At 43.5% G+C, this 119,587-nt stretch overlaps 5 protein-coding genes across 14 annotated transcripts; 4 read left to right on the forward strand and 1 right to left on the reverse strand.

Moving 5' to 3' along the window:
* The first annotated feature begins 26,352 nt into the window (after window positions 1–26,352).
* On the forward strand, window positions 26,353–42,228 carry LOC106571178 (apolipoprotein B-100). The gene is made up of 26 exons (XM_014143938.3): window positions 26,353–26,607; window positions 26,932–26,976; window positions 28,036–28,148; window positions 28,284–28,429; window positions 28,662–28,809; window positions 29,272–29,424; window positions 29,945–30,069; window positions 30,202–30,287; window positions 30,457–30,907; window positions 31,032–31,149; window positions 31,269–31,415; window positions 31,659–31,900; window positions 32,006–32,228; window positions 32,349–32,522; window positions 32,623–32,826; window positions 33,028–33,195; window positions 33,459–33,664; window positions 33,768–33,950; window positions 34,062–34,192; window positions 34,296–34,491; window positions 34,612–34,784; window positions 34,927–35,102; window positions 35,222–35,337; window positions 35,474–35,847; window positions 36,082–40,778; window positions 40,908–42,228. Exons 1-26 carry the CDS (start codon window positions 26,553–26,555, stop codon window positions 41,997–41,999), a joined length of 9,942 nt encoding a protein of 3,313 aa, XP_013999413.3. The 5' UTR covers window positions 26,353–26,552; the 3' UTR covers window positions 42,000–42,228.
* Window positions 42,229–48,642: 6,414 nt separating this feature from the next.
* On the reverse strand, window positions 48,643–50,459 carry rhob (ras homolog family member B). The gene is given in 1 exon segment (NM_001141807.1): window positions 48,643–50,459. A coding segment is annotated over 1 exon segment (591 nt). The 5' UTR covers window positions 50,326–50,459; the 3' UTR covers window positions 48,643–49,734.
* Window positions 50,460–51,355: 896 nt separating this feature from the next.
* LOC106571179 (pumilio homolog 2) lies at window positions 51,356–77,998 on the forward strand. Of its 10 annotated transcripts, none has more exons than XM_014143944.3 (23): window positions 51,356–51,468; window positions 55,970–56,324; window positions 57,041–57,109; window positions 57,251–57,356; window positions 62,291–62,478; window positions 62,721–62,893; window positions 63,138–63,450; window positions 66,795–66,888; window positions 67,208–67,315; window positions 67,489–67,625; window positions 67,804–67,924; window positions 68,728–68,871; window positions 69,200–69,478; window positions 69,657–69,884; window positions 70,265–70,532; window positions 70,777–70,906; window positions 71,253–71,387; window positions 71,805–71,942; window positions 72,540–72,665; window positions 73,073–73,144; window positions 74,334–74,455; window positions 74,757–74,949; window positions 75,478–77,998. In XM_014143944.3, exons 2-23 carry the CDS (start codon window positions 55,983–55,985, stop codon window positions 75,607–75,609), a joined length of 3,618 nt encoding a protein of 1,205 aa, XP_013999419.1. In that variant the 5' UTR covers window positions 51,356–51,468; window positions 55,970–55,982; the 3' UTR covers window positions 75,610–77,998. The 10 variants fall into 10 exon arrangements, with proteins under 10 accessions (XP_013999419.1, XP_013999418.1, XP_013999420.1 ...); XM_014143943.3 differs by lacking the exon at window positions 51,356–51,468 and adding an exon at window positions 51,592–51,830; XM_014143945.3 differs by lacking the exon at window positions 51,356–51,468 and adding an exon at window positions 51,593–51,753 and having other exon boundaries at window positions 63,138–63,396.
* A 250-nt stretch (window positions 77,999–78,248) lies between these two features.
* On the forward strand, window positions 78,249–88,182 carry LOC106571235 (syndecan-2-B). Its single transcript, XM_014144026.3, has 5 exons — window positions 78,249–78,495; window positions 81,351–81,432; window positions 81,542–81,684; window positions 81,813–81,924; window positions 82,035–88,182. Exons 1-5 carry the CDS (start codon window positions 78,427–78,429, stop codon window positions 82,199–82,201), a joined length of 573 nt encoding a protein of 190 aa, XP_013999501.3. The 5' UTR covers window positions 78,249–78,426; the 3' UTR covers window positions 82,202–88,182.
* Window positions 88,183–92,466: 4,284 nt separating this feature from the next.
* Window positions 92,467–108,832, forward strand: LOC106571180 (lysosomal-associated transmembrane protein 4A). Its single transcript, XM_045695598.2, has 7 exons — window positions 92,467–92,756; window positions 101,222–101,360; window positions 103,795–103,871; window positions 104,841–104,963; window positions 106,760–106,855; window positions 107,299–107,397; window positions 108,498–108,832. Exons 1-7 carry the CDS (start codon window positions 92,628–92,630, stop codon window positions 108,570–108,572), a joined length of 738 nt encoding a protein of 245 aa, XP_045551554.1. The 5' UTR covers window positions 92,467–92,627; the 3' UTR covers window positions 108,573–108,832.
* The last annotated feature ends 10,755 nt before the right edge of the window (window positions 108,833–119,587 follow it).

Consider the following 119,587-nt stretch of genomic DNA (forward strand, 5'->3'; position numbering starts at 1 on the left):
TTTCAGTGTTGAGAGATCTTTAGACATAGCCCGAATATAACTTCCAAAATGAGCAAAGTGGAAAGCCTATATGAATAATATTAAGTCTCTTGCTGATCTTTAAAACCAACCGATATTATGGAATCACAGGAAACAAACTATGGCTCAAACATATCGTTGAGCATTATCAAATACTTGTACATGGAATGCTATCAAAACTACCCTCCTATTTCAAATATAAATGTTTCATTTCTGATCTGACTGTAATCCTAACCTGTTTATGGATCTCCAAAGGATGCAAAGTACATATTACTCTAACATAGAGCACTACTCAAATGAAGGGCTGGTGTATGCTGCTGTACACCTAACACGGCATGTTTTGTGGCTGTGATGTCTTGTTAAGAACAAATTCTCTCCTGTGTAGAACGACATTGAGATAAATGTACTCCGGGTGACTAGTGACTAGGGAATCACTCGGGGAGGAATGCATTTCACATTTTATACAACACCCTTAGGGTATTCAGGCTTCAGAGCAGCAGCGGGTAACATCACGTCAGTAGGTAGCTAGTTTAAGTGTGAACAATTTTGAGGATATTGGCTGTTCTACACTAATTAAATAACTGGGACATAAAGTATGTGACTATGTATAGTGTGCAACTTTACTTTTCATAAGTTTGTGTAACTTTTCCGTTCATAAGCACCTCTTCAATTATTGTAATTAAAATGCCTTTATTGGGGTGGAATGTCCAATGGAACAAAATATTTACAACTTTTCAGCATGTCTAGCTTTCGTCCAGGAGTAATGCAATGATTGAAAAAACAACATGGCTTGTCATGGGAACAAACTACAGAACAAACAGTATTCCAACCATGACTGGTGAGGGAGTGGCTACTCACAATATATTATGGTCATCGGTGGACAATTGTCAAAGGCAATATAATTTCAAGATAGAAATTAAATACATATAAATATTCAAAGGTAGACTCAGCAAAATGAGGTTGCCATGAGCAGCATCGCAGATATTGAGATGAGCGAGACGCAAGACTTCACTCTCACACAGTCACACACAGTATCTGCGCATGGGCACGGGTTCGCTTCATGCTGTTCACAGATTGGTATCCACGACACCGAAACAGCAGAGAAGTTGAGCCTCACGCTTCAACGCTCTTAGTTGTTGTGGAAATTGACCCACTATCCTGTTTACATTTAAATCACTGAGTCTACCTTTAAAGCTGGAATCCTTAATCAGTGGAACTACCACTTCTGTCTGTGATGTTACAACAACAAAGAAGTTACTGCAAACAACAAACACAGTTTTTCTCCCTCTGACATCACGCACGATAGAACAGCAGAATATGTACTGTACAGGAGAGTGAAAAGATTTGGCATAGGTCCCCAGATCCTCAAAAAGTTCTACAGCTGCACCATCAAGACCATCCTGACCGGTTACATCACCGCCTGCTTTGGCAACTGCTCGGCATCCGACAGAGGGTAGTGCGTATGGCCAGTATTTCACTTGGGCCAAGCTTCCTGCCATCCAGGACCTATATACTAGGTGGTGTCATAGGAAGGCCCAAAAAATGGTAAAAGACTCCAGTCACCAAAGTCATTGACTGTTCTCTCTGCTACCGCACTGCAAGTGGTACCGGAGAGCCAAGTCTAGGTCCAAAAGGCTCCTTAACAGCTTCTACCCCCAAGCCATAAGACCAGCATGTCAATACTTCTTACAAAAACAAGTAGCGATGAAGTCAATCTCTCTTCTACTTTGAGCCATGAGAGGCTGACATGCATATTATTAATGTTAGCTCTCCGTTTACATGTAAGGACCAGCTGTGCTGCCCTGTTCTAAGCCAATTTTAATTTTCCTAAATCTCTCTTTGTGGCACCTGACCACACAAAATTAGGGCCTGTGTTGTTAAGAAGTCAGAGCAGCGCTTTATTAAGGACAGACTTCTCTCCATCTTAGCTACTGTTGCATCAACATGTTTTGACCATTACAGTTTACAATCAAGGGTTACTCAAAGCAGTTTAGTCACCTCAACTTGCTCAATTTCCACATTATTCATTACAATATTTACTTGAGGTTTAGGGATTAGTGAATGACTTGTCCTAAATACAATGCTTTTAGTTTTGGAAATATTTAGGACTTACTTACTGTATTTCTTGATAACCATTCTGAAAATGACTGCAGCTCTTTGTTAAGTGTTGCAGTAATTTAATTCGCTGTTGTAGCTGACGTGTAAAGTCTTGAGTCATCCGCATACATACACACTGGCCAGAGGCATGTCAATAGTAAATACTGAAAAAAGTAAGGGGCCTAGACAGCTGCCCTGGATTATGCTTGAGAGACTTCCATTAAAGAACACCCTCTTTGTTCTGTTGGACAGGTAACTCTTTATCCACAATATAGCAAGGGATGTAAAGCCATAAAACATACGTTTTTCCAGCAGCAGACTATGCTCGATAATGTCAAAACTGTACTGAAGTCTAACAAAACAGCTCCTACAATCTTTTTATTATCAATTTCTCTCAGCTGATCATCAGAAATGTGTGTAAGTGCCATGCATGTTGAATGAGCTTCCCTATCAGCGTGCTGAAAGTCTGTTGTCAATTTGTTTACTGTAAAAAATAAATGTATCTGGTCAAACACAATTTTTTCCAAAAGTTTACTAAGGGTTGGTTACAGCCTGATTGGTAGGCTATTTGAGCCAGTAAAGGGGGCTGTACTATTCTTGGGGTAGCGAGTAGCGAAATTACTTTTGCTTCCCTGCAGGCCTGGGGGTACACACTTTCTTGGCTTAGATTGACGACAAACAATGACAAGCCACCTGGGTCTGACAACTTGGATGGAAAATTACTGAGGATATTAGGGGACAATATTGCCACTCCTACTTGCCATATCGTCCGTTATTATCCTCAGTAATTTTTCAGTTCATTCAGCCTCATATAAAAAACCTGGCTGATATGGCTGACATGCTTTAACAAATGTGGTTTCTACTGACAATTGAGATGTACAAACTATGGCATAAGGGGACGACGAGTGGATATAAGGCAATCCATAATTTCGATTAAGACATTAATGAGCAAGCTAGGACGGACATGGTCAATATAAGTATTTGTTCAGCACTTTTGAAATGTACAGCGACAGAATTCAGAACATGGGCCGTTCTTACAGTATTCTCTCTGTACATCAAGTCAGAACCGCAGGATAAATAAAGGGCGCATATAAGCAGACAATGAAAGCTCTTACAATATTCGATGATGACATTTATCTAAAACAGGCTATATGCTACATGTGCACCACCATGTCAGAAAGGTAGGCTAAATTATGATGGGAAAAGGGACCAAATTGTTAGGGTGAGGCACATGGGCTACTAACAGCTTACTACACAACATACACTTAGTATTACTTTCTTGGCTACAGTATGGATGAAAGTGGGGCGCATTGGACTAGTAACCGAAAGGTTGCAAGATCGAATCCCCGAGCTGACACGGTAAAAAAATCTGTCATTCTGCCCCTGAACAAGGCAGTTAACCCAATATTCTTAGGCCCTCATTGAAAATAAGAATTTGTTCTTAACTGATCTAAGGCCACTTGATTCTATGTGTCTGGCTTTCTTATTTGCCATTTTCGCCATGTTCTTGCTTGCAATTCATATCGTCTCATTTAGTAACTGTTGTGACTCCAGCCTCATTTCCTGTTCCTTACTCTGATTTCCTGAAACATTGTATTTTAATTGTATGTGTTTGTCTTTATTTCAGAAGTAAACTTGGAGGGATGGAGGGGTCAGGGTTTTGGATGATTGAACTATTTATTGTCCTGGATGGATTTTCTTCTTTCAATTTACATATTTGGACTCACCTTTTGTGCTTTGCTCACTTGAACAGGAAGGTGGCACGGAGGTCCTTCGTGGGCATCAAAGTCTGGCATTCTCTGGATTAATGGTGCTTTCAAGACAACAGAGAAAACAACAGAGAAAAACAAGGTCAAATCAGGACGAATTCCAAGTTGAGAAAGAGGAATTCCAACCAATTTTCCCAGTCGGAGATAGTTTTTTTCCCCCGAGTTCCCAGTTGTCTTGAATTCACTGAAATCTGGGATTTCCCAGTTCCGAGTTTCAAGTAGTTTTCAAAACTAATTTTAAGCTTGGAAAAGAGACCCTTAAATCCAGACTTGGACCACACATCCACTCCACTGAATAGCAGGCTTGTGATTGCTTTGCTATGCTTGCAGTTAGACACTGATTCCTTCCAAACAACTTGTTGTTGAATTTGTGATATCCAACTTGTTTTGTAATGTTTATGTCCAATGGCCAATTAATTGTATTTATTTATTTCACCTTTATTTAACCAGGTAGGCTAGTTGATAACAAGTTCTCATTTGCAACTGCGACCTGGCCAAGATAAAGCGTAGCAATTCGACACATACAACAACACAGAGTTACACATGGAATAAACAAAACATACAGTTAATAATACAGTAGAACAAAAGAAAACAAAAAGTCTATATACAGTGAGTGCAAATGAGGTAAGTTAAGGCAATAAATAGGCCATGGTGGCGAAGTAATTACAATATAGCAATTAAACACTGGCATGGTAGATGTGCAGAAGATGAATGTGCAAGTAGAGATACTGGGGTGCAAAGGAGCAAGATAAATAAATAAATACAGTATGGGGATGAGGTAGGTAGATAGATGGGCTGTTTACAGATGGGCTATGTACAGGTGCAGGGATCTGTGAGCTGCTCTCACAGCTGGTGCTTAAAGCTAGTGAGGGAGATATGAGTCTCCAGCTTCAGAGATTTTTGCAGTTCGTTCCAGTCATTGTCAGCAGAGAATTGGAAGGAAAGACGGCCAAAGGAGGAATTGGCTTTGGGGGTGACCAGTGAGATATACCTGCTGGAGCGCATGCTACGAGTGGGTGCTGCTATGGTGACCAGTGAGCTGAGATAAGGCGGGGCTTTACCTAGCAGAGACTTGTAGATAACCTGTAGCCAGTGGGTTTGGCGACGAGTATGAAGCAAGGGAGTATGAAGCATCCAGTTTGTTGAGTAGAGTGTTGGAGGCTATTTTATAGATGACATCACCGAAGACGAGGATCGGTAGGATGGTCAGTTTTACGAGGGTGTGTTTGGCAGCATGAGTGAAGGATGCTTTGTTGCGATATAGGAAGCCGATTCTAGATTTAATTTTGGATTGGAAATGCTTAATGTGAGTCTGGAAGGAGAGTTTACAGTCTAACCAGACACCCAGATATTTGTAGTTGTCCACGTATTTTAAGTCAGAGCCGTCCAGAGTAGTGATGCTGGACGGGCGAGCAGGTGCGGGCAGTGATCGATTGAATAGCATGCATTTAGTTTTACCTGCATTTAAGAGCAGTTGGAGGCCACGGAAGCAGAGTTGTATGGCATTGAAGCTCGTCTGGAGGTTAGTTAACACAGTGTCCAAAGAGGGGCCAGAAGTATACAGAATGGTGTCGTCTGCGTAGAGGTGGATCAGAGAATCACCAGCTGCAAGAGCAACATCATTGATGTATACAGAGAAGAGAGTCGGCCTGAGAATTGAACCCCTTGGCACACCCATAGAGACTGCCAGAGATCCGGACAACAGGCCCTCCGATTTGACACTGTCACGACTTCCGCCGAAGTCGGCCCCTCTCCTTGTTCGGGCGGCGTTCGGCGGTCGACGTCACCAGCTTACTAGTTGCCACCGATCTATGTTTCCCTGTTCGTTTGGTTTTGTCTTAATTATACACACCTGTTTCACATTCCCTGATTATGTTCATTATTTAATCCTCTGGCTTTCCTGTTTGTCTTGTCCGTGATTGTTTCCTGTCTTGTAGTTGTTGAAGGTGTTTCTCCCAACTTGGTTTTATTACTGTGGGAGAAGTTTGATTATAGTTTTGAGTAAACACGTTTTGTTTGCACTCATTCCTGTGTCCTGCGCCTGACTCCGATACTTATCCTAAAGAAAGCATTACAAAATCACGGACCATTATAATGGAGTCAGCAGGAGCAGCCAGCCCTCCTCTTCCAGTAAAGGAGCGCGTCCAGCAGCACGCGAAAATATTACAGAGTCTCGGGACAGCCATGGATCGCGTGCTGCAGACTATGGACAGATTTGAGAGAAGAGGATTTCCCTTTGACCCAGCCATTCCACCGCCACCAGAACCACATCATACACCCATGCCCACACATCCGTCGTCAGTATCCAGTGGGATTCGGCTCTCGCTCCCGGGAGCGTATGAGGGAACAGCTGCCGGGTGCCAGGGGGTCCTACTCCAGCTGGAGCTCTACCTGGCGGCTGTCCAGCCGGCACCTTCGGGACGCGAGAGAATGAGCGCTCTCATCTCCTGTCTGACTGGTAAAGCCCTGGAGTGGGCCAACGCCATCTGGGGAGGGGAAGGCCCTACTCTGGATAACTACGAGCGCTTGTTGTATTTAAGACAGGGGATGAGGAGTGCTCAGGAGTTTGCGCTGGACTTTAGAACTCTGACGGCGGGTGCGGAATGGAATGAGCGGGCCCTGATCGACCACTACAGGTGTAGTTTGCGGGAGGACGTTCGTTGCTCACATGTGGTTATCTATAGGATTTCCGGGGTTTTCCCCGCATTCCCACCATAAGGCGCTAGTAGATTCAGGCGCAGCTGGGAACTTTATTGATCGGTCCTTGGCCCATAGATTAGGGATTCCTATTGTTCCCGTTGATGTTCCCTTCCCTGTACATGCCCTAGATAGTCGTCCTTTGGGGTCGGGGCTGATTAGGGAGGTCACAGCTCCCATTCCTATGGTAACGCAGGGGTGTCATGAGGAGAGAATTAGTCTCTTTCTGATTGACTCTCCTGCGTTTCCCGTTGTTTTGGGGCTTCCCTGGTTGGCTTCTCATGATCCTATTATTTCGTGGCAATAGAGGGTTCTCAAGGGATGGTCCTGTCAGTGTTCAGGGAGGTGTGTAGGTGTTTCCTTAGGTGCCACTATGGTGGAAAGTCCAAACCAGGTTTCCACCATGCACATTCCCCCCGAATATGCCGATTTGGCAATCGCCTTCTGTAAAAAGAAGGCGACTCAATTACCACCCCATCGACCGGGGGATTGTGCGATAAATCTCTGGGAGGGCGCTGCACTTCCAAGGAGTCACGTGTATCCTCTGTCACAGGAGGAGACGGAGGCTATGGAGACATATGTCATCGAATCTCTGGGACAAGGATACATTCGGCCCTCCATTTCACATGTCTCCTCGAGTTTCTTTTTTTGTGAAGAAGAAGGATGGAGGTTTACGCCCGTGCATTGACTTTCGAGGTTTGAACCAGATTACGGTAAAATACAGTTACCCGCTGCCTCCATCCATCTTCCAATCATTTGTGGATGAGATCTTCAGGGACCTGCACGGGCGGGGGGTAGTGGTGTATATAGATGACATTCTAATATACTCCACTACCCGCGCTGAGAATGTGTCCCTTGTACACATGGTGCTTGGTCGACTGTTGGAGCATGACCTTTACGTCAAGGCAGAGAAATGTCTGTTCTTCCAACAGTCCGTCTCCTTCCTTGGGTACCGTTTGTCTGTGTCAGTGTTAGAGATGGAGATTGACCGCATTTCAGCCGTGCGTAATTGGCCGACTCCAACCACGGTAAAGGAGGTGCAGCGGTTTTTAGGGTTTGCCAACTACTATCGGAGGTTTATCCGGGGTTTTGGCCAGGTGGCAGCTCCCATTACCCCTTTACTGAAGGGGGGACCGATGCGACTGCGGTGGTCGACTGAGGCGGACAGAGCTTTTGGTAACCTGAAGGCTCTGTTTACCACGGCTCCAGTGCTGGCGCATCCTGATCCCTCCTTATCGTTCATAGTTGAGGTGGACGCATCCGAGGCTGGAATAGGGGCTGTGCTATCTCAGCGCTCGGGTAAGCCACCAAAACTCCGCCCCTGTGCTTTCTTTTCGAAGAAGCTCAGCCCGGTGGAGCGAAACTATGATGTGGGGGATAGTGAGTTGTTGGTTGTTGTCGGGGCTCTGAAAGCGTGGAGACATTGGCTTGAGGGGGCTAGACACCCTTTCCTCATTTGGACTGACCACCAAAATCTGGAGTACATTCGGGCAGCGAGGAGACTGAACCCTCGCCAGGCTAGGTAGGCTATGTTTTTCACACGCTTTGCTTTCACCCTTTTCTACAAACCAGGTTCCCAGAACGTGAAGGCAGACGCACTGTCCCGGCTGTATGATACAGAGGAGCGGTCCACAGAGCCCACTCCCATAATTCCAGCTTCTTGCCTGGTGGCACCGGTGGTATGGGAGGTGGACGCGGACATCGAACGGACGTCACCTGCAGAACCCACTCCCCCCCAGTGTCCCGTTGGGCGCGTGTACGTTCCGTTTGATGTTCGCGATCGTTTGATCTGTTGGGCCCACTCATCACCCTCCTCTGGTCATCCTGGTATCGGTCGGACAGTGCGCTGCCTTGCGGGGAAGTACTGGTGGCCCATGTTAGCTAAGGACGTGAGGGTGTATGTCTCCTCCTGTTCGGTATGCGCACAGTGCAAGGCACCTAGACATCTACCCAGAGGGAAATTACAACCCCTTCCCGTTCCGCAGCGACCGTGGTTACACCTATCGGTGGATTTCGTGACGGATCTTCCCCCGTCACGGGGTAACACCACGATCCTGGTCGTTGTGGATCGGTTTTCTAAGTCCTGCCGTCTCCTTCCTTTGCCCGGTCTCCCTACGGCTCTACAAACTGCGGAGGCCCTGTTCACCCATGTATTCCGGCACTACGGGGTGCCTGAGGACATAGTGTCTGATCGGGGTCCCCAATTTACGTCTAGGGTCTGGAGGGTGTTTATGGAACGCCTGGGGGTCTCGGTCAGTCTTACCTCAGGTTTCCACCCCGAAAGTAATGGGCAGGTGGAAAGAGTCAACCAAGAGGTGGGTAGGTTTCTGCGGTCCTATTGCCAGGACCGGCCGGGAGAGTGGGCGCCGTTTATCCCCTGGGCAGAGATGGCCCAAAACTCCCTACGCCACTCTTCTACTAATCTTACCCCTTTGCCCATGTCTTACCCCTTTGCCCTAATCTTACCCCTCTGCCCATGTACGACTACAACGAGCCATCAGGCGGCAAAAGGCGAGTGCCGACAGTCAACGCAGTGAGGCCCCGGTTTATGCACCGGGGGATCGGGTCTGGCTCTCGACCCGAAACCTGCCCCTTCACCTGCCCTGCCGGAAGCTGAGTCCGCGGTTTGTGGGGCCATTCAAAGTCCTGAGGAGATTGAACGAGGTTTGTTATAGGTTACAACTCCCCCTGATTATCATATTAAGCCCTCGTTCCATGTGTCTCTCCTCAGGCCGGTGGTGGCTGGTCCGCTCCAGCAGTCTGAGGTGCGGGAGGTTCCTCCGGCCCCTCTGGACATCGAGGGGGCCCCGGCGAAGCTGTGTACTGGAGGAGGACATCCTGGACCCATCATTAATCCAGGAGTTTCACCGCTTCCGTCCGGATCGCCCTGCTCCCTGTCCTCCAGGTCGTCCCCGAGGCAGGTGTCGGCACGCTGCTGGAGCCACGCATCAAGGGGGGGGGGGGTACTGTCACGACTTCCGCCGAAGTCGGCCCCCCTCCTTGTTCGGGCGGCGTTCGGCGGTCGACGTCACCGGCTTACTAGTTGCCACCGATCTATGTTTCCCTGTTCGTTTGGTTTTGTCTTAATTATACACACCTGTTTCATATTCCCTGATTATGTTCATTATTTAACCCTCTGGCTTTCCTGTTTGTCTTGTCCGTGATTGTTTCCTGTTTTGTAGTTGTTGGAGGTGTTTCTCCCAACTAGGTTTTATTACTGTGGGAGAAGTTTGATTATAGTTTTGAGTAAACACGTTTTCTTTGCACTCATTCCTGTGTCCTGCGCCTGACTCCGATACTTCTCCTAAAGAAAGCATCACAGACACACTGAACTCTATCAGAGAAGTAGTTGGTAAACCAGGCGAGGCAATCATTTGAGAAGCCAAGGCTGTCAAGTCTGCCAATAAGAATGTGGTGATTGACAGAGTCGAAAGCCTTGGCCAGGTCGATGAATACGGCTGCACAGTAATGTCCCGGTCAATGAGCACCGATACGTTTCATCTATAATTTCTCCTCATAATTTCTCTTCATATGACAAGGATTGAAAAGGATTTGCCAGTAGATTGTCGACTTGATTTTGAAAGTATTATGTTGACAGTCCAATCACAGCTACTGTAGATATAATGTGATTTGACATCAATTTATCTGTGGCCAATGACCTTGAGCCTTCTTGGATGGGCACTTCTAATGCAACTCTATGGCAGCACCCAAGGGGCTTGCAAACTGATATTTGGCACGTATTAATGCCAATATATCATGCAAAACAGGCAAAGCTAAACAAGTGGGGCCCTGAATAGACAACAATCAGTTTTTCACCTCTTCCACACTCACCTTTCAGAAATCAAAATTACAATGCTTGTCTTTCATAATTTTCATCATATGGATGAACCAGGATGAGAGCAATGAAGCGGTATTTGAGGTCCCGGAATGCCCGGTCAGCAGCAGGGGACCACGTGAACGGAACCTTGGGAGAAGTAAGTGCTGACAGAGGGGAAGCCAGGGTGCTGTAACCCCGGATAAAGCGGCGATAGAAGTTGGCGAACCCCAGGAAATATTGCAGCTGCACCCAGGACGAAGACTGGGGACAATCCACCACCGCTCACCTTCTCGGGATCCATCTGGACACTCCCAGCGGAGATGATGTACCCCAGAAAGGGGATGGTGGAACGATGGAACTCGCACTTCTCTGCCTTAACAAACAGCTGGTTCTCCAGGAGACATTGAAGAACCTGTCGGATGTGGAGCACATGTTCTTGGGGGGAGCGGGAGAAGACGAGGATGTCATCAATGTAGACGAGGACAAACTGGTTCAACATGTCGCAGACAACATTACTTACCAGAGCCTGGAACACAGCAGGGGCATTGGTGAGGCCAAATGGCATGACCAAATACTCGTAGTGGCCGCTGGCCATGTTTAAGGCGGTCTTCCCCCCCGTATCCGCACCAGGTGGTAGGCGTTCCGTAGATCCAGCTTGGAAAACACGGTGGCCCTCTGGAGTGGCTCAAAGGCCGAGGAGATGAGTGGTAGCGGGTAGTGATTCTTCTTCATTACGTCATTAAGTCCCCGGTAGTCGATGCACAGGTGCAGAGTCTTGTCCTTCTTCTTCACAAAGAAGAACCCTGCGCAGGCGGGAGAGGACGAAGGACATATAAATCCTGCAGCCAGGGAATCCCCAATGTAGGTGTCCATAGCCTTGGTCTCCGGTCCTGACAATGAGTACAGTCGTCCCCGGGGCGGAGTGGTGCTAGGGAGAAGATCAATCCCGCAGTCATATGGTCGGTGCGGCGGAAGCGAAGCGGCCCGGGCCTTGTTGAACACCTCCCGAAGGTCCTGGTACTCCGCGGGATAGGCGGAGAGGTCCGGGGCACCTTCCCGAGCCCCCAGGAAGATGTCCCGGGGCAGGTTGCACTGATTTCAGACACTGGGCATGGCAGAACATGACTCCAGTCCATGATGGCACCAGTAGACCAGTTGATGAGGGGATTGTGTCGCTGGAGCCAGGAGAGTCCCAATACCACGGGAATCTGAGGAGACTTGATGAGCAGGAATTGAATAGTCTCGCTGTGATTCCCTGACACCCGTAGGTTGATGGGAGTGGTAATATGAGTGACCCGGCCTATAGAGCGCCCGCCCAGTGCTCTAACATCCATAGGAGTGGAAAGGGGCTGAGTGGGAATGTTCAGCTCGGAAGCCAGGGTAGCATCCAAAAAACTCTCATCGGCCCCAGAGTCAATGAGGACCCGGAGGGATTTAGACTGGCCTCCCCACAGCAGAATGGCATGAACAGGGGTGCGAGCAAGGGAAGAAGGAAAGTCCCGGGATGACTCTGAGGCAAGATGGAGACCCTGGACATGCGAGTGAAGTCGAATTTCCTCTCCGACGTCGTTCCCATAGTCGCCCATTGATTCGGATTGTCAAAGCGATGAGGGAATCGAGGTCCGTAGGTAACTCCCGAGCAGCAAGCTCGTACTTGACCTCCTCCGAGACGCCGTGCAGGAACATATCAAACAGTGCTTCCTGGTTCCAAGCACTCTCCGCTGCCAACGTGCGGAAATCTACTGCACAGTCAGCCACACTGCAGGAGTCCTGCCGAAGCTGGATTAGCTTCCGGGCAGCTTCTCTCCCGGAGAACGGGGCATAAAGAACCTTCTTCACCTCTCGCTGGAACCCCTCCAGACTAACGCATATAGGAGGCTGCTGTAGGGGGGGGGGGGGGGGTGTAAACGGGGCTCCCGAGAAGGTGGAGTGGGCAATGAGACGGCACTGGTAGCAGCTGGGTTACTGAGAGGCTGTGAGGTTACCACCGTGGTAGGCTGCCTCCAAGACAACCCGCAGAATTGCTCCAGCAAACTGTCCAATGCCCGGTCATGGTGTTCAGTCAACATTTGGACCCCCTCCATAAGGCCACGAAGCAGTTCCTCGTGTCTCCCGATGGTGGCTCCTTGGGAGGAGATGCCGTCGCGCAGCTGGCCCGGGTCTGCTGGGTCAGTCAGGGCCAGTTCGTACTATCAGGATAAAGGTAAGACCCAGATGCAGACCATGTCGAAGTAACAATGTTTATTACAGCAACAGGGGCAAAGGTACAGGACGGCTGGCAGGCTCAGGGTCAGGTCAGGCAGAGGTCAGTAATCCAGAGGTGGGGCAAAGTTACAGGAAGGCAGGCAGGGGTCAAAACCAGGAGGACGAGAAAAAAGAGAGACTGGGGAAAAGCAGGAGCTGATACAAAAATGCTGGTTGACTTGACAAAGAAGACGAACTGGCAACAGACAAATAGAGAACACAGGTATAAATACACAGGGGATAAATGGGGAAGATGGGCGATACCAGGAAGGGGGTGGAGACAATCACAAAGACAGGTGAAACAGATCAAGGTGTGACACAGTCAGTATATGAATGCCATCTGTTACTAGCAAGTTATTGATTTCATGAACCTTGTTTCTTAGGCTACATATGTTAATGTGGGCTATTTGTTAGCTCTTTTCTGGGATGTTTGATTGTTTTTATTGCTTTACTGGTAACCTTATGAGAAGTAGACATGACAATGTTATTTATGTTTGAGCTGAGTTTGAGTGCAGGGTGAGCTGCACACTGTGAACTTCCTACTAGGGCACACTGTTATAACAGTATAACTCTGGTTAATAGGCACATGATTACTATATACAATAGCTGTAGGATCGACAGAGTCGGTCATGGGAGTTAGAGGGACACAAATTAGGTTACTTACAGTACATTGTGACTGTCAACGCCCCTGGGATAATGTACATTTGCTGCAGCTCTCCAACACTGGAAATCCAAGTCAAGGAAAGCTTTTGGTTTTATGAATTTATTGCCACCAGAGACCACTGATGTAACTGCTAAACTGCTTGCTGCTAACTGTACACTGTCTGCATGATTGTAGCGGATGTACTAACTCGTTACTTTTAATAGCTATGTTGACTATAAAGTTAATATGGTAACAACGATATAGGCTGTGTGAAGCGGTTAGCGGTTATGATAGGAAGGATTGGCTTGAAAAGGTTTTTTCGCCGGGTCACAAACAGCTGAGGTACTGTGCACTGAAGTCCACAAGCAAAGGTAAAAGGTAAAAGGAGGAGAGTGCATAGACGCGAGAAGGAATTATACAACGATCAAAGGGATCATGCTGTTTCTACTGTATGTGGCTGCTATGAAAGTGAACTGTGTTTGCGTGTGATCAGGGGTGTATTCATTCTGCCGATTCTATTGAAAAAAGTTTCTTATTAAACAGAGGCAAACGGAACAAAACTGGGATAAACATACCTGAATTTTTCCAATAGAAAATCTTGTTTGCAACTGTTGGACTAATGATTACACCCTAGATCAGCTAGATTCAGGAAAGAGTGTGCAAGGCTGTATTGAATGTGTCAATGTCTGTCACCTTGATTACTAAAATGTTGAAGTTGTAAACTGACATTCATAGACTAGCTTGTAGCAACATTATGATGGGTATAGGGAAAATGTGACTATCATGTAGTAGCCTAAACATATCAATGTTACATTGAGCAACTGTAATAGAAATAAGGCCATTCCCATAAACAATTCTCATCCTCCCTCATCTTAAACATCACTGACATCACTGTTAAGATCACACAGGACACCAGATAACACAGGAGAATTACACCAGATAGGACAGACTGACCCTCGGCCCATGGCACATAGACTATTGTAGCATACAGTCTATTCGGAAAGTATTCAGACCCCTTGACTTTTTACACATTTTGTTACGTTACAGCCTTTTTCTAATGGATTAAATAGTTTTTTCCCCTCATCAATCTACACACAATACCCCATAATGCAAAGCAAAAACTGGTTTTTAGAAACTGAAATAAGACATTTACATACGTTTTCAGACCCTTTACTCAGTACATTCTTGAAGCACCTTTGGCAGTGATTACAGCCTCAAGTCTACTTGGGTATGACTCTACAAGCTTGGCACACCTGTATTTGGGGAGTTTCTCCAATTCTTCTCTGTAGATCCTCTCAAGCTCTGTCAGGTTGGATGAGGAGCGTCGCTGCACAGCTATTTTCAGGTCTCTCCAGAGATGACCGATAGGGTTTAAATCCGGGCTATTGCTAGGCCACTCAAGGACATTCAGAGACTTGTCCCGAAGCGAACACATCACGGACAAACTGAAATGGTCCACCCACACAGACAGCGTGGTGAAGAAGGCGCAACAGCGCCTCTTCAACCTCAGGAGGCTGAAGAAATTTGCCTTGTCACCAAAAACACAACATTTTACAGATGCACAATCGAGCGCATCCTGTCGGGCTGTATCACCGCCTGGTACGGCAACTGCTCTGCCCACAACCGTAAGGCTCTCCAGAGGGTAGTGAGGTCTGCACAACGCATCATCGGGGGCAAACTACCTGCCCTCCAGGACACCAACACCACCCGATGTCACAGGAAGGCCAAAAAGATCATAAAGGACAATAACCACCTGAGCCACTGCCTGTTCACCCCGCTATCATCCAGAAGGCGAGGTCAGTACAGGCGCATCAAAGCTGGGACCGAGAGACTGAAAAAAAGCTTCTATCTCAAGACCATCAGACTGTTAAACAGTCATCACAAACATTGAGCGGCTGCTGCCAACATACTGACTCAAATCTCTAGCCACTTTAATAATAAAAAAAGGGATGTAATGAATGTATCACTAGTCACTTTAAACAATGCCACTTTACATAATGTTTACATACCCTACATTACTCATCTCATATGTATATACTGTACTCTATACCATCTACTGCACCTTGCCTATGCCGTTTGGCCATCGCTCATCCATATATTTGTATGTACATATTCTTATTCATTCCTTTACACTTGTGTGTATAAGGTAGTTGTTGTGAAATTGTTAGATTACTTGTTAGATATTACTGCACGGTCAGAACTAGAAGCATAAGCATTTCGCTACACTTGCATAAACATCTGCTATCCATGTGTATGTGACCAATAAAATGTGTTTTGATTTGAAGCCACTCCTGCGTTGTCTTGGCTGTGTACAGATGGTCCTTGTCCTGTTGGAAGGTGAACCTTCACCTCAGTCTGAGGTCCTGCGTGCTCTGGAGCAGGTTTTCATCAAGGATCTCTCTACTTTTCTCAGTTTATCTTTCCCTCGATCCTGACTAGTCTCCCAGTCCCTGCCGCTGAAAAACATCCCCACAGCATGAATCTGCCACCACCATAATTCACCGTAGGGATGGTGCCAGGTTTCTTCCAGATGTGATGCTTGGCATTCAGGCCAAAGAGTTTATTCTTGGTTTCATTAGACCAGATAATCTTGTTTCTCATTGTCTGTGAGTTTTTAGGTGCCTTTTGGCAAACTCCAAGCGGGCTGTCATGTGCCTTTTACTGAGGAGTGGCTTCCGTCTGGCCACTCTACCATAAAGGCATGATTGGTGGAGTGTTGCAGATGGTTTTCCTTCTGGAAGGTTCTCCCATCTCCACAGAGGAACTCTGGAGCTCTGTCAGAGTGACCATCGGGTTCTTGCTCACCTCCCTGATCTAGGCCCTCTTCCCCTGATTGCTCAGTTTGGCCGGGCGGCCAGCTCTAGGAAGAGTCTTGGTGGTTCCAAACTTCTTCAACTTAAGAATGATGGAGGCCACTGTGTTCTTGGGGACCTTCAATGAGGCAGAAATATTTTGGTACCCTTCCCCAAATCTGTGCCTCAAAACAATCCTGTCTGGGAGATCTACGGACAATTCCTTTGACCTCATAGCTTGGTTTTTGCTCTGATATGCAATGTCAACTGTGAGACCCTATATAGACAGATGTGTGCCTTTCCAAACCATGTCCAATCAATTGAATTTACCACAGGTGGACACCAATCAATTTGTAAAAACATCTCAAGGATGATCAATAGAAACAGGATGCACCTGAGCTCAATTTCGAGTCTCAAAGCAAAAGGTCTGAATACTTATGTAAATAAGTTTTTTATTTTTAATACATTTGCAAAATGTCTAAAACTTTTTTCACTTTGTCATTATGGGATATTGTGTGTAGATTAAGGATATATATTTTATTTTATTTAATCCATTTTAGAATAAGGCTGTACTGTAACAAAATGTGGATGCAGGAAAAAAAACCACACAAGGGCTCTTATAAATACAACCAGTGGAACCATTGCATGAACAGTGCACGGAAACAGTTTGGACAGGTTGTCACAACCTTCAACACTGAGTATCAAAACAAATATTTTATGAACTGTAAACCGACCGCCCAAGTCAACATAGCTATTGTTGGAGAGCCATAGCCAGCTGTAATGAACACGAGGAAGACAGAGAGCTGGTTTCAAGCACAGGGCACAGAAGGTGATTATTGTAAAGGACCACAGGAGGAGGCTGGTAGCTGGGTCCAGGGGCAGGCAGAAGGTCATACATAGGGGGTCCAAAAGGCAACAGTACAGGCAGGGAAAAGGCTAGTAACGTCGTCCATGAGATCAGGCAATAGGTAAATAACAGGAAATCCGATAGGCTAAGGTACATGAAGGGAATAGGCAAAAGGCGTCGTTAGTGAGGCAGGCAAAAACTATCATACACGGGAGGAGTAAATTACGGGAAAAACAGAGCTCCGAAGAGAAGTGTGTCACAAAACAAACAATACCTAACAAAGAAGGGGTGCAAAGAACTGAACTAAATAGTGTGTGATAATGACATTCAGGTGTGTGAACAGGTCATCAGAATTCGGGTGATTGGGATCTGGAGAGTGAGCTGCATTCAGGGGATCTATATGTGTGAGAGTGTGAGCTGGAAAGTGGGCTAGAAAGTGAGCTGAATTCAGGGGTTCTAAGTGTATGAGAGTGTGAGTTGGAAGCAGACGTTACACCAGCTAGCTAACATGGCATCCCTCTCTGTTTGAGCACGCTAAGCTAGCTAGTTCCATTCGCTAGCAAAGTGAAAAAAATAGAACTAAACATAGCTGTCTCTTTCTCTCTTTTAACCTTGCTTCTCCTTTTTAAATAAATACATTTGTTAAAAACTGTTCAACTATTGTCTTTCTCTCTCTTTGAGTCAACTACTCATCACATTTTATGCACTGCAGTGCTAGCTAGCTGTAGCTTATGCTTTCAGTACTAGATTCATTCTCTGATCCTTTGATTGGATCAGAGAATTAACAAAAAGTATGAAAATGTATGCACTCACTACTGTAAGTCGGTCTGGATAAAATCATCTGCTAAATTATTAAAATGTCAAATGTAAATGGACATGTCAGTTCATGCTACAAGACCTCTGATAGGTTGGAGGATGTCCTCCAGAAGTTGCTATAATTACTGGGTAACTCAATGGAAGGGGGTGAGAACCATGAGCCTTCTAGGTTTTGTATTGAAGTCAATATACCCAGAGGATGACGGAAAGTAGCTGTCCTCCACCCACACCATGGTGCTACCCTACAGAGTACTGTTGAGGCATCTGTAGACCTTTGTTGCAAAACAGTGTGTTTTTATCAATTATTGGGTGACGTGAATATATTTAGTATAGTTTAAATTTTGGTAATAAAACCGAAAATATAATTGAATATGGGGAGGACACATTTCAAGTTTCCATATTTAATCTGAATGAATGCCATACTTTCCTCAGGCCCTAACACTCAGTCTTGAGTATTAAAAGCCTCTCATTTGTGGGGAGTACAACTCGCTGGCGAAGCTAGAAGGATGCCATCATGCAGGGCAAGATAGTGATTTAAAATCAGTACTCTATATGGGAACAACCAGTTCAATTTATTGATGTTGATAGAGTGACAGAAGAATAGAAACAAACTAGATTAATTGTTGTAATGTGCCCTTGTGCACGTTAGTCTGTTGGTAGCTCTGGCAGTTTATGAAACCATTAGGTCGACAGGAGAATAACTTTCATTTGTTCTAATTATTAGCATTGTTTAAACAGGGCGAAAATGATCTTATCCGTGCTGCAAACCGTTCTGCAGCCTTGTGAAGCACATGTGCGTCAAGTACATAAAATGCGGGCAAAAACAACACATGGCAAAACGCATGTGCATCTGGTGGACATATGGCAGTCACATTGTTTTTGACACCTATATCAGAATCCCATAGTTCTCACCTTTCTGAAAGTACTGTGCATGTGTTTGTAGGACTTATAGTTTTGATTCCGAAATGCACTTTATGAGGGTAGTGTTATGTATGATACGGTGCTGCTTTACAGAAGAATGGGTTGTGAGAATTGAGTGCCATATGTCATTAAGAGAGTGAGTGATGTACAATGTGAAACAGTGCAGATGTGCGTTCTTCTACAGCTAAACTAGATATAATATTGGCAACGACGCCAGCACCATTCCTCGCCGTGCCTGGTGAACGAGAGGGGCAGAGGATTTTCAGAGCGCTTGGATCGGCTCCAACATTCTGCTGCAGTCAGCCTCCTACTGAACCACTTTGCCGGGAAAGAGCGATTGCTCCTCCGACGCTACCGGCTACAGAAAAGACATCAATGGCCGGGTGTGTCCATTCAAAGCTACGTGGCTAATCTGAGGGTATCTATGGGACACTTCAGGACGAGGTCAGATGATAGAGGGGACGTTATGTGAAAAGACAAGGCGGAAGAAACAGCTTTTGGAATCAAATAATTTACAACTTGATGGAGCTATTCAAATAGTATTCCAGCTTGAAGCGGCGTTGAAATGCTCTACAATGCTGACAGACACTCGGCCCCCAGCCATTCACACAGCAGCTTCAGCCCGAGCATGCGCACTACAACGATCACGCGCTGTGCACGCACTCCTACATAGATAGCTGCATGGACACAGACACCGGCATGCCCGTGCAGCAGGCACACAGATAAACAAACAGAAATAGCTGTGGCAACTGTGGGGCTAGCTCTCACAATTCAAGGGCTTCAAACTGCCCAGCCCATGGGAAAATATGCAAGAACTGTTTAAAATACAATCACTTTGCAAAAGTGTGTGGTTCTGCCCCAGCTTTTAGCCCCACTCAGAACAGGCCCTTATTTTCATCTCACTCTCAACATCAACATACTGAAATCAATCAAATCAAACAAATTTATTTTTATATAGCCCTTCTTACATCAGCTGATATCTCAAAGTGCTGTACAGAAACCCAGCCTAAAACCCCAAACAGCAAGCAAAGCATGTGAAAGAAGCACGGTGGCTAGGAAAAACTCCCTAGGAAAAACTCCCTAGAAAGGCCAAAAACCTAGGAAGAAACCTAGAGAGGAACCAGGCTATGAGGGGTGGCCAGTCCTCTTCTGGCTGTGCAGGGTGGATATTATAACAGAACATGGTCAAGATGTTAAAATGTTCATAAATGACCAGCATGGTCAAATAATAATAATCATAGTAGTTGTCGAGGGTGCAACAAGCACGTCCGGTGAACAGGTCAGGGTTCCATAGCCGCAGGCAGAACAGTTGAAACTGGAGCAGCAGCACGGCCAGGTGGACTGGGGACAGCAAAGAGTCATCATACCAGGTAGTCCTGAGGCATGGTCCTAGGGCTCAGGTCCTCCGAGAGAAAGACAGAAAGAGAGAATTAGAGAGAGCATATTTAAATTCACACAGGACACCGGATAAGACAAGAGAAATACTCCAGATGTAACAGACTGACCCTAGCCCCCCGACACATAAACTACTGCAGCATAAATACTGGAGGCTGAGACAGGAGGGATCAGAAGACACTGTGGCCCCATCCGATGATACCCCCGGACAGGGCCAAACAGGCAGGATATAACCCCACCCACTTTGCCAAAGCACAACCCCCACAACACTGGAGGGATGTCTCCAACCACCAACTTACCGTCCTAAGACAAGGCCGAGTATATTCCACAACGATCTCCGCCATGGCACAACCCAAGGGGGGGGCGCCAACCCAGACAGGAAGACCACGTCAGTGACTCAACCCACTCAAGTGACGCACCCCTCCCATGGACGGCATGGAAGAACACCAGTAAGCCAGTGACTCAGCCCTTGTAAAAGGGTTAGAGGCAGAGAATCCCAGTGGAAAGAGGGGAACCGGCAAGGCAGAGACAGCAAGGGCGGTTCGTTGCTCCAGCCTTTCCGTTCACCTTCACACTCCTGGGCCAGACTATACTTAATCATAGGACCTACTGAAGAGATAAGTCTTCAGTAAAGACTTAAAGGTTGAGACTGAGTCTGCGTCTCTCACATTGGTAGGCAGACCATTCCATAAAAATGGAGCTCTATAGGAGAAAGCCCTACCTCCAGCCGTTTGCTTAGAAATTCTAGGGACAATAAGGAGGCCTGCGTCTTGTGACCGTAGCGTACGTGTAGGTATGTACGGCAGGACCAAATCGGAAAGATAGGTAGGAGCAAGCCCATGTAATGCTTTGTAGGTTAGCAGTAAAACCTTGAAATCAGCCCTTGCCTTAACAGGAAGCCAGTGTAAGGAGGCTAGCACTGGAGTAATATGATCACATTTTTTGGTTCTAGTCAGGATTCTAGCAGCTGTATTTAGCACTAACTGAAGTTTATTTAGTGCTTTATCCGGGTAGCCGGAAAGTAGAGCATTGCAGTAGTCCAGCCTAGAAGTAACAAAAGCATGGATTAATTTTTCTGCGTCATTTTTGGACAGAAAGTTTCTGATTTTTGCAATGTTACGTAGATGGAAAAAAGCTGTCCTTGAAACAGTCTTGATATGTTCTTCAAAAGAGAGATCAGGGTCCAGAGTAACGCCGAGGTCCAAACCGTCTCCACCAACTATATGTCATTCAAGACATACTGTCCAGCTGGACGAGGTGGGTTTGCCTTTGCTACTGGATACTAGCGCTGCGGTGTCGTTGCTCAACCTTGCCACTTACAAGTTTTTCAGTCACCTACCACTCCAACAGCCCTCCACTGCCCTGTGTGGGTACGGTAGATCCAAGATAGACGTTGCAGGTACCCTTCAGGTCCCAAGCATCTGCCATCTTTCACGTTTCAAAATGGGGTGCCAACCTCCTGGGCCTCGACCGCTTCACAGGCTTGGGGTTCACACTGAAAGATGACAGTGGGTTGGCTATCCACCAAGTTACCTGCACATGGCAACAGAATTGGCCAACTCAAACTTGGTCATTGCAATCAAAAAGTCAGGTGGAATACAGACCTGTGTGGATCTCTGTGCTGTGAACAAGGCTGTTGTCCCGGATAAGTACCCCTTGCCTACAGCTGAGGAGCTGACCGCACAATTTCATGGCTCCAGGGTCTTCACGAAGTTCGACCTGCGTCAGGGTTATCTTCAGGTGCCCTTCCACCCAGCCAGCAGAGACCTCACGGCCTTTGTCACACATGCTGGCATGTTCAGATACACACTCACGCCTTTTAGACTTAGCTCCGTTAGGTGTCTTAGTCAACCTCCAGGTTAATGGACTGAACTGGCTAGTTTGGAGAGTCATTGTTTACCTCTTCTGTTAAAGGGTTAATGTTTCTTTCAGGTATCACTCTAGGTTCTTGCCCTATGGACATTTTTATATATGGTACCAGTCCCTGGTTTTGGAAAGGGGGGGGGAATGTAATGTATGGTACGACGTGCTGTACGTTATGGTTTACGACAGTGTGCTGTTTTATGGATAAATGGGTTGTGAGAATGAGTGGCATGTGTCGTTAAACGAGAGAGTGATATACAGTGCCTTGCAAAAGTATTCATCCCCCTTAGCGTTTTTCCTATTTCGTTGTATTACAACCTGTAATTTAGATGGATTTTTATTTGGATTTCATGTAATGGACAAACAAAAAATAGTCCAAATTGATGAAGTGAAATGAAAAAAATTACTTGTTTCAAAATATTCAAAAAAAATCAAAAACCGAAAAGTGGTGCGTACATACACCCCCTTTGCTATTAAGCCCCTAAATAAGATCTGGTGCAACCAATTACCTTCAGAAGTCACATAATTAGTTAAATAAAGTCCACCTGTGTGCATTCTAAGTGTCACATGATCTGTCACATGATCTCAGTGTATGTATACACCTGTTCTGAAAGGCCCCAGAGTCTGCAACACCATTAAGCAAGGGGCACCACCAAGCAAGCGGCACCATGAAGACCAAGGAGCTCTCCAAACAAACAGGTCAGGGATAAAGTTGTGGAGAAGTACAGATCAGGGTTGGGTTATAAAAAAAATATGCCAAACTTTGAACATCCCACGGAGCACAATTTAAATCCATTATTAAAACATGGAAAGAATATGGCACCACAACAAACCTGCCAAGAGAGGGCCTCCCACCAAAACTCACGTACCAGGCAAGGTGGGTATTAATCAGAGAGGCAACAAAAAGACCAAAGATAACCCTGAAGGATCTGCAAAGCTCCACAGCGGAGATTGGAGTATCTGTCCATAGGACCACGTTAAGCCGTACACTCCACAGAGCTGGGCTTTTACGGAAGAGTGGCCAGAAAAAAAGCCATTGCTTAAAGAAAAAAATAAGCAAACACGTTTGGTGTTCACAAAAAGGCATGTAGGAGACTCCCCAAACATATGGAAGAAGGTACTTTGGTCAGATGAGACTAAAATTGAGCTTTTTGGCCGTCAAGGAAAACAATATGTCTGGCACAAATCCAACACCTCTCATCACCCTGAGAATATCATCCCCACAGTGAAGCATGGTGGTGGCAGCATCATGCTGTGGGGATGTTTTTCATCGGCAGGGACTGGGAAACTGGTCAGAATAGTCAAAAAAAAAAGAATAGTCAAAGCCCAGACCTCAATCCAATTGAGAATCTGTGGTATGACTTAAAGATTGCTGTACACCAGTGGAACCCATCCAACTTGACGGAGCTGGAGCAGTTTTGCCTTGAAGAATGGGCAAAAATCCCAGTGACTAGATGTGCCAAGCTTATAGAGACATACCCCAAGAGACTTGCAGTTGTAATTGCTGCAAAAGGTGGCTCTACAAAGTATTGATTTTGGGGTTGGGGGGGGGGGGGGGGGGTGAAGGGTTATGCACGCTCAAGTTCTGTTTTTTTTTGTCTTATTTCTTGTTTGTTTCACAATAAAAAATATTTTGCATCTTCAAAGTGGTAGGCATGTTGTGTAAATCAAATGACACAAACCCCCCCAAAAATCTATTTTAATTCCAGGTTGTAAGGCAACAAAATAGGAAAAATGCCAAGGGGGGTGAATACTTTCGCAAGCCACTGTATAATGTGAAACCGTGCAGATGTGCGTTCTTCTACAGCTAAGCTAGATATAACAGGCAGCATACAATATTATGGGTAATTTAGAAAATGCCACCAGGGGTCATCAGAGTTTGTGGTTTTAAGAAAGTGATTGAGCCCAATGCTACTTCCCTGTAAAAATGCATGTAGATACAGTGGTGAAAAAAGTACCCAAAAGTCATACTTGAGTAAAAGTAAAGTCACCCAGAAAAATACTACTTGGGTAAAAGTCTAAAAGTATTTGTTTTTAAATATACTTAAGTATCAAAAGTAAAAATATTTCCAATTCCTTATTGTAACGCGGGTCGTATAAAGGTGACCAAGGCGCAGCGTGTAAAGTGCTCATATTTCCTTTTAATGATAACACTTTAACAAAAACGACAGCCAACAGTTCCGTCAGGTACATAGACAAAACGGAAAACAACTACCCACAAAACCCAGGAAGAAAAACCCCTACTTAAATATGATCTCTAATCAGAGGCAACGAGGATCAGCTGCCTCCAATTAGAGATCAACCCAAACAATCCCAACATAGAAATAGAAAAACTAAAACTTAAACATAGAAATAGAAAACATAGAACAACCCAAAACACCCCCTGTCACGCCCTGACCTACTCTACTATAGAAAATTACATCTTACTAGGATCAGGACGTGACACTTATATTAAGCAAATTGGACACCACTATTTTCTTGTTTTTTAAATGTACGTATAGCCAGGGGCACACTCCAACACTCAGACATAATTTACAAACGAAGCATGTATGTTCAGTGAGTCCATCAGATCAGAGGCAGTAGGGATGACCAGGGATGTTCAGTTGATAAGTGTGTGAATGGACCATTTTCCTGTCCTACAATGCATTCAAAATGTAACGATTACTTTTGGGTGTCAGGGAAAATGTATGAAGTAAAAAGTACATTGCTAAAGAAAATAAATGTAAAAGTTGTCAAAAATATAAATAGTAAAGTACAGATACCCCAAAAAACGACTTAAGTAATACTTTAAAGTATTTTTACTTAAGTACTTTACACCACTGTGTTGGTAGTGGTGTTGTTGTGTGTTTGTTCTGATGTTGTTTTGTTTGTTTGTTTATGTGTTGTTGGTGGTTTGTTTTGGGAGGAGGGGTGCTAGGAGGGGGGAGGAACATTTTTCAAGTGTTACCACAACAGCAGTTGTGCAAAGTGTTCATGCCAACACAAATGAACGGCATAAAACATTTGAATTCAAAATGAGGCCTACAACCCATGTTCAACCCTCGTCTGTATGGGACCAACAGTATGTCCCTTCTGTGTCCCTCTTTCTGAGGTCCCTGGTCTATTTTAAACGCTTAAGGTAGGCATAAACCTATTGTTAATATCGCCTAATCACTCATGTAATCATTGTTCATGCCTAAAGGAGTACCAGTAAATAAAACAGCTTTGTATCAGCACAAACTTGATCGCCTCTAGTTTTCAATTTGCCATAAAATCAACTGTGAAGTAAGTTAATAAACATTGATTTACTATGTATTTCTTTACATTTTTAGATTTAATTAAAATGATTTCTATCCCAGTTGATTTAGCCATTGAAGGTATATACGTGTGCACACTGAAGCACTGAGAGTCAGTTTTCTTTGACTACTTTTTCTCTTATCCTGCTTTTTAGAATTATGAATGCTATCTATGTAGCCTTAAATGTTTACTCAAAACATTTTCTGTACATAATAGTGTTCTGCAGTCCTGAGGTTACTCTTTTAAGGACTTATGCAACTTCACATTATGTTCGTCTGCCTGATTAAGTTATCTTCTCACTCTAGCCAATATCATCCCGCTGACTGAGTGCAATTCTGGGAATCCTGATCAAAGAGGTTCATAGATTTCTTTATGGAGGTGAAAGGGTGGACTATGGATCCGTCTCCGTCCATTCATACGTTAGTCACACACGATATGTCAGACACCACTGGCCTGATTTTAACGAAACTTGGGTAAATGATGCATCTTGCCATAGAGATCCGGCATTTACAAAATACCTTTGATTGGCCCAAGGGGGGCGCTATATTAATCAACTGAAATGTGTTTGTGTTACTGTTGCCTTATCTTAATGTACATATTAAAATGCCTCTGTTTACACTTCTGTCCATTATAAACGTGTACATATGATATTCAGTTGGTAAAATAGCATTCAGGGTCTTGTAGATAGAATTTCAGGGAAGTATAATTAAGCATACAGCAAACAAATGGCTGAAATACACATTTTTTCAATTACGTTTATCCATTCAACTAACCTATTTTGGTTGGTAGAGTAGATTATTCATGTTAGTAGGCATGTTCTGAGTGACTTGCAGGCCACCAATCTCATCTGACCACATTAATCGATACAACACAAATATCAGAACAGGTATAGAGTAAATCACATGTAACAATGATAAATAATGTGCTACAGTGCTTGAGCACCAGTGACAATGTTTAAAAAAATACACAAGTTTATTTTACAACCCCTTACTTCAATCACTTGTTTCTAAAGCATGAAAAACCTTAGTTTGTAAATTATAATAATAAAATATTACAATAATAAAAAATATTATAATAAAAAAGCTAATCTAATACAATCAGAGAGTCCAATCAAGTCCAGTGCTGACTGACAAGTCTTGGGAGTGTTTGTGAAATGAGTTAGGCCTACCTTTGCCCTGCCACAAGGACTGCCTGAACTCTGGAACCAGGGCGGCACTCTGGCAGTACTGGATCTCTGAAAGAGGGTTGTGAGAACTATAAAAGCAGATAGCCAAAGCAGAGGAATCAAACTTTACTGAAAGAGTGAAGAGTCCTCCTCTTCTATCCCGAAGGCTTACAGAGCTTCTTCCAACCCATCATGGGGGATACTAAGCTCTGCCTTCTGCTGCTGCTAGGCACCTATGCCTTGGCCCGTAAGTACAATTTACACATTGTTTTTGAGGTCCATTTTTAATACATGATTTTCATTCTCTACACAACATTTTGGTAGTTTTGTGCTGCAAGCATCCAGTTGTGTTGAAATAGGTCTACATTTAACAAGAGACAATATAACTAATTCTGGGTAGCTTACTTACACTTTTTTTAATTGTCATTGACATATAGGCCTATATATATAATGAAAATATGCAGATACTCTGAATACATTTTACAGACAGACAATTGCTGTAATGGATCATGTTCTGTGCACTGGTATTTCAACTTTTTTCCTAATCCTTTTTTATTTTCATTATTCACAGAGCAAGATATTGGGAATTCTGAGGGACAATCTCCAACTTGTCTCTGTAAGTTTTTATTTTTATTTATTTAAATGTTAGATGAAGGTATTCTTCCAGTAGATAATGGTCTCTAGGGAAAAATGGGTTTTCAACTAGTTAGTTGCAAAATGTCAACGAGAAGAGAGGAGAAACAACCATATTGCTAGCTAGCTAGGAATCAAGCTTCAGGGGATTTTGTTTTACCTCACGATTACAATGAAAATACGTATTCTTCCAGACTCCACTCGAAAACCATAGTGGAATAAGAAAATCTTTATTATAACGTTTACTCCTTGTAGCCTACTCACAACAACTCTAGGGATCATTGCTAAAATTCACATAGGCCTACTGAACTTGCACTGGTCAGCTGAAATGTGTGACTTTGAACTCTTATGATGATATCACCAATCACTATCAGGTTGACTTTGCTAGCTAGCTACTGTCTGTAGCTATTTAGTTTCACCCCAGGATTACAATGAAAATAGCTACATGGTTTTCCAGACTAAGATACTAAGCGAGTTGTGTCAATACAACTATGATATGGAATTTTTGTGAATTAGCCTATAGACTATACTTAATTTGCAAACATTTAAAAAGAGTGAATGAACAGGATGGGACAAAACTTACGCTTAGCTTTTTCTCTGGTAAAATTCTGATAATTAACGTACACTAATTCTGACGTCATCAGAACCCAAAACAGGATATCAAACAAAAAAGGAGAGTGATTTTGTAAGAAGTTATCACTGCTTGTTAAAACCATAGAGGAATAGGCAAATCTTTGTTTCAACTCCTTGTAGTCTAGTACTCACAACGGTTCTAGGGAACACTACTTCACCTAGGTCTACTCAATTTGCACTGGTCTCAGCTGAAATGTTTGACTTTGAACTCTATAATGAGATCATCGATCAGTGTCATGTTGACTTGCCAAAAGTCAACACTATCAATTTTATCATGCGAAAGATAGAGTCCAGAACTCCTTATCTCACTAGAGATTAGGTGTCTTTCATAACATGTCCCTACGTATTGCTCCCCTTTTGCTAATAACTGTAATTGCAACGTTAGTAATTTATGCCCCCTTATTTTTAGTGGCAAAGAGGTTCAAGAACTTCAGAAGATTTCTTTACCAGTATGAAGCCGAGACCCTTAATGGCGTAAATGGAGCTACCAACCTCAAGAATGGCCCTAAAGTAACCTGCAAGGTACGTGACAGACAGCTGAGCCAAGAGCCTTCCAGCAACTCTTCTGTGCTCTCACTCAACTTCCATTCCTCCCTTACAGAAGGGGACATTAAAGGGACAGTCCTCTGACCGTTCCTTTTCTCCTTCTTCTCACAGGTTGAAATTGATGTGCCCCAAACATGCAGTTTCATCCTGCGCACCCCAGAGTGCTCCCTGAGCGAGGTCATCCACGTCGACACAGAGGGTTCCGCTGTGTTCGCGCCCGCTGCTGGTGCTGAGGCTTTCCAGGCTGCCATGGCGAAGTACGTTATCACGTCACTCTTATCCCACAGGGATTTACAAACCTTTTCTATTGCTTGATAACCCAAGATGATAGAATAAGAGTATACTTAGTTCACTCTGATGAAGGTTTGATGACCAAAAGCTCAATGTAAATAAATAGAAAATTGTGCATTGATCCTGAATGTGTGGAGATTCCTTTTCATTTCAGAATGAGAGTATACGAAGTAAGATGATCACTCCTTTCTTGTCCAGGAACCCCCTGAAGGTCATGGTTGAGGGACAGACAGGTGTGAAACTCTTCCCTGAGGAGGATGAGACCACCACCATCTTAAACATCAAGAGGGGAATTGTCTCAGCCCTTATCGTGCCTGCTTTGGAGGAAGAGAAGAACAAGGACATGGTAAGAGCTGACCAAGGCAATTTCCTCACCTGCCAGCTCACAGCCAATTAGTCAGTGACGTGACATAACAGTCATCAGGTCCATATAGGTCTGGGTCATCAAGGCAATTTGATTTTGTTTGTGATGTATCAAGATACAAATTACATAATAAACAGATAAGATGCCACTATCTAGGGTGATAAATACCAAACAACAAGTTGTTACAATGACTACCTAGAATGACTGCACCATAGATAAAGCTGCAGGTCAAAGTCCTTAATAGCTTCATCTCAAAACTTTGTGTGTCCATCTGTGGTCTATCTTATTGAGTTGACCATTCTAGATCTATAATTTGTAGATATCCTTCTTGGTACCAGTCATGTGACAAGGAATCACAGATACCGAAGTATATTGGGTTAACCTTATAATCGAAATGGATGTATGTTCGTCATTCACTTTAACAAAAACTCTCTCAACGTTCAGGCCACCCTTCATGGAGTTTGTGGCACCAACTTCGCTGTTAACTCCAAAGAAGACATCGCCACTGACGTGACCGTCACCAGAGACCTGTCCAAATGCGACAGCTTCATTGCACAGAGGGACCACACCAGCCCCCTGGCTATCATCTCTGGCATGGTAAGAGGGGGGAAAAACGTGCAAAAAGAGAACTTTATGGTGATCATTTACAAAAAAACATTTGGTCATTCTTCGATTAAGCATTACATTTTAATAGAATATCATAGATTCAGCCGCGGGCCAATTTTTTTCTTGAGCGGATGGTCACGGGGCCCGAACATAATTGCAAATCATTTGTAGACTGCAAATTTACCACAGGATGACCAAACAGATTAAAATATTTGACTAAAACATCATCATTGCTTACATTTGTATACATTCACATATATCTCTCTATTATTGTTGGAAATACTTTGGAACAGATTTCCCAAATTAAAATCACTTGGAGCTGATTTGCTGGTGTTTTTAGTCTTTTATGTCCAACAATGAAAAAATATATAACTAACTCTTTTATTTTATTTTTTTTTACTTGGGGGGGGACAAATAAAATCACGGCAGTTGGGGAACCTTGATTTACACCATAAACCCATCATGATTATTGTTCCTGACAAAGTGTTTAATTGTGCTTCCCTGTCAACAGCAATACCCACTGTCCAAGCTGATCAGCAGCACCCAGACTTGCAACTACAAGTTTGACAACCAGAAGAAGCACATGACTGCTGGGTCCTGCACTGAGAAGCACATCTTCCTGCCTTTCTCCCACCAGTAAATCCAGACAACTTCAAATCTGTTTAATCCTATGAATAGAATACTGAGTCTGCAATGATGTTAGCCCAGATTTTATCCTGGCCAGTTTAGAATTCGTCACATGTTCTTCAATCCTCTTCCTAAATGCAGGACTGAGTATGGAGTATCAACACTGGTCAAACAGACTTTGACTCTCCTGGAGACTAGCAAGATCAACGAAAGAGTTTTCAACCACAGTAAGAATTTCATTTTTTTGTTCCCTTTACTATTCAACCTTTAAAAAAAAAAAGAAAAGCAGGACAAAATTCGTCTTTTACCCAAATTATAAACAGAATGTGTACTGTACCAGGCGGCCTTTACAGAATGACCTTTAAAACTAAATGTCTTCTATCTTACTCTCTAAAGATGAGGCCAACCTCAAGGGTCTACCCATGGAGGCTGCTGAGGACAAAGCTGCCATCCAGACAGCAGATGCTGCTCTTGCCACCCTGAGGGAACTGAGCATCCTGTCCGAGACCAACCAGGGCCACCAGCGCGCCAGCACCTTCCAGAGACTCGTGTCTGAGCTCCGGGGACTGAAGGGTGAGACTATGAGCCCTGCCGTCCCTGAGATGGTGTCCGTATCGGACACCCTGACCTGGCAGGCCCTGGCCCAGTGCGGTACCCCTGAGTGTAGCAGCGCCATGCTCCAGCACCTCAGGACCTTCGAGCCTGAAGCTATAGAAGTCGACGCCGCCGTCTATGCCCTGGGACTCCTGCCCAACCCCTCCCGCCTCCTTGTCAAAGACATGCTCAGCATGGCTCAGTACAAACAGAGCAAGCCCATCATGTTTGCTTTAGGCAATGTCGTCAGAAAGTAAGTCCAAAATGTATACTCTACTTGGTTATTGACTGATAGACAATGACTGACGGTTTCAATTTAGTTTAATAAATATTATTGTCCAAATGTTCATTGCCACCCTCTTGTTTTGTGTTACTAGGCTCTACCAGGCTGAGGGCAAAGTCACCCCCGAGATCGCTGCTGTGTCTGAGTTCCTTGCCTCCCTTTTGGGTGCTGATTGTGCTGGAGAAAAGGAGCTGACCTTCCTGACCCTAAGAGTATGTTGTCACCTGTTGCTCAACTAATTAGGTTCTTCTCCCACATAATCACATGACATGGAAAGGTTGACTTCTTTGACTGCTTATCTGACTCTCTCTTTATTTGTAATGGACTCCAGATTATTGGCAACATAGGAGAAGCCATGGAGGCCGCCGACGCTACCGTGAAGACCACCCTGCTGAAGTGCATGAGACAGCCCACCACAACCCTGCAGGTCCAGCTCGCTGCCATCCAGGCCTTCAGGCGCATGTCTGTGACCGATGAGGTAAACTATATACAAACTCCAAAGTGAACTTGAAGGAATAAAAAGGAGTGTAGGAGTGCTGATCTAGGATCAGGTCCCCATATAATGTTTTTCATTATGATCTAAATAGACAAGCTGATCCTATATCACCACTCCTACTCTGAGACTTTGTGAATAAGGGTCATGCACTGCTATACTGTGGCACACATTCTCCTTTCAAGAATACATTGACTAATTAGCTGCCATTTGGTTTTTCCTTTCCAGGTGCGCTCTAACCTCCAGAGGGTGAGCTCATACGCTAAGGGTGCCGTGCAGAAGAGACTGGCAGCCTACCTGATTCTGATGAGGACACCTGAGGCAAGTGACCTGGAGCTGGTGAAGAAAATACTGAAGGCGTCGATGCAGGAGCAGAAACCAGACGTCCAGGAGCAGAATGCGCAGGTCAAGGCCTTCGTGACCTCTCACATCTACAACATAATCCACTCCAATGACCCCGAGACTATAAAGTATGTATAAATATCATCTGAAACAGACTGTCATAATATTATACAAGAAAGTTAAGTATCTAGTGTTAGTACTGATCTTTAATATTCTGTAATCCTAATCTCCAGGCTGGGCGACAAGATCCTTGATGTCCTCGCTGACCCTACCATGGCAACCACTCATGGTGACTACACTACAATGTCTCGCAACTACAAGATGGATGCTGCCATGAACAACATGAAGACCAGCGTGCAAGGAAACATGATCTTTGATCCCACCAGCCAACTGCCCAAGGAGATCATGCTTGAGACTACCCTAAAGGCTTTCGGCTATAACATGGACATATGGGAGGTATGTAATAACAGAAATATGTTTTTATGTCTAGTAACCCATAATAATAGGTTTGTAGTGTGATTTTGTTATATCCACTCTACATTGAATTGACTGTTCGTTGGGTTTTTTTGTCTATAGATTGGCATAGAGGGAAAAGACTTTGAGCCAACCATTGAAGCTCTGTTCGGAAAGAGCGGGTTCTTCCCTGACACCGTATCCAAGGCTATGTACTGGGCTGGAGACAAGATGCCAGACCAGGTGAACGAGGTTCTGAAGAACTTCGCTGCCCCATTGAAGAATGAGAAAACAAAGGTGATTACCACACATCTTGTAAAAAAAAAAGTTATTACTCCACTGCATTCAGTTTGTGTTACTATTGTCATTGTTAACTCTTCTCAAATCTTTTCTTCAGGTCCCAGAGAACATCATGAGGGAGATTATCCGCAACTTCAACAAGCTGGCGAAGGATCTGCAGGCTCAGGAGTCCCCTGAAGCCATGGCCTATCTGAGGATCATGGGAACTGAGCTTGGATACATCAAGGGCAGCGAGCTGAAGGGCATTGCCCAATACGCAGCCATGTACGCTGAGATCCTCCTCAAGGACATGCCCACGCAGGTAATTCACATGTTTACATATATGTGTACCTCCAAGTGTGAAGAACCCTCTTGTTTTTTCCTGCTAAGAACAATTTAATGTTTATAACATTTTTCAAGAATGTATGACTTTTAAGTCGCTTTGGATAACAGATTCTGCTGAATGGTATATTTTATATGTATTTATTGTTATGACATTGATTACATTTCTTCCTGGGTTTAGTTCATGCAGAAAATGGTGTCAGGCACTGACAATGAAGTGTTCGCCCATTACATCTTCATGGACAACAAGTTCTCCTTGTCAACTGCCTCTGGCTTCCCTCTGAAGTTCTCTCTGTCCGGTACCTTTGCTCCTGGAGCTAAGGGAGGCCTCCGCTTTCACCGCAACATGGTAAATATCCCACTCTCTGTTATCTTCCTGCACTCAATCAACATTCTTTCACAAGATTCTAATTCCATTTTTTGTTGAGTTTTCAGTAACAGTAGTTTTCATACTATTAATACATTTGTATCGAATTGTTTGTAGAAATGTATAAAAATTCTCAAGCATTTGTAATAAACATTTTTAATAATAATATATGAAACATTTATAATAATGAAGGCATTTATACATAAGAGTTTTGTAATGTTCCTCTCACTGCAATCTTTTTACAGCAGGAAGTGTCCTTCATGCCCTCTGTGGGAGTGGAGTTTGTGACCCAGATGGGAGTCCACATCCCCGAGTTTACCAGCTCCGTTGTGGAGATGCACACCAACATGTACCACGAAAGCGCTGTCAACGCCAAGATCACCATGGAGCAGAACCAGATCAAGCTGGGTATCCCTGCTCCTCAGGGCTCCACCCAGCTCTTCAGAGTCAGGTACATAAAAAACAAACAACAAATTCTCATTTTCAATTGAGTAAATGTATCAAAAGTCACATGATTTGTTAATTTTTGTTCTTTTGCACTTCTTCAACAACAGCAACAGAATTCTGACAGTTACCTCTGGTCAGGCTACTCTGATCCCCCCCATGGATGAGGGCAGGACCAACGTCGTGAACTGCAGCCCTCTCTTCTCTGGAGTGAAGTACTGCACCACCGTCCGTTACAACTTAGCTGGTGACAACGCTGCTGCTCCTTATTTCCCTCTCAATGGAGAGACTAAGTAAGTACAACATTTGAGGGAATCTGGATATGTTTATGGAAGGATATTGCTAATGCACCATATTTGAAGATCAAACTAGCATCATACTGAACAACAGTCTCTCTGTTCTAGGTTTGCTCTTGACATCCAGCCCACTGGCGAGGTCTCTGAGTACACCGCCACCTTCGCCTATGACCTCCTCAGCGAGGGAAAGGAGGGACGCCAGAAGGTTGACACCGTGAGGATGACACTGAGAGCGGAGGGTAGGAACATCTCTGTCCAAGCACTACATTTCCCATGGTTCATACTGTTTGGTGTGAATCAGTGGTTAAAATCAACTCACTCTCTTCCTCCTTGTTTCCCTAGGTGCTAAACCCACTGAGGCCACTGCCACCATGAAATACAACAGGAACAGGAACATCCTGACCACCAACGTCCAGATCCCTGACTATGATGTGGAGGCTGGAATCAGGATTGGTCTCACAGAGACCAATGGAAAGTCCATAACCATCGACATCACCAACAAGAACATCCCTCAGCTGTCTCTAATTGGCCGCGCCAAGTAAGTAAACGCAAAAGCCCTCCCCTTTAGCCACATTCATTGGTGCATGTCTTCATAGATCAGCACATGTTGGAAATGAATTGAATCACTAAGAGATTCTGATGGTTTTCTTTCCTCCAGGCTTGAGGCCATGAGCGACAGTATGCTGCAGGTCCAGCTGGTTGTCCCTGCCCTCAAGACTGACGCAGCTATCACTGCCACTATGAAGAGTGCAGAGGAACTCACCCTGGAGCTCAGGAGTGACATCAAGCTCCCCGAGACCACCTCCATTCAGGGAGTCATCTTCAAATACGGTACGCTGATTCTACAAATTCATAACACACCATTGTGTAGGGAGGAGGTCTATCTTTATGTGGTATGTTTATTTGACTAGTATGCAATGGACATAAGGTTCAAAGTTGAATGTACTAATAATACAACATATTTTCCTTTTAGATGAGAACAAGGTTGAGGTTCAGCTGGTGTCCGACATGGGTTCTGAGATCCAAAAACTCATCCCTCATACCGAAGCCCTCCAAGCCTTGCTGAAGCAGCTCTCTGAGGACATCCTGGACAAGCAGGTGGTCAAGACCGACATGAAACTGCGTCACATCTTCACCAAATCTCTTGAGGTAAGACAACACCCAAATCCTTTTCGTACAGTCTCCTCAATTCTTTCTATGTTTTATTCTTCCATAGAAGTCAAACCAATAGTGGGAGATCAACACATAACAAAATAGTTTTTTAACAGGCCGTCAACATTTGGATGGACAAGATCACCTTGGATGTTCCCATGGTTGAGACACTGAAGGACAACATGCCAGAGCTGGCGATGCCCACAATGCCCGAAAGACTGTTCCTGAAATCGTAAGAACATCTGAAAGCAGTAAACTCTTTTTGGGTCTCTTTTTTATAGAGCCTAGTAATTTTCTATGTGATGTCAGTGTCCAGTATCATAGTCTGATAGTAACAAACTATTTGCATTATTTCATTCCTTCAACAGTGAGAGCACATTCAAATACCAGTTCAACAAGGACCGTGTCACCATCACCATTCCCATGCCATTCGGAGGAAAGTCATCTGAGGAGCTGAGGATCCCTGCCATGCTGACCACCCCACATCTGTCCGTGCCCCAGGTCGGTTTGGAGCTTGCCTCCAAGGAGGTCCAGGTCCCCACCTTCTCCATCCCCAACGACTACAAGCTCACTGTGCCACTCTTCGGAATGGTTGAAGTGTCTGCTAAGGTGAACAGCAACTACTATAACTGGGAGGGAATGGTCTCCGGTGGCAACAACTCTGTGGAGACCCCCAGCTACATTGCCAAGTTTAAGGTGGTGGCTGACAGTCCCATTGAACTCCTCGCTTTCACATCTGAAGGTAAACCTTTGCCTTTTTGATTTTTATAACCTTAACAAAAGTTCATTGAACTTCCAAATCAGAAATGTTTAGTAGTTTTACAGATTGCCATTTTATCATGTTTGGAAAGAAAGAAACATGTTACATAATGACTTCAAATTAGATCATACAATATAACCTACCTTGAGTCAGTTTGACTGATTTACCTTGTGTGTACTATAGTGACTTCATGTCCCTTGTTTTGTCTCATTACAGGAACTGCCCTCATCACTGACATGCCAGAAGACTCTCTGAATGCGATTTTGAATGGTTCCCTTAGCCACAAGCTCATTGACACCAGCTTTGAGGTAATGGAAACCGTCAGTATGTCAGACAAAGTGAGAGCCACAGGCAACCACAAGATTCAGGTCTTCAGCCCTCTGGGTCTGCAGACATCCCTGGACATCACTTCACAGGCCTCCCTGGCCTCTGACATGCTCATTGGAGATGCTAACATGGATGGTAGTGTAACCCTTGGATCCGTGACTGCCAGCACCACCTATTCCCAGTCTTTCTCTTTCGAACACATGAAGAAAGAAGCCAGAGCCGAGTCCACACTGAGGGTGAACTCCCCAATCCTGGAGATTGTCAACAAGCTCAAGGCCGGCTATGCTAATGAGCAGCTTCTGATTGAGTCCAAGACCAACCTGAACAACGACCCCATTAAGCACACCACCAAGTTCAGCATCAGCTACAAAGAGGCCCAGCTGACGATCCATTCCGACTCTGTGACCAAGGCTGAAGAGAAAATGATCCGCAGCAAAGTGGACTTCACTGCCTCCAGGGATGAAGCCATCATCAGGGTAGAAAACCAGGCTGATGATACCGAGAATCGTGCCTACTCCCTGCTCTCCGGAGCCCTGAACCCCGCCAGCCTGGAGATCAATGCAGACGCTTCCGTCAACATCTTCGGCAGCCGCGCCTTCCACAAGGCTGCTCTGACGATGAACCAGGAAGGTCTAGCAACAAGTGCCACCACCACCGCCCAAAGCAGCCCCATAACCTTCGAGAATGTCTTCAATGGTGGAGTCGATACCACCGGGGCCCATGTGTCCGTCAACACCAAGGGGGCCTTTGGGGAGACCACCGCCGACCTCAACTTGGAGGGGAAAGTGGCAAGCTCTGAGGTCTACCTAAACAGCATTTTCAAGGGCAATCTCTTCGATGCCAACACCATGAACAGAGTGAACCTGAAGGTGAATGAAGACGGCCTGGCCCTCACCAACAAGCTGGTCGCTGAACTGTATCAGATGGAGACTGAGAACACACACAGCCTGACTCTCACTCTTAAATCCCTGGCCCTCCGCTCCAAGACCGAGAACTTCTTCAACAAGGAGAACACCTACAAGCACGACATCTCTGTCGACATTCAGCGCTTGGGTGTTGCTGTGAACGTGAAAAACGACCTCAAGATCACAGAGATTAACTTTGTCAACGAGGCTATGTTCAAGGTAGAGGATTACAAGATGGAACTGACCGGCAGCCTGAAGGGAGTCTCTTCCGAAGAGGCCAATTTCAAGCACACTTATGAGATCAGTTTTGCTGACATGACCACCACTGCTAAGTGCAACACCAATGGAAAATATGCACTCTCTCAGATGACACACACTGCTGACCTCGAGGTTGCTGGTCTGTCCACCAAGTTCAACAGCGTGGCTAGCATCAACTCTCAAGCACTGAACTTGGACAGCACTGTCAACGTTGTCGCTGAGCCATTCATGGTTGACATTTCTGCTCTATTCAACTCCAACGGAACTCCGAATATGTTTGGAATTCAGAACATTGAGCTGTTCAACCAGTTCCTGTTGAAGGCAGAGCCCCTGGCTTTCTCCCACTCCCACGAATGCAAGGCCTCCACCAGCCTCCAGCTGGAAAATGGAGACTCTGTCAAGACCAACCTGGACAACAAGATCACCAGTCGTCTGACTCCTCAGGAGCAGTATGCCTCAATGAAGATGACATCCAAACTGAATAACCATGAATTCAACCAAGAGCTTAGCGCCGTGAACAATGCTGAAACGATGGGAATGGAGATGAGAGGAGCTGTCTTCACCACCATCTTGAACAAGGCCGGTGAAAACGAGGAATACGCCATCTCTGGTTCCCTGAAGTACGAGAAGAATGTTGACAGCCATTTCATTCAGCTGCCATTTGTTGAGCATCTCCCTGCAGTCATTGAACAAGTCAAAATTGCCACGATGATGACGATGGAAAACAGCAAAGGCCTGCTGCTGGATATTGACACCAAATACGAAATTAGAGCCAAGATCCAGGGGAAAGTGGGTGAACTGAAACAAGTTGTTGAGAGCTTCGACATCAACCTGTTCATTCAGGACCTGAAGAACTTCATCAATTGCATTGATATCCACATTCCTACACTGATGGCCAAAATTCCCATTGAAGAAATCATGAATGTCCTGAAGTCAATCAGGGACACTATTATGAGGTGGATCAAGAAAAATGACATCACTGGCAAGATGAATGCTGTTTACACCAAAATTGAAGAGATCCTGTCCAATTACGAGGTTGAAAAGATGGTTGAGAACATCATGGATGAGGTTGTGGAAATCATGAAGTCCTACCAGCTCAGAGAACACATTCAGTCAGCAAGCAATGCTCTTAAGTCTATTGATATCCAAGTCGTGCTGAACAAAATCATGCCACATGTGAATGAGTTTGTAAATGAACTGAATGCCTTTGACTTCAAGCAAATGGTCGACAACATCAGTGTCTATTTCGATAGACTGACCGAGAAGATCAGGTCTTTTGATTATGACACATTCGCCGAGGAGCTGAAACAGAAAGTCATCGAACTGAGCAGGGTCCCCTGTTTCGGAAAACTCAACGGAGAGTTCAGTGTCATCTCACCTGACTACAGTATGAGCACCAATGCTGAGTTCCGGAATGCCACAACTACCGAAGTGACACCAGAGTTCTATGCTGTCCTCAAATCTCAGGCCACTTCTACCTTTGATCTGCTCGCCTACACCCTGGATGCCAAAGTTGACATTGCTGTGCCCAAGATGAGCCACCTGTCTGTCTCTGAGAACATCAAGATCATGCACACGGAGTTCTCTGTGGACCACCAAGGAACAGTTGCCTTCTACGGCACATCAGTCCAGGCTTCCTCCAAGACCAATGCCAAGGCCACTACTGAGCCCTACACCGCCGAGCTGGTTAGCAATGCCTTCTTCGACATGGAGAATGGAGTCTCTACCACACTGGAGACCACCTACAACCACAATGTGAACCTCCCATTTCTCAACATCTTCAGCGAGGCTGCAATTACCCAGAAGGCAGTTGCTCTCCTGGAAGGTGGCATTGTCACTCTGACTCTTACCAATGAGGGTAACGGTAAATCTGCCATCCAGGATTACTCCGATGAAGGAACCCAGAAGTACGACATGCAGATTGTAATGTCCCTCAACACTGTCAAACTGATCTTCACTGGGGCAACCGACACCAACAACCTGAAAATGAAGCAGAATGTGAATGCTGAAGCCAGCATTTTCAGTCACATCATCATTGAAGCCAACACTGAGACCGAAACTCCCTTTATCAAGAGCAGTGTTGCTGAGCTGAAAGCAGAGGCTAAGATGCAGGATCTGAAAATTGAGGTAACTGCCTACTGCAACACAGAGCTGGTAGGCAAAGTTGAGGGAATTATTTCCAACTCAGTCAACTTCATCGCTACACCCTATGAGTTTGTGTTTGACACCAAGAACAAGGAAAACACCAAGGTTGCGCTTCCCTTCAAGCTGACTGGAAAGATTGATCTTCAGAATGACTTTGCCTTTACCCTCAACTCTGGAGTGCAGCAGGCTAGCTGGACTGGACTGGCACGATTCAACCAGTACAAATACTCACACTACTTCACAATGGACAATGGTGAGCAGGAAATCCACGTCTTCGCCCAGGTCAATGGAGAAGTGAACCTTGATGCGTTGAGGGAACCTATCTCCATTCCCAAGAGAGCTGTAGAATTCATAGGTAGGACTGAGTTCTCTCTGTGGGAGGACACCGGTCTGAGTGTGCTCTTGACCACACCTCAGCAGACCTTTGACATGGACACCAAGCTCATATACAAGAAGAACCCTGAGATGATCACCATTGGCATTGACATGGAGCCAATCTTCAATGCCATCAACAAGCACACCAGAAGTCTGAACAAGAACATGATCGTTGGAAGGGACAAGGCTGTTGCCATTCTCTCTACCTCATTTGACCAGGCGAAGGCAGAGTACGAGAAATACAACATTGAGCTACCCAAAACTCTCACTGTTCCGGCACACATAGTTCCAGTGCTGAATATTGAAGTGTCTGGTTTCACCATTCCTGTGCCTGACTTCAGTCTCATCACAATGCCTACTATGCATGTTCCATCTGCACTTAGCAAGCTGACCCTGCCAAAAATCACTCTGCCAAAAATGCAGAGCAACATCATGATCCCTGTCTTCGGTGACCTGACCTACGAGTTCTCCATGAAGACAGCTGTGCTGACAGTGAAGGCAAATGCTGCTGTCCTCAATCAGGATGACATCATTGTCCGATTTGACGCTTCCTCCACCTCTGAGTTTGATGCTCTGAAGGCCAAGATTGATGGTACCGCCACCTTGAACAGGAACAATGGAGTGAAACTGGCCTCTATCCTGAATTTGGAAGCCATGTGTGTTGAGGGCAGCCATGACAGCACCATCAGCCTCAATAGCGACGGTATGGATGCCTCCATCACAAATACAGCTAAGGTCAATGTCCCTACCCTCTGGACTCTGGAAGTCAACCAGGAGGTCTTTGGAAATGCCCAGGAAGGCCTCATCATCTCTGTGTCTTCTCCAAATTCCGGACTCCTAGGACTCCAGCTGCAGGCCAAGAAACCAGCCCAAGTGAAAGGAAGACTCTACGGCAGATACCCGGTAAGACTTGTGTACATTTCAATGACTTGATAAGTACTGTTTGCAATGTGTTCATGACAGCCATGTAGAGCATCTTACAATGCTGTTTCACTCACCTATTTCTGTTTCTGTTTTCATTCTCTCATGCAGTCTGAACCCACCACTGATGTGGAGATCATGGCCCTGAAAATGTCTGTGATCAACTCTGAGAAGCTGAACGTTCAGACCACCTGGAATATGGAGGTTCCCACTGAGGTGCTCCTGGTAGTGAAGGCGAAGGTGCCTGAGATCATGTCAGCAGTTTACATGGAGGATATCCTGTCTGTTCCCCAGAAGATAGCCGACAAACTTGAGGGTAGCATAGAACAGATCACGGATCAGGGCAAGGTCATCTACAAGAGGGCTGCAGAAAACATTGCAGCTATGGACCTTACACCCATCACAGACAAGCTCTCCGACAGCGTCATGTTCGTCCTCAGGCAGTACCAGAAGAATGTTCAGGTTTTGCTCGATGCTGCCATCAAGTTCCTGAGAGAGACCCAGTTCCAGATGCCTGGACTTGAGGGAAAGATGTCCGGTCTTGAGGCCTACCAGAAACTGAGTAGATTCTTTGCTGAATTGATTGAGGAAGCTATCAAGAAGGTTCCAGAATTCTTTGCCTCCCACGGTGCAGCTCTCCTTGAACAGATCAGAAACATCAAATTCACTCTTCCCGGCTCCAGCAACCTGGTCAGCGGGAGAGAAATCCTGGATGACCTTATGGCTGCCATTGAGAAGATTCAGGAGCAGGTGATCATCATTGTGAAGAGAGTCGGAGATGTCCCTCTGGAGGATATTGTGAGCAGGCTGTCTGCATTCCTGCGCTTAACCGTGACGAAAACCGAAGAGCTCATTATCTCCCTGAAATCTCAGGATGTGGAGAAACTCACCATGTGGATGAGTGACGTCTTCAGCGAAGCCATCAACACCCATGCCATGTCTGATATTGCACAGCAGATCGAGGAAGCCAAGAGAATTATCCGAGAATATCGCGACCTCTTTGCTGAAATGTCCATTGAGCAGCTCAACGCTGACATCCAGTCTTGGATTGACTCCATGATTCAGAGTATTAATGCCATCCACACCAAGGTCACTGAGTTCCTTCAGGACATTACCAGAAATGCTGAGCCTTTTGTGACAGTGAGTGACAAACAGATAGACATTGAAATTCCTATTCCATTCATTGCTCAGCTTGACATGTAAAACATATACGCCCAATTCATTGGCTTTCACCTTGCAAACATAACTGTTATTCTCATGTAGCCTATTCATATTATAATGAATTTCCATTTATTTTTTGTAAGTTACTAATTTAGTTTATTATTCACAAGTTAAGACAGCCAACTTGACTGTTTTCATTTTGCTCCCTATGTGTCTTGTTCTTTTTTTAAACTTGAAAGAAAAACATGAATAAAAGACCATTTCATGCAAATGACGAGATTCATTTTTCTATATCACTCCCCACCCATTCATAACCTTGCATCTATCTTGCTCGGCCACAATCAATAACATTAACAGATCAAGCCTATGTTGTCTTGGGTCCTTGGTGGGTCTCTCTGATTTTGGTCAAATACCTTATGAAACAAAGCTTTTTAATTAAATTAAATGTACTATGGTAATACACTAAAATACACTGTTATGTATTTAATGTACTTGATCTATTTATAAATATAATTAGCTAAAATACAACAACTATATATTTTACTTAAACGTTTTACTTTTACACAGAGCAATATTTCAGTAGCCCTAAAGAAGATGCTGTTGCAGTCAAAAACCTATTGAGTGTTTCCAATGCCTAGGATTCATACACTAAATATGAGAAAGAAACTGAATTATTTCTTAATATGAGGGATTATACAGCCTGACACAAACTTGTTCAAAAGCTAGAACAATAAGGAATTTATAAAAACTTTTACAACACACTCTCTTAACTATCAAAACGTACTGTCCTTCACAGTATTAAGATATTTCACTGCATCATCACATTTGTATTCATCAGGTAATTAATAACCATACAATCTTATGGCATTCCATCATTAACACTCTGATGTAACTTTCTTCAACAAACATGCCCACCCTTAAGTTGAATGAAATCCTATGGTCTAAATATAGACTATGGCAGACAAAAATGACTTCATTGCTAGTGTGTCTCTGGAGAGAAGTTTTATTGTAATTTCCACAGTCCTTGGTTATGATACTGGTATGCCCAGTGCTGTAAAGCCAGTGGGTAAAATCCTCAACTCCCTCCTAATGGAACTTCTAAAACTATATCATCATCCGTCACTATTATTATGGGTGGCAGGTTGCCTAGCGGTTAAGAGCATTGGACCATTAATTGAAAGGTCGCTGTTTTTAATCCCCTAGCCGACTAGGTGATAAATCTGTCGATGTGCCCTTTAGCAAGGCACTTAAGCCTAATTGCTCCTGTAAGTTGCTATGGATAAGAGTGTCTGCTAAATGACTAAAATGTCAATGTAAAATGTATTACGACAACCAACTTTGTGATCATGAAACACACTGTGATCCATCGGTGTAGTTGTGTAGAATATTGTCTGTGTAATTGATATATGGGTTCAATTCTTGCATGCAAGCTCATGAACTGCTGTTCCTGGTACACACACTATTTCATGGGCCTGGATTTAAAACCATTTGTAATTTTAAACATCTTCACTGGAGCGTTTAAACAGAGTATCAAGTGTAGTGTACTTTATGTTGTTGGAGATGAAAATAGTGGAGAGTTGCTGTACTGTGGTGTAGGCCTAGCTAGCTCAATGTTAGGCTTTCAATTGAGGGACTATGAGATCATTAGAGGTCTTTGTTTATAATGATCAGTTCTCTGTTATACGTAGTAGCCATAAAGACGACTGGTATTAATATCCCAACTTCCCTGTGATTTACAAGAACAGTCTGATGTTACTCTTTGTCATATAAATGGGAAACCCGTTGGCACATAGGGGGATGGAGATCCATTGATTAGATATTGATGGTCCTGCTGCCGGCAATTGTTCCCTTGATTTCTCTATTGCTTTTCCAATTAAAACGTTCCATTATTTTCATTTTTAGTACTATTCAGAGATACAAAGTGGAGTTTAGTTACTAAACTCAGCAAAAAAAGAAACATCCTCTCTCTGTCAACTGCGTCTTTTTTCAGCAAACTTAACATGTGTAAATATTTGTATGAACATAAGATTCAACAACTGAGACATAAACTGAACAAGTTCCACAGACATGTGACTAACAGAAATTGAATAATGTGTCCCTGAACAAAAAGGGGTGGGGGGGTGGGGGGGGGGGGGTAAAATCCAAAGTAACAGTCAGTATCTGGTGTGGCCACCAGCTGCATTAAGTACTGCAGTGCATCTCCTCTTCATGGACTGCACCAGATATGCCAGTTCTTGCTGTGAGATGTTACCCCCCTCTTCCACCAAGGCACCTGCAAGTTCCCGGACATTTCTGGGGGAAATGGCCCTAGCTCTAACGCTCCGATCCAACAGGTCTCAGACGTGCTCAATGGGATTGAGATCCGGGCTCTTTGCTGGCCATGGCAGAACACTGACATTCCTGTCTTGCAGGAAATCATGCACAGAACGCGCTGTATGGCTGGTGGCATTGTCATGCTGGAGGGTCATGTCAGGATGAGCCTGCAGGAAGGGTACCATATGAGGGAGGAGGATATCTTCCCTGTAACGCACAGCGTTGAGATTGCCTGCAATGACAACAAGAATCAGTCTGGTGATGCTGTGACACACTGCCCCAGACCATGACGGACCCTCCACTTCCAAATCGATCCCGCTCCAGAGTACAGACCTCGGTGTAACGCTCATTCCTTCGATGATAAACGTGAATCCGACCATCACCCCTGGTGAGACAAAACCGCGACTCGTCAGAGAAGAGCACTTTTTGCCAGTCCTGTCTGGTCCAGCGACGGTGGGTTTGTACCAATAGGCGCCGTTGTTGCCGGTGATGTCTGGTGAGGACCTGCCTTACAACAGGCCTACAAGCCCTCAGTCCAGCCTCTCTCAGCTTATTACAGACCGTCTGAGCACTGATGGAGGGATTGTGTGTTCCTGGTGTAACTCGGGCAGTTGTTGTTGCCATCCTGTACCTGTCCTGCAGGTGTGATGTTCGGATGTACCGATCCTGTGCAGGTGTTGTTCCACGTGGTCTGCCACTGCGAGGATGATCAGCTGTCCTTCCTGTCTCCCTGTAGCGCTGTCTTAGGTGTCTCACAGTACGGACATTGCAATTTGTTGCCCTGGCCACATCTGCAGTCCTCATGCCTCCTTGCCTCATGCCTAAGGCACGTTCACGCAGATGAGCAGGGACCCTGGGCATCTTTCTTTTGCTGTTTTTCCAGAGTCAGTAGAAAGGCCTCTTTAGTGACCTAAGTTTTCATAACTGTGACCTTAATTGCCTACCGTCTGTAAGCTGTTTGTTTCTTAATGACCGTTCCACAGGTGCATGTTCAATAATTGTTTATGGTTCATTGAACAAGCATGGGAAACAGTGTTTAAACCCTTTACAATGAAGATCTGTGAAGTTATTTGGATTTTTACGAATTATCTTTGAAAGACAGGGTCCTGAAAAAGGGACGTTTATTTTTTTCACTGAGTTTAGGTTTTGGTTTAAATCAACCTGCAAATGCACAGATGCACCAATCTATGTATTATTGCAGAGATTATGCAGCGTAATGTTACATACTTCAGTTTGTTTCCTACCAATTTACTTTTGTTGATGAATTTATCTATGACTGAGATTTAAAAAAAATTGGACAGTCCCTACCAAAAAAATGTCCTCTACTTTGCCTTTTACATGGGAAAAAAACTCATTATTGGAACATTTAAGATCGTAGTATCCGAAGGCAGACTTCCTCCATTTTGAACCAGACTCAATAGCTATCTTTAAACTTGTTTTAACAATGAAAACCATGTTTTCTGCCTATCCTTCAGGAAGAATTAAATCATACATGATTATATATGGTAAAGGGAGGAAGGAAGAAATGGTATATGAAAGAGATCGAGAGGGTACATTGTGTCCTATCCTGAACATAAACAAAGGGTCCAGCAACAGAACTCTATAGTAAAGAATGTGACTTTTAAGTAATTGCAACCGAGAAAAAAAAGCAACCCTTAGAGAACCCCCCCCAACTCCAACAAGATCGTTATATTGCACAAAAGACCCCCGCTGTCCTTGGAGGGGGTCAGGGGGAAAGGAAAGAAAGGAAATTGTATAATGTCTCCAATGGATGTTCCAATGCTGTCATCTGTGGAGACCCTCCCAGGCTCCCACCACATAAAGCACAGTAATGTCACAGTAATGTACACAGCATCATTTAAGTTTTATTGGCCAGTGTTTGTCTCCTATAAAAATGAAATACTACTTGGATATACAGTACCAGTCAACATTTTGGACACACCTACTCATTCAAGGGTTTTTCTTTATTTGTACTATTCTACATTGTAGAATAATAGTGAAGACGTCAAAACTATGAAATAACACATATGGAATAATGTAGTAACCAAAAAATTGTTAAACAAATCAAAATATATTTTAGATTCTTCAAATTAGCAACCCTTTGCCTTGATGACGGCTTTGCACACTCTTGGAATTCTCTCAACCAGCTTCACCTGGAATGCTTTTCCAACAGTCTTGAAGGAGTTACCAACTGCACTGCGGACCAACTCATCCCAAACCATCTCAATTGGGTTGAGGTCGGGTGATCGTGGAGGCCAGGTCAACTGATGCAACACTCCATGACTCTCCTTCTTGGTCAAATAGCCTGTACATAGCCTGGAGGTGTTTTGGGTCATTGTCCTGTTGAAAAACAAATGACAGTCCCACTAAGCGCAAACCAGATGGGATGGCGTATCGCTGCAGAATGTTGTGGTAGCCATGCTGGTTAAGTGTGCCTTGAATTCTAAATAAATCACTGTCAGGGTCACCAGCAAAGCACCCCGACACCATCACACCTCCTCCTCCATGCTTCACGGTGGGAACCACACTTGCGGAGATCATCCGTTCACCTACTCTGCGTCTCACAAAGACACGGCGGTTGGAACCAAAAATCTCAAATTTGGACTCATCAGACCAAAGGACAGATTTCCACCAGTCTAATGTTCATTGCTCGTGTTTCTTGGCCCAAGCAGGTCTCTTCTTCTTATTGGTGTCCTTTAGTGGTGGTTTCTTTGCAGCAATTTGACCATGAAGGCCTGATTCACGCAGTCTCCTCTGAACAGTTGATGTTGAGATGTCTGTTACTTGAACTCTGTGAAGCATTTATTTGGGCTGCAATTTCTGAGGCTGGTAACTCTAATGAACTTCTCCTCTGCAGCAGAGGTAACTCTGGTACTCCCTTTCCTGTGGCGGTCCTCATGAGAGCCAGTTTCATCATAGTGCTTGATAGTTTTTGCGACTGCACTTGTAGAAACTTTCAAAGTGACTGACTTAAAGTAATGATGGACTGTCGTTTCTCTTTGCTTTTTGAGCGTTTGCCATAATACGGACTTAGTCTTTTGACAAATAGGGCTATTTTCTGTATACCACCCCTGCCTTGTCACAACACAACTGATTGGCTCAAACGCATTAAGAAGGAAAGAAATTCCACAAATTCACTTTTAACAAGGCACACCTGTTAATTGAAAATGCATTCCAGGTGACTACCTCATGAAGCTGGTTGAGAGAATGCACTTTTATGGTTACGACATGATTCCATATGTGTCATTATATAATTCTGATGTCTTACAATGTAGAATAGTAAAAAATAGTCAAAATAAAGAAAAACCCTTGAATGAGTAGGTGGGTCCAAACTTTTGACTGGTACTGTACGTAGTTACCAAATTGTAATAACAATGTTTTCTGTGGACATATGACTAGTTGACCCCAAGTATCATTTCACACATTATACATGTGGATATTTGTACTTTTTAAAGATGTGAATAAAAATATTTCTTATAGTTCTCAAAAACTTGATTACTGAGAATTAAATAGTTTAAAATAGGTCCCACCCATCACCTGTATGTTGATTCAAAGGCAATTTTAACATGGTACTGTAAAGGTAGAGCACCAAAAACATCAATAAAACACAGGGTTTATTGAGACACTGACAAAGACATATCAAGATGTCTTGTTAACTGAGCGCCTTCTCAAACATTCACTATGCAACTCATTTTTTAAGCTTTAAATTGAATTCCTTTCACCTTCCTCTGTAACCTGGCTGGGCATCTAAGAAATGAGGTGTGCTACAAAAGTCCCCCTCTGTTTTTCATGCATAATGTTTTTCATCCCTCCTTCTCCACTGCACCGGTTTTTAGACAAAGTAGCTTAAAACGACAGCGCAATATCCTGACAGTTCTCTTGATAGAAACATCGCAAAATAATAAATTATAGAAACACACTTGCTATCTCCCTGATTTAAACCAATAATGGAGACAGAGAATAGAAGGGGACAGAATTGTGTCATTGTCCTAAACCACTAAGCTGACCACCATCACATTTAGTAGGCCTACCAGTGCTTCCAGTCAATTGTGTGTGGTTGGGTTGTGATGGAAAGCAGTCTCCCAGTCTTCCTGTTCACCCAGTCCCCCCATATTACAACAGTGCCTTTGTGTTTTCTGTCCTCATTTCATCCCCTTGTGCTGTAATACTATTTCCAATATACATTTATTATTTTGATAGCTGTTAAAATAGCTTTCCATACCACCTAACCCCTTTCTGCATCAGAGGTAGTTTGTGTTGTCCTGAATTGTGATGCTAAAAAGTCAAATAATTAGGTTTTACCATGTGCATTTACAGTTTACATCCACAGCAGCAGGCCATACAAATAGAATTCCATTGGCAGTAGGCTTTACACATTCTAATCATATCTTTATTATTTAAAAACATAAAACAATAGAAACTGACAAATGTGAAACTAAGACAAAATATTGCACTTTGGGGATCTTTTGAAACTCCTCCACATACAGTATGTGAAATAATAGCATTCATGCTTTACACAGTGCTGCAGTGGTGTCCCTGTCATGTTAATGCAATGACACACGCCTTTTAAAAACATTAGGAGAGCATCATAACAAACAATCACGGAAATGTTCCTTACAAGCTAGAATGTTGAATAATTTAAGTTTGAATTTATTCTACCGGTTGCCTGTGTGATTGGTCCTTCAGCTGCTTGGAATTTGAGGCAAATATCTAGACTTTTTAGAGTGCTGGTACTGAAGTTGAAATTTCTATCACCTGGCACATTTACAAATCCATGTAAACACCGGTTATTAGGCATACATCACGTCCATGTAGTTCTGTTTTGTGCACATGCCTTTGTTCATGAGCAAACATCTTGATTGCCACACACAGACCTGCGTTTTGAAGTTGGTTTAATAATACGTCCCTATGGATATTTTGTCTCAAATGTCGACCAGCTGAAGGGCCAATACCACTCACAATCGGCAGATTAAGTTGAAATATAAATTGTATTCAACATTCGTGACAGACAAGGGAAGTGTAGGTTTTTGTCTATGTAAATGTACGTGGCGTTGAAGGCATCACCACGTTTCGTGACTAACTGGTTGCATGTCAACATGCCTTGGCACCCGACACTCAAGTAGACTCCTTGGAAAAATATCCTCAAAGGCTACAGCATCATTTCAGGCAGCATCCGGAATGCTTGACAAATGTATTTATTCAGTAAATTACAATCGTCAGTTGTAGGCTACTTGTATTAGAGTATGTATTCGCGTCAATTAAGGGATCAGGTGAATAGATCAAGATGATCCACAATCTGAGGATTATTACATTTCTCATGGCTACCGGCTCAAAAGAAAGTCTTTAGCCTAATGGAAGACAGACTTGGTCATGCATCTTTTCAAGCACAATGACAACAGGTCTTGATGGTGTTGGCAGCCGTACATTAACGTAAGATACATTATTGCTCACGTTAGCAGTTCATTCACAACAACAGACAGCAGTTCAGACAACCGCTGGAGGGTTTTGATCTCTTCTGTAAAGAAGCACGTGTCGCAGTGTCGAACACCTCCCGAATACCATCCTTCGTTTTAGCAGAACACTCCAAATAGTCATATGCACCAATGCGCATGGCCATGGCGCGCCCGTCCTCCGTTTTCACTGGTTCCTGTTTCATTCTGGACAGCTCGCTCCTAACATTCTCGTCGTTGCGCAAGTCTCTTTTGTTGGCAACTAAAATAATGGGTACGTTGGGACAAAAGTGCTTTACCTCTGGCACCCATTTCTCGGGGATGTTTTCGAGGGAGTCCGGGCTGTCCACGGAAAAGCACATCAGGATGACATCAGTGTCCGGATAGGACAGCGGGCGAAGGCGATCGTAGTCCTCTTGTCCAGCCGTGTCCCACAGTGCTAGTTGGACTTGCTTGGTGTCCACTTCAATGTCGGCCACATAGTTGTCAAATACAGTTGGCACATAGACCTCAGGAAACTCGTCTTTGCTGAACACAATCAGCAAGCAGGTCTTTCCACACGCGCCGTCACCGACTACGACCAGCTTTTTTCGTATCTCTGCCATTTGCTGCTCTTAACCGATACTTTCCCTTGATCCTAACTGTTAAACAAATATGACGTATGAACTGTGAGTTAGCTAAGAAGTCAGATTCTGGCAGTACGAGCCTGGTTAAACTTCCTTGAACGTAGCCGTGTGCGTTTCTCCACTGGATTCGATATTTCTCAACTATTTGCTCCCTGTCCAGCCACTGAAGCGCTTCCTTTATAAAGAGCATGGGTGCTTTCCTAATATAGCAATCCAATCGGAAGTAGGGCGGTGAGATCATTATTTCGAAAGAAGGAGGTGATTGGATCCCAGACCTGCTTTGTCGGTAGAGGAGGGTCGTAGTCACGAGGATCATGTCTCGCCCAGACACTGACCTGGGACCAGCTCTATAGAATCAGAGCTCAACTATAATTTGGCAATATGATTTTGGGATATTTCATACACCATAAAAAATGTTTCAATAAATGTTTCATAATTCATAAATGTATTAAAAAACATTTGACATGGGCATATGCCACTAGTTTATCCTTCTGTCAAACACACAGGACTGTCCTAAACTGTAGCCTACAATAGGCTATAGTACAGTGGGCAGAAAAGGCTTCAACAATACTGATACTAAAATATTTCAACTGGCCATCAACTCCCAAGATAACAATTCCATAGGCCACGGTTTTTTTTCTTCGGGGCCTTAGCACAGGAAGATCTATGCTCCCCATGACCCCCCTCTCTGATTTACATAGAGATAGAAGCATAGGAAAGTGTGTCTTCGTCGGCTTTAGTTACACCTATAGAATTATAACAATCATTGTCATATTCATTAACCATCATGAAAAATATTGATCAGCATTTACTGAAACGACTCCCTAGAGTACTTTTATTGATACGGATAAATCATGCATATGCTACCACATGTCAATAATTGAGAATGTATGAGTGGGTATTATTTTATATTGTATTATAATTGCAAATAGCGGGTTTAATTAACGTACAATATGCATAATAGGCTGCAGGGAGGGCACTAGCGTGATATAGTCAAACTCCTATATATTGCATATTCAATCCCAAATCATTAAAACACCGATCTCCACGGATACAAAACAATATACATTTATACCCCTGACATTTTGTACAAGCATCGCTCTTCTACCGAAAAGACAGCGCGTGAGTATCTTCTAAATGTCTATAATGCGATGTTGTACGTATTCTCACTATTTTAAACGTGGATTATTGCCGTGGTCGTTGAGTATTTCCCCCTTTTGTTTAGCGGGTAAGGCCCCTCTGGAACTTGGAGGGGGGCCATGTTGTTAGTGAGTGTGTAGTTACCCAGCAGCAATGGTGTTTTGTTAATGCAGCTCACCAGACGGCATTTGTATGGTTCGCTCGGTTAAAAACGTTTGATTACAACTGATCAGCGGCGTGTGAACAACGGAGAGCTATGCTTTTATTGTATGCACTTATTTAACTACAATAGCTAGCTAGTAATTTTTTGGGTATTTATTTATTTTTATTATCAAACTGAAAAGGTAAGAGGCCTTCCTTAATCTGCCTAGCTAGCCATAGTAGCATCAACAAATCTAGTTATTTGGCTAGCTAGTGAAGTTAGTACATTTAACAAATTCAACATTAACGCTGGATTTGCAAGTGAACTGTTAACGCTAGCTAACTTGGCTTCTGTCAGTATAGCTAGCTAACTAACTAACGTCAGGTAGCTAACCGCTAATGATAGCTAGCTAACGTAGTTCACGAACGGTTGTTTTTCCAGTGAATTAGCCCGTTGTCCTGAACAGAGAACTCGTTAACTATCTCTATGTTAAATTGCCAGGAAACGTTAGTTGGCTAATGTATACATTTCGCATGATAACTAACATCATTCAGACAAGTTTTTTTAACTAGTCAAACTAATCCAACGAACAGTACGTTAGCTAGCTAGCTACATGCTCCCTGTAATATTTCGAAACACACACCCGACACCGAAGAGTTGAGCACTCGGTGGGCAGACATTCATTGTTCGATTGGCTAAGCTAACAAGTTATTTAGCAAGTTAGCTAATTTAGCTAGGCTAGATGGAGAGCTAGTTAACGTTATCCATCTACCGTTACCTAACATTGTTTTGATTATTATCAAGAGATTGGTTTCCACAGTCTATAGCTAGCTAGTTAAATTTGGCCATGTTAGCGATTGATCTTACCTAGTTTGGCTAAGAAGGCCAAATTGCGTATTACACGGACTTTCAGACACTGAATATTTATTAGGTTATGTTAGCTAGCTAGCAACGAGCTCAAGTTTATTAATGTAATAGCTAGCTACTTAAGTTAACTAGCAAGCTAGGTAGCCAAGTCAAAGAAAGGGCAGGTAACGTCCCCAGATAATATTATGTTACCTTATATTGACACTAGCTGCTAGTGCTTTATGCTGAAGTTCTACAGACCTTTCAATTTACAAATGTTATTGTAACTTATGAAACAAAGCAAGGAAACTCTCTCTGTTAGGGACCAAAGAAACACTGTGTATATATAGGTGTGTGGTTGGTTCAATAAGCATGCAGGGAGGATCCCTAATAAATACAAATACATTCGATATCAGAAACCTCAGGCTAATGTATATACACGATGTTTGATAAGTGCTATCCATATCCAATGTAAAGCAACGCTACTCACACATGTTCTGTTATTTGTTTTTATTTATTTCACCTTTATTTAACCAGGTAGGCAAGTTGAGAACAAGTTCTCATTTGCAACTGCGACCTGGCCAAGATAAAGCATAGCAATTAGACGCATACAACAACACAGAGTTACACATGGAATAAACAAAACATACAGTAGAACAAAAGAAAACAAAAAGTCTATATACAGTGAGTGCAAATGAGGTAAGTTAAGGCAATAAATAGGCCATGGTGGCGAAGTAATTACAATATAGCAATTAAACACTGGCATGGTAGATGTGCAGAAGATGAATGTGCAAGTAGAGATACTGGGGTGCAAAGGAGCAAGCTAAATAAATAAATACAGTATGGGGATGAGGTAGATAGATGGGCTATGTACGGGTGCAGTGATCTGTGAGATGCTCTCACAGCTGGTGCTTAAAGCTAGTGAGGGAGATGCGAGTCTCCAGCATCAGAGATTTTTGCAGTTCGTTCCAGTCTTTGGCAGCAGAGAACTGGAAGGAAAGACGACCAAAGGAGGAATTGGCTTTGGGGGTGACCACTGAGATATACCTGCTGGAGCGCGTGCTACGAGTGGGTGCTGCTATGGTGACCAGTGAGCTGAGATAAGGCGGGGCTTTACCTAGCAGAGACTTGTAGATAACCTGTAGCCGGTGGGTTTGGGGACGAGTATGAAGCGAGGGCCAACCAACGACAGCGTACAGGTCGCAATGGTGGGTAGTGTATGGGACTTTGGTGACAAAACGGATGGCACTGTGATAAATTGCATCCAGTTTGTTGAGTAGAGCGTTGGAGGCTATTTTATAGATGACATCACCGAAGTCAAGGATCGGTAGGATAGTCAGTTATACGAGGGTATGTTTGGCAGCATGAGTGAAGGATGCTTTGTTGCAATATAGGAAACCGATTCTAGATTTCATTTTGGATTGGAGATGCATAATGTGAGTCTGGAAGGAGAGTTTACAGTCTAACCAGACACCAAGGTATTTGTAGTTGTCCACGTATTCTAAGTCAGAGTGCTGAACGGAACTGAACTGGACAGGCGAGCAGGTGCGGGCAGTGATCGATTGAATAGCATGCATTTAGTTTTACTTGCGTTTAAGAGCAGTTGGAGGCCATGGAAGGAGAGTTGTATGGCATTTAAGCTCGTCTGGAGGTTAGTTAACACAGTGTCCAAAGAGGGGCCAGAAGTATACAGAATGGTGTCCTCTGCATAGAGGTTGGTCAGAGAATCACCAGCAGCAAGAGCAACATCATTGATGTATACGGAGAAGAGAGTCGACCCGAGAATTGAACTCTGTGGCACACCCATAGACTGCCAGAGGTCCGGACAACAGGCCCTCTGATTTGACACACTGAACTCTATCAGAGAAGTAGTTGGTAAACCAGGCGAGGCAATCATTTGAGAAACCAAGGCTGTCGAGTCTGCCAATAAGAATGTCGTGATTGACAGAGTCGAAAGCCTTGGCCAGGTCGATGAATACGGCTGCACAGTAATCTCTCTTATCGATGGCGGTTATGTCGTTTAGGACCTTGAGCGTGGCTGAGGTGCACCCATGACCAGCTCTGAAACCAGATTGCATAGCGGAGAAGGTACGGTGGGATTCGAAATGGTCGGTAATCTGTTTGTTAACTTGGCTTTCGAAGACCTTAGAAAGACGGGGTAGAATAGATATAGGTCTGTAGCAGTTTGGGTCTAGATTGTCACCCTCTTTGAAGAGGGGAATGACCGCGGCAGCTTTCCAATCTTTGGGAATCTCAGACGATACGAAAGAGGTTGAACAGGCTAGTAATAGGGGTTGCAACAATTGACAGATTGTCTAGCCCAGCTGATTTGTATGGGTCCAGACTTTGCGGCTCTTTCAGAACATCGGCTATCTGGATTTGGGTGAAGGAGAAATGGTGGGGGCTTTGGAGGGTTGCTGTGGAGGGTGCCGGGCAGTTGACCGTTGTAGGGGTAGCCAGGTGGAAAGCATGGCCAGCCGTAGAGAAATGCTTATTGAAATTCTCAATTATAGTGGATTTATCGGTGGTAACAGTGTTTCCTAGCCTCAGAGCAGTGGGCAGCTGGGAGGAGGTGCTCTTATTCTCCATGGACTTTTCAGTGTCCCAGAACTTTTTTGAGTTAGTAGTACATGATGCAAATTTCTGTTTGAAAAAGCTAGCCTTAGCTTTTCTAACTGCCTGTGTATATTTGTTCCTAACTTCTCTGAAAAGTTGCATATCACGGGGGCTATTCGATGCTAATGCAGAACGCCACAGGATGTTTTTGTTCTGGTCAAGGGCAGACAGGTCTGGAGTGAACCAAGGACTATATCTATTCCTAGTTCTACATTTTTTGAGTGGGGCATGCTTATTTAAGATGGTGAGGAAGGCACTTTTAAAGAATAGCCAGGCATCATCTACTGACGGGATGAGGTCAATGTCATTCCAGGATACCCCGGCCAGGTCGATTAGAAAGGCCTGCTCGCAGAAGTGTTTTAGGGAGCGTTTGACAGTGATGAGGGGTGGTCGTTTGGTTGCAGAACCATTACGGATGCAGGCAATGAGGCAGTGATCGCTGAGATCTTGATTGAAAACAGCAGAGGTGTATTTGGAGGGCGAGTTAGTTAGGATGACATCTATGAGGGTTCCCGTGTTTACGGATTTGGGGTTGTACCTGGTAGGTTCATTGATAATTTGTGTGAGATTGAGGGCATCAAGCTTAGATTGTAGGATGGCCGGGGTGTTAAGCATGTCCCAGTTTAGGTCACCTAGTAGCACGAGCTCAGAAGATGGATGGGGGGGCAATCAATTCGCATATGGTATCGAGGGCACAGCTGGGGGCAGAGGGAGGTCTATAGCAAGTGGCAACAGTGAGAGACTTGTTTCTGGAAAGGTGAATTTTTAGAAGTAGAAGCTCAAATTGTTTGGGTACAGACTTGGATAGTAATACAGAACTCTGCAGGCTATCTTTGCAGTAGATTGCAACACCGCCCACCATTATTTTCCCCTCCAAAGGTTTCCCCGTGGAATGAGCGTTCCATGCAGCATCCTAGGTATGAATGACGTGGCCTGGCAGGAGACACGAGGCGGGATGCTGCACACAAACGGTGCTCCTGAAGCCGGGGGCGTCAGAGTTCACGGAGGTGGATCCCTGGCCGCCATAGGGGTTGCAGGTCAGGGTCCCGGAGGGCCACACCGTCTGCAGGGACCCAACCCCATCCCAGGCACCCCACAGCCTCCATTAAGTGGGCGCTCTCAGGATGATGCCACAGTGGGCTACTTCTTCCAGAGGCAGCCTGGGGAGCAGCTGGGAGGTTGCACCTCCAGCAAGCACCGTTGGCCCACTGGAGACGGCAACCACGTTGACCAGGTACAATGATTTTGCCAGAGCCAAACTACTTGTTTGATAATGGTAAAATATTTGAAAGAAGCAGATCTTATACTTTCTAGAAACTACTTTACAACAACAGAGACCCTTGCCGTTTCAGTCCAGAGCATGACATAAATTGCACCAGCCAAAGATTTCCCACTCTTTAGAAAGCTACACTTGCTTTTGTTTCATAGAAATCACTTTCAACAAATATCCATTGTAGAAAGCATTAGCCTGTCAAATATCCTAGTGGTTCATTCTAATGGCTTGTTAAACTAATTTTCAAAGTTGCACATGGAAGTTTTAAGGGTATGTTCCATTCCCAGTAAACACCCAGCCTGTTGACAACAACTGACTTAAGTGTGTGTGTGTGTGTGTGTGTGTGTGTGTGTGTGTGTGTGTAAAGAGGGACGGGTGGTCTGTCAGTGATCTCTATCTAAGGATAGAATTCAGATTTGTAACTCATCCTATGCTTCAACAACCCATACAGTAGTAGGATTTTTATTACTTTTTAGTGAACATGGTCATTTATTTAGACTCATGTCTTTTTTGTTTAGGACAACCTCGCAAGTGTGGCTGGAGTTTGCATCAAGTTGTGTTCCTCCAATTTCAATATGATGTCCAGAACTTGCTTACATGAATGAGGATACCATTTTTGCCAGGTTGAAATGTGTATATGCTCTAACTGACTGAAGCCAAATTATTATTTTTATCAGGTTCGAACTGTGGATGAGATGAACTATGGTTTTCAAGCCCTTGCTTTGGAGTCCAGGGGCATGGGTGAGGTAGGTTGCGGTCCACCACATCTCAAGTTTCCTCCCTTTTAAAACTAGGATAGATTCTGTGCTACATCTTCCATTGAAGTTTCCCACGGTGACACAGAATGTTGAGAATGTCCAAGTAGCCATTTTGCCTTCTCTTTACAGCTCCTGCCAGCAAAAAAACTGTGGGATTCGGATGACTTGTCCAAGGATGGAAGGAAAGGGATGCTCCTTGGAGAGGAATGGAGGGAGAATGCTTGGGGATCTTCTCGTGAGTGGTTTTCTATGCCTCTGCTGGTTTGTCTGTCTGTATTACCCTCAGGGTTTTTTGACAACCGATTTTATTTTTATCAACCCCTTGGCTCTCCCATATGCATACATTCTTAGAGGCACTATGCAGAAATCGCTCTGCCATTTCCTGGCTGCTAAAATTCTAATAGTTATCATAATTTCAGTTTTTATGTGACAAAACAGTGTACTGTAGTGTAGAGCAGGGTTCCCCAACTGTCGCCGGATGGATTTATCCCCCCCTCCCCCAGGTTTTCTGAGCACAAACAAAAATCTCTATATAGATATATAGTGTGTGTGGAATTTATTGTTGGACATAAAATACTGTAAAAAAACACCAGGAAATCAGCTCCAAGTGATTTTTAAATCAAGAAATCTGTTCCCAAGTATTCCCCATGCATAATAAAGAGATACGACATAATCATATACAAATGTAAGCATGGTTGAGATTGTTTTAATCATATATATCTGTGCTTCTTTTGGTCAATTTGCAGTCTATAAATTATTTGTAATTATGTTCTGACCATCTGCTCAAGAAAAAAAATTGGGCTGCGGCTGAATCTAGTTCATTATTCCTGGTGTAGAGCATCATTATTCCATCTAAACTTCTGTAAAATATGTTTTTTGAAGCTGGTGTACAAAACCGTAAGCGAAAAAGACTCAAAAACAAAACTTAAGAACGGAAGCATAGAAATGGCGAACATTGACCAGATCTACCGCTTCTTAGTCCTGCTTTCAATGAGAATGACAAATCTATAACATGCATATCTATGTGAATAAGTGACATTTCAGCTTTAACTTCTTGGATGTAATGTCTGTTTAGGTGACCTGCATGGTTCTGGTACTGGTTCCGACTGACATTTCTGTGGACACTAGATCCAATTGGCTGGTTCCTATGGACACCGTAGTATATTTGAGCCGGTGTGAAGTAGGATGTGAAATCTGAAACCACTTGAAGCTGGGATGGCCCTCCTACCATTTCTTTCGCTCTTCCGACTGTCCAACTCCTGGCTGAACCCTATGCCACAACCACTGGCAAAGCACATGCCTGCAATCCTTACATCATAGCACAGCAGGAGAGCGTGGCTTCATCACTGTAGCACATTGAGATCGATTTATAGCCATTAATCTCAAAATTCATAGATTGACAAACAAACTACGCTTTTTTTTTTAGACTGATAAGATTAATATGAGATGAAAGGCTAGTTCCTAACAAGTTCAGGTAGCCAAGATACAGCTCTGCGAGACTTGCACAGCGACGTTTTGATCAAAAGACCCTTAGAAAACATGCAAAAAAAATCTAACATTAAACATACAAATATGAAGTTTACAGTTATAAGGAAGGTGAAATCTTATAGTTGGTCACTTTATTATTTGATGATCCTACACTGAACAAAAATATAAACGCAACATGCAAAAATTAAGGATTTTACTAAGTTACAGTTCATATAAGGAAATCAGTCAATTGAAATTAATTCATTAGGCCCTAATCTATGGATTTCACATGACTGGGGAATACAGACAATGCATCCGTTAGTCACATACCTTAAAATATATGGGCATGGATCAGAAGCGGTCAGTATCTGGTGTGACCACCATTTGCCTCATGCAGTGCGACACAACTCCTTTGCATAGAGTTTATCAGGCTGTGGATTGTTGTCCCACTTCTCTTAAATGGCAGTGCGAAATTACTGGATGTTGTAGGAACACGTCAATCCAGAGCATCCCAAGCATTCTTAATGGGTGACATGTCTGGTGAGTATGCAGGCCATGGAAGAACTGGGACATTTTCAACTTCCAGGAATTGTTTACAGATCCTTGCAACTTGGGGGAGTTCATTGTCATGTTGAAACATGAGGTGATGGCGGCGGATGAATGGCGCGACAATGGGCGTCATGATTTCGTCACAGTATCTCTGCATTCAAATTGTCATCGATAAAATGCAATTGTGTTCGTTGTCCTTAGTTTATGCCTGCCCATACCATAGTCCCACCGCCACCATGGGGCACTCAGTTCACAACGTTGACATCAGTAAACCACTTGCCCACACGACACCATACAGGTGGTCTGTGGTTATGAGACCTGTTGGATGTACTTCCAAATTCTCTAAAACTAAGTTGGAGGTGGCTTATATTAGAGAAATTAACATTCAATTCTCTGGCAACAGCTCTGGTAGACATTCCTGTAGGAAGCATCTGCCCAGTACAGTTGAAATCTGGTTTCATCCGTAAAGAGCACACTTCCCCATTGTGGCAATCAAAGGTGAGCAAGATGGTGAGGACGACAAGCATGCAGATGAGCTTCCCTAATATTCTTCAGTTGTGCAAACCCATAGTTTCATCAGCTGTCCGGGGGACTGGTCTCAGACGATCCTGCAGGTGAATAAGCCGGATGTGGAGGTCCTGGGCTGGCGTGGTCATACGTGGTCTGCGGTTGAGAGGCCGGTTGGACCTACTGCCAAATTCTCTAAAACGGCTTATGGTAGAGAAATTAACATTACATTATCTGGCAACAGCTCTGGTGGACATTCCTGTAATCAGCATGCCAATTGCACGCTCCCTCAAAGCTAGAGACTGTGGCATTGTGTTGTGTGACACAATTCCCCAGCACATGGTGCACCTGTGTAATGATCATGCTGTTTAATCAGCTTGATATGTTGATATGCCACACCTGTCAGGTGGGTGGATGGATTGTCTTGGCAAAGGAGAAATGCTCACTAACAGGGACGTAAGCAAATATGTGCAGCTTTTTGTCATGAAACTCGGGACTGACTGTTTACATGTTGCATTTTATATTTAAATAGAATACTAGTCATTTCAAACTTTATTCATAGTTATGGAATAGGAAATGCATAATATAAAATATTTCATATTTTTACTGTGTACTTGAGCTTGTGTCCTCAAAAGTGACTACACCTCAGCAATGTCTAACTATTTTTACCAGAAAGGTGAGATTTTAACCTTTTTATTTTCTTTAAGTATGCAGCATTACTTAACTCAGCAAAAAAAGAAATGTCCTCTCACTGTCAACTGTGTTTATTTCCAGCAAACTTAACATGTGTAAATATTTGTATGAACATAACAAGATTCAACAACTGAGACATAAACTGAACAAGTTCCACAGACGTGACTAACAGAAATGGAATAATGTGTCCCTGAACAAAGGGGGGGGGTCAAAATCAAAAGTAACAGGTCAGTATCTGGTGTGGCCACCAGCTGCATTAACTACTGCAGTGCATCTCCTCCTCATGAACTGCACCAGATTTGCCAGTTCTTGCACCAGATTTGCCAGTTCTTGCTGTGAGATGTTACCCCACTCTTCCACCAAGGCACCTGCAAGTTCCCGGACATTTCTGGGGGGAATGGCCCTAGCCCTCACCCTCCAATCCAACAGGTACAAGATGTGATGAGATCCGGCAACAACGTCGCCTATGCGCACAAACCCACCGTCGCTGGACCAGACAGGACTGGCAAAAAGTGCTCTTCTCTGACAAGTTGTGGTTTTGTCTCACCAGGGGTGATTGTTGGATTCGCGTTTATCGTCGAAGGAATGAGCGTTACACCGAGGCCTGTATTCTGGAGCGGGATCGATTTGGAGGTGGAGGGTCCGTCATGGTCTGGGGCAGTGTGTCACAGCATCATCGGACTGCGCTTGTTGAGATTGCCTGCAATGACAACGCTGTGTGTTACAGGGAAGACACCCTCCTCCCTCATGTGATACCCTTCCTGCAGGCTCATCCTGACATGACCCTCCAGCATGACAATGCCACCAGCCATACTGCTCGTTCTGTGCGTGATTTCCTGCAAGACAGGAATGGCAGTGTTCTGCCATGGCCAGCGAAGAGCACTTTTTGCCAGTCCTGTCTGGTCCAGCGATGGTGGCTTTGTCCCCATAGGCGACGTTGTTGCCGGTGATGTCTGGTGAGGACCTGCCCTACGAGCCCTCAGTCCAGCCTCTGTCAGCCTATTGCGGACAGTCTGATCACTGATGGAGGGATTGTACATTCCTGGGGTAACTCAGGCAGTTGTTGTTGCCATCCTGTACCTGTCCCGCAGGTGTGATGTTCGGCCATACCGATCCTGTGCAGGTGTTACACGTGGTCTGCCACTGCGAGAACAATCCGCTGTTTGTCCTGTCTCTCTGTAGCGCTGTCTTAGGCGTCTCACAGTATGGACTTTGCAATTTATTGCCCTGGCCACATCTGCAGTCCTCATACCTCCTTGCAGCATGCCTAAGGCACGTTCACGCAGATGAGCAGGGACCCTGGGCATCTTTCTTTTGGTGTTTTTCAGAGTCAGTAGAAAGGCCTCTTTAGTGTCCTAAGATTTCATAACTGTGACCTTGATTGCCTACCGTCTGTAAGCTGTTGGTGTCTTAATGACCGTTCCAAAGGTGCATGTTCAATAATTGTTTATGGTTCATTGAACAAACATGGAAACAGTGTTTAAACCCTTTACAATGAAGATCTGTGAAGTTATTTGGATTTTTATGAATTATCTTTGAAAGACAGGGTCCTGAAAAAGGCACGTTTCTTTTTTTTGTTGCTGAGTTTAGTTATTGTTTATGGCCCTCTCATGATGAATTACTTTTGGGGATTACGTTTAGTTACGCTTAAGTTACTTATTTTATAAAATTATATTTGCACAGAATTAATGTTGCTTTTAACAAAATGGCCAATTCAACCCAAAATCAAAGTTTCCTTCTATGCATAAATACATAGCGTAACATTTTAGTGTGTGGAGTTAAAATACTGCAGTTAATACATAGTTGAACTGGTACCATGAAGACCATGCAAATAGCTTTTTAAAAAATCTGCTGAAACTCCTTCTCCTTTGAAAAAGGTTGTCTCTGCATTGACCCAGCACAATCTCCATGTCTCACCTTCCTGGGTGTCTATTCTTTTCCTCTGATGAGCAGATCACTCGGTGTCCCAACCAATCATGGTGCAGCGACGACCTGGACAGGGTTTCCATGGGAACGGCGACGCCAACTCCGTGCTGTCCCCTCGCTCCGAGGGCGGAGGCCTGGGCGTGAGCATGGTGGAGTACGTCCTGAGTTCCTCTCCCGGGGACAAGATGGATGGCCGCTACAGGAACGGTGGCTACGTAAGTCTTTCTGCCAAAGTTTCTTTCGCTCTCTGCCCTTTACGCCAATCCACTCAGAACCAACAGAAGATCTACAACGGCTTTAGTAGTGATACAAAAATTGTCAGGTCTAGAGTTATTCCAGAAATGCAACATCAAATTGTCTTATTGCTTAGGGTCTAGCCTCTTGTTCTCCGATGGAGCGTTGCGTTTGTTTGGAGGAACAAGCCTTCTGAATGTTTGATTTATTTTTGCTTTTGTAGGGCGGTGGGGACGCTGACCCGGACGGGAGGGAGAAAGGTAACGCGCAAGACCAGACGTCCCCGTTTGAAGAGGACAAGAGCCCAGAAATGAAAGTGGGAGAGGAGAGTGACGCGGCCAAGGCCAATGGGAGAGGCCTGCTCAATGGCATGGACAGAGACTGCAAAGACTTCAAGTATGGGCCATTTTTAGTGGTTGTTGGGGGGTGAATGGGGGGCCATGAAATAATCATTGACATATATATATTTTATTTACCAATGGGATTTAGTTATTTGAATTATGCAGATAAGACATTTTAATCCTTTGGCTTCAAAGAGCAACCGATTTTTAAGGCAGTCTGTCTGAGACTTTGCAGGGAGATAGTTGTGAACAAAGCCTCAAAGACCATATCGTCACATGTACTTCTCCTGTCGCCCCAGCCCCAACCCAGGAAGTCGCCAGGCCTCCCCCACCGAGGCGGTGGAGAGGATGGGCCCCAGCCAGGCCGGGCTGGAGATGATGGTCCAGCACCAGCATCAGCAGCACCAACACCACCTCCAGCACCAGACCATGCAGCCCCAGAGCAAGCCCCAGCAGCAGGAGGACTTCCAGAGCCAGGAGGCCCAGAACATGGGCAACATGGAGCAGCAGCAGGGTGTGGAGTCACTCCAGTTCGAATACGCCGGCAACCAGATCCAGGTAGACTCCTCCGGCACCCCCGTCGGCCTGTTTGACTACAACTCCCAGCAGCAGGTGGGTTGAACTAGGAAGTAGTAACAAGGGACTACATTTCTCTCTGGTGCGTAGATTGATGTAAACCTGTCACTTTTTGGTGGTATGAGCCATTTTGATCTCCAATAGACCTGGAGATCTGAAGGAACAATGTTTTTGGGGTCTGTGTCCTATCAATCATTGACTGAGCACAGAAAGTTAAATGTGTTGAACTTATTAGGAAAGAAGTTATGTTGCAGTAGTTTCTCACAATTCATGAACATGTTGGGGTTCGTTTCTTCGTCGTTGTCAATCATTGGTGAAATTAGCGGGACACGCTATTCAACAGCCAGTGAAATAGCAGGGCGCCAAATTCAAAACAACAACAATCTCATAATTCAAATTTCTCAAACATACAACTATTATATCCCATTTTAAAGATACACTTCTCGTTAATCCAACCACATTGTCCGATTTCAAAAAGGCTTTACGGCGAAAGCATAACATTAGATTATGTTAGGACAGCGCCGAGACAAGAAAAACCACACAGCCATTTTCCAAGCAAGGAGAGGCATCACAAAAACCAGAAATACAGCTAAAATTAATCACTAAGCTTTGATGATCTTCATCAGATGGCACTCGTAGGACTTCATGTTACACAATACATGTATGTTTTGATAAAGTTCATATTTATATCCAAAAACCCCATTTTACATTGGCGTGTAATGTTCAGAAATGTTTTGCCTCCCAAAACTTCCGGTGAATGAGCACATCAATTTACAGAAATACTCATCATAAACGTTGATAAAATATTCAACTCTTATTCAAAGAATTATAGATACACTTCTCCTTAATGTAACCGCTGTGTCAGATAAAACATTTTTAAAAAAAGCTTAACAGCGAAAGCACATTTTGAAATAATCTGAGTACGGCACTGTCACAAAACCAAACCCGCCATTTTGTGGAGTCAACAAAACTCAGAAATTACATTATAAATATTCACTTACCTTTGATGATCTTCTTCGGAATGCACTCCCAGGAATCTCAGTTCCACAATAAATGTTCATTTGTTTCGATAAAGTCCAACCTTTATGTCCAAATACCTCCTTTTTGTTCGCGCGATCAGTCGAGTTATCCAAATCCACTGTGCTCGCGCAGTTAGTTCAGACGAATAGTCAAAGTTGTATTACAGTTCGTAGAAACATGTCAAACGATGTATAGAATCAATCTTTAGGATGTTTTTATCATAACTCTTCCATAATATTCCAACCGGACGATTCCTTTGTCTTCAAAAAAGAAAAGGAACACAGCTAACTCTCACGTGAGTGCGCGCCACTGAGCTCATGTCATTCTCTGTTATCTGACTCCAGGAGCTCTTATTCTCTCCCTATTCACAGTAGAAGCATGACACAACATTCTAAAGACTGTTGACATCTAGTGGAAGCATTAGGAAGTGCAAAATGAACCCTAAGTCACAGTATACTGTATAGGCAATCACTTGAAACTACAAACCTCATATTTCCACACTTCTGGTTGGATTTTTCTCAGGTTTTTGCCTGCCATATAAGTTCTGTTATACTCACAGACATCATTCAAACAGTTTTAGAAACTTCAGAGTGTTTTCTATCCAAATCTACTAATAATATGCATATCCTACCTTCTGAGCCTGAGTAGCAGGCAGTTTACTACGGGCACGTCTTTCATCCGGACATCAAAATACTGCATCAGTTTTGCATCAAACAAAAGGTATCAAGTTGTTTTATTAAACTGAAGTCCCGCCTTAGGGATGTCACTGACTACGTCATTACCTTTTTACTCCTGAAACCAAAACCCTGCATCCATAGCTATACAAACATAGAGTTTCAGTGTTTATCTAAAAGCTAGGCAATAAATGTCCCCTCCCCAAAGTTGATTTATTGTGGAATGTCTGAGTAGTCTCTTATCTCCCCTGCAGAGTTCTGTCTCAGCAAACAACTGTGGAACAATTCTAAAACTATGTGTGTGTGTGTGTGTGTGTGTGTGTGTGTGATGTATTAGAATAATTTATTATGCTTTATTAATAGAAGGGGAGGGGTTATAAGACCCCTCCCTCCTTACATTTATAGGGTACTTGACTACAGATTAACTATATATATATATATATATATATATATATATATATATATATATATATATATATCTATATCAAACATTTTGGTGCAACCCTTTTCATGACCCCTAGGTGAACCCGACAAACATAATGCATCAGTGATTCTTATTTCCTGCAACTTTCTGAAGAAGTACTGCCTGTTTCTGTGCACCTCTCTGTTGTGTAGCCAGTTAGCATGACTTTAATGTCTGCATAATCTAGTGGCTTTCCCCAAAAAACTTTCCAATTAAATGTTGACTGCAAAGTAGGTCTACCTTACAGAATGATATCATAAGGATTTGTGTCAATCGATTTGCAAACACCGGTACAAGAACCGCTGCAGAAACACTGCCAGCCAAACACAGCTCTCTTCCTGGTGTGCAATTTTAATTTTAATTTATTTTATATAACCAGGTAGGCTAGTTGAGAACAAGTTCTCATTTACAACTGCGGCTTGGCCAAGATGAAGCAAACCAGTGCGACACAACAACACAGAGTTACACATGGAATAAACAAACACAGTCAATAACACAATAGAGAAAAGGCAGTGTGTGCAAATTAGGTAAGATAAGGGAGGTAGGCAATAAATAGGCCATAGTGAAATATACCTGCTGGAGCGCGTGCTACAGGTGGGTGCTGCTATGGTGAATTAAAGGAGAACGTGAAAAAAACAGGGAAAATCCAAAACCTGGAAACCAAACGGAATTTGGCAATATCTTAATCTCTCCTGGTTGTGAAAATTATAATTCGCCCAATTTCAATTTGTTACAAAACAAGAAATTTAAAGTGTAGAGAATCATTGTACCATATAAACCTCTGTGAAATATGTTTCCAATAACCAAAAATGTTGTATTTTCAGATGTTTGAAGCTGGTGTACATAACAAAGTAAAAGACTCAAACTTAAGAACGGGAAGAATAGAAATGGCGCACATGGAACATATCTAGTGCTTCTTGGACTTGCTTTTAATGAGTATGCAGATCTATAACTCACTTTCTATGTGTCGACTCGCCCAAAAAGTTACACACTCTAACTTTAAACCCAGACCAAAGAGTCCAACCCCCCCCACCCCAGGACAATATTTTTTGTTTATTAGGAATATTGAGATTGATCAATTCTCTGAATATAGGCAAACTTTTGCATGTTTCTGTGCAAGTAGTTTGTCACCTTTTTGGGTCCTTACCAGTTTGCATCCCTGTCCCTGAGAGTAGTGGAAGCTTGGGTATTAATGTGTCTAACTTGTTCCGTTTGTTGTCCAGTTGTTCCAGAGGTCCAACCATCTGACTGTCCAGCAGCTCACTGCGGCCCAGCAGCAACAGTATGCCCTGGCTGCTGCCCAGCAACAACATCTTGGTAAGTTCTATATGTTCTACCCTGGCTGCTGCCCAGCAACAATACAAGAACCCCCTAAATTATGATTGTAGTTTTGATTACTATATACAGTAATGTACTGTGGATTTATTCATTAATATACTTGGTGTAGTATTACGTCTGAATGTTTTGTACGTAAAAATGTACCGAATGCCGTACTCTTAAGAAAAAAAATCGTATTATTATAATCTTTAAATTTTTTATTATATATAAAAAATAAACCGTTGTTTTTGACGGCAATTTGATATCGGATGATGTGTTATTCGATATGGACACACTGCTAACTGGAGGTTTTTTTCAGCCGGCCTTGCTCCCGCGTTTGTGCCAAACCCATACATCATCAACACTGGACCCCCCGGAACCGACCCCTACACCGCTGCAGGACTGGCCGCAGCAGCTACACTTTCCGGTTAGCACACACACACAAACTGTATTCACACATAGCACCTCTTTCACTCTGAGTGGGTACTGTCATCAAAAGCTGCTTTATTGCTACATGAGTGTATCATCTCCTGTATAAAATTGAATTGCCAGTTCATACCACAGGTTTGGTAGTAGTAACTGAGGACTCCCTTCCCTTAGGGCCTACAGTGGTTCCTCCCCAGTACTATGGTGTTCCTTGGGGCGTGTACCCTGCCAACCTCTTCCAGCAACAGGCTGCCAGTCACAATGCTAACCAGCAGGGATCCAATCAGGGACCAGGGCCAGGACAGCAACAGGTAGGCATTTCGCCAATTAAATTCATTCTCTAGTTGGCTGCTGTTAAGAGTTAAGCGTTATAGCCGAAGGTGTATTGGAAGTGACCATGATTTATCTTGTACATTTTCCCCCTCTCAGATGACTCAAGTCATTCTAAGTGCAGTTGTGGTGTAACCCCTTGATCTTCTCTCTCTCCAGGTGATGCGCCCCGGGAACAACCAGCGCCCTCTCACCCCTGGTCAGGGCCAACAGAGCCAGCAGGAGTCCCTGGCAGCAGCTGCTGCCGCCAACCCTGCCCTCGCCTACGCTGGTATGCCAGGTCAGTGACGGAGTAGTGTTAGTTGAGCACACAAGGGTTTTTACCGACATGTACAAATGTCTTCGACATTGACTTTGTACCGGTACCCCCTGGTATAAAGCCTCGCTATTGTTATTTTACTGCTGCTCTTTATTTATTTGTTATTTTTCTTTATTGCATTGTTGGTTAAGGGCTTGTAAGTAAACATTTCACTGTAAGGTTGTATTCGGCGTATGTGTATTCGACGCAAATAAAATTTGATTTGAACACTACTGAGCCAAACCAAGCTGTACTTAGCAGCCCTGGTTAAGCAGCCACATAATTGCAGGAACAAAGGACAATGTCAAAAGAGAATATCTGAGAAGGCAGCGTTTTGGTTTGGGTCGGCGCGGTAGTGTGAAAAGTATTACACAGCCAGTCGCGTACAGGTCTGGAGTTTACCCAAGGGGTGAGAGGTGAAGAGTAGCATTTGAATATATTATACTGGCTCTCAGCATTACGTGCATCTATGCCACTCTTGAAGCCTTCCAAGGCATGTTGAGGTTTCCCTTTAGCCCCTTCTAATAGGCTTAACAGGTCTGTGTAGTGTTTTAGTGGGGGGGTAATTTGATATGAAAGCTTGTCTCATATTCCCTCTGGATTACGTTTGTGTACATACTCTTTCAAACTGCCTTTCCTTCTGATTCTGGTGCAGTAAGATACCACGTCTTCAGCCCTTTCGTAGACCACACGCAACTTCATAGACTAAACACACACACACACACACTCGCCAGGCTGGTTTTCACAGTGTTTCCCCTCAGTTTGTCTGTCTCCTGCCCACCCAGGTTACCAGATGCTGGCCCCCGCCGCTTACTACGACCAGAACGGAACCCTGGTGATGGCCCCTGGGGCCCGCGGTGGTCTGGGAGGGCCCGTCCGCCTGGTCCAAACCCCGCTCCTCATCAACCCACAGGCCGCAGCGCAGGCTGGTGAGTACCACTGGTTGTCTGGCCCAGTGTTCTCCTAATGTTTGTGGGAAATTGTGTTTTTGGAGGCGGCTTAGCAGCTAGTGGAATGAGTGCCACGTTGATAGTGTGAACAGTATATTACTGTACTTTGCTTGTGAAAATTGAGCAAGGCTTTATAATCGAATCTCAATCTTACAATGACGTGAACTAATTGCTCATACCGACAGGTCTATCCAGCAGTTTTAATAGTGCTCAACCCACCCCATGTCCTCTCCAAATAGGCACCACACTGAACCGTGTTGACCTGGTTTTTCCTTTCCATCCCTCTTTCTCCCCTCTCTCTATATAGCGGCTGCGGCATCAGCGTCCGGCTCGGGCAACAACATGTCAGGCCCCCAGCCCAACGGCCTGTACCGCTCCATGTCCCAACCCCAGCAGCAGCAGCAGCAGAACCAGGGCCTACCCTCCAGCTCCTTCTACGGCTCCGGGTCGGTGCCGGCCAGCTCCCAGAGCAGCTCCCTATTCTCCCACACCTCCCAGGCTCCACCACCCACCTCGTCTCTAGGGTTCAGCGGTGCCGGCGGCTCGCTGGGCCTGGGCTCGGCGCTCGGAGGCTTCGGCTCCTCAGGTTAGTGGAGAAGGAACCTTCAGGTTCATTGTACATATGGCAAAAAGATGTGATGTCATGCACTCTTGACAATTAATTGCGTTTTCCAAAGATTCTGTACCCCGCTCTTTGGATGCCCTGCTGTCCTCTTTTCTCTCCTGTCTCCTTATTTCCCCATCTTCATCTCTCTCTCCCATAGTGTCGAGTTCCACCAGCAGCAGTGTCTCTCGCCGGGACTCCCTGCTGGCCAACTCTGACCTGTACAAGCGTGGAGGTGGTAGCAGCCTCACCCCCATTGGCCAGCCCTTCTACAACAGCCTGGGCTACTCCTCGCCCAGTCCCATTGGCCTAACACCGGGCCACTCCCCCCTCACACCCCCACCCTCTCTGCCCTCCTCTCACGGCTCCTCCTCCAGCCTTCACCTGGGTAAGACCAGGTGTAATAAAGATACCTTGGAGAGCATAGACATGAACATAAGATGGGCAGACGGATAGAAAACTTCATGCAGCGATACACAATTAAGTTCTGTCGCCACCTTGCCATTTGTAATTCAGTCACTCTTCAAAAGATGAAATGGTTTTGCACCATATGGAGATATGTCTCTCTCTCACATGTAATTTGTCTCTCACATATAATCTGTCTACTTCTCTTTACTCAACACCACTCTTAAGTGGATGGCTAGACATGCATAGAAATAGTAACCAGATGGGGAATTTCCATTCAAGCTACGTACTGAGGGTCGAAATTCTATTTCTATGGCAACACCGCCTCATCCTTTGTTCCCTCCTGGTATTCCCAACCTCCAGGCGGCCTGACGAACGGCAGCGGGCGCTATATCTCGGCGGCGCCCGGCGCGGAGGCCAAGTACCGCAGTGCAGGGGGCACCTCCAGCCTGTTCAGCTCCAGCAGCCAGCTGTTCCCGCCGTCTCGTCCCCGCTACAGCCGCTCAGACGTCATGCCCAGCGGGCGCAGCCGCCTGCTGGAGGACTTCCGCAACAACCGCTTCCCCAACCTGCAGCTGCGTGACCTGCCCGGCCACATGGTGGAGTTCTCCCAGGACCAGCACGGCTCCAGGTGGGTGACGAATAGACGCACAGTTTCTCTCACAGACTATAAACTTGTTTTCTCACACCACACACACACACACACACACACACACACAGTCTCTCTCACGTTCACAAGCTCACTCACATAAAATGAACATGTATTTTCTCACGCCGCACGCACACAGTGTTACACAGACACTCACATATCCTCTGCTGCATATTATGCCCTCCAATCATGCTGTTGAAACCCCCCCCCCTCCCTCTGTGTCCAGGTTCATCCAGCAGAAGCTGGAGAGGGCCACCCCAGCAGAGAGACAGATGGTGTTTGGGGAGATCCTGCAAGCAGCCTACCAGCTGATGACTGATGTGTTTGGCAACTACGTCATCCAGAAGTTCTTTGAGGTGGGAACTGTGGTCAAAGTTGTCGGGTTAGATTCAATGCCACTCTGGATACATGTGATATCATTGGATCATAACATATCAACTGTTAGTGTGCTTTCAACCAGTACGTGTCTGATAATTAGATTTTTACTAGCGCCGATATTGCAGATTGTGGCTTATTTTAAGGTTCAATATTAATCGTGTATTATCTTAACCGTACAATAAGTATATACAACTAAAGTAGTTATCTGGAAAAGAGCATTTGTTTTAGATGACTGGACATTACATAATGCAAACAATCAAAACGAACAAACTTTCAAGTCGCTGTCATTTTGCGTCGTAATTGAAGTATTGTTTGTCTCTGCAGTTTGGCAGTGCGGATCAGAAGCTGGCTCTGGCCACGCGTATCCGCGGCCACGTGCTGCCCCTGGCCCTGCAGATGTACGGCTGCCGGGTCATCCAGAAGGCCCTGGAGTCTATCTCCTCTGACCAGCAGGTAATTGTAAGTGGGATCTTCACTTCTCATTAGATTTATTTTATTGCTTCTAGGATGCATCCCAAATGGCATCCTATTCCCTTTTCTAGTGCACTACTTTTGACCATGACGTAGCCCTAGGGTTATCAGTTGCTGTCTTCTGATAAGTTGACTCTCCGGTAAGCATGGTGGATGGATAGAAACCTGTGTAATATGATCCTGTGACCTTTTCGGTCCACTTTGAAAAGCCTTAAGCGTCTTTGAAATTGCCCTTGACATTAAGGACTACAGAAATGAAATGAGATTGTTATCAATGAGCCATTAGAAGGAAGAGAATGTATGTACCGTAGAAGCAGAATGATAGAATGACTCAATTTCTATGGGAATGACCTAGACGGGTTGAAAATTGATAGATTACTCCTCTCCCTCTATCCCCTTCCTCAGAGTGACATTGTACGAGAACTGGACGGCCACGTGCTGAAGTGTGTGAAGGATCAGAACGGGAACCATGTGGTGCAGAAGTGTATCGAGTGTGTCCAGCCCCAGGCCCTGCAGTTCATCATCGACGCCTTCCAGGGCCAGGTGAGAGCCCATTCAATAGGGCACGCAATGGGGGAAAAACGGTTTGTAACAGAAAATTAGAGATTCTGTTGGCAACAATTGAATTATGTTTTGTTTACTGACACGGCCATATTCAATGGGTGTTGTGCATTTGTAAGTTCATTAGTAATTCTGTGCGCTGGCACACTCAGACGAGAGTGCTCTGAAATCGGAGTACATAGCCAGAGTGAATTTACAAACGCACCCCTAGTTATGGGTGTAGCTAGGCTCGTGTTCAAATCTGTTCTTTTTGGATCAGCTCCAATAGCAGTACCTGCCCGTTTCAGAAAAATCTAAATCTATTGAAAATGACCCAGACACACAGTAGAAATGTTTTCTCCTTAGGATTCAATGTAGGGCCCATTTGGCCCTTTTCAAGTGTTATTTTTTTTTATTTTTATTTAACACATTTTCACATATCGACATCGAGTGCCAGTTAATGACAACATACTCTACGCTTTAATCAATGTTCTTCTTAATTCCATTTATCTGAAGCGTTACTTTATTTTCCACTTATCTAGATCCGAGGGATCCTGCCACCCATTTTGTTGAGGTGTGCTGTCTGTCTCTTCCCTGCAGGTGTTTGTGCTGTCCACCCACCCTTACGGCTGCAGGGTGATTCAGAGGATCCTGGAGCACTGCACCCAGGAGCAGACCCTGCCCATCCTGGAGGAGCTGCACCAGCACTCTGAGCAGCTCGGCCAGGTAAGTGCAGCCAGTTAAGCCCCTGGTCTCCTCATAACTAGGCCCAAGTCGCCCAGATACAGACAATGTAATGCTTTGTGGTTGTTAATGTGATGAGCTGTGTGTGTATTGTAGTTCTTGTGATGTTTTCATTGTTAGTGTTGCTGTGTAGCCTGGGTTGTGTTCATTAGGGCACGAAAGGTTGACAGAAAACAAAAATGTCTGCTTTCTCTTTGGACAAGTCCCGGCAGTCCCTCCCTGTTTCAGTAGGTTTTCTTCCCTTTGGTGCATAACGAACACGACTGTGAGCCCTGTCAGTTAACGTTAATGATAGATAAGGATAAGTGTATGAATGCTGTCAATAATTTCTACCTCTGACCTATGTTAATTTAACCCCCCCCCCCCTCCCCCCCACTTATTCCATCTAGAAATATCAAGGCGTTTCATTGGAGATGACACCCAAAACATATTATACAGTGTCCAGCGACGCACTGTTTAAGGTCAGAGCAATTCGCCTCCCTCCCACGCGGACGTTGTCCTCGTGTCACCTCCCTCCCCTCTTTCTCTTTCACTCTCAACAACCAGTGTGCTTTAACACAGTCAAGGCCTTTTTACCGTCACTAAACTCTCTATCCCTCTTTTGCAGGCCTCTTTCCTCCTCTAAACTCACAGAGCACGCCTCTTCCTCGCTCGCCTCCTTTTTCTCCTTCCTTTGCTTCTAAACAATCTGTTCTGTCACGTAGAGGATACACAGCACCCCACTTCTCGGCTGGTTCTGTTTAGATAATCCCTCTCTTAGGTCACGGGCGCCTCCTGATTCTTCCTCCTTCCCCCTCCCTCCTGCTCTCTTCCTTCTCTGATGTTTTAATCCTCACTGCTTGGTAGAAAGACTCCCTAAGTCGAGAGCATTTGTTTTGCCACAATTTGGACCCCCCCCCTCCAACATTGACATGGATTGTCCGATAGGCTTTGAACTCAACTGTGGGTTCTTGGAACATAGGGGTAAAGTCCATCAGACCATGTAGAGCAATTATGCCAAATGATGGGGGAGGTTTGTAAATCAAATAGGGGGGGGGGGGGGGGGCATGATACTCATGGGTGATTCCCCAAGAAACCAGGACAAAACATGCACTTTGAAAAATATGTTAACTTTTATATTTGACATTTGTATCTTAAAGCATTATTGAGAAATAATGAATTGAAGTTGTAACATTTTGGCCTTTAACTGTTTTCATGAGGAATTGCCATTTAAGATGGTCAAATGTTGGCACTATTGATGTTATTATCTGGTCAGGTGAGTTTCAGTGTCTGTCTTCCTGCACAGTTTTAGGTATAATGGGTTGTTTTCCCTCACAACCATAACGCTCTTATCAGCCATCCCTGAAGGGACAAAGATACTGCTGTTTGCTCGTGGACCTGTATCGGCCTGTGTCCCATACGAATCACTAGCCTCTCTCTGGTCTTTTGACCTTAATCTGCGGTAATGATGTGGCGCTATTGATATTATTCTGCGGGGGTGTCATGGTAGATTTCTTTCAAAAGAAAATCTGTCTGTAAATGATTGAATCCATAGTGGGGGTGAACTAAATGCCGTTACAAGATTATGTAATTGATTGTTTTCCTTTGTGGGGAATGGAAAACGTGATCCCACACATGCTCACTGTCTTCTGTTTCCATCGCCCTCTGCAGGATCAGTACGGCAACTACGTCATCCAGCACGTCCTGGAGCACGGCAGACCCGAAGATAAGAGCAAGATTGTGGCAGAGGTCCGTGGAAAAGTGCTCCTCCTGAGCCAGCACAAATTTGCAAGGTAAGGCAAAACCCTTTCGTTCTCCCATTACTAATCATAGGGCTGTCTTCATTTTCTATACCGTTTCATAGCTGGTGGGAGGGAGATCCATGGAGACGTGCTTTCCCTTTATTTCATTCCAGCCATTACAATGAGGCCATTTTTAAAGTGACACTAGCCTCCGCTGAGTGAGACGAATCACATTCTGAGACTTCTAGAGGCGGTTTTCAATGTAGATTCTCCAGTGAGTTGGTTTTTAGTTCAGGACTAGGTTGACTGTGTCCAGGACACCGGCCCATGTAGCCTCTCGTCTCTCCTTCAGTAACGTGGTGGAGAAGTGCGTGATCCACTCATCCCGTGCCGAGCGGGCCCTGCTGATTGACGAGGTGTGCTGCCAGAAGGACGGCCCCCACAGCGCCCTGTACACCATGATGAAGGACCAGTATGCCAACTACGTGGTGCAGCGGATGATTGACATGGCCGAGCCCGCCCAGCGCAAAATCATCATGCACAAGGTGGGTTGGCATATACCATCGTCTCTGAGGTGAATTCATTAGTGCAATACGTTTCACAACGGGAAACATTTTGCTACGAAAACGAGTTTCTCATTGGAGAAGTTCAGGTTAGTCCCTTTCCCGTTTTGGCCTGTTTTCTTGCCTTTGGTTCCTAGTGAGCACATCCCACGTCTCCTATTGCCTGTTCATTTAAATCAGAATAATTTAAGCCAGGTTAATTTATTGTCATACAACCAAAGGTTGGTGTTTTTGGGGTACAGCATGGTTAGGGTACTCTGAAGTTGTTCTAATTGTTAGCCGTAGGAGTCTCTCCTAATCACGTGCTGTGTGAAGTCCTGTATTATGTGGAATGTTGACCAGACTGCTGTCCCATCATTTTTAATGTTTTAGTATACTTCAAGGGCAGACTTTTTAAGTGGAAGGCAGACTGCATTGTTTTTTAAAATTAAAACGAGAACAACTTTTAAACCTCATTGGTCCAGTCCCACCATAAATGGTATAATTAATCTTTGCTCTCTGCTCCCCTAGATCCGGCCCCACATCGCCACCCTGCGCAAGTACACCTACGGCAAGCACATCCTGGCCAAACTAGAGAAATACTACATGAAGAGTAGCTCTGACCTGGGGCCCATCGGAGGGCCCACCAACGGCCTCATGTAGGCCTGTCCTGCCTTCTGTGTCCACTGACTAAAGACCAGAGTAGGAGCTGCCCCCCTCAACTTATTTCTAGTTATGTAAAGAGGTGCTCCTGAGTCATCAGGGCTGACCTTTGACACCCTCTGATGAATTACCAAAAAGATTTAAACGTCACCTGTGAAATGCTGTGACATCTGACCCTGCCATTCTAATGCTACCCTCAGCGCTTGTCCCCTTCGTAGCCACCATGGAGGGTAGCAGACAGTTTAGCAGGCAATCTCTTGGGTAAAGCACAGCCCCCCCCCCCCCCCCCACACACAATTTGTTTATGCTGTAACTGACTGGTTTTTCTTATATAATCCTGTACATTTAGTTTTTTTACCTTGTAAATTCTCTGTAGAAAAAAAAAGAAACGCATTTGCTGATAATGTACAATTCTTACAATTACACCAGCAAGTGACTTTATAAGGCCGAACTTGAGTGATCCTTTTAAACAATTTTCCATTTGTTTTTGTACCCAGACTTACTACTACAATCAGCTGTTGTAATTAAAAGCCAGGAGTTTAAATAGATAGATATATATCTTTCTACTACCACAAAATGATCCCAAAGCAGCTGATGGATCCATTTCTACTTCTTGCGCTGCATAGTATGGATAGGTTATGAAACCCATCTGTCCCACTGACGATTACTATGTCTCTGGTGCCAATGAGTTAGTCATCCACTGGTCTTTACTTGAACACCTACAATGCTTTGCGGTTCATTTTTAGTGGAGTGTCATCCACTTGCCGGCTTGTGATCGCCTCAATATACATTTTTTTTGCGTCTGTTTTCCAACAGACTGGCCTACTCTCGCTCTGTCACAGTGTTTGCTTGATTTGACTAGTCGACTCCGGGCGACATGGGTATTCAACAGTGCACATATGCTGTTGCATCTGTAAGCAGTGATTCCACTAAATCCCACCTATACGGTCTTACTCTTTATTTGTCCCCCTCGCAGATCACTCAATGGCTGCTTGGGGGCTTACGGCAGACACGGGTAGCGTGGACGTTTATTCTCTTTCAGAAGCAGAGCACAAGGTTGGGTTGTATAGTGGAAGTTTAACTTGGTTGTAATCTTTACATTAAATGACCGTAGCGGGGCTTGTGTGTGTGTGTGTGTGTGGTGGGGGGGGTGGTAAGCATAGGCATGCTGTAACAGGTTTTTAATAACTTGACTGATTTCTTTATCATGTTTTGTGGAACATCTATCTGTCTTGTAGTTTTGAGATGAACACTGCCCTAGAAGTGGTATCTTTATGTACTGAATATTCATCTCTTGCGTAGAAATAGTTTAGCAAAAATGTATAGCATCTTTGTGTATGAGTAAATATTAAATGGTTGCTTTTTTGGCTAAGGGGCTTGGGGTAAGAGTTTTTATTTAATATTTTTTTTGAAGTGGCTCATCCCAAGTATGTAAAGCGGAGGGTAGAATTGGGAATGAAATGAGGAAAAATAACAGGTGGGTTTTATGCGAGACGGACCGTCATGAGGCTGTTTTAATTTAGTTATTCCTCATTTTAATTTTTTTTCTGGTCTGAATATTCAAGTGAATTAGGTGGGGAGAGTAGTGGGGCCATCTAAAAAGCTATACAACTCCTCTGTGACGCTAGTAGTAATGGCTTTTGCTTCATAGGAATAATTGTAGTATATGTGCAGTTGATCAGTGTGTAAGTTTAATTGACAAAAGTCTAGTTGTGGTGTTTGACAGGCCTTGATAAATTGGTAGTGATGCTTTTTTATTTCGTCTGTACAGTTGTACATTTGTAAACGTTGATGCTGTAAATGGATGTCTTTTACACTTTCGGGGAAAAAATAGCCTAAATGTGCATTTTGATGTATGTGTGTGTGTGTATATTCATCACTCCTTTCCCCTCAAATATAATGTATACAGTTTTATTTGATCAAGCGTTTGTTTTAAAACAATCTTTTTATGGCTTCTCGATCTGACATGGTTTTTGTTTTTAAATCTGTTATGAGAAAGGTCGGCCTCGTTTTGTATGCGGAGCTTTATAACGTCTCCTGTTTATATTGTCTTTCTGACGTGTGACAGTTTTAAAGGAATACCAATGCTCTGTACTTAAAATGAGGCTGCTTCTGGTCCCCTCTGCTGCCATGGAAACTTCACAGGATATGACAGAATTATTTTTGTACAGAAGAGTGCTGTATTTTGGAACAGCTACTACCTTGTAAGCAAAAGAAATGTAAGATATTGTCAATTATATAAATATGAACATATGAGTTTTGTCACACTGTCAAAGTCTTGTACATTTTCAGGTGGCCTTATGTACATTTCCAGACGTTTAGATGAAGAAAAAAGACTCATTTTTTGGAAGCAGAATTGTGACTATGATTAAACCGTTCTAACATTTGATCATTTATTTCTGTGCCTTTTTTTGTTGTTGTGCATTTCAATATCTTCTTTTAGGAAGTTGGTGTTGTGCAAACTACAGTACTTGAATTTGGAACATGAAGTTGGATTTAACTGACCTGTTTTGAGCAGTAGATGGTGCTTCTTGCCAGTCTCCAGTTTAAACTCAAGACAAATTTTCAATATCAATTGTTTTAAAGTAGTTTCTGAACAGGTTGCTGAATGTCTGTCTACATTCTGCAGATCAGATTTAATTGGAGTCAAGATTTGTCTGACTCTGACATTCTCACTATCTGCTTCTGTAAACAGAGGGCGGGGCCTTGAATCCTGCCACAGGTAGGTTTAACGTACACCTGTACTACTATGAGACGGAAAATAAATTTTAAGACCTACACGAGTAGTAATAAAATCACTGCAGACGACAAGATACAATGAGGACTTTACTGATTTTCACTTTACTGTTTGCTATGGGCGCATGCTTACCTGCAATAACCACATCGGTGAGTAGCCTGGTATACTTCTCATGTCAATGTCATTTACTTGTCATGAATGTCGATTTGTGCAGTGTACTTTTCTTGGTCGCCTTTGCTATGACTGCAGTGAATGAACATAGGCTTTGGGATATATATGCAGCTTGAAATATGAATACCTTGTGATCGATTGCTTGTGAATCAAATCAAATTGTATTGGTCACATATGCCGAATATAACAGGTGCAGACTTTACCTTGAAATGCGTACTTACGATCCCATTCCCATCAATGCAAAGTTAAAAAGTAAGTATTTACAGTATGTATGCCATTGGAATTGTATCATTAGACCTAACACCAATTATGCATTACTTGATAATGAATGATAAGATATCAGGCAGTTGAACTTCATTAAGATTTTATGATGGGCTAGGGGATCAGCTCTCGGACAGGCTTTCAAGGGATGGAATTTCAATACAACTTGTTGTGTACCTTTGACCAAGCCTCCTAACAAAGTATGGACTCCACTCAATCACATACAATTTTTCACCTAAAATGTGTAAGATTCCGATCTGGAAAGTACATCAGTGTAATTTTTCTTCTCAATATGAAGGATTACTGTTGCATTTTAAAAGTATGTTTGTTCATGTGTGATGATACTGTCATGGACAAAACGGAGTGTACATCACTCAGCGTTATTGTGAAGAGATTCATTTCACAGGGCTGCAGGAGTGAAATTGGTGATGTCACCATGATACTGACACAATCCTGGCCTAATTCTAGATCTTTGAATTAGTAAAACAATGCCATTAGAAACATCAAATGAAACATTTTATTTTCCAAATTGATGCCCCTATTAGTTCTAGGCTCTAGCCACTCAGTTGATTCTGTCTGACACTTCATGAGTGTTTCTGTTGTGAATCATTCTTCTACCAGCCATTTCCTAGCATACAAAAGATCCAATGTTCTGTTTGTTATCTTACTGGGTTAATCTGTAGTGTGTTGACACTCATTTACATTGTAAATATCCAGCCACTGCTGTTGTCCCTACAGTCTATGTATTGTCCCCTCGGGGCGTTTTTATAGGACAGTGGCAGCTTGCTGGCAGTGCCTCATCCTGAGTCATTACGTATCGGCCATGTTGTGTTGCTGGAGGGGCGACGAGTTGTTGGCGTAGCACTGGACTTCAGACCTCATGATTCACTGGCTGACTCACAGCTCTGTGTTATTGAGACAATATTGTTTTAGCCTTTCCTCTTGCAGTCCTTAATCTAGTATGACATGGTTTCAAAGGGTTGCATGAAAGTTAACCCTGTAAATACTATTCAGCCAGTAAATCATTAAAACTACCATGACAATGTGATATATACTCGTTTTCTGTTTCTGTGACAATCCTCCTCGCCAGTGAGAGAGAGGTAATGATATAGAGCAGTGATGGGGAGTCTACTCTGAAAATATAGTTTACCAAACTACCAATTACTTCACACTGGAAGAAGTTAAGCTACACGAAAGCTATCCTAAAGAAACATATAGTTTACTTCACTAAAGTTACTATGAAAAAGTAGTTCACTACTTTCTGAAAAAGTATATGTAAATCTGAAATGTCAGACTACAAATCACAAGAACAGATCACTTTGGGGTCATATATTAACATAATGTGGAATTTAGCCTATTAAACACAATTATGTTTCAAGTGAGAATTAGGCAAATCTGACCAACAAATAAAGGAAATTCTTGCCTACTTCACCCATATTTTGTTTTTGCAAAAAAAAGTATGCATAGTTCTAGTAGTTAGATACAGTGCATTCGGAAAGTATTCAGACCTCTTCATTTTTACAAAATGTTTTATGTTACAGCTTTATCTAAAATATATTACATTTATGTTTTTCTTCATCAATCTACACACAATACCCCATAATGACAAAATGAAATCAGGTTTTGGGATTTTTTTGAAAATTTATTTTTTAAAAACAAAGACCTTATTTGGACTAGTTGAATATCTGGAACATCAGCATTTGTGGGTTCGATTTCAGGCTCAAAATGGCCAGAAACAAAGACCTTTCTTCTGAAACTCATCAGTCTATTCTTATTCTGAGAAATCAAGGCTATTCCATGCGAGGAAATTGCCAAGAAACTGAAGATATCGTACAACGCTGTGTACTACTCCCTTCACAGAACAGCACAAACTGGCTTATTAACTTGGATTAGCTAACACAACGTGCCATTGGAACACAGGAGTGATGGTTGCTGATAATGGGCCTCTGTACGCCTATGTAGATATTCCATAAAAAATCTGCCGTTTCCAGCTACAATAGTCATTTACAACATTAACAACGTCTACACTGTATGTCTGATCAATTTGATGTTATTTTAATGGACAAAAAATTTGCTTTTCTTTAAAAAACAAGGACATTTCTATGTGACCCCAAACTTTTGAACGGTAGTGTATGTAAATGTATGTTTCAGTTTTTCTTTTTATAAATATGCAGACATTTCTGAAATCTGTTTTTGCTTTGTCATTACGGGGTATTGTGTGTAGATTGAGGGAAAATAACAATTTAATCCATTTTAGATTAAGGCCGTAACCTAACAAAATGTGGAAAAAGTCAAGGGGTCTGAATACTTTCCGTATGCACTGTACACTGTTACATAGCAAAAAAGTAAATAACTAATGAAAACACAACCTAGATTTGAATTTAGTTCAACTACCACCAAGCTACTGTAAAATGTAATTAAATGACTAGTTGAACTACATATAGTTTATTACTCCCCAACACTGGTATAGAGGTACACAGTTATTGGCTTCTATGGACACTGGCCTTATGTTGGACTTCTGGGGTCATTTCTACACTGAAGTTGTACGTGTGTTGTTTTTCCTTGTACTCAGTATTCTATTCCTCCAGAAGACCTGGATGGATCGGGACATGATCTGGAAAGTTCTGGCTCAGGTTCAGGGTTATGGGCAGAAGGTAATCCTGTTCATTTTGTGTGTCAGGGTGTGTCTGTCTGTCTGTCTGTCTGTCTGTGTCTGTGGGTTTCACATTTCTTAGTAAACATTTCTGCTTCCACTCCCTTCAGTGTCCAAAGGCTCAGTGAGGTTTACCACAATCTCAACATTTACTATGACAATGAGTGAAGATTACTTAATGTTCAATGCCATTGATGAAGAGGATAAAACCGTCCCAATTATAATGACAGACAACACCAGAAATAAAATATCAGTAGGTAATTTTAGTATTTTAAGAATTGATTAGTCTTTTAAGAATTCACTATGAGCAAAATATGTTCTCTCTTGGTAGAGGTGAAAAAATTGCAACGTGTGAGTATCCCCTCTTTTTTGTGTCTTTAGGACTCAGACTTGACCTTTGACAAAAGGCCTAAGCTAGATGACAACAACGGATCAGCCATTGGCAATGTGGCAAAGAGTGGTGGTCTTCTAGCAAACAAAGAAGCTCTTGCAGGTAAAGTCCAACTTATTGAGTATATTATTTGGTATATTATTTCCTCCATATTTACTGACAGATGCGCTGAGGTACTTGTAGCCCAACCTTCTTATTCTTCCTCTTTGCAGCTATTATTGCAGGAGGGGTGGTGGGACTGGCCTTGGCTGCCTCCCTGTTAACAATCATGGTCTATAACATGAAGAAGAAAGATGAGGGGGGCTACACTGTCAACCAGAAAAACACATCAAAAGGAGGATATCAGAAACCGAAGACCAAGGAGGAGTTTATTGCGTAACTTCCCCTTAAAGACAAAATAATGTCTCATTTTTGAGAGTAAGAAGTTGGTTGGGTTTGCGCCATGAGAAAATTCACAGCAGAAAATGCAAACTTGTGGTGTATTCGAGGTTTAAAAAGACGGTAACACTTTACTTGACACCCAGCATCATAACACATAACATGGTCATAACCATGTCATATGTCATAACAGCTGACATAACTTGTCATATGGTCATAACACTGTCATGACACATAAACAGCAAAAAAAGAAATGTCCTCTCACTGTCAACTGTGTTTATTTCCAGCAAACTTAACATGTGTAAATATTTGTATGAACATAAGATTCAACAACTGAGACAAACTGAACAGGTTCCACAGACATGTGACTAACAGAAATTGAATAATGTGTCCCTGAACAAAAGAGGGGGGGGGAGTCAAAATAAAAAATAACAGTCAGTATCTGGTGTGGCCACCAGCTGCATTAGGTATTGCAGTGAATCTCCTCCTCATGAACTGCACCAGATTTGCCAGTTCTTGCTGTGAGATGTTACCCCCCTCTTCCACCAAGGTACCTGCAAGTTCCCGGACATTTTTTGGGGGAATGGCCCTAGACTTCACCCTCTGATCCAACATGTCCCAGACATGCTCGATGGGATTGAGATCCGGGTTCTTTGCTGGCCATGGCAGAACACTGACATTCCTGCCTTGCAGGAAATCACGCACAGAACAAGCAGTATGGCTGGTGGCAATGTCATGCTGGTGGGTCATGTCAGGATGAGCCTGCAGGAAGGGTACCATATGAGGGAGGAGGATGTCTTCCCTGTAACGCACAGCGTTGAGATTGCCTGCAATGACAACAAGCTCAGTCCGATGATGCTGTGACACACTGCCCCAGACCATGACGAACCCTCAACCTCCAAATCGATCCCGCTCCAGAGTACAGGCCTCGGTGTAACGCTCATTTTTTTAACGATAAACGCGAATCCGACCACCACCCCTGATAAGACAAAACCGTGACTCGTCAGTGAAGAGCACATTTTGCCAGTCCTGTCTGGTTCAGCGACGGTGGGTTTGTGCTCATAGGCGACGTAGTTGCCGGTGATGTCTGGTGAGGACCTGCCTACAACAGGCCTACAAGCCCTCAGTCCAGCCTCTCTCAGCTTATTACGGACCGTCTGAGCACTGATGGAGGGATTGTGTGTTCCTGGTGTAACTCAGGCAGTTGTTGTTGCCATCCTGTACCTGTCCTGCAGGTGTGATGTTCGGATGTACCGATCCTGTGCAGGTGTTGTTCCACGTGGTCTGCCACTGCGAGGACGATCAGCTGTCCTTCCTGTCTCCCTGTAGCGCTGTCTTAGGTGTCTCACAGTACGGACATTGCAATTTGTTGCCCTGGCCACATCTGCAGTCCTCATGCCTCCTTGCAGCATGCCTAAGGCACGTTCACGCAGATGAGCAGGGACCCTGAGCATCTTTCTTTTGATGTTTTTCAGAGTCAGTAGAAAGGCCTCTTTAGTGTCCTAAGTTTTCATAACTGTGACCTTAATTGCCCACTGTCTGTAAGCTGTTAGTGTCTTAATGACCGTACCACAGGTGCATGTTCATTAATTGTTTATGGTTCATTGAACAAGCATTGGAAACAGTGTTTAAACCCTTTACAATGAAGATCTGTGAAGTTATTTGGATTTTTACGAATTATCCTTGAAAGACAGGGTCCTGAAAAAGGGAAGTTTATTTTTTTGCTGAGTTTATATTTAAACCTGTTGTGACATATATTTAATTATTTTATGGCTGGTTATGACACCCAGATAAGAGTGTCAAAACACACAAAACCTACCACAGAAGGCAAAACATACAACATACACCATAGCCTACTTATAAAGGGAAAGGGGGATACCTACTCAGTTGTCCAAAAGAATGTATTCAACTAAAATATGTCTTCCGCATTTAACCCAACCCCTCTGAATCAGAGAGGAGCGGTGGGCTGAGCATATTGACAGTATGCTTATGTTATATAACATTTTGTGAAATTGACCATATTAAATTATCATTGTAATTGCTCACAAATTGATGTCAGACATGCCACACTCCAATGCTCTATAGCTGATGACTGGGATGAATGCAGGAGCATATTTCAGGAGCAGGACAAGACTCCCTCTTTGTGACTGATGACTGATATAAGGGCATGTATGTGGTAGGCCTATCTGGCTTATTTTTATTTATTTTATTTTTGGCTTATATGATTATGATGGTCATAATGCTTCTTGACAGTGTCATAAGGTGTATTTTCATAGTCCAGGTAAAGTGACACAGGAGGGTCATAATGCTTCTTGACAGTGTCATAAAGTGTATTTTCTGCAAGTTATTTAAAAAACATGACTGTAAACAAAATTCATTACAACAACAACAAAGGACTTAAGAAACACATTTTCAAAAGAAAGGACATTTCTTTGCAGGGAAAAAAAACATTTCAATAAATGTGGATTTTGCCACTCTTATGTAGGTGTCATAACCAGCCATAAAATAACAAAATATACTGAACAAAAATATAAACGCAACATGTCAAGTGTTGGTCCCATGTTTCATGAGCTAAAATAAAAGATCCCAGATATGTTCCATACGCACAAAAAGCTTAATTCTCGTAAATGTTGTGCACAAATTTGTTAACATCAAATCAAATGTATTTATATAGCCCTTCGTACATCAGCTGATATCTCAAAGTGCTGTACAGAAACCCAGCCTAGAACCCCAAACAGCAAGCAATGCATGTGAAAGAAGCACGGAGGCTAGGAAAAACTCCCTAGGAAAAAACTCCCTAGAAAAGGCCAAAAACCTAGGAAGAAACCTAGAGAGGAACCAGGCTATGAGGGGTGGCCAGTCCTCTTCTGGCTGTGCCGGGTGGATATTATAACAGAACATGGTCAAGATGTTAAAATGTTCATAAATGACCAGCATGGTCAAATAATAATAATCATAGTAGTTGTCGAGGGTGCAACAAGCACGTCCGGTGAACAGGTCAGGGTTCCATAGCCGCAGGCAGAACAGTTGAAACTGGAGCAGCAGCACGGCCAGGTGGACTGGGGACAGCAAGGAGTCATCATGCCAGGTAGTCCTGAGGCATGGTCCTAGGGCTCAGGTCCTCCGAGAGAAAGAAAGAAAGAGAGAATTAGAGAGAGCATATTTAAATTCACACAGGACACCGGATAAGACAAGAGAAATACTCCAGATGTAACAGACTGACCCTAGCCCCCCGACACATAAACTACTGCAGCATAAATACTGGAGGCTGAGACAGGAGGGATCAGGAGACACTGTGGCCCCATCCGATGAAACCCCCGGACAGGGCCAAACAGGCAGGATATAACCCCACCCACTTTGCCAAAGCACAGCCCCCACACCACTAGAGGGATGTCTCCAACCACCAACTTACCGTCCTAAGACAAGGCCGAGTATAGCCCACAAAGATCTCCGCCACGGCACAACCCAAGGGGGGGGCGCCAACCCAGACAGGAAGACCACGTCAGTGACTCAGCCCACTCAAGTGACGCACCCCTCCCATGGACGGCATGGAAGAACATCAGTACGCCAGTGACTCAGCCCCTGTAATAGGGTTAGAGGCAGAGAATCCCAGTGGAGAGAGGGGAACCGGCAAGGCAGAGACAGCAAGGGCGGTTCGTTGCTCCAGCCTTTCCGTTCACCTTCACACTCCTGGGCCAGACTATACTTAATCATAGGACCTACTGAAGAGATAAGTCTTCAGTAAAGACTTAAAGGTTAAGACTGAGTCTGCGTCTCTCACATGGGTAGGCAGACCATTCCATAAAAATTTAGCTCTATAGGAGAAAGCCCTACCTCCAGCCGTTTGCTTAGAAATTCTAGGGACAATTAGGAGGCCTGCGTCTTGTGACTGTAGCGTACGTGTAGGTATGTACGGCAGGACCAAATCGGAAAGATAGGTAGGAGCAAGCCCATGTAATGCTTTGTAGGTTAGCAGTAAAACCTTGAAATCAGCCCTTGCCTTAACAGGAAACCAGTGTAGGGAGGCTATCACTGGAGTAATATGATCAAATTTTGGGGTTCTAGTCAGGATTCTAGCAGCTGTATTTAGCACTAACTGAAGTTTGTTTAGTGCTTTATCCGGGTAGCCGGAAAGTAGAGCATTGCAGTAGTCCAGCCTAGAAGTAACAAAAGCATGGATTAATTTTTCTGCGTCATTTTTGGACAGAAAGTTTCTGATTTTTGCAATGTTACGTAGATGGAAAAAAGCTGTCCTTGAAACAGTCTTGATATGTTCTTCAAAAGAGAGATCAGGGTCCAGAGTAACGCCGAGGTCCTTCACAGTTTTATTTGAGACGACTGTACAACCATCCAGATTAATTGTCAGATTCAACAGAAGATCTCTTTGTTTCTTGGGACCTAGAACAAGCATCTCTGTTTTGTCCGAGTTTAAAAGTAGAAAGTTTGCAGCCATCCCTGTTAGTGAGCATTTCTCATTTGCCAAGATAATCCATCCACTTGACAGGTGTGGCATATCAAGAAGCTGATTAAACAGCATGACCATTACACAGGTGCACCTTGTGTTGGGGACAAAATGCCACTAAAATGTTCGGTTTTGTCACACAACACAATGCCACAAATGTCTCAAGTTTTGAGGGAGAGTGCAGTTGTCATGTTGACTGCAGGAATGTCCACCAGAGCTGTTGCCAGATCATTTTATGTTAATTTCTTCACCATAAACCGCCTACAATGTCGTTTTAGAGAATTTTTGCAGTACGTCTAAATGGTCTCACAACCGCAGACCACGTGTATGGCGTCGTGTGGGCGAGCGGTATGCTGATGTCAATGTTGTAAACAGACTGTCCCATGGTGCCAGTGGCATCAAACAGAATTGCATTTTGTCGTTGGCAATTTGAATGCACAGAGATACCGTGATGAGATCCTGAGGTCCATTGTCGTGCCATTCATCCACTACCATCAAATCACCTCATATTTCAGCATGATAATGCACGGCCCCATGTCGCAAGGATCTGTACACAATTCTGGAAAGCTGAAAATGTCCCTGCATACTCACCAGACATGTCACCCATTGAGCATGTTTGGGATGCTCTGGATCGACGTGTACAACAGCGTTTTCCAGTTCCCGCCAATACCCAGCAACTTCGCACAGCCATTAAAGAGGAGTGGGACAACATTCCACAGGCCACAATCAACAGCCTGATCAACTCTATGCAAAAGAGATGTGTTACGCTGTACACCAGATACTGACTGGTTTCTGACCATGCCCCTACCTTTTTTTTAAGGTATCGGTGACCAACAGATGCATATCTGCATTCCCAGTCATGTGAAATCCATAGATTTGACCTTAATGAATTTATTTCAATTGACTGATTTCCTTGTATGAACTGTAACTCAGTAAAATCTTTGAAATTGTTGCATGTTGCTTTTGTTTTTATTCAGTGTATGTCACAACAGGTGTAAATATATGAGTCCTGACAGTGTTATGACCATATTATGACAGGTTATGACAAGTTATGTCAGCTATTATGACATTGTATGACATGGTTATGACATGTTATGACGCTGGGTGTCAAGTAAAGTGTTACCAAAAAGGCTTCTAAAGTTTTAATTTCAATTTTAATATTTATTTGCCCTTACTAAAAATGTATCAACCTCAACAAATATTTCTTAATTATAATCCACACAATAATTCACATTTCCTTTTGCTTAAGGTTTATTTTCCTGCTGTGAGAAACTGGTCACATTAAGATCCTACACGTGTATATGTAATTACAAGGTTTATTTTAGAGTAAGAAACAGGTTTAACTTAAAATCAAAGTACATTTTGTATTACTGTTCAACATTTGTATTATGTTATGATCTGTAACATGTGTGCACTGTGTGGATATTATACACCTTTATGTAATGGACACTTTACATACACTGTGTTGAATGTAATTAATATAGTGTGGCCTTGAGACTAAAGTGTACCTTGTAGTTGTATGTCCTATGTCTCATCCCTTATTGCTTAAATAGGAGCGGAAATTGACCTCCCTAACACAATACACTCCTTGTGTTGCAACAGTGAGAAGCACCTTATCACAAAGCAAAGCCATATAATAACCATCTATCTCGCTGACTCACCGAGGTCATAAAGAACTATTTTACTACATTTCTGAACCAGATTCTATATTTTACCATGCAAAAACACATTTCTAAGATATTTTCACATGTTCATAGAGAAACTGTAGACATTTTTAAATTTATATTTATAGGTCCATGTGAGTGGAATATTGTTATGTGAACCATAACTGTTGTTCTGCTTATATCTTAATGCATACAAGTGTCTGCTAAATTAGTATTCAGCCTATGCAGTGATGGAAAAAGTATTTAATACTTGATTAAAAGTAAAGATACCTTAATAGAAAATGACTCAAGTAAAGGTGAAAGTCACTCAGTAAAATATTACTTGAGTAAAAGTAAACAAATATTTAAAGTAAATCTAATTGCAAAAATATAATTAAGTATCAAAAGTAAAAGTATGAATAATTTCAAATTCCTTATATTAAGCAAACCAAACAGCATAATTGTCTTTTTTAAATTTAATTTATGGATAGCCAGGGGCACACTCCAAAACGTGCAAATAATTTACAAATTAAGCATTTGTGTTTAGTGAGTCCGCCAGATCAAAGGCAGGGATGTTTTCTTGATAAGTGTGTGAATTTGACCATTTTCCTGTCCAGCTAAACATAAAAAATTTAACTAGTACCTTTAGATGTCAGGAAAAATGTATGGAGTAAAAAGTACATTATTTCCTTTAGGAATGTAGTGAAGTAAAAGTTGTCAAAAATATAAATAGTAAAGTAAAGTACACATACTACCCAAAAATACTTATTAGTATTTTTACTTAATTACTTTTCACCACTGAACAAATTGCCCTGATAACACATTGCTGCCTCTGACTTCAGAGTTTGTCTTGAAAACCTTGGTCTCACTATTGCTCTCCTGCCATCTAGGGCTCAAAGTAGGAATAATCTGACTGGATCTCAGTTGAATTTGTCACATGTAATAATAGCCTTAGCCTGGCATACATGGTCTTTGTGCTACATACTTTGTGCCTTCAGAAAGTATTCATACCCCTTGACTTATTACACCCATCTACACACAAGTATTCATTATGACAAAATGAAAACATGTTTTTAGAAATGTTTGCAAATGTATTGAAAATTAAATAAAGAAATATCTAATTTACATAAGTATTCACACCCCTGAGTCAATACTTATTAGAATTACATTTGGCAGCGATTACAGCTGTGAGTCTAAAATTCTTCAAGCTCTGTCAAGTTGACTGTTGATCATTGCTAGACAGCCATTTTCAAGTCTTGCCATAGGTTTTCAAGACAATTTAAGTCAAAACTGTAACTAGGCCACTCAGGAACATTCAATGTCTTGGTAAGCAATACCAGTGTATAGTTGGCCTTTTTTTAGGTTATTGTCCAGCTGTAAGGTGAATTCATCTCCCAGTGTCTGGTGGAAAGCAGACTGAACCAGGTTTTCCTCTAGGACTTTGCCTGTGCTTAGCTCCATTACATTTATTTTTAATCCTGAAAAACTCCCCTGTCCTTAATGATTACAAGCATAACCATAACATGATGCAGCCACCACTACGCTTGAAAATATGGAGAGTGGTACTCAGTAATGTGTTGTATTGGATTTGCCTAAAACATAGCACGTTGTATTCAGGACAAAAACTTGATTGCTTTGCCACATTTCTTGCAGTACTGCTTTAGTACCTTGTTGCAAACAGGATGCATGTTTTAGAATATGTTTATTCTATACAGGCTTCCTTCTTTTCACTCTGTCAATTAGGTTAGTATTGTAGAGTTACTACAATGTTCTTAATCCATCCTCAGTTTTCTCCTATCACAGCCATTAACCTCTGTAACGGTTTTAACATCACCCTTGGCCCCATAGTGAAATCTTTGAGTGGTTTCCTTTCTCTCTGGCAACTGAGTTAGGAAGGACCCCTGTATCTTTGTAGTGACTGGGTGTATTGATACACCATCCAAAGTGTAATTAATAACTTCACCATGCTCAAAGGGATATTCAAAGTCTGCTTTTTAAATGTTTACCTATCTACCAATAGGTGCCCTTCTTTGTGAGGCATTGGAAAATCTCCCAGGTTTTTGTGTTTGAATCTGTTTGAAATTCACTGCTCGACTGTGGGACCTTAGAGATAATTGTATGTGTGGGGTACAGAGATGAGGTAGTCATTAAATGCAACCTATTATGTGACATGTTAAGCACATTTGTACTCTTGAACTTATTTAGGCTTGCCATGACAAAGGAGTTGAATATTTTGACATAAGACATTTCAGCTTTTCATTTTACATTAATTTGTAAACAATTCTAAAAACATCACTCCACTTTGACAATATGGGGTATTGTGTGTAGGCCATTAACAGAAAATCTCATTTTAATCAATTTAAAATTCAGGCTGTAACATAACAAAATGTGGAAAGGCGTGTGAATTATTTTTGAAGGCACTGTCGTTCATTGTTGTTTTACCATTTATCCATCATTGCAGCAGTAACTGGGGTAAATGGAAACAAAAACAACAGCAACAATAGCCAAACACACCAAAAGACCCTCTCATTGACCTGAATACTGTATGCAACTATGCATCCACTTTAGTTATGAATTCTATTCATGTTCATAGATTCTCTGAATATTGTGACTCGTTTAATCCCCAAAAAGCAGAGGTGAGAGATGTTTAGTGTGTAAGGGTAGAACAATAAAATGTTCTGAATAACAAAGAGCAGTTTGTTTTCTTTTTAGGAGAGCATATCGTATTTTAGTGATGGAAAACTGATGTGAAAGAATGGAAACTGATGGTGTTGTATTCCCTCCCCATCATCACCCTCAACCCCTGAGCCACAGGGGACAGTTCTGAGTATTTGTCAGTGTGAGCTGTGGCAGCTGATTTGTTGACGTTCACCATCTTAGCTCTACTAATGGCCAAATTGTCTGTCAATCAAAACAGGGTATAGTTTGTGTTTTCTTTCACCACGCCAGTCATATAGGCAGTGATGCCAACGTAGAAATTTTGTTGCTAGATTTAGTAACTTTTCAGAGTACCCTGGCAACTTTTTTTTCAAACAGCACCTAGCAACAAATTTTGCTACTTTTAAAAATGTATTTGGAACTTTTAGAAACTTTTGAAAAGTAACTCAAACGCTAAAATGCACGCATTTTCCCTCTAAATGACACAAAAATGATTTTCTCTGTCACAACACACATACCTGGCTGCAAAAGTGCATTGTGAGTGACGTCACCAGCAGGCGCTCAGCTCGTGCACAGCCAGCAGCAATTTCAACAAATTGCAAATCATTGTTGGCTGACTGCAGCAGCAGTAGTATGCGTTCGACAAGACAAACCCAATGAATATAGTTGGTCACAAATGTTTGATCTTGAACAGAACTTACAACATGTCTCAATCAAAATTGTACAGCCAGAAGTACAGAAAAGAGTGGGAGTCTGTACCTGAATTTAAAGGGTGGCTGAAGCCAGTAATTGGGGATGATTGTCTGGCATACTGTGCGTACTGCAAATCAGATATGCTTGCAAAAATGTATGACATCAAAAAACATTGTGCTACAGCAAAGCATATCAATAAATCAAAACCGTACAACCCCACAACGCAGTCTACATTACCACAGTTGGTTAAAAAAGTGGATAACTGCAAAAGCGCAGAAGCTACTATGGCAATGGCCACTGCAGAGCATTGTTCGCTGCAAGCATGTGACCATTTAGGTATGGCTTGCAAAGCTGCCTTTTCAGATTCTGTGATACCTGTTACCAGCATAAACTACCAAGTGAAGTTCTGCAGCAGTTTGGCACCACAGCAGCATACAGCTTTAAGGCCACTCCATCCTCTACCGCTGGTTCCAGCTCTGTGACAATGCAGTTGGACAGTGAAGATGAAGAGGATTTCCACACAGCTAGCTGGTGGTGGCAGTGTGTACTGCAGTGTGTGTGAAAACAGTCGCAATATCTGGAGGAAACCATTGAGCAGCTAGCCAGCCAAGCAGCACAACAATACAAATGTGATCATATAAAATGTGTTTATATCACTTTTACAAATAAAAATATATGATAATAAACAAACAAATCTAAACTAATAAATGTCAAATCATATTTTTCGCCGAGATGGCCAGTCAATTTGAGTAACGTTATTGTGTATCCTACGTAATGACAGTTTTACGTTATGCGTAATGACGTCATCAAGCAATGACATCACAACGTCATTTAGCAACTTTTAGCAACAAATCGACCTGCCTCTAGCAACTTCCCCTGAAAATTAGTTGGCAACACTGCATATAGGTGGGCGCGTCATATCACCGTCGGTTGTTGATGGTGCAGGCTTTCTTCATCGCGCAGCTTCAGCGATGTTTATCCCTACGTTAGAGGAAGACATGCACCATTTTAAACCGAATCGACACAGGCTCTACACAACGAGATGCTGTGGGTGTTGCCATGTCAGGACGGGAACCATCATTCTCGGCACTTGGTACATGGTACGTACTATACAAATGGTCGCCTTGCTTTTAGATTGCGCTAACGTTAGCTTCGTTGCAGTCATGTTGCAGCACAACCCTCGTTGCCATTGCACTGTCGATAGTAGGCCGTTGTACCTAACTAACTAGCTAGCTTGTTACCAGTAAGTTAAACCGAAGCAAGTATTTGTCGAGAAAGTCACTTTGATATCTGAATACGTGCCTTACTTTGGAACATACTGCTAACTAGATTATGTAAATTGTCCTATATTAGCTAACTAGCTAACTAATGTAATCGGATAGTTAACTAACGTTAGCTAAATTAGTTAATTAGCAAAGTGTCAACGTTACCCGTTAGGGACTTTCTGCCAATAGTGTGATTGCGGCACGCAATTCTGTCAGGGCTGCCAACTTTTGAAGAAAACTGGAGTGAGATTTGCTAAATGGATTTCATTGCTCCTTGACACAGTCCCTAGAAGGGGGACTGGGAGTATGTTACTGTTTTAAAGTTAATTTACTGCAATTCTGCGTATTGTTTTAGGCCCATGACCAGGGTGGAAAAAATAAAAAACGAGGTCAGGTGTATTCAGGATGCTTTGAACATTAAATGAACACTCAATATTCGACCACTTTGAGAGGATGACATTTAAAGTATGCTAATATTTTTTTCTAACATTTTGTTTACGTGGTTTGAGAAGCATTCAGACTGAAATGAAATGAGCTAGGGAGACGGTAGAATGGTAGAAAATGTGTGAAGATTGGAAGCCGGGATTGATCCCTGTTCTCAGGTAGAACGTTTGTGTGTGTGTGTGTGTGTAGTGCTCTGCACAGGAGTAAAACATTTTTTTTAAACCTCTTAAGGATCGGACTCTTTAAAAAATAAAAAAAATTAAAACATTCGCCTAGAATGACATACCCAAATCTAACTGCCTGTAGCTCAGGACCTGAAGCAAGAATATGCATATTCTTGATACCATTTGAAAGGAAACACTTTGAAGTTTGTGGAAGTGTGACATGAGTGTAGGCGAATATAACACATTAGATCTGGTAAAAGATAATACAAAGAAAAAACATGCGGTTTTTTTGGCCACTAGATTCCAGCAGTGTATGTGCAAAGTTTTTTTTATACTGATCCAATGAACATTGCATTTCTGTTAAAAGTTGTATCAAGACTGCCCAAATGTGCCTACTTGGTTTATTAATAACTTTTCAAGTACATAACTGTGCACTCCTCAAACAATAGCATGATATTCTTTCACTGTAATAGCCACTGTAAATTGGACAGGGCAGTTAGATTAACAAGAATTTAAGCTTTCTGACAATATAAGATATGTTTATGTTCTGGGAAAGGTTCTTGTTACTTACAACCTCATGCTAATCGCATTAGCCTACGTTAGCTCAACCGTCCCGTGGGGGACCCACCGATCCTGTAAAGGTTGATGGCAACGGGTAACCAAATCATAGATTGCAGTCTCCTTGTCCATAGACTGCTTTCAAGGTAAGGACACAAACATTTTGTAATTTGGGTGAACTAGCTATCTTTTTAAAATAGGTCTGGAAGAAAACACTGCTTGCTCTCCAGGAGGGTTCTCCACCTCTGATTTATGTTTTCCAAGTGCTGGGTGTTTGAAAATGTTCTTGTTCTAACAATTAATTTCTCAATCACCCAACTTTCAAGAACATTTGAATGAATATCAATATTCAGGTGGTTTATGCCTACTAGCTGAATATCCATGACATCATCTTACTCAAAATATGATGTCTTTATGAGGTGAGTCCCCCTACCATCTCTGCCTAGCATGTGCACAATACTAAACTGTAAAAAATGATATTTGATTCCTGGAGCATTTAACATCCTTTTGCTTATTTGTATGACTTATTCAAAACTGTCCATGAATGGCTGCAATAATACATAATTCGTTTTGAAAAAGACAACAGGTATATCATATTTCAAATGGGTAATTCCACTGGCAAAATGGAATAATACAAGTTTGGGGAATAACAGTAGTGCTCTTGTTGACAAGCACAGTAATTACCCTATATTTTAGCCCATTGTTAAGAATTAGAATTGTTCCACTGATCAGACTAAATAAATGGATAATAAAAATATGACAAATCTACCACTACACCCAAACCAAATTATTAACCGTCCCCTTTAGAATCAAATGTACACTTTTGGGTTCACAATCTGACACAATTATTGTCATAGTTCCAAATCAGGTCACCCTACCAAACTTCCCTGCTAAAACATACTATAGGTCTGTTTGCTCCCTTTTTGTTATCTCAGCCTAAATGCCAATAAACAAACGAGGGAACTAATGCAAGTGCGGGTTAAATCGACTTTAGTACATGCTGTCAAAAGGCTTCATTCTGCAATAGATTTATAGACTGGAGTAACAGCAACTTAATTCTGTTAACATTTTACATAAAACGCAGCTACCATGCTGCTCTTTTTACAGTTTAATAAACTTAGCGGAGAACATGTTCCTTCTCCATTCAGCTCCTCTAATCTTGAGGGGCGTTTCTCTAAAACATTCATCCAATCCCCTTGATCCTTCACATAACTAGACCAATCATTTGCTTCAATGTGCTGTGGTTCACAGTGCTGTGACAAGACGGGATGATAGTGGTTCCGCTCATGATGTTAAATTGAAGGAGCAGATGCTTTGATTTCCAAAAGATTTGGAGCACAGTTAACGCGCTGATGTACAAATTAGGAAAATAAATGCAGTAGTTTTCAATGTGTGAGATATGAGGTGTGGCCTGAAGAGGGTCAAATGTGCGTGTCTCACCGCCAATGTGTGAGTTGGCAGCTCTGATGTAGGCATTCCTGCATATGCAGGAACACCTTGAATTTCGGTCTGCAATTACACCCTTCTCCTTTCAGCTCCCTCCCATGCACATCTGGTGCCAGTGCTGTAGCTTGTGCTAGTGTTAGCTAGCTAGCAACCAGTACCTAGTTAGCTAGCAACCAGTACCTAGTTAGCTAGCAACCAGTACCTAGTTAGCTAGCAACCAGTACCTAGTTAGCTAGCAACCAGTACCTAGCTAGCTAGCAACCAGTACCTAGCTAGCTAGCAACCAGTACCTAGCTAGCTAGCTACCAGTAGCTAGCTAGCTGTATACACTGAACAAAAATATAATCGCAACATGCAACAATTTAATATATTTTGCTGAGTTACAGTTCATATAAGGACATCAGTCAATTGAAATGCATAGACCCTAATCTATCGATTTCACATGACTGGGAATACAGATAAGCATCTGTTGGTCACATATATTTTTTTAAAGCCTTAAAAAAAAAAGTAGGAGCATGGATCAGAGAACCAGTCAGTGTATGGTGTGAACATTTACTTCATGCAGTGGGACACATCTCCTTTTCAGGCTGTTTATTGTGGCCTGTGGAATGTTGTCCCACTCCACTTTACTGGAACACACTGTTGTACATATCAATCCAGAGCATCCCAAACATGCTCAATGGGTGACTTGTCTGCTGAGTATGCAGGCCATGGAAGAACTGGAACATTTTCAGCTTCCAGGAATTGTGTACAGAACCTTGTGACATGGGGATGTGCATTATCATGCTGACACTTGAGGTGGTGGCGGTGGATGCATGACAATGGGCCTCATGATCTCGTCACGGTATCTCTGTGCATTCATAATTGCCATCGATACAATGCAATTGTGTTCTTTGCCCGTAGCTTATGCCTGCCCATAGCATAACCAATGTTCCCTCAAATATTTTTCATCACTGAGCAAGATTCAAGTCTGCCGAGCGCAAACTTGACCATTTTAAAATGTTGTGCAACTTCCGGCGTGCGTTTACTGTGAACACTGAGGTTGTACCCACATTAAGTTAGTTTTAACAGGGATCAAGTAGGCTACTGTGGCTATTTGATTATAATGTAGGCCTACCATTGTGGCCTACCATCAAAAACGATGGAGAAAATGCACCCCATAACATTTTAACATGGAAATATCTGTTCTATCGTTAAGCCTACAGTAGCAGTGTGGTGGTCAATGTAGTAGAGGTTGACCGATGAATCGCAATGGCCGATTTAATTAGGGCCGATTTCAAGTTTTCATAACAATCGGTAATCGGTATTTTTGGCCACCGATTTTATTTTTATTATTTCTATATATTTGTTCTATTTATTTAAATTCTAATTTTATTATTTTTTTATTTTTATTTTTTGTATAAATATTTTTTAACTAGGCAAGTCAGTTAAGAACACATTCTTATTTTCAATGACGGCCTAGGAACGGTGGGTTAACTGCCTTGTTCAGGGGCAGAACGACAGATTTTTACCTTGTCAGCTCGGGGATTCAATCTTGAAACCTTACGGTTAACTAGTCCAACGCTCTAACCACCTGCTTTACATTGCACTCCACGAGGAGCCTGCCTGTTATGCGAATGCAGTAAGACGCCAAGGTAAGTTGCTAGCTAGCATTAAACTTATCTTATAAAAAAACAATCAATCAATCAATGATAATCACTAGTTAACTACACATGGTTGATGATATTACTAGTTTATCTAGCCTGTCCTGCGTTGCATATAATCGATGCGGTGCGCATTCGCGAAAAAGGACTGTCGTTGCTCCAACTTGTACCTAACCATAAACCTCAATGTCTTTCTTAAAATCAATACACAAGTATATATTTTAAACGTGCATATTTAGTTAATATTGCCTGCTAACATGAATTTCTTTTAACTAGGGAAAATGTGTCACCTCTGCAACAGAGTCAGGGTATATGCAGCAGTTTGGGCCGCCTGGCTCGTTGCGAACTGTGAAGACTATTTCTTCCTAACAAAGACAGCAAACTTCGCCAAACAGGGGGATGATTTAACAAAAGCGCATTTGCGAAAAAAAGCACAATCGTTGCACGAGTGTACCTAACCATAAACATCAATGCCTTTCTTAAAATCAATACACAGAAGTATATATTTTTAAACCTGCATATTTAGCTAAAAGAAATCCAGGTTAGCAGGCAATATTAACCAGGTGAAATTGTGTCACTTCTCTTCTGTTCATTGCATGCAGAGTCAGGGTATATGCAACAGTTTGGGCCGCCTGGCTCGTTGCGAACTAATTTGCCAGAATTTTACGTAATTATGACATAACATTGAAGGTTGCGTAATATAACAGGAATATTTAGACTTATGGATGCCACCCGTTAGATAAAATACGGAACGGTTCCGTATTTCACTGAAAGAATAAACGTGATAGTTTCCGGATTCGACCATATTAATGACCTAAGGCTCGTGTTTCTGTGTGTTATTATGTTATAATTAAGTTTATGATTTGATAGAGCAGTCTGACTGAGTGATGGTAGGCACCAGCAGGCTCGTAAGCATTCATTCAAAACAGCACTTTCGTGCGTTTTTCCAGCAGCCCTTCGCAATGCATTGCGCTGTTTATGACTTCAAGCCTGTCAACTCCCAGGATTAGGCTGGTGTAACCGATGTGAAATGGCTAGCTAGTTAGCGGGTGCGCGCTAATAGCGTTTCAAACGTCACTCGCTCTGAGACTTGGAGTAGTTGTTTCCCTTGCTCTGCATGGGTAACGCTGCTTCGGGGGTGGCTGTTGTCGATGTGTTCCTGGTTTGAGTCCAGGTAGGAGTGAGGAGAGGGACGGAAGCTATACTGTTACACTGGCAATACTAAAGTGCCTATAAGAACATCCAATAGTCAAAGGTATATGAAATACAAATCGTATAGAGAGAAATAGTCCTATAATTCCTATAATAACTACAACCTAAAACTTCTTACCTGGGAATATTGAAGACTCATTTTTAAAGGAACCACCAGCTTTCATATGTTCTCATGTTCTGAGGAAGGAACGTAAACGTTAGCTTTCTTACATGGCACATAATGCCCTTTTACTTTCTTCAACACTTTGTTTTTGCATTATTTAAACCAAATTGAACATGTTTCATTATTTATTTGAGACTAAATAGATTTTGATGTATTATATTAAGTTAAAGTAAGTGTTCATGCAGTATTGTTGTAATTGTCATTATTACAAATAAAAAGATATTGGCCGATTAATCGGCTTTTTCGGTCCTCCAATAATCGGTATCGGCGTTGAAAAATCATAATCGGTCAACCTCTACAATGTAGGCCTACATTCCTTGAGACTTTTTGAAAAAATCATGCAGGGCTTGACATTAACCTTTTTATCCACTTGTCCTTCAAACAAGGTGACTGTTAATGTTGTTCTTTGATGAACGAAAATGCATCATTATTCCCATACCATTATTACAGAAAATCAGACAAATTTATTCTACTCTCCGCCTATTGGCTACTTAGCTTATTCAAGCCTGCCTCAAAATACAACACTGTCCCGTTTTTATGACAAAAAAAAGCTCTGACTCGCTTCAAAGATGTCTAGAAATGCACACCTTGTGCTCTTGTAGGAGGCAAACACTCCCCCATTGCTGACTACAAATTATGTAATAACTCACTAAGTAGCAAAGGATATGTACAAATGTGCACACATCGCTACATGTAGCTGTCGCTTTGCTCAAAACAAGCACATCTACTGACGACCGCTCATGCTGTAAACACAATCCAGTTCAAAGTGAATGGCACAGATCCATATATGTCAAAGTGCCTTTTTGCATATAGGCCCGACTGCAGCTCTTATTTGTTATGGCGCACTGGTTTGTGTAGAGTACGGGCCTGAGTCGTGCCAGTCAATGGAATAGAATCCTACTCCGACGCGTTCTGCCTACAACATCTCTTGCATTGTTAGTTTTGCATACTAAGTCTTGCATAGTTTGTTTTGTTTCAGTATGTGGCTATTGTGTTGATTTGATCACAATTTCCACAGTAAAGGGAAATGTTGATAGTGTTAACTAATGGGGAAAACTCTAGAAAGTTGAGTGAAATACAATCTCGTGTTTCTCTGTGTGGGCTGATGTTTCTTCTGCCTGGCAGTCCCAGGGAATAGGCCAGGAACATTGACCATATTCCTACTGCCACCATGGGGCACTCTGTACACAACGTTGACATCAGCAAACTGCCCACCCACACGATGCCATACACCCTGTCTGCATCTACCCGGTACAGTTGAAACAGGGATACATCTGTGAAGAGCACACTTCTCCAGCATACCAGTGGTCATCAACGGTGAGCATTTTCCCACTGAAGAAGGTTAAAACGCCAACCTGCAGTCCGGTCAAGACTGGAGAGGACGATGAGCACGCAGATGCACTTTCCTGAGACTGTTTGCGCAGAAAGTCTTTGGTTGTGCAAAACCAGTTTCATCAGGTGGCCGTCTGACGATCCCGCAGGTGAAGAAGGCGGATGTGGAGGTCCAGGGCTGGAGTGGTTACACATGGTCTGCAGGTGAGGCCAGTTGGATGTACTGCCAAATTCTCTAAAATGACGTTGGAGGCGGCTTATGGTAGAGAAATGAACATTCAATTCTCTGGCAACAGGCCACCACTCTACAACACAGTGAGCATTTCCCCTTTGCCAAGCTAATCCATCCACCTGACAGGTGTGGCATATTAAGAAGCTGATTAAACAACATGATCATTACACAGGTTCTGGGAACAATAAAAGGCCACTTTTTAAAATGTGCAGTTTTGTCACAAAACGCAATGCCACAGGTGTCTCAAGTTTTGAGGGAGCGTGTAATTGGCATTCTGACTGCAGGAATGTCCACCAGAGCTATTGCCAGAGAATTGAATGTCGCAGACCAACCATAGACCACGCTTAACCACCCCAGCCCAGGACCCCCACATCCGCCGCCTTCACCTGCGGGATTGTCTTCAATAAACATTCACTTTCTCTGTCTCGTGTGTTGTTTTTTTTAATACTTGATATAAGTATTATAAGAAGTGAGAATTAGAGGGACTGTAACCACAAGTGTAGAACATCTCTTGGAGTGTTTGTTTTTTGCACAGTGAAGATCGGTAACAGTGCATGATTTAACATCCAACAGTTTACAAGTGTAAAAAGACACATTTGATCCATGTGTTGTCATTCACAATGGTTGTTGGCAAAACCTCTGGATACATTGACAGAGGCCTATATCACAAGTCTAATCATTAAATATATTATGCAATGTGTGAGAGGGATTTAATATTTTAAATGTAACATACACTTTGACAGGGAAAGTCCATTAAACAGATTAGGGGAAATGGACTCCTAGCAACCATACAAAACACCTGGTAATAATAACTATTATTTAGGCTAATCCTAATGAGAGCGCCTTGGCTTGTTCAAATAAAATGAAGTGTAATTGGTTGCGTATCTGTGGAAACAGAAACCTAGTATGTCACAAAATATCAATGTTCTAATCTACAACAGACTGTATCCTAGCCTGGTTTCAGATCTGTTTGTAATGTCTTGACAACTCCTATGGTCATTGTCACTTATGCCACATTATAGGAGTTGGCAAACCAGCACAAACCGATCTAGGACCAGGCTATGTGTTGAAGGACATAGTGTAACAATGCCTTTCTGTCTCTCCAGGTGGTGAACCTGTTGATGGGCATCCTGCTGACCGTGGCCGTGACCCACCCAGAGAACGAGCCCACTGTGGACCTGCAGTATGAGGTTATCGAGCACTACTTTAGCCACACCCTCCAAGTGGAGGGGAATGTCTTAAAGGGTTAGTTCGTCATGTCATCATGTTTGGTTCAACTTGAGTTGTCTACGTAGGCCAGTAGTGACAGCATCCATGATAATCTGTGTTTTATCTTCCCAAAAGGCAGTAGCTGGTATGATTTAGCATAGTCTCCCAATATTGTATTTGTTAAACCCCCCCCCCCCCCCCCCCCGATTTATTAGCAAAGCTGCACTACTTTTTCTGGACTGGTACCTCATAGCTCTCACACACACACATCCCCTTCTCATCCAGCATGGATAACTTTCGCCAAATGCCTGCTTCTTTAACCTTTCAGCCCTATATGGACTGATTTGGCTAGAACTCTTATTTTGTCGCAGGCCCAAAGCCTGTAAAATCAGGATTTTAATACATAACCTGGAGCTGGGCAGAGCTGTGCTGTCTGTGGTTGGCTGTTGTGGTGTTTAGTTTACTCGGTGCGGTTACGTTGTTTATTTGGCTTGGTTGCACAAGGACTCCTCATTTCCCAGAAAGTGACTCAGTAAGAGCTGAAGGGGCTTGGCTCTTGTGGGCAGCGACTGAACCACCCCCACAACACATGCACACACAGAGCAGGACTGTGCCAAAAGAAAGGGAGGGGGAGGGGGGGTGTGCGCGCGCTATGTAAATCCAAAGCCTGGCACCAGTTTGGAGTCTACACAGCCGACTTCGGACAAGAAATGGTATGACATCGCCCCGCGTTAGAGGTACGAATCCCCTGTAGGACACTTTCAATGCTGTCTATCCTTTTCTAGGACTCCCACCTACGGTCTAAATAAAGGATATTGTTTACAGACAAAACATGAGGGACTGAACCGCCTTGACCTGCAGTCTGATATTTTTGTGATCTCAAAGTACAAGGTGTGGAAGAAGAGGGCGGTGTGGAAGAAGAGGGCGGTGTGGAAGAAGAGGGCGGTGTGGAAGAAGAGGGCGGTGTGGAAGAAGAGGGCGGTGTGGAAGAAGAGGGCGGTGTGGAAGAAGAGGGCGGTGTGGAAGAAGAGGGCGGTGTGGAAGAAGAGGGCGGTGTGGAAGAAGAGGGCCCTGTGGGGAAGAGGGCCCTGTGGGGAAGAGGCCCCTGTTTGAGTACTTGAAAATTCATTCTTCCTTTCTTGGTTCCTTGAGGTAAGCACAGATCTATAAGCGATTGGGTCGGTATTAAACAATGTTATCGCCTTATTACTGTCACCAATCCAACCATTTCAGATCTGTGATTACCTCCAGGTAGGTAGGAAGGCAGGATACCTTTCTGAAGTATTCTAACAGAGCTGTAAACAAATGGAGAAGCCCCAAATAGATGTTTTTCCATCCGAATACTCTCCTACGATTACCTAAAAAAAATTGAAAAAGTTCTCTATTTGACTACCATTTCCATCTGTTCTTTTCCACTGATATCTTTCACTGTAATATCAGATATTTCACACATGCATAGGAAGGTACACAGTTATACTGTTGGTATTGGCAGATGCCCGGGTCCAGAATGCCTGTTAGAGGCTGAATGTATAGCCTGGCCTCAGACACACAGGACGTAATGCTCAACGATCTACTGTAATGGATTGGGCTACAGATTGCATCAGTGACGGCCCTTCTGATACACACACACACACACACACTATGCACAGCTTCAGAACTGACTTTGGGAGCTCCGCATGGACTACACACACCTCTTCTCATTCACTCACACAGTCACACTCATAAATGCCCTACTCGGAAGGAATGGCTTGCAGATTGCATAAGTTACCGTTACGACAATCGGATGAGTTACACTGAAGAGAGACGGCTTCCTGCACAGCTTTAGAATGACTGTCTGGCTGATAGTCTGGAGTGAACCACACATGCCTCTCCTCACTCACTTAGTGCCCAGCACAAGGCTGTGAGCTGTCAGAAGCACTTGACCGACGCACCAGAGTGCAGCAGATGGCAGGCCTATTAATTAGCCTAGCGTAGCCTGTGTTATTGTGCGTTGTCTTCACTGATGCCACTGAGTGCCTGAGTGGGAGAAGCTAAGGGCTCCCCAGAGCACGCTAATGCTAAAAGAGAGCGAGTTAGTAGGCAATGCATCCCTGGAGACGCTTCAGTTACACAGAAATCAATTGGGCCTCAGTAGTAACGCTCTCACTGACAGTTGCATGAATGTACTCTGTGGGGCCCCATCGTGGGATGCAACTGGCCCAGACCAGGCAGCCATGATGTCTCACAAGGATAGGTGCACAATACCACTATATTCAATTGTTAGTTATAGATAATTCAACATTTGGGTTAATATTTTTTTTAGATTTAGGAAATGATTCTCCCAACGCCTTTGACTGACGTTAATTTCAAGACTTACTGCAAGTTGAATTTGTAGTTGAATACACAAGTATTTTACCTTAATGAATGAACTCTGTTAGACTCTCTCTCTCTCTCTCTCTCTCTCTCTCTCTCTCTCTCTCTGTGCTTATAGAGAATGCCTGTGTGGGATTTGCCATCTCTCTGTTGATGCTCACTATCAGCACCATGATGGTCTATGGAGCCATTACTGTAAGTTTCTAGCCATCTGTTTTGTATGTGTCAATCAAATGTTGTCTTATATATATTCTAAACCCAGCATACAAATGTAAGTTGTGTGACAGCGGGGATGACAATTACCCCTGGAGGAGTGGGAGAAATAGGAAGTTGAAAAGAGTTCTCACTGAACTTCAACCATGGTCATGTTCATTATGGAAGAAAGCGGACTGAAACGGGGAAGAACTACCTGGAGTTGTCCAATGATAAACACTCATTGAGTTTTTCGTTGCAATATGTTTTAAAACATCTATGTGCCCCAATGAACACAACTCTGATGGCAGTGCTTTGTCCCTTCCTGGTGTCTGAAAGGACAATATATTTTTTTTGTCTTAATGATTTTTAAGCAATTCACATTGACCAGTAACAGATTCACTGCATGCAAACTCCTTGCTTGTGCATTCAACTAGCCCCACCAGGGTGAGCCAAAAGTTTGCTACACAATGTTGTTCTAATGTTATCTTTACCTCACCAGGCCTACCTGATGGGCATCCACACTGACAGGTTTGATGGATATGTGACGTGGACCCGAATAGAGCTGCTACTTTAAATGGCGACGCACCGCTAAAGCATGACGCATTGTCTAGGTTTTGGTTGATCTTGGTGTGAGCAACGAGCGTTATGCCTTAGCTGTGAATACAGGCTCTTAGGTTACCCTTGTAGATGCCCTGTATTCAGTGTGTGTCAGAGTTTCCATTGCTGGTTGTAGCCTGCCTTGCTAAATACCCAGTCCTGATGACCTAAGAACAGATGAACATAGATTGATTCAATGCCTGTGAATTTTGTGACATCCTCAACTTTGCTTAGAACCCAAGATTTAGATCAGGTTTTTGCTAGGGCTAGATATGCCTCTTGCTTGACAAACCCCCTGACAAACTCTTGTGAAATGGCCATCCTTTTACATGTATGGTCAATGATGTGTGTTTACTCTTCCTCCCCACGTAGCATCGTGACGGCTGGCTCATCCCTTTCTTCTGCTACCAGCTCTTTGACTTTGCTCTGAGTTGTCTGGTGGCCATCAGCTCCCTCACCTACCTACCCCGGATCAAGGACTACATGACAGAGCTGGTGAGTCAGTCCAGTCCACCGCCCCGCCCAGGCCTGTCGGCTAGTCCACCGCCCCGCCCAGGCCTGTCGGCTAGTCCACCGCCCCGCCCAGGCCTGTCGGCTAGTCCACCGCCCCGCCCAGGCCTGTCGGCTAGTCCACCGCCCCGCCCAGGCCTGTCGGCTAGTCCACCGCCCCGCCCAGGCCTGTCGGCTAGTCCACCGCCCCGCCCAGGCCTGTCGGCTAGTCCACCGCCCCGCCCGTGCCTGTCGGCTAGTCCACCGCCCCGCCCGTGCCTGTCGGCTAGTCCACCGCCCCGCCCGTGCCTGTCGGCTAGTCCACCGCCCCGCCCGTGCCTGTCGGCTAGTCCACCGCCCCGCCCGTGCCTGTCGGCTAGTCCACCGCCCCGCCCGTGCCTGTCGGCTAGTCCACCGCCCCGCCCGTGCCTGTCGGCTAGTCCACCGCCCCGCCCGTGCCTGTCGGCTAGTCCACCGCCCCGCCCGTGCCTGTCGGCTAGTCCACCGCCCCGCCCGTGCCTGTCGGCTAGTCCACCGCCCCGCCCGTGCCTGTCGGCTAGTCCACCGCCCCGCCCAGGCCTGTCGGCTAGTCCACCGCCCCGCCCAGGCCTGTCGGCTAGGCTTATTTAAATAAACATCCAGATATAGCTCTTAATTTTCTGGTTAAACAACAATGAAAGCAATGAATTAATCCAAAACAATATGGGTGGCTGGTTGTTGAATGAATTATCTTTACAATTTCTATACTGAACAAAAATATATTCAGAACATGTAAAGTGTTGGTCCCATGTTTCATGAGCTGAAATTAAAATCCCAGAAATGTTCCATATGCACAAAGCTAATTTCTCTCAAATAGTGTGCACATTTATTTACATCCCTGTTAGTGAGCATTTCTCATTTGCCAAGAGAATCTATCCACTTGACAGGTGTGGCATGTCAAGAAGCCGATTAAATATAATTATCATTACACAGGTACACCTTGTGCTGGGGACATTAAAAGGCCACTCTAAAATGTGCAGTTCTGTCACACAAAACGACCACAGACGTCTCAAGTTTTCAGGAAGCATGCAATTGGCCAGCTGACTGCAGGAATGTCCACCAGAGCAGTTGCCAGAGAACGTAATATTAATTTCTCTACCATAAGCTGCCTCCAACGTTGTTTTAGAGAATTTGGCAGTACGTCCAACTGGCCTCAAACGCAGACCATGTGTAACATGCCAGCCCAGGACCTCCACATCTGGCTTCTTCACCTGCGAGATCATCTGGGGGGATGCTGATAAGTATTTCTGCCTGTAATAAAGCCCTTTTGTGGGCACCCCAGTGGGTGGGCCTATGCCCTCCCATGCCACCCATGGGTAAGCCCTTGCCCAGTCATGTGAAATCCATAGATTAGGGCCTCGTGAATTGATTTCAATTCACTGGTTTCCTTATATGAACTGTAACTCTGTAAAATCTTTGAAATGGTTGCCTTTTATATTTTTGTTCAATATAGTTTTATATTCAGAATAAACAAAGTAATTGCAGAATGCTTAGGTAACTTAGCTGGCTAACTCATTGGCCCTACTCTGTCATACCCCCTGGAGGCTTAACAATGTGTTCTCACTACCATCTCCACTGTCTTTACATTAGACCTGCTACCATTATATCAGATGGATTTTACATCTGAATGAGAAATGAAAAAGCACTGGGATGTTCAATGGAACTGAAGCTAAAGATGCTCTGTAGGCCCATATTTCAGTACAGTCCCTGGTTTTATGGGGTGTTTAGTTTCTGTACGTGCTGAATGTGTCTCCTTGTCTCAGCCGGACTTCCCCTACAAGGACAACCTACTCTCCATGGACTCCAGCTGCCTGCTGCTCTTCGTCCTCGTGTTCTTCGCCTTCCTCATCATCACGAAGGTGTGTCTTTCTGGAAAATGGACTGATTTGAATACTGAACTTATTTTTCCCCCATCCAAATTCCCAAGAATATTTAGATTTACTGCACTTGTTAGTGTTAACTGAGATCTTGATCTGATTTACCCAATCCATTGGCTGAACTTTAGTAGACGGATGATAGACCTTGACTGACAGGTCTTTAGTAGACGGATGATAGACCTTGACTGACAGGTCTTTAGTAGACGGATGATAGACCTTGACTGACAGGTCTTTAGTAGACGGATGATAGACCTTGACTGACAGGTCTTTAGTAGATGGATGATAGCGCTTCTGGAGATGAATCAGTGGTGTTGGAGCTGGGCTAGAACACAAGCCTGCACACTGTCGCTCTCTAGGACCAGGAATGAGCGTCACTGGCTCAGGTAGAAAGACTTAACATTTTGGCTGCCCCCCCCCCCCCCCAGGCTTACCTGATCAAGAGTGTGTGGAACTGCTACAAGTACATCAACAACAGGAATGTGCAGGAGAGTGCTGTTTACCCTACCTTCATGGCCCCTCCCCAGGTTTGTGTCTGAAAAGCCCCCTCTCCGGGTCCCAAACTAATTGTCAATGGCACACGTAATCAAACCTCTGAAGCATACTGTGGCATAACCAGTAGAGGGCATAACTTTCACATCCTTAGTCAGTTCAAGGATGCACAGTGGTTTCAATTGTGTTCGGAAAGTATGCAGACCACTTGACTTTCTCCACATTTTGTTACATTACAGCATTATTCTAAAATTTATTAAATTGTTTTTTCCCCTCATCAATCTACACACACTACCCCATAATGACAAAGCAAAAACAAGTTTAGAAATTTTTGCAAATTTATTAAGAATAAAAAAACTGAAATTACATTTTGTTACTTTGTTGAAGAACCTTTTGGCAGCTATTACAGCCTCGTGTTTTCTTAGGTATGACGCTACAAGCTTGACACACCTGTATTTGGGGAGTTTCACCCATTCTTCTCTGCAGATCCTCTCAAGCTCTGTCAGGTTGGATGGGGAGCGTTGCTGCACAGCTATTTTCAGGTCTCTCCAGAGATGTTCGATTGGGCTCAAGGACATTCAGAGACTTGTCCCGAAGCCACTCCTGCGTCGTCTTGGCTGTGTGCTTAGGGTCATTGTCCTGTTGGAAGGTGAACCTTCACCCCAGTCTGAGGTCCTGAGTGCTCTGAAGTATCAAGGATCGCCAATCAAGTTGTTGAAACATCAAAGATGATCAATGGAAACAGGATGCACCAGAGCTCAATTTCGAGTCTCATAGCAAAGGGTCTGAATACTTACGTAAATAAGGTATCTGTTTTTTAGTTTTAATACATTTGCAAAAATGTCTAAACCTTCTTTTGTTTTGTCATTATGGCGTATTGTGTGTAGATTGATGAGGGGGAAAAATGTATTTAATTCATTTTAGGATAAGGCTGTAATGTAACAAAATGTGGAAAAAGTCAAGGGATCTGAATATTTCCCGAATGAACTGTCTGCCCTCCTTCCCAGTTTTAGATGGATGAAATATCTAGCACAATATCAAATGTCTCATATGATTATGTCCATGGCTTTGGTCCTCTCACTGTGTGCAGTATATTTATACATTGATTGATTAAAATAATTCTCCCTCTCCTCAGTACATCCTGCCTACCTACGAGATGGCAATGAAGATGCCAGAGAAAGAGCCCCCTCCCCCGTACATGCCTGCCTGAAGACCCCCCCCCAATCATCTATATGTATGTGTGGGCCACCCAGAGCTCGTCATATTGACCCCACCATGCATTTCTAGAGAGGAGGGATACTCTTTTTCAAATCCTGCTAACATTCAAACCCCTGTAATATTGTAGACAAGTGAGAGTGGCAGATGCCGTGTAGTGTATAAAGCGATGAAAGCTTTACGACTTTTCTTTCCTTGTCTCGCCCCGTCTTTTGATTCCTTAATAAAAAAAGGGATATTGTGAAAGTACCATCGCTTCAATGCCTTTCACCAGTCCAGCTTTAGAAAAACACCATCCTTTCCTTATAGATTGATATTATAATGTGTGAATGTAAAAAGGAATACTCTTAAGACAATCCACTTATGATAACTCATCTTTATCCTTGAATTGTTTTTTTGCTTGTTAAAATATCTAGATTTTATTCTAAGAGTTTGATGGGGACGTTTGAAGCACCTTCTCTTTATCCCTTTATTTATTTAGCCTTGTACATCCATCCGCCACCTGTGTGCCATGTTCATTCTCTGCCGCTGCCTTTGTGACCTTGCGTTGTAAGCTTAGTCAAGCTAGTGTATTGTGTTGCAGTCCCAAGCGTCCAGACACTGCTGGTTAAAGGGATAGTACACCAACATTTGGCAGATGTTTTCAGACCTCAAATTTGTCCAATGTCAAGATGAAATAATAAGACTGCTTAACAAAAGTCCACTTTGGAGGACTGAAAACATCAGACAAACTTTGGTTTTCAAGTGGACTGTCCCTTTGAGAAAGTAAGGCTCACCTGGAGGGAACGAACGGCTAGTGTGAACAGTAGTGGATCCATGCTACTCTTTCTGCCTTTTTCTTTACATTGTGTTTTGATCTTTGTGGGAAACAAATAGCTTCAATAAACCATTCAAAAACATTTTGTATCCATTACCCGACTGAGTCCATTCATTTTTACCTGATGTGAGCAAAGACACGTCCTTACTTTTTGTTGAGAACCTATTTGGTTTTGTACTCGGGTTAAACGCTCATACCAGTCTAAATCCCCCCCCCCCCCCCACCTTTTTTTCCCCCTGAAAGATGACAGCCAGCGCTTATCTGTGATGTTGCACAATGATTTAAGTCAAACTTGACTTAGTCAAATTATTATATTTGGGCTTAAAGTGACAAATCCAAACTGCCCTCTGTGTTAAAATTCATGTGAATGCGGTGTCTTTTCCTATGATATAAAATTATTTTGGGGCTGGGTTTTATTTAAATGTTACCGTCTGCCAGCATAGCATTGTTTTATCAACAGAAAAAGCTGCAAAGTTATTCCTCTTTGTGAGAGATAAGCCAAACAGACTTGTCTACTTGGCCACCTGAGACATTGGAGCTAATTAAAATAGGGTGGAAACTTGTGCTTTTGCACCTCCATTTTTTGGGGGGCGATGTGAAAATGATCATGATTGGATAATTTGTAAACTCACTTATTTTTGAGCTTGTCTGTTTAAAAAAATCTTGCCATTTTATAAATGGTATAATTGCGCGATAGCATTTTGCAAAGCTGCTCCTCCTGTCGCCCCATGTGTCTTTACAAGGTAGAAAAATGCATATCAGCTATCTTTTGAATAGTTAACTATATTACCGGAGCTTCAACTATTTATATGGCGGATTCACAGCTGCAATTTATGGGAAATCCCAAACTTTGGAGATCAAAGATAGGCTTGTGGTTTCCATCTGTGGCGTAATGTCTTCTGGATTTTGTTGGCGGATCACATCCAACTTTTAGGTGCATGCACCGCCACCTGCTGTACTAGTGAGGCCATTCATTTCTGCAGTACAATTGACAACCATGGCTATGAATGCTAAAAAACCCACCTTACTGAAGCAGATATTCTTCCCATCACTCTCTCTTGGTCTCTGCCTATTCACAGGAATTTTCTCAGTATCCCTCACCCTGTTCCCATCTTCCTCTACCACTCCCTTCACTGCTTTGGCATACATAACTTTCTGTACTACTCTAACTCTGGCAACCTCAACCTGCCTTTCACCGGACACCTCTGATCTCCAGCCCCACGGACACCCCCACAGCTGACACAACTTTCTCCACCAACTACACATTCCTGCGTCTCATGCCCTCCTGCACACTACTCACATCTAGGAATCTCCGTCTTACACACTTTTGCAACATGCCAATAAACTTGACACCTAAAACACAGTTGAATTTCGGCGCAATGTCCGTAGTATTTTCCCCACACTCTCCACCGGATCTGTGTCGCACCAAACAGCGGGCATCACCAGACACCAGGAATCTTCCATTTCAACTGATCCTCAACACTTAATGCCACCCCGTTAGCACTCATTTCAATGGCACCCTGCTCCGGAGAGTAAAGAAAGTCACATTTATTGTCCCTAATCTCGTGATCTGGAGCGCCCGCTCCCTTTGGACTGAAGAAACACAGTAAATCATCACTAATCCACTCAGTTACTCTCCCCAACTCAACAGTCCCCTTCTCCACCCAACCTGACACCATATATGGATCAGCCAAAATGCAAGGATCCATTCTCTCCACAAACCTCACTTTCACTGGGCCAGAATTATCCTTTCCATCCTGGGGATGAGGCCCAAACTCAGCGGTCCTCAGTGCAGGTACTGCATCCATACTCCCGTCAGGTTCCATATCTGAGCTACTAGAGCACGTACTGCTCTTTTTGCTCGACGCCAATCGTCCTCACTGCACCGCTTCCCTCTACACTCAGCTCCCTTTCACTGGTCATCACTGCACCTGCCACCACAATTAATTCCCCCTCACTCTTGTCACATTCACTATCCTTCTCTAGCTCTTCCAAAAGTTCTGTGAAATCCTCCACTCCATATTCCTTATCCGCCATCTTCTCCTTCCAGAAGGATTCTGCAGTCCTCCACGCCATATTTATTAATAATGTTCCACTTTCTTCCTGGTACGCCATCTTCTTTTCATGATCTCTAGTTTTTTTTCCTCAATCAATGCTTATGACAAATCCAGCTCCAGACTTCTTCGATGAGGTTTAAAGGGCTGTTGACATTCATTAAATGTTGCATTACTGCCACCAACTAGACTGGGGTATGAATCCCTTATACTTTGTGTTGAAAAAGGGGAAAGTTAATTATTTAAAAAAAAATATATATATATACTGCTCAAAAAAATAAAGGGAACACTTAAACAACACAATGTAACTCCAAGTCAATCACACTTCTGTGAAATCAAACTGTCCACTTAGGAAGCAACACTGATTGCAACAAAAAAAAAAATGTATGAAATTGTATGAAATGTATGCATTCACTACTGTAAGTCGCTCTGGATAAGAGCGTCTGCTAAATGACTAAAATGTAATGTAAAAAATGATTGACAATAAATTTCACATGCTGTTGTGCAAATGGAATAGACAACAGGTGGAAATTATAGGCAATTAGCAAGACACCCCCAATAAAGGAGGGGTTCTGCGGGTGGGGACCACAGACCACTTTTCAGTTCCTATGCTTCCTGGCTGATGTTTTGGTCACTTTTGAATGCTGGCGGTGCTTTCACTCTAGTGGTAGCATGAGACGGAGTCTACAACCCACACAAGTTGCTCAGGTAGTGCAGCTCATCCAGGATGGCACATCAATGCGAGCTGTGCCAAGAAGGTTTGCTGTGTCTGTCAGCGTAGTGTCCAGAGCATGGAGGTGCTACCAGGAGACAGGCCAGTACATCAGGAGACGTGGAGGAGGCCGTAGGAGGGCAACAACCCAGCAGCGGGACCGCTACCTCCGCCTTTGTGCAAGGAGGAGCAGGAGAAGCACTGCCAGAGCCCTGCAAAATGCTCTCCAGCAGGCCACAAATGTGCATGTGTCTGCTCAAACGGTCAGAAACAGACTCCATGAGGGCGGTATGAGGGCCCGACATCCACAGGTGGGGGTTGTGCTTACAGCCCAACATCGTGCAGGACGTTTGGCATTTGCCAGAGAACACCAAGATTGACAAATTCGCCACTGGCGCCCTGTGCTCTTCACGGATGAAAGCAGGTTCACACTGAGCATGTGACAGACGTGACAGAGTCTGGAGATGCCGTGGAGAACGTTCTGCTGCCTGCAACATCCTCCAGCATGACCGGTTTGGCGGTGGGTCATGGTGTGGGGTGGCATTTCTTTGAGGGCCGCACAGCCCTCCATGTGCTCGCCAGAGGTAGCCTGACTGCCATTAGGTACCGAGATGAGATCCTCAGACCCCTTGTGAGACCATATGCTGGTGCGGTTGGCCCTGGGTTCCTCATAATGCAAGACAATGCTAGACCTCATGTGGCTGGAGTGTGTCAGCAGTTCCTGCAAGAGGAAGGCATTGATGCTATGGACTGGCCCGCCCATTCCCCAGACCTGAATCCAATTGAGCACATCTGGGACATCATGTCTCGCTCCATCCACCAACGCCACATTGCACCACAGACTGTCCAGGAGTTGGCGGATGCTTTAGTCCAGGTCTGGGAGGAGATCCCTCAGGAGACCATCCGCCACCTCATCAGGAGCATGCCCAGGCGTTGTAGGGAGGTCATACAGGCACGTGGAGGCCACACACACTACTGAGCCTCATTTTGACTTGTTTTAAGGACATTACATCAAAGTTGGATCAACCTGTAGTGTGGTTTTCCACTTTAATTTTGAGTGTGACTCCAAATCCAGACCTCCATGGGTTGATAAATTGGATTTCCATTGATAATTTTTTTGTGATTTTGTTGTCAGCACATTCAACTACGTAAAGAAAAAAGTATTTAATAAGATTATTTCTTTCATTCAGATCTAGGATGTGTTGTTTAAGTGTTCCCTTTATTTTTTGGAGCAGTATATAAAAAAAAAATACCCTGCCATCTTAACCCTAAACTCATTAACTCACCATCCTGCTCCACTATTTAAACCTATCTGGTCCAACCAATGGCCTGGGAGGACGAGACTCAGCGCACCCTGTAACTCTTCTGACGCCAAATCTCGTACACCCGAATACTTATCTGCAGCTGCCACCATAACCTCTATTTTCTGGGACTTTACATTCCATCCCTGCGATACAGTTGATAACTGGGCTCCCGAGTGGCGCAGTGGTCTAAGGCACTGAATCTCAGTGCAAGAGGCGTCACTGCAGTCCCTGATTCAATTCCAGGCTGCATCACATCCGGCCGTGATTGGAAGTCCCATAGGGCGGCGAAACAATTGACCCAGTGTTGTCCGGGGTAGGCCGTCCATTCAATATAAGAATTTGTTCTTAACTGACTTGCCTAGTTAAATAAAAAGAGAACCATTGCTATGAACGTTAAAAAGCCAATCTTACTGAACCATATATTACTCGTTGGCCTATCTCTCTGTGCTGGCACAGATTTACTACTGACACACATTCTCAGGATCCTTCCCCCTTGACCCATCTTCCTCTACTTTCTTCAATGCCTCCGCATACGACAACCTCTGCACTACTTTAACCCAGGTAACCTCAACCTGCGTCTCTTGCCTCCGGACACTTCTGATGCCCAGTCCCATGGGCACCCCTACAATTAAGATACCACTTCTTTCTCCAATACTACACATTCTGTTGTCATGCCCTTCGGCTCGTCGTTTGGTGCGACGCAGACAGGGTGGCGTGAGTGTTGAAACGGAAGAGTCATTGTTCTTTTGAGTTTTGTTGACTCCCTGCCCAACAAAGCAGGCTTTTGTGCTAAATCCATTATGTTACAGGTGTTAAGCTTATGGGCATGTGGCAGCAGTGTGTAGGAGGGAGGTTCCAAGGTGTTGGTACACCTGTAATGGATTTGGCACAAAAGCCTGCTTTGTCGGGCAGGGAGTCAACAACAAAACTCAAAAGAACAAACAATGACTCTTCCGTTTCAACATTCACGCCACCCTGTCTGCATCGCACCAAACAACGAGCATCACAAACACTAGGAATCTTCCCCTTCAGTTGGCCACTTTTACATTTACCGCTACCCCAGTAATCACTCCTTTCAGTGGCGCCCTTTTCTTGAGAGCAAAACAAGTCACCGCTCTTGTCCTTATTTGTGCATGGTGGAGTGCCCGCTCTCTCTGACAGGCAGAAATACAAACATTTATCACAATACCACATACCTCAGCTGCCAAACTAACCCTGATTTAGATGACCATCCTACCCATGCTAGATTCCGGAGACGGCGTTTATAGATCGGCAGGTAAGGGTGCTCTCTAGTGGCTAGATGTCCTTTACCATTCAGCCATCAGATTTGCCACCAATGCTCCTTATAGGACACATCACTGCACTCTATACTCCTCTGTAAACTGGTCATCTCTGTATACAAGTCGCAAGACCCACTGGCTGATGGTTATTTATAAAACCCTCTTAGGCCTCACTCTCCCCCATCTGAGATATCTACTGCAGCCCTCATCCTCCACATACAACACCCGTTCTGTCAGTCACATTCTGTTAAAGGTCCCCAAAGAACACACATCCCTGGGTCGCTCCCCTTTTCAGTTTGCTACAGCTAGCAACTGGAACGAACTGCAACAAACACTCAAACTAGACAATTTTATCTCAATCTCTTCATTCAAAGAATCCATCATGGACACTTACTGACAGTTGTGGCTGCTTTGCGTGAATTTTTTTATAAATGTTTTGCCCCACCAAGATTTACATGCCAAAATCACCACTGGCTATTACTGTGTATTTCACAGCACATTCATCCAGCAGTTTTGTCACCATGCTAGGGCTAGGCCTACTGTGTGATACTTCACTCTTATTTTAAATGGCAATTTCCATATTGTTTCAGGGCAGCACTTGGTTGAATGACTAAAACAAAACCCTCTATCTCTTGAGTCCTCTCAATTCAGAGGTATAACAATTTCCTGCATTTTAATCTGACCAGATTGGAAGAGAGAAAGCGAGAAGATTTACTCCACCCAAAATCTGTCCATGTGAGAAACAGACCAAGTGTGGATTTTTTTTAATCGAGGTCTGTGAGAGAGTGTGGAATTATGAGGATTGTTTGATCGAATAGAAATTTTGTAATGTTTAGGCTGTTACAAATGTACTGATAAGTGGATGAACGTGGCATTTTTAGGAAATGGAACGTTTGCAAAAAAAATATACAATTTAAAGTATAGGCAATGCAGCTATTAAGCTGCAAAAGCTCAATGTGATGTCATTGTTAACCAATGCCTATTTGGCCTACAGTATAAATTACTTTTTGCATTTGTTAAAATCGATTTAGAAGCAGCTTCTCTAGCCTAAAGAATGGATTTTGGCGCCATCTCTTGTCAGTAAATGACAAAAATAAAATTTGAATCGCAAACGCCGCGCTTTGTAGGGCAATGAATGTATTCAGTTTATTAGATGTAAATAGTTAATTTAATAATGCGCCACAATTATTTCACACTAATCTACAGCGCCAGATGTTATGTTTTTCCCCATAGGGCTATTTCATATTTTGCCATTGTATAATTTGTTTAAATCAATGTTAAAGAAGTTGGTTATGCTATTCTTTATTAATTTCACATTTACTCAGGCTTATAACACTTTCTTTGAAAGAAATAAACAGTGCAAACTCAAAAGCAAGAGGCTACTCTCTAGACAGCTTCCAAAATGTTCATTGTTATATCTGGATCCTTGGGACGTCCCTACCCTAACCTTAACCCTTACCATTACCTGACCCGTTTAACCCCTGAGGTCGATGTCCGTGCCTCCACGGAAATCAAATTAGCATAATAACAAAATCCCCATGCAAATTGGATGCATCTCAATCCACAGCATCTGCCTATGTAAAACTTCTGCATCTGTGGTGAAAGGTGACAGAGCTAGAGTGGTGTTTGTCAGACCATGAAATCAGTCTTCTCACACAATCGTCTGTGGCGTCCAAACGGTTTGGCCTACAAACTGTTATGGATTGATGAGACTCACGAGTATGATGGCGTCTTGAGACTCATCTGAAGTCCATACAACCAATCTGCCAACTTCTGTCTGTAGTGTCTGAACAGTTTGCTACACAATATCAACTCTGTGGAAAGGTGAGACTCACGAACACCTATAGGTCAGTTGCTTTGCTCTAGGACACCCACAGGCCTCACAAGACTCGTCTGAAGGTCCCACAGTGCATGTCTGATCAAAAACCAAGCCATGAGGTTGAAGGAATTGTCCGTAGAGTACCAAAAACTTTTTGCGGCATTGAAGGTCCCCAAGAACAGTGGCCTCCATCATTCTTAAATGGAAGAAGTTTGTAACAACCAAGACCCTTCCTAGAGCTGGCCACCTGGCCAAGCTGAGCAATCGGGGGAGGAGGTGGGAGGAGGAGGTGGTCAGGGAGGTGACCAAGAACCTGATGGTCACTCTGACAGAGCTCCAGAGTTCCTCTGTGGAGATGGGGTAACCTTCCAGAAGGACAACCATCTCTGCAGCACTCCACCAATCAGGCCTTTATGGTAGAGTGGCTAGACAGAAGCCACTCCTCAGTAAAAGGCACATGACAGCTTGCTTTGAGTTTGCCAAAAGGTACCATAAAAACTCTCAGACCATGCAAAACAAGATTATCTGGTCTGATGAAACCAAGATTGAACTTTTTGGCATGTATGCTAAGTGTCACGTCTGGAGGAAACCTGGCACTATCCCGACAGTGAGGCATGGTGGTGGCAGCATTATGCTGTGGGGATGTTTTTCAGTGGCAGGGACTGGGAGACTAGTCAGGATCGAGGCAAAGATGAACGGAGCGAAGTACAGAGAGATCATTGATGAAAACCTACTCCTGAGCGCCCAGGACCTCAGACTGGGGCGAAGGTTCACCTTCCAACAGGACAATGCCCTAAGCACACAACCAAGAAATTGCAGGAGTGGCTTTGGGACAAGCCTCTGAATGTCCTTGAGTGGCCCAGACTTGAACCGGATCGAACATCTCTGGAGAGAACTGAAAATAGCTGTGCAGCGACACTCCCCATCCAACCTGACAGAGCTTGAGAGGATCTGCAGAGAAGAATGGGAGAAACTCTCCAAATACAGGTGTGCCAAGCTACCCAAGAAGACTCAAGGCTGTAATAGCTGCCAAAGGTGCTTCAACAAAGTACTGAGTAAAGGGTTTGAATAATTATGTAAATGTGTGTGTGTGTGTGTGTGTGTGTGTGTGTGTGTGTGTATATATGTATATATATATATAGAGTTTTTGCTTTGTCATTATTGGGTATTGTGTGTAGATTGATGATAACAATTTAATCAATTTTAGGGGAAAGGGGGATACCTAGTCAGTTGTATAACTGAATGCATTCAAATGAAATGTGTCTTCCGCATTTAACCCAACCCCTCTGAATCAGAGAGGTGCGTGGGGGCTGTGATAATGAACATCCACGTCTTCGGCGCCCGGGGAACAGTGGGTGAACTGCCTTGCTCAGGGGCAGAACGACAGATTTTTACCGTTCACCTTTACCTTTTGCTCTTTCAGTTACTAGCCCAATGCTCTAACCACTAGGCTACCTAGAATAATGCTGCAATGTAACAAAATGTGGAAAAGGTCAAGGGGTCTGAATACTTTCCGAATGCACTGTATGCATGGCCACTGTTTAGTGCCAAAAATAAGGGGTTAAATACATTTTTGTTTTTTAAGTATAAAATGTGTCCTGATCTTATATCGATCAGATCTAGGACAGACACTAAAGAACAAAGTTCCTGTTGATTTTTTTGGGGGGGAGTTGTCCATGTAGTGAATATGTTATTCAATGTGTTTGTAATGGCTAATAGCGGTAAGACCAAAAATTATTTTTCATCAAAACATTTTTTCATACAGTACCAGTCAAAAGTTTGGACACACCTACTCATTCTAGTGTTTCTCTTTGTCTTCACTACAATGTAGTAAAAATAAACTATGAAATAACACATATGGAATCCTTTAGTAACCAAAAAAGTGTTAAACAAATCAAAATATATGAGATTCTTCAAAGTGGCCACCCTTTGCCTTGATGACAGCTTTGCACACTCTTGGCATTCTCTCAACTAGCTTCATGAGGTAGTCAGCTGGAATGCATTTCAATTAACAGGTGTGCCTTGTTAATTTGTGGAATTTCTTTCCATTTTAATGCATTTGAGCCAATCAGTTGTGTTGTGACAAGGTAGGGGTGCTATACAGGGGTGGCAGGTAGCCTAGTGGTTAGAGCATTGGGCCAGTAACAGAAAGGTTGATGGATCGAATCCCCAAGCTGCCAAGGTCAAAATCTGTCGTTCTGCCCCTGAACAAGGCAGTTAACCCACTGTTCCTAGGCCGTCATTGTAAATAAGAATTTGTTCTTAACTGACTTGCCTAGTTAAATAAAGTTTTTTTAAATAAATACGGAAGATTTTTGTAAAATACCAAGTCCATATTATGGCAAGAACAGCTCAAAGAGGCTAACAGTCCATCATTACTTTAAGACATGAAGGTCAGTCAATCTGGAAAAAACGTGCAGTCGCAAAAACCATCAAGCGCTAGGATGAAACTGGCTCTCATGAGGACCACCACAGGAAAGGAAGACCCAGAGTTACCTCTGCTGCAGAGGATAAGTTCATTAGAGTTACCAGTCTCAGAAATTGCAGCCCAAATTCTTCACAGAGTTCAAGAAATAGACACATCTCAACATCAACTGTTTAGAGGAGACTGTGTGAATAAGGCCTCCGTGGTCGAATTGCTGCAAAGAAACCACTACTAAAGGACACCAATAATAAGAAGAGACTTGCTTGGGCCAAGAAACACGAGCAATGGACATTAGACCGGTGGAAATCTGTCCTTTGGTCTGATGAGTCCAAATTTGAGATTGTTGCTTCAAACCGCTGTGTCTTTGTAACGCAGAGTAGGTGAACGGATGATCTCCGCAAGTGTGGTTCCCACCGTGAAGCATGGAGGAGGAGGTGTGATGGTGTCGGGGTGCTTTGCTGGTGACACAGTTAGTATTTATTTAGAATTCAAGGCACACTTAAGCAGCATGCCTACCACAGCATTCTGCAGTGATACGCCATCCCATCATTTGTTTTTCAACAGGACAATGATCCAACACACCGCCAGGCTATGTAAGG

This window comes from Salmo salar, chromosome 15 (genome assembly GCF_965601325.2).
Source record: "Salmo salar chromosome 15, fSalSal1, whole genome shotgun sequence".
NCBI lineage: Eukaryota > Metazoa > Chordata > Actinopteri > Salmoniformes > Salmonidae > Salmo > Salmo salar.

Coding starts and splice junctions, on each gene's coding strand:
- LOC106571178 (XM_014143938.3), top strand. CDS start 26,553: ATGGGGGATACTAAGCTCTGCCTTCTGCTGCTGCTAGGCACCTATGCC. Junction 33,196..33,458: donor TCCGCTTTCACCGCAACATG/GTAAATATCCCA, acceptor ATCTTTTTACAG/CAGGAAGTGTCCTTCATGCC. Junction 34,785..34,926: donor GGGAGTCATCTTCAAATACG/GTACGCTGATTC, acceptor TTTTCCTTTTAG/ATGAGAACAAGGTTGAGGTT.
- LOC106571179 (XM_014143940.3), top strand. Junction 67,316..67,488: donor CGCAGCAGCTACACTTTCCG/GTTAGCACACAC, acceptor CCCTTCCCTTAG/GGCCTACAGTGGTTCCTCCC. Junction 71,388..71,804: donor CCTCTGACCAGCAGGTAATT/GTAAGTGGGATC, acceptor CCCCTTCCTCAG/AGTGACATTGTACGAGAACT.
- LOC106571235 (XM_014144026.3), top strand. CDS start 78,427: ATGAGGACTTTACTGATTTTCACTTTACTGTTTGCTATGGGCGCATGC. Junction 81,433..81,541: donor TTCAGGGTTATGGGCAGAAG/GTAATCCTGTTC, acceptor CACTCCCTTCAG/TGTCCAAAGGCTCAGTGAGG. Junction 81,925..82,034: donor AAACAAAGAAGCTCTTGCAG/GTAAAGTCCAAC, acceptor TCCTCTTTGCAG/CTATTATTGCAGGAGGGGTG.
- LOC106571180 (XM_045695598.2), top strand. CDS start 92,628: ATGTTTATCCCTACGTTAGAGGAAGACATGCACCATTTTAAACCGAAT. Junction 101,361..103,794: donor GGAGGGGAATGTCTTAAAGG/GTTAGTTCGTCA, acceptor CTGTGCTTATAG/AGAATGCCTGTGTGGGATTT. Junction 106,856..107,298: donor CCTTCCTCATCATCACGAAG/GTGTGTCTTTCT, acceptor CCCCCCCCCCAG/GCTTACCTGATCAAGAGTGT.